Genomic DNA, 144,179 nt, shown 5'->3' with positions numbered 1-144,179 from the left:
CCCAAGGGTTGGAAGGGACCTAAAAAGATCATCTAGTCCAACCCCCCTGCAAGAGCAGGGTAACCTACAGTACATCACACAGGAACTTGTCCAGGCGGGCCTTGAATATCTCCAGTGTAGGAGACTCCACAACCCCCCTGGGCAACCTGTTCCAGTGCTCTGTCACTCTTACAGTAAAGAAGTTCTTCCTGATGTTAACGTGGAACTTCCTATGCTCCAGTTTACACCCATTGCCCCTTGTCCTATCACTGGATATCACTGAAAAAAGCCTTGCTCCATCATCCTGACACCTACCCTTTACATATTTGTAAACATTGATGAGGTCACCCCTCAGTCTCCTCTTCTCCAAGCTAAAGAGACCCAGCTCCCTCAGCCTCTCCTCATAAGGGAGATGTTCCACTCCCTTAATCATCTTTGTGGCTCTGCGCTGGACTCCTTCAAGCAATTCCCTGTCCTTCTTGAATTGAGGGGCCCAGAACTGGACACAATATTCCAGATGCGGCCTCACCAAGGCTGAGTAGAGGGGGAGGAGAACCTCTCTTGACCTACTAACCACTCCCTTTCTAATGCACCCTAAGATGCCATTTGCCTTCTTGGCCACAAGAGCACATTGCTGGCTCATGGTCATCCTCCTATCCACCAGGACCCCCAGGTCCCTTTCCCCTTCACTACTTTCCAGCAGGTCAACCCCCAACCTGTACTGGTACATGGGGTTGTTCTTCCCCAGATGCAAGACTCTACACTTGCCCTTGTTAAATTTCATCAAGTTTCTCCCCGCCCAACTCTCCACCCTGTCCAGGTCTCGCTGAATGGCAGCACAGTCCTCTGGTGTGTCAGCCACTCCTCCCAGTTTTGTGTCATCAGCAAACTTGCTGAGGGTGCACTCAGTTCCCTCATCCAGGTCATTGATGACAATATTAAACAGCACCGGTCCCAGCACCGACCCCTGAGGAACTCCACTAGTCACAGACCTCCAGCTAGATTCTGCGCCATTGACCACAACTCTCTGCCTTCTTCCTTTCAACCAGTTCTCGATCCACCTCACTACTTGATCGTCAAGCCCACACTTCCTTAGCTTATCTATGAGGATGCTGTGGGAGACAGTATCAAATGCCTTACTGAAATCAAGAAAAACTACATCTACCGCTCTACCATCATCCCTCCACCTAGTCACTTCCTCATAGAAGGCTATAAGGTTGGTCATACATGACTTCCCCCTCATAAAACCATGTTGGCTGTTCTTAATGACCCCCTCATCCTTGATATGCCTAGTGATGGAGTCAAGAATAAGTTGTTCCATCACCTTTCCAGGGATGGAGGTAAGGCTGACCGGTCTATAATTATGATGGCAGGTTTCTTTTTGGGATAGGATCTTCCCAAAGGAGACAAAAGAGCAAGAGCTCATTATCATCTCACTTCACAAAGAACAGATTTTCATCAAAAGATAAAACCCTTGTCGGCTTAGCAGAATAATAATGCCCTACAGAGCCTTACATCTGTGGGTTACCAATGGGGATTCAGGAAAGTCTTGGCCATTTTTGTCCCATGTTGTAAATTCATTGTAGTTCTTCTGAAATTAAACAAACTCACAACTGTAGAGCTGCCAGTCAGGTAATCTAATGTTTTACCAGTTTCAGAAATGTTTTATTGGCAGCAGGATACTCAGCAATGGCTGTATCTACACGGTATGCAGCTGAACACACTTCTATCGCAATGGTACAATAGCTGACAACAATTAGGCTACCAAGGCCTTCAAAGTGGTAACTGTCTACCATGCTAACTGACACAGAATTGTTTCCTTGGAAACTAGCAGTCAGTGAATATGTCTCTCTTACTCCTGGCATTCTACCTCATCTGAAAGTTCCTGAGGATGAGAACCATCCTTTTGGTGTGAGTATAGACAGCAGTTTGGGCACAGTGGGCACATGACTACAAATAGCAAATGTAAAGAACAGCAGTGTTGCTGTCAATCAGGTGCACAGTCCATTATTTCTTTGGCAAAGGCAGAAAAATATTTAGATCTATAGACAATCTTAGGTCATATGAGGATATCTGAGCTTTTCTTTTTATAATCTCCTGTACCATATCACCTGCTCAGTACTCTTAGGTTGTTTATTCTAAAATTCCAGTCCAAACAGGTAAGGATCTCTTCAGGGCAGATTGTTCCAGAATTCACTGATCCAGAATCATGCTGTGATTAGGCTTTTCTTTCTTTTATATAGGACTATCTGGGATCTCTAGTAATAACCTAAACATTAGACACAGACCTCCCCTGGATGCTTGGAAGAGAACTGGCTTCTAGTGTTAAGTGAGCAGTTGCATATTATACAGGTTCAAAAGCAAAAAGCTGAAACTATAACGCTGTATTTGAAAGGTGAGTGATAGAATGTCCAAAATGCTCATTTACATGCTGTTTCTGCTGCTGATTAGAGACACGAATTTGTGCAACACTGTATTAAGACAAATACAGAAGCTCAATAGATACCCACCAAGGTGTTCTGCACTTTGGTAAGGTAATCCTTTTGTAATGCTTTCAAGGGGAAAACCAACTCTAACATAGGTTGTGTTGTGTAGGAACGGCCAGGTTTATACAAAGCGTCACATTTCTAATGCATACCACCAGATTATATTTACTAGATAACTTTGTGTCCTAAGTTGAAAATGGCAATGGCAGTGCTTTTTGGGACAGTATGAAGCTAATAACTGTAATTAAGAAGAGCTTAACAAGCATTGGCACATCCCACTTTCCTGTGAAGCTTGTTCCAATAACTGATTACCTTCTCTGTGAAGAAAGTTATCCTGATATCCAGTATTAGTTTGACGTTCTCACAAAAGTAGATTTCTGCTTATTTATTTATTTGCTTACTGACCTATTTTAGAGGTTATGGAGTGCCTTTCTCTTTCTAACTTTTATGGAGTTTGAGAAATTGCACACATTATTTACATGAAGCAGCAGAAAAAGTAGGTAAATAGCAAACCTTTGTCTGTTTTCACTTCTTTGCATGGTTGTGGAGGATTGAATTCACGGATGATGGCTTGATTCTCTTCTGTCCTGAAACCAGCAGAAGTTTCAGCACTAGCTGGGAGCTGCTCGCAGCTGGGATCCCAAGGTGTTTCTAATGCAGAGCATTAAATGGGAGCATAATGATTCACTGTTTGGAAGGTTTGGCAGGTATTTGTTATGCAGGTTCCTGACATTGATATGCCTTAATACATCTGGTTTTAGATAAACACCATAAAAAGTCTATAAAGAAGCAAAAGTAGTATGGTCCTCACAATGAGTATTTGTGATATTTAACTACAGCAGGACCAGAAAGCAATTTCCTAGTCCTTATAGGTCTTTGTTAAAAATATATAAGGAAAACTGTCTCCTCACTTCAGATGCTGTTACTCACCTAAACCTCTTACAGACCATATGTTCATAAGCTGTGTGGCATGGGACACCCATGAGCAGTTTGATCCTGTCATGAATCTGCAAGTGCTTGAAAAATATTAAGTCCATGAGTGGGGCAACTTAGCCTAGGAAGGGAGATAAAAAAACACATTATTTCACCCTGCCTGGCCTCATACCTTTTCTGAAACTGAAGTTCAGTTCCTTACTCTCTGCTGTTACGTCCAACAACAATGTGAGTTAAAACATATGTGTGAATACCTGCCAGTTTCCATTTCTAAAATAAAAAACTCCAGGTCTTTTGAAAGAATGTACAGTGCTTGTGGACATACAACAGATGGAGGCTAAGCAAAGAAGTGAAGGATCAGATCTGTGGAGGTACTTCAATGATATATCTTCATAAATCTAACCCTACATTACTTTCCCAAGGTAACATAGGAAGTTTATAGCAGAGGAAGAACTGAATTTTGATTTCCCAAGTCCTAAATTATCACCCAGTTACTGAATTTTAATGATTTTTTAATGATCCTAAATTCAAACTCCTGACCTGAAAGTGAAAACTTCTTCATCCACTGCCATAGGTTTATCTCGTTATTAGTCTCCTGAGCCATCTAATATCTACAAAGCCATTTAGGAAAAACAAATTATCTCACTTTTGCAAGATAATATTTGGATATTGCTGTACAATAAAAGCCTTCTCATCTGCACCTACAAAATTGCATAGTAAAATCTATGTACTGTAACTCAGTAGGGAGAAGATTCTCTTGACCAATATATTTCCTATTTTATATGGTGCAAGAAAGCTTTCACATCAGAATGTTTCTTGCTCCATGGATTCAACATTTATCTATGAAAACGAGAGAATCTGTAAATGCATTCTGGTTTTGGAGAGTCCAAATAAAGGCAGAAGTTTCCCTGAAATTGAAAAAAGTAAGTTAAAAGGAAGAGCAGAATATGAGAGAATAAACAAAAATCAAGAAAGTATTTTATTTAAGCATTTACAATTTAAAGTAAATTACCCTGACTTATTCAAAGCACAGCCAGATTGTAATATTATAAAACACTTGACTGTAATCAAAAGCCAGCAAGATTAGCAGTTGTTTGTGATAATTTTATTTTACACTATAATAGTCATGACAAGTCTAGAATATTTTTTATTCCTAGCATAAAATGAGATCCTATTACATTCTGCTTCTTACTGCAAATATAGAACAAGAATACATCATAGCTCTTGAAAAGTGCTAATAAAAATGTTCTTTTTACTACACGGGCTGGTAAAAAAATAAATAAATGGGAGTCTAAACCTGTATAATTAACACGTACAAAACCTCTGCTAAAATTGATTGGATTTTGACCTGAATAAAGCTTCATAAAAGCACAAAATACCAGGTTGAAAGGGATCTCAGGGATCATCTAGTCCAACCATTCTAGGAAAAACGTGACCTGGACTAGATGTCCCAGCCTTCTGTCCAGCCGAACCTTAAAAATGTTCAACACCGGGGAGACCACCACTTCCCTGGGGAGATTATTCCAATGGCTGATGGTTCTCATGCTGAAAAAATTCCCTCTTCTGTCCAATCGGAATCTTCCCAGGGTAACTCGTGCCCATTACTCCTTGTCTTTTCCATGTGACTCCTTGTAAAAAGGGAGGCTCCATCTTCTTCGTAGCCACCCTTTAAATACTGGGACACCATGATAAGGTCTTCCCTGAGACTTCCATTCTCCATGCTGAGAAAAACCAGCTGACACAACCCAGCATTCTGTCGGCTTTTTTTTGCCTCAGTAGCACACTGTTTACTCATAGTTAGCTGGTGGCCACTAAGTCCCCTAGTAGCCTTTCCACAGAGCTGCTGCCCAGCTGGGTAGATCCCAGCCTGTGCTGCACTCATGAAGTATGTTTTCCCAGGTGCAAGACCTTACATTTGTCTTTGTCAAACTTCATAAGGTTCTCGTTAGCCCACCCTTCCAGCCTATGGGGGTCTTCCTGCAGGGTCACAGTTTGGACATTTCAAGCAGCTCAGAAGATCTATTGCTACAGAAAATATTTGCCTGTCACCTAGAAGTGTCTAAGAGATTATTCTGATGTGATGACCCAACCTGTGTTTAATGCCTTGTATGCATCTTTTCTGTCAACAGGTAAACTGAGCAAATAACATGGAATTTTCAACTGTCTTCATGAGTGCTTACTTGTTACAGAATTTTTAGGACATACTTAACTTCTCCTGGGTTCAATTTAAAGCCTCAAACAGTTCAAGGCAGCTCAAAAGCAGTCATAACCAATCACCTTGGAAAAATAACAGAAACCAGGTATTTTGCACCATCCATTCACAGATGTAGGCAAAGACCCTTTGCAAAGTAAAGGGAGATTCCTGGTCCAGAAAGAAACTTACAATGAGTTTCACAAAGCAGAGAGCAAACATGTTGTGAGTCAGTCACAGGCTCAAGCACTTCTGTTGTATAGCACAAACACACAATCTGAAGAAAATACTTTCTTTTCAGTAGTGTAAATATTGTAAATACAGAAAAAGTCTGCTGTTCTTGGTGTTATTCATATGTGTCACACGTCTAACTATTACAATCATTTGAGGATGAAAAAAGCTGCAAAATCTTCATGAAGATTTTCTTACAGGAATACATGCATGAAGGTATACTTGCTGCTCTGCCTATGAAAATTTACACGTATAATTTCTCACCCCAAAGAACACACAATGTTATGGAAAATTAGCAATAAATGTGCAGTACATCTGTGGATTAGCTTTTGATGACCATAAATACTTCTTTTTCTCTCCCTCCAGCATTCTCTAGGTCAACATCAACTTTATAGGGTTACGGAGATATGAAAAAACTGGCTATATTCTAGGAAAATACAGGGAATGGGTGCTTTACCAAAATTAATTCTAACAGAACACAGTAGTATTTCCACAGGTTTTCTGTTGTTGCTGTAGATAAAGTAGTGATGGCAAACACGCAGTTATCATTTAGCAGGCAAGATTCGTAAAAGGACACTTTAGTTGTTCTAAAGGTTATAACAGTGGAGCAAAGCTGTAAGGAATAGAGCCCATCCAATGGAAAGTTTTAACAATACCACAAGATATCTGGGAAGGAGAACCAGATAGACAACAAGTAACTTTTTATGCTAAAATAAGTAGTTCTCTTTAGTTACCAAGAATAAAACTACATTATGCAGTAAATATATTGTAGTCCACTGTGTAACCAATATTTTTCAGTGTTAAGGGATAAAGGTTAAATTCCTTATATTTTGAGTTGCAGTTTTTTTGCCAAATGTAAAATATTTAACTGTTAAGGCAGTCATTATTCTCCTGCTGTTCTAGTCTGATTAATTTCTGTAATATTAAACAGTAATGCATTTTATCCCTCCACATCACAAGTCCAGCTGAAGGAGATAAGTGGCTGATAAAATGTCTCTGAGAACAGTTGTAAATTATTCACTTTAAAAGAATAATAAAGCAGCTATGCAGAGCTGAATAAATCCTCCATATATTGCACATAACTTACATTAAAACCTTCAGCAAATTACAGTCAATAATCTTCACTGTCAACCTGCTGTTACCCAAACTTTAGCACAGAATCTTACCTCTGAAATGCAAACGTTTAATTAGTTTTTAATGGGGAGGTTTATTTTTACTAAATCTGGTCATCCATCTCAATTATTTTCTCCATTTTTTGTGGTTAACAAGTAATTGTGATTTCAGGAGCTTTCCTCCTCCTTCTTTCTATTCTGTATTTCCATTTTTGAAAATGCAAACTTCTGTAAAAATGGCCAGCACATGCCACCTAAGCAAGGACTCACTATGGGGGCCCACCTTCTGTCATCTCCTCTTGAGACAGATATCCTAAGTTCAAGGGCTCAAGTATGAGCTCTGTCTGGGGGGCATTGTTTAAATACATGCATAAGTTAAAAAGCAATGTATTTTGCTTTATTTTGATATAAATAACTGACAGCATGGGATGGGAACCATTGGCAAACTACGAAATTAGACAATGGCTGTTAGATCTGAGCCTGTCTGGGAAGCAAGGTGGGGAGGAATGGGGGGTGAATAGAAGAAAAAGAAAAAAAGTGAAAAACCAACTAAACAAAAAAAAAACAACAAACCACACTGACAAATCTGAACTACAGTGGTCTCTGCATTGGTTCTTATGCTGCTGAAAGTATAATTCATATTGAATAATAATACTACAGACACTATTTCATACTATGCATGTTTGCCTTCTTTGTGTATCTAAGAACTGCGATACCTGTGAAAAGTTCACAAAAACGTATTTCTCTATTTTTTTTCTTTTTCCCTAGTCCTTAAACTAGCTGAAAACATTTTCCAATTAAATTTGGTCTAAATTGTAAAAATATTGCACTATTTTTTACTGAATCGTTCTCTAACATGCACTAGCTCATCATCAGGCAGATATACTGTCATGCATTGCCTATATTCAAGAAATCATGTTTATGAAATTCAATTTTTCATGATGCAAAAAATATGTGTGATACATGACACTATCTCCTTAAACCTAGAGTCTCACATCAGAAGGTTGCAAAGTTTTCTCTGATTTCTACATCACCTCCTTGTTACATAACTGTCTGAGTGAATTTGTTTTTAACTCACTGGCAGCAGGAACCTGGGCAGGATAATAGGAGAGCTCTCTGCCATGAGGACCACTGAGATGCTCCTGGGGCCAGCAGCAGTGACAGGTAATTTGGAGGACTATGACTCATCTGAAAGCCTCCGGTTCTTTTCGACATATGCAGTACTTTTTACCTGCTGCTGCCAACTAGAAGGACCTTGTGTCTTTATAACACATGAAGTCTTCTTGTCAATTGCTCAGATACCATAGCAACCAGGATGGATAGGTAAATTCTAGGAGTAGAGTATTTGGAGGGGAAATGTGGGAGGCGAACAGGCTACATCATACCAAGGCTCCTGGCCCTGCTATAGCTATGCTATATTCTTTCTGAGCAATAAATGTGTACTGTATGAACCCTTCTCCTGAAAGAAAAACGAAAGATCTGATAATGAAACTTACATGAATGAGCATACCAGCATTAGTTGCCAAACCAAATTATCAATGGTTGCAAGGTTATGCTGCCTAAATTGGGTTAATTTATGACTTCTAAAATACCAAATTTTCTTCCAAGCATGATATAACAATGCCAAAGGAATTAGATCCCCATTTTCACCGCACTTCTAAATTATCTCAATACAGAGCCGGTAAAAGTCTGTGCTAATAGTGAGTAATTGGACTCTATATCATTCACAGCAACTGCAACCATCTAAGGACTACCAACCACACTCTAGAGCCTGGGTAAGGAAAGCACATGTACCTCATCAAGCAGCAGCCCTGTTCAGACCAGCTGCCGCACAGGCAAATGATCCCCAGAGGAGCAGGCTGTGGTAGAGGAACTGTCAAACACGTGAAAACAGTTGCTAACATTAATGACAGTGGAACATGCCTTGTTCTGCTACCAACTGTGACCATTGTCATGTTCAAAGGAGCCAACTCACCCATGATGGAAGACAAAGCTCTTGACTCTTTATGTTTAAGGGGTCTCATTCTTTAAGAAAACAATATTATAGTGTCACACTCAGTGACAGATTTGGCTTAGTCCCTCAGTACATGATTAACATTTGCTGAAAATATGAAAAAACGGCCATTAATAGGGAAACACACCATAATTAACAATTGCTTGCAAAGGTTGCAATTTAGATACCAAATCAGTGCCAAGGAAAATCTGTAATGGAGCAATGATCTGACATAGTTTAGCAGATCCTGTACCTATTTTGTGCATTAGGAAAGAAGGATTACTGCTCCATTGGTCACAAACAAGCACCAAATAGAAGATCACCTCCCTTTCACATCAGACTTGGTTAAAAAAAACAGAATGCAACCACCAGCAGATATATTGTGATCCTCAACTCAATAGTCAGTTGCCATGGGGATGGATTATATAGAAAATAAATTGCTTGTAAAAATGGGTTGGTGGCCAGTCTCATTACAAAGATGTCCCATATTGGCACTTGTCAATTTCACTGAACAAGCTGCAGAGGTTTGTGTCCTTAATACCAGCATGTGTGTGCTGGGTAGGGGGGCTTTATTATGCTTGATTTCAAGAAGTGAAAAGCCTGCCATCTGTTAAAGTCAGCAAAGTCCAACAGGCAAGATGCTAAGCAGGAGCTGAGAAGGTGACAGTCTCCATCCTGTTCTGCTCAGTGACAGTGCACGGACCACATCAGATCCCCAGGGTTCTTTTGTTTAAGACCTGCAGAATTGAAACATAGACTTTCAGATTTGTTGTTCTTAAACAAAACAATATAAAATGCCACCCTGCTAATGATCATTTCTGGTGTTCTATACTTCATTGACTGCAACTAGTACATTATGGTTAATTAATTATTAACATCAGAAGAAATTTTTTATATATAATCTTGTTTGCAAAAAATTAATGGGTGATGAAGCTGATCTTGCTGCTTTAAACTGTGACTGTCCAAGCAGAAAATTTACAGTTCAGTATAACTATTTGTGAGAAAACTGACTGAAAACATCTCCTTGAAAACAAGTCTAGTAATTTCTGGATTCCTGAACTGGTGACAATTTTAAGGGGTCTTACTGTCACAGGGTTGTTTCCCACCTCCAGCCTTACCATCTTTCTCAAACTGAGCACTCTAAAAACAAAGATATGGAGTAAATTAAATTTTGTCATCATTGTGAAGGAAATTGGGGTTTTAAACACTGATCGGACAAAAGGATGCCTGAGAAGACATTCATTGTTCTTGTGTTCTGTGTAGTGTTGTGCGGATTTCAGAGTAAACTTCTGCTCCTTGCCCTTTCCATCACTTCTCTTTTAATGCAACAATCATAATAAACACAGCAAACACTTTATGTGAGTTCCTGATATATAACATTTAATATCCCACAAACATGTTATCACAAAGCAGTTTATGGAGCAATGCATTTTGTTCTTGAAATGCACTGACTTGTAAGTATACATGCCAGCCCTATTGTGAAAAGAGCAAGGCTATCATGAATTCTTGTCCTACTGGCATTTAAACTGCAGTGATTTACTGAGTGAAATTATATTAGTCAGGGCACTGAGCTCACACTCTTTTCCTTTGTTGAGTTATCTCATGGGACCTTTCAAATCTTTACATGAACATATCAATAAGAAAGGAGTAAGGAGACTAAAAATCTGTCTTTATGCTTCTTCCTTTCAGGTTTCATCTGTTTTCAGAGAAGGGAATAAAACTCTCATACAGTAGATATCTTGCAGAGGGACAGTAAGGTAAGGGAATTCAAATGTCAGAGGAAAAAAACATTCATTCTCTTTAACTGATAAATATCCAAAGATGGTTTTGAGTTAATTTTGTTGCAATGATGCTCAGTACCATGCAGGAATTTGTTCTTCATAAACTCCACTGCAATATGACATAGAAACAATTTTTATTCCAATGCAAATGCTGAATCAGACAAACATGACCCTTTGCAAATCATTGTGGCTCAATTTCTGCTATGCTGTATGATGATGTGATTTTGGAGCTAATCTTTGCATACATGCACAGACACACAAGAAAATAAGGCTCTTGTCTACCTTTCAGGGATAAAGAAAAGTAATAGACACTAATAATATGAATTTAACACTACAGAACATACAGTATAAAAGTAGCTCTGCCCATCTTCCTCAATTTCCTGCAAATACTCTCTGCAGACTAATATTCCTTCTCCAGTGGTAGAAGAAGAAAGCTTATGTGACGTTGACTGCACACAGATATTGAAAGAGAGGAAGAGCATAGCTGGATAGAAATAATGTAAAGAAGTACAGATAAGCAGGCTAGATATCCTAGATTAGAGTTGAGGTTTTAGCGATCTGACTTGAGTTCAACAGTGGCAGATTATGCAAACTGTAGAGGAAAATTAACTTTACTTTGGTGTTTAAACATGAATTTAGCAATAGAGCTGCATACAGATCCTTCAGTTATAAGGAAAAAATTCTTAGTGCCAAATAGAAACAAACTGCAGCAAATTTGTATATTTCCAGTTCACACCCATATTCTGTTACCTGTCGCTGTCTCTGTTCAAGACTGGCCAATGTGCTGAAGACGTAGAATAGAGATTTGCTGAATTTGGCCTTTTATGATAATGACTTCTGCTGATAAGCATCCTGCTTCTCTTCTCTGGTTCTTTCCAAAGGCAATGAACAGGTTCAAAGACTTACATTACTGAACTTTAATTAGGAGACTAGTTTGCATACATTTTAAATGTTAATCACTGTTCAGTGAGCTGGTGAACTTTGATAGGTCACAACCTGCTCACCAGTGGAACAGCTTGTAGCTCCCACTGTACATTGGCATTGATGCCAGAAACCAAACAAGACAGGACACATTTGGACATCATAGAATCCTCTTTAGAAATGCAGGTTCATTACAGAGATAAAAGTATTAAGCAGGGAATTCAAGCTGATTCAAAAATTGCTTCTTTCTGAACTGTGCCTTCATGTCTGTGTTTCTTCAGGCATTATCTACTGGCTATAATTTCAGATACTAGTTTCAAAAGGGAAGTTGCAGCACAACAACTGTACAGAAGTTACATGTATTATGCTATCCTTACAACGAGTAACAATGTCCTAAGCAGATACTGAAACTCAAATTATGCAGTAAAACCTGAAGAAATTCAGTATCTGAATAATCACAATTCATTTGAGCTTCTGTTGCTCTCCCCGGTTTTATATTAAAAAAATAAAATAGCATTTCAAAGGACGTGTTTCTACATTTTGATGCAGCCAGGCTGATGAAGACGGACAAACACTTGAAAAGCACAGTTACACAAGGTGCTTGAAGATAGAAATCATTTCCTTAAAGTGTTTAATCATGCTTTCCGAAACCACTTCCTCTGGTGACCTAATCACATAAATCATATTAAAAGGTTAAAGATGAAGTTCAATTGCACCAAATTATATATGATAGTTTCTCTGAAATGGATTACTTGCTATTAAAAAGTGAACTCATTCCACTAAATAACCATATTATTTGCATGCCCTCTGGATGGAAAGCTAATACTCTGTCACATACTCTTTGGGTGGACTTTTGCCTCCTTAAAACTCTGCTGCATGGGAAAATAACAACTGCTCATGCAGCCACTTTGTTCTAGAAAGTGTTCACTTAATTACTGCCTTACTCCATGGAATGAAAATATTACATGTGACTTATGATTTCTGCAGAAATCCATTGAAACTCTGCCTGTTTTACAGCAGCAGAAACCAAGCATAAAGGTACAAAGGGAAAGCATGGAGCTGGCGTATGTCCCACTCCTAGACCTAGGCCCTGTACTATTTCCTTCCTCCCACCCCAAAACAGATGTTTCTGTTGCAGACTTCTTACTCTTCTGCATCTATTTTGGGTGATATCAACGTGTTTGTTGCATTAAAGTTTGAAGTGCTAAGGTCATCATACTTTCAAGTAATTGGTAAAAGACCACCAGCATAGCGTGGTGGCTGTAGAGGGTGCTAAACAAGCCCCAATCCGAGTGCCCCCTCTGAAAGCCTGACTAGGGAGTAATCAAAGAACAGAAAGACACCATTCACTTAAAAGTTGATAACGCAATAAGAAGCGAGGGGAAACAGTAAGCCAGAGCTGGCAAGGATATTACACTGCCCCTACATTTAAAGGCAGCAACAGTGTAAGCCTGAAGAAGCTTTCATTGCATACATCTTAGAAAATATTGGATACTAGACAAAGGTTTTGGCAGCTGCAGAGTATATGGCAGGCACACAAAAGCTGGCAAAAATTGACCTTCTAGAACATCATCCCCAAGAATGATGTTGATATTGATGAATTTGATTATTAACAACCTTAATATTCTAAAACATACTCTTTGGGTTTAAGGGTCAGCATTCAGTACAAGAAAACAGGACAGGGTTCATATGTCTGATAAATGCTCTAATGTCAGGTTCTCCTTTCATAAGTTAAACAGTATTTTATCAGTTCAGATAAGAACACTTAAAAAAAAAAAATCCTTTAAATCTACGACTTGTGGAAGTCCATGCAACTTTATGTTTACAATGTACACACAATATAAACAAATAAGGCCAGTTTAAGATGGTGAGATACGTAAAGTAATAAAATATAACTTCCCTAAATTTCCACACTGTAAATTGCATTGCAAAAAGATCCTAGGCCAATCTTCCTGAAAAAACAGTGCCAGATAGTTGCAATACATAGGAAAAGAACAACTCACACAACCACAGCTCTTTCAGTCTCAGTTGCAGCTGAAATTTTTGCTATCCGAACAACACAGAGGGGCTCCGGTACCTGTGAAAATCAAGCCAACACACTGGCATGCAACCAGTACTCTGATGGTTGCCTGCTAATTATGAAGTAGTTTCAGTAGAATACAGTAATTCTTAGCAGTTAATTAGGACTTTATAATATAGCTTTGCTAGCACTACTTGAACTTGATTATGAAAGAGGTAAAATGCTTGTCCCCATAGTAGAGAGAGTAAATACATCACTACAGAGGAAATCAGCATAAGAAATAAAATAAAATAAATTTGTCACCCAGGTAATAAAATTAATACCAAATGCAACAAAGGCATTCCACATTAATAATATTTTTAAAAGGCATCACGTCTAGCAAGATATTTTGACTGTGACAGGTGGAAATACACTTAGTCTCAGGAAAAAAAAAAAGCCTGAGCAGAACAAAAGGAACTGTGCACCACCCATTTCAGGGTTTGTGTGAATTTGCCCATCTGTGTGTATACAGGTACACACAGGCCCGCTAGCGCTTATGAAGCCCCTGAGCCTGCACAGAACCCTCTTGAACGTGCAGGAGCACAGTCATCAGAAAATGTGCATCACTTCCATCTCTGCAACTTTCAACTCAGTAGTCTTGCTGATTCCTCAGGGGAAACTGGATCCAGCTATGGGGGTTGAACTGAATTGTTCAAGACAGCTGTGAGTGCACAGCATTCCTTGGAAGCCTAACCACTTTGTGTGGGTCACTTTGTGCGGGCCAGTTTTTCCTCACACAGAGGAAGAAATTTGGCAGTATGACAGGCAGTTGCATATTAGGGGGAGCAGGGAAAAATCTCAGCCCCAAAATAGGCAAAACAGAGATATGAACCGGGTAGGCCTCCAAGGCAGCGGTTTAGTCTTGAACTGGCAGGGTTGAGTGTTGAAAAACAGAACTTTGGTAAAATTCCATGTATTTAAAAGATTTTAAAGTCTTAGGTTTGACTAGTGTAGGGAAAAAAAGAAAAAAAAAAAAGAAAGTTAAAGGTGCCTGGAACAGAATTTTGTTGATGAACTCTGAAACTTTTTAAAGCCAAGTATCTCTCATTCTGTTGTCACAGCTAATGGATTTACCAGTCCTTTTATGCTAGTAAAAGTCGGGATTTAATTCACCTTCAATGCACACTGACCATGCCAGAGAAATGCCAATATAAGCATGCCTCTGAACAAGGTGGGAAATATGTCTTTCCCTTCTCTGTTCAATGTCTTCCAGCATAACTACAACAAGCAGAGTTAATGAATTACTATTTCTTTTATACAGATCTGCTTTCTGAGCTCTTTCTGTTTTGTTCTTGCCATTTTCCATGGCATTCTCATATAGGGCTTCCTAAATACCTTCACATATTTTAACAGTTAAAGCCATCAAACATCCACTGAAAGCAGTGCTGCTGTTGTGCCTGGCTGCGGAGTTACCTTTGCATGTACAGTTGGATGCCTATAGACAGATCTACTTTCTAACATACACTTTAGTACCTCCAGTGATCCACATCATTTTCCAAAACAGTTTCCAATTACAGTAAAACACTTTTGACAGAACTTCTTTATGGGTCTGTTTTGGGTCTCTTTTGGCTGTAAAGGTATAACTTTAAATGTCAAGAGACGTACTCAAGTATAAGAAAGCATATGGGAACTGGCGGAAGCATCACTATAAAGCTTATTTCTGGAGATGAGTTTCCTGAAGCATTATGTAAACTGTACACATAAGGCAGGTTTCCTTGGTTATTACGCTTTATGGCAAGAACTTGACCTACTTGAAAGTGGGCAACACGCCATTCAAACAGATGCCTGCAAATGTGGGTAACCAAGAGATCATAAGCAGGTAGGTGCACCATAAGTAGTTAAAAGTAAAACTTGCATCCATTAATATCTCAGCAGCTGAATATCCTGATCTGTAGGGTCCCTCATTAAAAGAGGTCTTCCCCCGACGTATTTAAGCTGGGATGATTACTCTTAAAGAACAAAGGGCCTTTTCCACACTCATTTGGGTAAAAGTTTATCCTACTTCAGCCATGAAGAGCAAGTTGAATATAGGCTCCTATTCCAACAATTCTGTACATACTGACCAAATTAAACCATTGTACTTTCATTTCAGTTTAGCTGAGCAGGCTCCAGAGCACCCAACTAGGTGTTTTGTTTAGAGTGCACTCTTAGCATATTGTTGGTATTAGAACTAAGCATAGTGCATTAATTAACATGACAGAGAACAGCTCTAGTCCTGCTAGCCAAGAATCTTGGACTCAAACTAGACATCTGCAAGCCTCCAAAACATAGTAAGTATATCACAGCCAGATGCACTGAATCCTGACCCTACTAAAGCAATATGACATTATGATCATTTCAATGAGCACTGAATTTGTCAGCTGAGTTCAGGTATTTCGAGATTATGCTTGAATCTGGAATTTCTCATATTCACAGCCTTTCAGGTGCAGCTGAGCAGAGTAGAGATCACTTTTTGTCCCTGGTTGATGAGGCAAATTTTTTCAGCAGCAGTGATAGTGAAAAGCTTTGGACAGAAGGCCACTCTGATCAGGTTGAAAGCTGGTACTGTGAAACAAGCAGTAATACAGAAAGCTGTAAATATTGCATTTGATCCAGCTACAGCTATCTTCATATAAGGGTTACAACCCTGATTTTGCCTTTCATTTCTAGTAGAAAAATTGAAAACATGAGAACATAGTGAGCAGCCAGGCTTCTCTATTGACACTGTGCATCTAGTACATTTGTATAGCCTTTGCAGACAAACCTGCATTCACATTTCATTTCAGACAAATATGCAGTGATTTTGCCCCAAGTGGTGTGGTGTTCAAGCCAGTGCTTCTTCCTTTTAGTTGGCTTTGAACGTAATCACAGAGAGAGCAAAAGAGTCTGCAGCTTCCAAGAAGTAACACTGCTAACAGCTCACAGAAAGCATGAGAGATTTATAGGCAGACCTTCATTTTCAAAATACACCTTAAACAAGCCAATGGGGCAAACACTGACCTTACCTACCATGGTAATCACTTCCATGATAACCAGTAAGAGTCTCTCCATGGCATTCAGAGCCTCCCTTCACAACTAAAAGCTTTTGAGCTTCCAGAACCTTAAAAGAGACCACCTGAAAATTTGGCTAAACATCCTTTTTTCTGAACAGTCTCAGGTTCTTCTATCCCTAATTCAAAGTGAAGCAAGCAGATAGTGACAAGCACAATATGCACTCCACACACTTCTCTTAAGGCAATTTTAATGTCAAGAAGGGACAAAACAAATGAATGAACCTCAGAAAAGAGGATTCAGAGGAGATTGATGGTATGTAGTTAGCTACCTACACTTTGCTATATTATCGCTTTTTTTCACAATTTCAGTGTAGTTTTTTTGTATGTGTGGTTCAGGCAACAGCTGAAAGATGAGGGACATTAAAATTTCTGGCCTGCTACTGGATCACTTTTCAGTGCAATTCCCTCCACGCTGTTTACATGTGAATAAATTTCTTCGAATATTTGAGTATTTCTCAGCCTCACAAGATCTGCAGAAGTGGCTCAAAGGCTCAAGATTCACATGCACTTAGGCTGAAACACACACACCTGTGCACTCACACGTCCCAGTCATACAAGAGGAGAATGTAATTCCTCCACCTGTACAGCTCTATCTTTATATCATCAGGTCCTACATTCTAATCTTCCAGTGTAAATACAACTTTTACCCATTCCAGTGACATCATATTCACATGGAGCGGGTGAGTCAGCTCTAAACAGGTTGTGTTTCCTTTGAAAAGAAAGGATGGAGATATTTGTCCTTTGCTCAAGTCCTCTGTCAAGTCCTCATTTATCAGTTTTGCCTGAAGAGGTAATTCTCCAAATCTACCAACCTCAACAGCACTGGCAGCAGAATATTTTTTGATTGATGGTTCATTGCTATGTCGCCACTTAGGGGTTGAGGAGGGACTGTACCAGGCTTCTGTATGTCAGGCACAGTGCCCAGAAATGGCCACTGCATGCACAAAGAGCTCCTCTCATAGGGCAGTATGATATTCTGCCCTAGCCTACTGTGGCTCTGTACACATTATGTTAATCCCACAAAAGGACCAGGGTCCTCTGGGTTTGTCAGACCAAACTGGACTCTTGAAGGCATTCACGCATATGCAATAATACTAGTTGATTAGCCATATATGTGCACATTTGGTAGGTCTAGTATTGGAAGTGCATGAAGACTTTTACTTTCAAATTAGGTACCTGGGACTGGTCCTTACACTTCATGTACAAAACTATGATGTACATATAACTTAAAAACACAAAAGCAACAAAAGCAGTGTACAAAATCTGGCACAACAGGGAAAAGGAGTTCTTGGGAGGGCTGTCTGTGGGAAGAAGCATGAGGAAGCATGTAGTATAACAATTCCAAGTTCTGCCAACCCCAGTTTTACAATCCAGCGAGCATTTCTGTAGCACATCCTTTCTGCTGCTGTCTTACCTTACGCTTGGCTTGCAAACCCTTCACCACAGATTTTTTTCTTTTTATTCTGAGACATCATGACACCTACCAAAATAAGCACAGAGCTGGCAAGATACTAGTTGTTGTTACACTGAGTGACAATTTGTTGTTAGGTCTAAGACACGCTGAGGCTCAAAACAAAGCACATCCTTATGTGTTACTTCAGTTCTGCACTGATTTATTGCAACATAAAGTTAGAGTCAGCTTGAAAACACTGGACCGATTTATATCACCTCAGGAAAAGATGTTTAAGACAATGCATCATTCTTTTTCCCAGTGCTGTCTGGCTTGGCAGTTCAGCATGTTGTGTATGATTTTTTTCCCGTTTCTCTGTTGTGGTTACATCTGAAACTCTTTTCCTCTGACTTGTCTGTCAGCTCTACCTCTCATGCTACAATGCAGCTAAAATGATATTCATTACCATACAGGGGAGCAGCAAAAAAGTCTATGTATCTTATAACTCACCACAATAGATCCTAATAAGTCACTAATACATTTAGTAAATAATCGTGTTTAACTCTGATTCACAGTAACAGAGGGTAAGAGCACTTAGTAGTAATTTGAAGCACTTGACAGACAGAAGGACTGGATCCTACAAGCTTCTTCACCCTATTGCATCAGTCAGGGAGGGTTTATGTCAATAAATAGAGTGGGAGCTGAACCAGACTCCAAACAACCCTTTCAAAGGTCATCTAGAACTGGAAATAGTTTTCTTCACATCTTCACATCAAACTGCAACCAACTTCAAAAAACCCAAGTTTGCAATCCAGTGAAAAGAACTCCACACAAGTGAATTTAAATCAAAGGACTGTAACAACCGAAACATACGGTCCAAAACATAACCCAGATAACACAGCTTTTTTCGACACTATCCAGAGGCTTTCAGCAAGATATTTGCCTTTTAGAGATACACAGTTTCTAATATTTGAGTGAGTGCGACAGGTTTTAAATCATTACATGCTGCTTCAGAAACTTTCTACCCAGTCAAGGGTAGCAATTTTATTACAAATGAGTTGTGTGCTTTTCTCATTCCAAAATGTTACATTCTATTACATGTTAAAAAGAAAAAAAGTTAAGAGAATACCCTGTAGGTATATCCTAGCATCCAAAGAAGAATGTCATGCCAGCTCATTCTTCCTGGTGTTATTAGGTTAGGAGATAGCTTCTAGGTGAATGACATCAACCTATAATGATCACATTAAGGCAGAATTCATTAATTAAAGATGAGGTCTGGTTTTATACACTTCTGGTGTTAGCTGAATAACCTGTGGCATTTCCTTAACAAGAAAAAGGTATTTCTTGCCTTTTCTAGTAAAAGAAGAAAAAATGGGCATGCCATATTCTTATATAATCATAAATCAGAATAGCTCCACTACATCCAGTAGAATATAGCTATTTCTAACTGAGAAAAACATGCACCGAAACATAGCATAGCATTGTATGATCACAGTTTCTACCTGATGAATTTTAAAACCCAAGTAGCTTTTTTTTTTTTTTTTCCTGTGGAAACCATAAATAATTTTCAACTTCTGATGTTGGAAAAAACTTCTTACCTACTTTTTTAAAGGCAGAGACCAATTTGAAGATTTGCACAAGAATTTAGACTTTCAGTTCTACAAGAGATAGGAGTTTCAAATTTTGCCCCTAGTTTCCTTCAGTAAATATTAGTACCTTAAGCATGTTTTCAGACTAATTTTAAACTATATCAGCAAACATTTTATCCCACAGAGATCCTGACTTAAAAACGTCTATTGGTTCTATAGATAAACAATACTCATAGACAAATTCAGAGTCAATTTCATGTTTAGTTAGTTTCTCTGAAGGAAAGAAGAGCACTGGGTAGAATTGGCAGGTCAGATTCCACTCTTTTTGATGTTAATTCAAAGTAATGCATTGAAACTAATGGCATTTTATTTTAATTTATAGCAGTATCCATGGAATTAATATGTGGCTTAAAGAGTTTTACTGCTAGTCTTTCATCAAGACTAAGTACAAATACAAAATAAGATCAAAAATCTCATTGACTGTATTTTCTAACCCAATTAAATAAGTGATGTGTCTTAATATGGGAAAGCCCACCTCCATAATACAAATTCTGTACCCTGAACCCTAAGGAAGTTTCACAATTTTGATTTGATCTCTGTGGCTTAACCTTTCCAGCCATTTTAAACACAGCCTTTGTTATAGTCTCATTTTCCCACAGGCAATGTTCACTATTAATCTGTTTACCACCTACTTACTTTACTTTATTTTACAAAGGCACATTGCTCCTAGCTGCCTCCTTCAGTAAAATGCAGCTTAAGTATAAGCAGATAAAATTGATATTGCAATAAAATGTTTAAAAAAAATGGAGCATTAGCTTGCTAGCTTTGGTAAAACATGTTTCAGAACCAAATGTAAAGGACTTTTCTGACTGCCTTCCCAATCCTGCAATGGGATTACCCTGGTGCAGGTTTTTGCTTCTTAATAACTTTGGTCATTCTGTCACTAACACATCATCAGTTGGGGGAAAGGAAAACCAACAAAAAAAAAAAAAAAAGACAAAAAAAATCCAACCGTCAAACATTCACAGACCACTGGGAATAAAAAAAGAAAGAAAAAAAAAATCCAACAAAAAAAAAACCAACAAACCGAAAGCAAGACCTGTTAACTTAATGCTACTTCTTGACATGCAATATCATCTACGCTAAGTGGATTGTCTTATATATATGCACACAGGTAGGAAGGCAGTTAGGTAGGTATACAGATGGATTGATAGATACATACATATGTATATATTCATTCCAACATTTCTATTTTGCAGCAGATCAGATGTAAATTGTCTCTATTCAACAGTTTAATGCAACTTACAGTTTCTCACATAGAAAAACTCATGTAAATGAAAATAAATTGCTCGGTATATCCCGTAGAAAAAGCACCTGAGATTCTATATCTCATCTAATTCACTACTGCAAGCAAAGTGCAACATTAGTGTTCAAATCCAACAGACTCTTTGGTGAGGGGATATGAGGTTTTCACTCTGGTCCCTCACAACTCGTGTCCTCTGATTATTTTCTAAGTAGAACATTATTACTTCAGAAGGTTTCAGAATAATGTGTTTTAAGAAACTGTGTGCTACTTTGCAATATTGAAGACATCATTTTCTATTAGCTTTCAGTCAGGCCCTTCACACCATTCCTTTCTCTGCTGTTTTAGTCTGTTAAAAGGCTGCCACTACTGAACATGAGGGTAGCTATAGATGCTCACTAGATAAGAAAATTAAGTTTTCTTACCTTGAAATTGGGATGGTGCCAAAATAGACCTGACTTTAATATTCTCTCTTTTTTTTTTTTTTTTTTTAATTTTATTTTAAACTAGTGATGCTCTCCCATCTAAAAGGACAAGTTCAATTTCCCTTCACTTCAGCACTGTTAGCATGGCCCTGAGCAGAATTAATAAATCCACCTATAATTTATTAAAGTCTTTCACACTTCTCTACCCAACCAGCTTACATGGTGTGCACTTAAAAAAAACGACTCTGTCACCTGGAATGAGAGGATACAAATAATGGACAAAACAGGATCAGAATGACTGCATTTAATGACTATACTCCCAAGAAGCTTTACGACAGGCATCATCAACACCGTCATGTTTCACCACAGCTGAAATAAAGCGCTTACATGCATGTGGCTGCTGATCTTCACCTTCATTAGTAACAGCTCTAAATCAGAAAACCTTCATGAAACAAAGGGTCCGCACCTTGTTGAATCCAGGACATAGCTCTTGCGAGCAACTCACTGTGAACCTAAATCTCTTACAGGGGTCAGAAAAGGAGTAGAAGCAAAAACGCTACCGTATGCTACCTAAGGCTGTATCGCAGGCCTATTATGGAGATTATTCCTAGGACACACCTTTTTCTGTGGCACTTTAGACCAGCAACGATCTTCATGGAATTAGTCACTTGTTAATATGACAGGCAGAAGTTTGGTCTTCATCTTATAGGCTCTTACACTGCCAGGAAAAAAAAAAAAGTCAGGATGGATTGAATGAAAATTGAAGATAAATATGTAGTAGAATACCTTAATCATAGACTCATATGATACTCATCCAGGATCAGACACTTTTCCCTTGAGGTAGAATTAAAGGTGTGAAAGGAAGCACTAAAGAGGGGAAAATGTTTTTGGAGAAGTAGCCACATAATAAATTAGCAAACTACCTTGTATTCCAGCTAATTCACAGTGATTATAAGGTTAATTCATTGCTTTCTCAGTGGCTGTGTTTCACATTCTGCATAATGGACTTGCTACGTTTGCGCTACATGCTGTAAGACCAAGAAACAAAAGATCTTGCTGCAGAGAAGGTTGTTTGAACAAGAAAAATACCCTGTGGATGAAGCAGGGCGGGGGGGGGGGGGTGCATTGCGCCTGCTGGAAGCGTTTTCATCCAAAATCGGTTTCCAGATACACATTCTGTCTAGCTGACCTGATTTAAGTTCAGTGCTAAGAAAAACTGGAATAAATTCAATCAAAATATAAGAAAATTATAGAGGTGCTTATTGTGTCCCTGCAACCCAAATGTGTTGAAAACAGACTTTGGGGTTGAATTGGCTTTCAAAAGAATAACATGCTCACAAAACAGAACGTAAGTGCTAAATAGTGAATGTTTAAGTTTCCTTCTTAAATAACGGAATTAAATGACAGCTATATAATGCCACTGGTGTTTGCTTACACACCCCAGAGTGGAAGGTAAAATCAGCTTTAACTTCAGACTCCCTGAAATCTACAGTTAAACACAAGCTTCATGCATCTAGTTAAAAATAGAAGCTGTTTTGAACATGTTCATTAAAGCTGTTTATTTGCATATGTGCTTGATCTCTATTTATCATGGAAATTTCAGGAATAAATATATATACATATTTCTAGAACTTTTTTTTCTGTTGTGAAATTGCCCTCAGTTCCAAAAGAAATTTTACTATTAGGATTTTGAGAGGTTTTTTTGACTATTAGGATTTGGAGAGTTTTGCTGTACATGATTTCTTTTAATTAAAAATAATAATCAAAAGTCAATCATTCACTTCTCTTTTATAGGCCAGTAGTGGATGATACTGTCAAGAATCACAGAAGTGTCTGAGACTGGGGACACGTCTGAAGTTCATCTAGTCCAACTCTTCCAGCCCAGAACAGGGTCAGCTACAGCAGGGCATCCAGGATTGTGTAGTCAGGTTTTTAATATCTCCAGGGACAGAGATAATCTGATATAATCTTTCTTGGAAACCTGCTCCAGTTTTTGAACACCCTCATAGTAAAAAAGTTTTGTATTGTATTTAAATGAGCTTTCTATTATTTCAGTCTCTGTGCATTGCCTCTTGTCCTGTCACTGGGCATGACTGAGAAGAGTCTGGCTCCAAACTCTATGCTCCTCCATTTTATACAATATTTATACAATGGAGAAGATACCCCTGAGCTTTCACTTCTGAACAGTACCAGCTCTTTCAGTCTCTTCTTGCTTTACAGATGCTTCTGTTCTTTCATCATCTTTGCAGCCCTTCTCTGGAGTCATTACAATAGATCTGAGGATTGAGAAGTGGAGTCAGCACTCCAAAGCATAGAAGAAGTATCATCTTTGTTAACCTGCTGGCATCAGTCCTCCCAGTGCATCTTACGATACTGTCGGCCACCTTTATCACAAGGGCACATTGCTGGAACATGGTCAACTTGGTGTCCACTGTGACCTGACCAGGAGCCAGGAATATTTGATGCATTGTTCTTAATTTTATTCCTCTACTTCCCTCTGCTGAAATTATTTTCTCCTAACCCCATTGTACTTTGAAAAATATATTGAGAAGAAAAAAAATAGTTTGAAACAGAAGAATTTTAATGAAATAAAGGTTTTTTTTCATCAATCTAGGCTGATGCAATTAACCCCTTCACTGTCTCAACAAACAAGGCTTCAGACTTCATTTTCTTCACCTGTTGCTGCAGTTCTCTGAGATTAACTAAAATACCTTTACCTCTCTAAACATTCTTGCTAAGTGTTGAGAGGAAGAATTTGGAAAAAAGCAGATACACAAAGGCAGTATGAAAACCAAAACAAGTATGTTCACAATTTCTATCTATAATGCCATTTTGTTTTCCCATAAGCACATCCTTTCCTACTGTAACACCACAAGACACGGCTTGAGTTAGAGATCCAAAAATTCTCAGGAACTGAGGCTCAATTCACAACAGAAACTTTAAGAAATAGGTTTATAGTTCTGCAACATGGAGCCTGGATTTGGTTCAGCAGTCTTTGTTTAAGAAAAACTGCAGAGTTGTTTTAGAATTTGATTCCAGTGTCACTAAGGTTTGAAGAAAGACAGCAAAAAGTTGATATATAGTGTTCTGACTTTGACCTGTGACTTCTCTCTTCATCTTGCTACGTCATCCCCAACAGGGTTTGTAGGTTTACACTAAAATTAGCATAAATGTACTCATTTATATCATTCTTTGCTGCATGCTCAGCTGTGCCTATCAGCCTAGTAAGAAATAGTAGGGTTGCAGTATCTTTCATTGCTAATTTTGAATAGGAACAAAGCCAAGCCAAGCCATAACATTGATTCATCTAAAAATATGTTGATAGTCTTTCTCATTATTTAGCCTATTCAGCTATTTGACAATGCTACTTTCCCAAATACAATTCATGAGAGCTATTGTAATGTTTTAAAAACTGTATCTCAGTTCCTTCAAAATGACAGTTTTCCTACTAACTGAAAAATGGGTTTCGTGAGGATTTTTGTAGAGAAATCACCAGTCAGAGGCAGAAGACAATGTACATCTAGGGCACGCTATCAACTACTTTTCAACCTCCGTTAATGAAAATTAGCTATCTGAACTCAGCAGAAGTGCTAACAAGCTTTCAGTACCAGGAGTTCTCAATCTCGGTTCAGAACAGTTGCAAACAGTTTGGTCACACTTTTGTTGCAAAATATCAGTGGTAGCTGTGAAATGGCAAGTAAGCAAGGGAGTTTATTTTTCTCCCCTGCAAGCCTGAGTGATTCCTACTAATGCTAATATAGACATTCCTGTGCCATAATGACTCTGTATTCCCCCCAGACTGCAAACTGACAATCTTACAGAGTATCAGTGTGCATAAAGAAGCATAATGAATATTAACGGTGTTTCCCAATTTCTCTGTGGAAACCTAGAGTGCCGAAGGGTCCTACTCCATTTTAGCTTTTGGGAGGACACTGATAGGGGACTTTTGGTTGCATATGGAGTAATATCTCTTTTGACATTTGGATGCGGAATTCCCCTTTCTGATATTTCATTTGTGGGATGCAGTATCTTCTGGACTGCTTGAGACCTTATCTACATACATTAAAAAATAAAAATAAAAATAAAGAAAAAATCCCTTTCAAGCGATGAAGTCAAATGGCAGCTTTTTAAGTAGCAAATCAGGAAACAGCTCCCTGATAGTGAATATCAGCAAGAGAGGGGCAGGGGGCTGTCTGTAGGTGCATGGGCAAAAGCTGATCTTTTTTGTCACTTTTACTCTCTCTAAAATGAGTGACAATCTTCTAATGGGCTATAATTCTTTGTCTCTGCTCCTTGTCAAGTTTCTGTACCTCACCCTTCTCTGACACTAGAGAAAGTTATTTATCGAAGGAATGCAGATAAATCCCACTTCTAGCACACCAAACCACATTCATTTTGAACATATTCATGTGCATAATACTGCATATCACAAGCCAAAGACAAAGAAGAAAAAAAGCCATCATCTGAAGAAGAGATGGAAGAGGAGGATATGGGTTCAGAATTTCAAGAGGGGGAAAGTTTGCTCCTGCAAGTTGTTCTCAAAGCAAATCAGTATCTGTAACCTGAAATTCTCTGCAGCTTAAGCATTTAGGCTCAGATTTTCGAGAAACATTTGGGTAATCTGGCACTCAAATCCTATAAAGTTGCACATAAGATATCCAATAGGTTCTCAACAACTCTCCACTCTATGAGAGACAAGAGATTCTTTCCACGTCTGTAAAAAGAGGCCTAGGGTTCAGAACTAGTTTTAGCAGAAAATTGAGGAATAAAATCTACATGCATGAATATTACAATCCATGTAGAGTTATGCATCTTCCTAGCATAATGAAGGAAGTTGGAAATCCTAAAAAGCAGGAGAAAGAGAGGGAGTCTGCCCTTTTACCTGTGGTCTTCAATGAGCAGCAATTCCAGCAGACTGAGGCAGCTCAATCTGAGGCTATGACAGTCAGAGTTAATGAATCTACAGCTGGTGGACAGCAGTACATTCAGGGGCAACCGCCAAGCCCAACCAGACAGTGTTGGTGACTTGAATCTGAAAAGTTGTAGCATCTTTCTGTTGATTATTAGTTGTTATGCCTTAGCTTGAGGAAGAAAATGTGTTAGAGGCTCTTATAAAGCTGATCTGAAATTGAGTTTAAATCGCTAGATGGCTCCTACTGAGAAGGGCTGAACCATTCATACTCCAAATGGAGTTCAAAAGGGATTTTTGCCTGGCTGTGCAGTGATTGATAGAGAGCATCCAACAGTGGATGAAGGATAAGGCTGGTATTAGATGCCCCACTGTGGAACTTTCCTCCACAACTGGTCCTGCTGGCCCCCTGAATCATGACCTAGAGCTAGTCCTGAGCTGTGTGTAAAACTAAATGCACACTTCATTTTCTCAACATGTAAAGGACAGGCAAAAGAGAAACTCCCAGGGAAGGGGAGAAATTCCACATGTATGTCTGAGAAACAATAAAAATATTGGTGGAGTCTGACTGAGTTTGAGTCCCTTTACATCCTCTACACACAAATAAAAAATAAATTAAAAAAAAGTGAAAATAAGAAATTCTTGTTTATTAGAGATCAAAATGCTTCTCCCTTCATCCTCCCAGTGCAGTCATAAAACAACTCTAGAGGCAAGGTCCCTGGAATACTCATTGGACCACCTTTCTAGGGCCACATTACACTGGTAATGTGTGCAGACACACATTTCACATAAAGTCTTGTCTGCAGTAAAAAAGTGAAAGATTTATTTCTTATTTCACTGTGGCCAGGGCTTCACCAAAGAACAAGATGTGGACAAGAACAGCAGTAACTTTAGATCCCCCAAAACTGATTTGTCTGCGCTCCAGGCCAGCTGAAATGCAATCAACAGCGCTGACCTACGATTGACAATGTCATCATAAACTAACACTGCAAACCAAAGGAGCCTAATAAAGGTGTGAGGACAAGTGAACAGGAATAGAACAGGAATCAGAAGCATTAAGGAGTGGAAGACAAAAGATCATATTTCATCTTGGTACTACACATCTTATCAATAAGAAGAAAGAACTCACGACAAAGCATCCCTCATTTTCCTTGTACACAATGGATGTCTAATATATTTGGTCACTTATCACCTGCAGTAATGAAGCAGTACAAGAATATACACTCATAACAGTGAATACAACGGCAGGAACACTTTGAGTCTTTTTCTCCATATTAAAGAATTCTGTGTTATTGTTGGTCACTTATCACCTGCAGTAATGAAGCAGTACAAGAATATACACTCATAACAGTGAATACAACGGCAGGAACACTTTGAGTCTTTTTCTCCATATTAAAGAATTCTGTGTTATTTGAAAAAGAAAGAAAAAAAAGTCTCTACTCGCATTTCACAAAGTTTAAACATATGACAGGAAGCAACATTTACATGTTCAATTCTTTCTTCCTTGCTCTCCTCCTGACCAGATGCAACTTTTTGGTCATGCCTTTCATGCATTTTTGTTTTTTATGTATAGATGAAGTGGGTTTGAACAGGACACATCAAGCTCTATGACTGCCTGTTTCTTGAACTCTCTGGATTGTGTGTGTAGTTCTGTTATTCCTTCCTCTCTAGCTGATACTGTATGTGTACACCAGTAGCTGAGGGAAAGGATAGAGCTTCATCCCCATTCACTGTTCACTTTCCACAAGGCAGTGGAGAACAAAATGCAGCCTCTCAAAGAGAGAAGGAGCCATAGGGCAGGATTTCACAGGAAGAACTATGTTGTGTCTAAGCTTTTAAATTCTGCTTTTCCACCTTTAACACCCAGAAAGCAGGAGAGGAAACAAAGGTGGGAAAGCCTCGTTTTCTAGTTCTACAGCTACTGGTGAAGTTCATGTATTCTTACTTATTCTTATTCTTATTCATGTGATCTAGTTCATGGGAGCCAAAATGATGCCCAGAGAGCTCCCCATAAAAGTCAACTCAATATAACCATAAAACTTGTTGCTATTTACTGAGGACTCACAAGTTAAGATGAGCACTTAAACTATGCTGATGTTACAAGTGCCTTGTCTTTACTAGGCACTTGCAGTATCTTCCATAGGCACTTGTAGATCTTCCACAGGTTGCCCTCCAAGGTGCATACCCCTCTTTGGACATGACTTCTTCCAGAGCCGGTGAAGCTTACTCTTAACCATATACTTGGGGCCCAATGGCACCCTTTGCTTTCAGATTTTACATTGATAAATCACGCTGATATCCTCTGATTGGACAGTCTTTCTCATAGTTACATACAAAACATCTGAGATATTATTTATTCCCATGTGTGAGCAAGCAGGGCAAAAATGCAGCTATAAACTGTTCCCTTTCTTCCTTTGATGTTCTAGTCCTGCATCTTTTCAGCTATAGTTAAAACTTCCCTGGTGCTTCAGTAAGCACGGAGTCCTGTGATGTAAAATAAAAATTAAAAAGGAAAAAGAAGACTTGCATCACATCTGGTTCAAGTGCAAGCATGTAGCTCCCAGCACGCTCTGGAGATGCAGTGTTTCCATTTGCAGCATGCATAGTCTGATCACAAGCTCAGTAATTGGGAGCAAATGAACTCCCTGTACCCAAGACATGGCAAGGAAAGGGGTATGCTTTCTGGCAGTAGCATCACCTGAGACACCAAATCAGAAAGAAGAAATTAGAGTAGCTCTTCACAATTAATGCTTGCATTAAACCTGGGCGCACAAGAGAGAGCTTGCAGCTATATTTTGTTACACATAATTGTGAGTCCTGACAGGACCTGAAGTGTTTGTCCAAATGAAAGGAGAATATACCATTAAAAGGTCAGGGAGGAAGCAAGGGAGAGGGATAGAGGGAGGAACAGGCTCCTAACATCATTTTAGGTGATACTCCAGCACCTTTATTAACAGCTAAGACCTGATATTGACAGAGACATAGAAATAACTCGAAGACAGGCAATGTCCCACCTCCACAGAACACCTACTGTACTGTGATGTGGCTTGATTTGTACTGTATGTGTCATGGTAACTGCAGGGTGCCCCAAAAGAACATCAGGGTCCCACACAGCGCAGTGGGATGCACAAAGAAAGTCTTCCACAGCCTTCTCAGATGGGGCTTGAAAGATACAAAAAGAACCTTTCTGATTCCACTAATTCTCCAGCAGCCAGGATGCAGCTAAGCTCTGGCAGCAAGTGCAGAGACACAGGACAGAGACAGATGTATAACTGCACACACACTGCAGAAGGGCTGCTTGGCTTAGTTTACTGCAACCCTTAAGCTGGGCTCCCTCTTCCACTGTGTAATTTATTGTTGCTTTCTCACTCTGGGAGAAAAAGGTAAAAAGCCAGTGTTTTTCCACTTATAGAGACACAGCACAGGAATAGTTAAACTAAGAAAGCCTGAATGTTTAATCTCCCAGAAACATATGAGAAGAGCAATCAAATCTGTGATAAGTAGCTCCAAATGAGGTATGCCTGATTGCTTTAGGCCATGCTGTTTGTCAGTCTTTTAAAATTCAAGTCATTACCAGATGCTGATCTGCTATAATATTGTGATATTTTATCTGATTACACTTATGTGATTGTGCCATATCTGCTATTTGCCTTCCCATTTTTCCATGTATATTAAATGCAGGTGGTTTTATTATTCAGAGAGCTAGAAAGTGTTGACTGCTCTGAATATAAATGGGGATATTATATCATTACCTTGCTCTGAAAGCAGAGTCATTCAGTGTGTAAATCATATGCAAGGTACCTAGTGGAGGCACAATAAACCATAATGTCTTGAGAGAGAAAGCAATGAGGAAAGGATAAGGAGATAAAAATTTAAGGCATTGTTAAAGAAGGATAATCTTCATAATCCTATTTAGTTCTTTCAAACCGCAGTTTTTGTTGATAATATAACCTTTATATTCAAAACTTTTTTTAAGTTTGTTAAGTATCTCTTGGTGAAGTTATTGCCACGTGGAACATTATCAATAATGGGACTGAATAAAAACTAAGATCACCAGCCAAGCAAGCATTTTGACTGCTTTCAAAAGGATGCAGAAGGGAGCCCCATATTTCTGCAAAAGCTCTGTGGACCTTTCCTCTCATCACCACAAGGTTTACTGTGGCTTACAGGGCTGCAGGATTCCCTGGAGAAATGTCCAGGAATCACTTAGAGCGCATCTGAACCGCAGATTAGGGTTAGCAGGGCAAAAGAACTTTGTCTGCAGATATAATAAAGTTAATCTGGAAACCCCCTTTTGCTTGCAAGCAAAATTCCTTGACGATTTTGCTGTGATAAATTAACAGCATGGTAAATCCCACTGTGAGGGTGATTTAAAATGCTACTAAATCACAGAAAGGCTGAGACTGGAGGCACCTCTGGAGATCACGAGGCTGAACTCCCTTGCTGAGACAGAGCGGGTCGTTCAGGGTTTTGGATATCTCCAGAGGTGGAGACTCAACATCTCCAGTAAACCTGTTCCTGTGCTCAAAACCCCACACAGTAAAAAAAGTGTTTACTTATGTTTAAATGGACTTTCCTGTCGTTTGGTTTGTACTTATTGCCTCTTGTCCTGTCACTGGGCACTCTGAGGAAAGTCTGGCTCCAACTTCTTAACGTCCCCCATAAGATATTTATAAACAACAATGTGGTCACCCCTGTCCTTCTCTTCTCCAGGCTGAAGAGTCCCAGCTCTCTCAACCTGTCCTCACAGGAAAGATGCTCCAGTCCTTCCATCATCTTTGTGGCTTTGCTCTGTACTTGGTCTGGTATGTCCATGATTCTCTTTTACAGGGGAGCCAAGGGCTGGGCACAATAACATCTAGAGCTGACCATCTATAGATGACAGTGTTCCTCTCCTTTGGCTGTTTTAGTGCAACCTCTTGTGATCCTGCTCAACCTTCAACTGTCCTGACTTGACAGATGCAGGCAAACACTCAATAAAAAAATTACAGCATAAAATGGCTAATAACTCCCCTTCCCCCCTCCAACAGTTCTGCTTGCAGTCAGAATAGCAAAGGTGTCAGGTCCCCCAGAAAGGCTATAGCACAAAGCAACCCTGCTGCACCTCTGTTTACAGGAAAGATTTCAGAGACCATGACTAGGAGTCCTGAGGGAGATGGTGTTGGTCAAGTGGACAATAAATCTAAGTAAAGGAAGATAATCTTATGTAGACACTAATAGGAGGTAAAGGTAAGCAGGGTGTGTAGAAGGAAACTGGAGGAAACCTCGATAATTAAAACAAAAGAGACACCAACTTCTCTGAAAAAAGAAGAATGAAAACAGAAAAAATACAGAGGGAGAGGAAGGGGCAGTCAACACAGAAGCCATGGGTGAACTGCTGAGAGACACAGAAGTTCCAGAAATAAATGAGCAAATAAAATAGACAAACATGGGAGAAAGAGCCAGAACTATTGAAGGGCAGATTAAGCTTGCAGGGGAAAGGGTAATGGCAACAAAACAAAAGCAAGGATTAGCAAAGGTGACAGAATTATGAGTAAAGGTGTCTTGAAATCTGAACTGAGAAACGAGTACATTATTGTCCTGGGACCACAGCATACAGTGTCAAGCTGTCAGGTATGTCTTTTACACAAATGCGCAGGCAGTCCACCTAACCCAGAGGTATGATAGCCAGAAATGCCCTCCTCTCTAAAATGTATCTTCAGAAAACAGAAACAAAGAAAATTGTGAGGACAAAAAAGACAGACATAGCACTCAAAGTAGTGGACAAAACACCACCTTAAATGCGTTTCTCCTGAATTTTCATTGATTATACCTGCCCAGATGACTTTCAGCACAGTATAACACCCTAATGACATTGATACACAAGTGTGGGCACCAAGAGAATTAACCTCCAAGCTTGATGGAATACAACTGATTTTATCATGAATATCACAAAACATGTTATTCATGAAGCCTCTGCTGCTGCAGCCATGTGACACGGAAATTCTTGGTTTGAGTTCATATTTCAAAAGTTGCTTTTTGTCTTCACATCTGTGGAGAAAAGTCTGAAGACATCAGACCAAGGTTAAAAAAGCAGATAGCAAGTAAAAAGTATGTCATGTTTAAAAACATATTTTAAAACACTTTAAAGAAAGTAATTTTTAAGATTTCGGAAATCTTGATTCATCATGCTTGAGCTCAGTTTCACTCCTTTGTTGAATCCCTGGACAGGAAAGCTAACAAGTGCCATACTGCTTTCCCAGGATGAAAAGCTGTCTTGCCAATTAACATCCCATCTTTATAAATCTGATTAATAAAAAAAAGTTATGCAGAAAGTTCCAAAACTTCAAGAATTAATGGTTAAAAAGCAAGGTCTTGGCTCACGCTATAGAGGCTTCTGTGTGCAAAACACTTGCTGGTAAGTGCTAAACTAGGGGATTTCTAGAACATTTTATTTCCTGGTATTAGCAGTTATAAAGAAAATGGACACTGGTCTTGCTCTGCTTTCAGAAAGCAACGGGTTGCACTGGCACAGAGGTTCATATTCCTGTCTCCTTGGTTCCAGCACCAGACAGAGGATTCAAATAACAAACTGAACTGGTTTTCCCTATTGACTTCTAAGACCAAGGGATAAAGGGAACGTGGGACTAGATGAACTGTATTTGGATGCTTGTGCAGCTTTCTGTATTTTTGTGAAACCTTACCTCAAAACTCACTTATATTTGTTTGGATAAAAGACAAACATTTACGGAAACCAAATGGCAAAGTCGAAAGTCAAAGACAGTGCTGTAAATTTTCAAAGGCACACAGATATTCAAGGAAATGGAACTATGTCACGCTTGGCTTTATTTAAAGCCTCCCTTGTATAGTGTTTTAGAGGAAAAAATGTTACATTTGTGAAAGCTGCAAATTATATTAAATGTAGGGGAGCTGCAAGCTCCAGTTAAAGCAGGATAAAGTCTTTTTGAGAGATTAGAAAGACAGATAAAAACAATAGAATGAAGACATTTTCTCAGGAGACCATTTAGTACAGAGCTCTTCATATGCAGTATTTCCAAGGGCGGTGCACCCAGGATCACAGGCTTTCCTGGTCTGCAAATATGCCACCACAAAGACTTGAGAAGCCACCTCAGTTAATCTAGTCATGGCTGGACTGATATCAGACTCACTGGTGGGAAGAAGACATCTGAGTTCTGTGGGTTTTGCTTTCAACGGGTTTTTTCTTAATGTATAAGGACATGGGAAGAGGAAGCTGAACATTTCTCAAATTACTCTAGTGGGCACAGAACAGTTTGTTGATTCTTATCTGTGTTAATACATAATTATTTGCTTTCCACCTAGTGCTTCTTAAACATGGGCATGAATAAATGCCATGTGATCATGCAGTTCAGCCATGAGTCACTGAACAAGGACAATAAAGCAAAACAGTAAAACAAAGCAAAAGTCACAAAACCACCCTTGCCCCCAGTCTGGGGCAGGGGGCTGCTGGAGGGGGGAGCATCAAGGTCTGCCCTGGGGGTGGCAGGGCAGGAGGTGGCAGCCAGCACTGTCTCACTAGCCTGCCAGGGAGCCCCAAGCATCAGACACCTTCCTGCAAAGGGGGTGACAGAGGCACAGCCAGAACATTGGCGTACTATGAGAAGTCAGGATCAGTCCCAGTGAGGGGACCCAGGTTCAGACACACCTTCAGGACTGGAGCTTGAAATTGATTCATTCGTGAAAATTATATCAGAAGCAAAAATATCTTGCACAGTTTTTGTCTTTCTCCTGCATTTTTTATATGTTAATTTCCGTAATACTTTTGCTAAAAATACAGTCTGTTTTGATTGCAACTGCTTAAGGAGCATCTCTACAAATCAAGCCTGCAAAGTCATTCAGCGCATCATGCAACGGCACGGTAAAGCCACTCAGGCATAATGTTACATGGTCCAGTGTAGTATCCAAGGTACAGAAATGTTTCCCAGCCGCACGCTCTAAACTTCCTAAATCTGTGTTCCGCTGCCCTCCCCAGGAGCAACTGAGAGCTGCCTAGCGCACAGCCTGCACTTGCAGCCGGCTGGCGTTATCCACCCACTCCTGCTGGAGGCTCTGCATCCCTGCAGCCCAGCTGTCCGCACTGCTTCTGACAGCTCTGAATGCAGCTCAACTCCTGTGAGTCCTGGCCACTCGCCTGCACTTCTGCCTGCTTTCTCTTTTTCATTGTTACTTCCATTTCCACTGCTGCCATATTTTGGTTAATGAGAAAGCTCGGTCAGCTCCCTCAAGAGGTACCTCCAGACTGCTATGCAAATATTACCAGGACTTGATGTGGTTAATGCATGGCCAGAAGTATAATTTTCAAAGATCTCAGTGAACTCAGAGTTTTCAGAAAAGTGGCTTTGTGGCTTTTATCACTCTGGTCACCCTAGCAAGGAATTACTTCAGGAACTTTACCCACGATTTAGGAACTTGGTGCATTTCAGAAACAATATGTGCATGTAATGGACTAATAATTATCATAGAACCGTAGAATGGGTTGGGTTGGAAAGGACCCTAAAACTCATCTAGTTCCGATCCCCCTGCCACCGACAGGGACACCTTCCAGTAGACCAGGTTGTTCAAAGCCCCGTCCAACCTGGCCTTGAACATTGAGGCAGCCACAACTTGTCTTGGCAACCTGTGCCACTATCTCACCTCCTAGTACCTAATCTAAATCTATCTTCTCCCAGTTTAAAGCATTTTTCCTTGTCCTATCACTACTTGCTCTTAGAAGAAAAGCATTATTTCACCTTCCTTAAATTCTTCCTTTAAAAGTTGTCGTCAGGTAAGACAGATGCATGTACATGTCCCATGAAGCACACCTGTATCAATAGCGCTTTGCAGATGTTAGGACACAACGTCATGGGCTTTTGTCATTTAAGAGGTTCCTGCCCCAGATGTCAGGTCTCATTTTTTGCCCTGTGCTGCCCCTCAGTTACATCAACACAACTGTTCAGTAGCACTGTACACTGAGCAGCACCTGGGTTAGAAGTAACCCTGTCAAAACAGAAAATCTCGTGTCCTTCAAAACAGTCTTAGCTCACTGACCAGTTTAGCACACCTGCTGCAGGGTGCTGAGCATGTCTTCTTTTGGGGGGGTGGGTGCTTCAGAGCAGCAGAAGGGCCTTGGCCACTGCTGTGTCCATGGGAGAGGCTACCTGGAGCTTTGCTGCAGGATTATGCCAACCTAGGGCTCTACTCCAGGAGGCAAATTAATCTCCTCAGAAAGTCTCCAGCACTGTTTCAAGCTATCACTAGCTCTTAAAAAGTCAGGCAAGCTTAAAATTACTTTATTACTAAAGAAATACAGTATGCTTTCCCCTTGTCCTCCCATGAAAATGCATAAGCAAACTTCATTCCTGCACTTATTTAGAATTTTTCCACTTATAAAGAGAAATTAAAATGTCCAGCAAGTCCCTTACATTACACAAGTAATGCCTTGCTGTTATTCCATCTCACCCCACTACTACAGCTATAGAGATACTCCTATTAAGCAGCTAGGGAAAAAAACACTAACTCCCTGACCAAAAGGCACAGAATCAGAAGAGAAACTTATTTCTTAAAGAGCCTTTAGTTCAGGCACACTTTAGTAAATCCATTCAGCCTTCATATACACTGTCAGTGTTTTTTCATGGAATGAAAGCATTTCTTTAAGGAAAATACTGATAGCCACTGATTTCATCAGTACCTGCCATGACTTATTTCTGATTTTTCTTCCAAGAATTTCTGTGCAGAAACTTTTTTCATCCAGTATCCCATACTATTTTCCAGTTACTCCTTCTCCAAGGGTATTCTTTATTACCTCCATCTGCCAGTAAAAAAAGAAAGAGAGGCTTATTTATGTGCATACATGCATACATGCCACACATACATGCACACACAGGAAATAATAGCACCATACTTTTCCTTCTCTTTCTTTATTCACAAGGAGACAACCTACTATACATGATAAAACCTTAAAAAGCAAGCAGTTTTGCTAGCTTTCTGAGTCAGAAAAACTTGCAGCACCTCAAAAATAGAAGGCCTAAAACTTGACAAAAGAAATCACCCCTCAATTAAATTTTGCAGTCTGACTAGGACACAAATTCAGGCAGTCTAATAAACCGTTTAGAAAGCTGTTTCTCATTCTTTGCAGATGGCCCATATAAATTGCATCCAGATATGACAGCAGTGCATTCATTAGCAGTGTTAGCAAAATAAATATTTTCACTAACAAAAATACATCAGATAGAAAAAGAAATATTGTTTCAGAGCATCAACAGGCATAACACTGATCAGGAAATTCTTATGTTTTTATTTAATAATCTATAAATGCATGCTATTCATACAAGCCAGAGACTGATATCCCGGTCATTTGGAAATACTGGGGCTTACATGGAATGAGTGGACATGCTGCAGCGGGGTGACATAATACAAATACTCTACCGTGGAGCATGCAGTCCTCCGAAACAAAGGATGTGAGCTGCTGTAAACACTCTCCCTCCTTTTCCATTTTTACTAGTAGTAATGTGGACGTTCAATAATTAAAAGATTTTTAATGTTATTCATTACTTAGGCACTTCATGATCAGCTTTTCTCTTAGCGTGGAACTTTGCACCATCTGGGTACTGAAACATGTTTTGAACACTGTTGAGTCAGATATCTACTGCAGAAAAAATTTTTTATACTTGATTTCGAAAAAAGTTCTATTGCCTTCAGAACTAACAAAAAATATAATTTTCCAAAAGTATGTGCATATTGGATTTTGCCAGTTTTGTTTTAAGGATGGTGCTACACCAAAACACCAAGAAATTGGATTACCAACTTCACCGAATTTAATAATCTATGTCACAAACCCAGCCAATTCTCTAGATAAAATAATATATGCTTCCTCTTTGTTTTAGTAATATATATATAAAGCACCTGCTCAATATTTTTTTCCCCACAGACCAAAAAGTATGTTAACAACCTCTAGCTGCTGCCAATAAAACGCTTGCTGGCTGTGAAAAACACAAATCCTTTCTGTTCTCATTAGCCGAGGAAAGATTTGGCTCATTAAAACAAGGCTGTACTTCACAAACAGAAAAGGAAGTGAGAAAGGATATGAAAGGAACAGGGTCAGGAGAACTACCTGGCAGGTAAGGATGCTATTTTTAGTTGTTTTCCACTATATAAGCCTCAGGATTACACCAAGAACTGGCTGTACTTTTAAGGAGAAAAGCGAAATTTCTAGCTCTCTGGGAAAGCAGATAGGGCGGTCAAAGACAGCAAAACACTGCTAGCTGAAACCTTCACAAGGAGACTGAGACACAACCTAAAACCAGCAAGATAGATGCAAATAGGCATGATAAACAGGTGCAGGAAAAGAAACTAATTTGAACACGTGCAGAAACAACCACCCTGGGAACACGCCCAGGTTCTGCCTTCATGAAATTCTTGTTAGTGTTTACTGTAACTGCATATCAGCTCTAGCCTTGGAGATAAGTCTGCAGGACCGAAATGAATGTGCTGAACCAAAAAAGGTTCATAGATTATCAGGGTTTCCCATAAAAGAGTGTCAGTTTTTCACCACAGATACAAAAGAGGTACCTCTGCCACTACCAAACACTAGATTGAGAACAGAGCAAGATATCATGCAAGAACAGTGAAGAGGTTGTTCGATGCCCCTTTTACTGGGAAAATAAAGAGTAAGATGGGAATCTTTAAGCCTAACTCACAGCAGCAGCTAAAAATGTCTGGGGAGCTCACATCCTGGACAGCTGTAATTCAGAATGTGGGGCACTGATGCAGGAGAAGTTGTCTGAGTATTAAAAATAATGAACTATCAAGGAGTAGAGAAAGGAGATGTACTCTCTGTTTGGCATGAGTGCTGATGATAATAGAACAGTCATTCCAGTCCTGATGTCCCTTCTAGAAGACTGGGATTGGTAGAAGGAAAGGTTCACCGAGACTCCCATGCACTTCAGGCAGGAGGAGAGCCCTGGCAGCAATGCCAGTGGGTCCAGGGGCAGCTCTGAGGAGAAAGTTCTGGGTCCTGGTGGGCACCAAGCTGAGCAGGTCCTGAGAACCTGGAGACAAGGAAAAGCTTTCCCCCAACAAGGGCAGCTGGGCAGTGGAGCTTGGCCCAGGGAGGCAGTACCACCTCCCTCCTTGGAGGGTTTCCAGCCCCCATGGGATAAAACCCTGAGCAACCTGGTCTGCCCCCTGCTCTGGGCTGAGCCTCCTCTAGGCAGGGGGTTGGCGTGTAAACTATCCAAAGTCCCTGCTGTCTTGAAGCTCCAATGTTTTCAGTTCATGGAAGACACCACAATGATAAAGAGGATTAATTAGGACCTAATTAAAGATGAATTAAGTAACTGGAAATGGTGCAGTGCAGAGGAAGATTTTAAGGATCTCAATCTTTCTACCTTAATAGAAGCAGGTTAGTGGATGCACTGGTCACTGTCCTTAAGCACCACTTAGGAAGCACAAGCCTGATAACAGAGGGCTCTTCAGGCTGCCAGGAGGAGGTATAACAGGATCCAATGACTGAGACGAAGTCTCAGAAAGAAAAAACATTAATTTTTTTTTAATTTACATAATTAAGCATTTAATTTTTGGAAATCCTCTAGTCTCAACAGAATTTAAGTAGGCTTAATTTATAGTTGCCATTTGGGCCTTTTATTCTAGGAATCGTGAGCACTGAATAACTTTTGGGGTTTGGTGGTTTTGTTTTGGTCTGAGGAGGTTTTTTTTTTTTCAGAAAAGGAGCAACATAGAATAGAGTTTTTTTCTATTTTTTTCAAAAAAACGAAAGATGCATACAAACTGTTGACTGGGAAGATACAAAAGTAAAGTGTAGGAAAACAACCTAAGGAGGGAGAGGGACCTAATTCCAAGGGGGACAAAAGTATGGAGTTACACAGGTGCCAACTGTAAGCTGATATTATATGGAAGACTGAAAAAAGGAACTTGCATAAGTTCAATTCATTCTGCCGAGGGTTAGCAAAAACAGAGATCATCAGCAAATCAGATCTATAACTTTGTGATGCATAAGAAGGAAATTCATGGTAGAAACCATCTTTCTGGGTTGAGAAGGTGTTATGCAACTTGTCACCATTACAGGAGAACAATTGATGGTTGTTGTCCAGGCATAACAGCCGCACACACAACTCTGGATGCACATGCAAAGCAGACCTTTATTGTGTCCTGTACTTAAACCAATGCTGTGCAGGGGCAGATCTGCACTTTACCATTCCATGACAACTGAAGCAAAGGTGATTCAGAAGGTTAGATAAATGAGAGACAGATAGCAGCCTGTACATGGTTAATATTTATTTCTAAGTAGTACAAAGACAACAGGAGAGAGCAATAATTAGCTGAAAATGCTTTATACCTACAATACCTGTACACCTGTAGGTATAAAGCATAGGTTTTGGGAGAAACAGCATAATTAATGAGGAATTTGCCCACTGTAGGAGGGATCAGGTTCAAGATCATCTTAGGAACCTGAATGTGCATAAGTCCACGGGTCCAGGAGCTGGCGAATGAAGTTCCTAAGCTACTGCCCATTATACTTGGAAAATCATGGCTGTCAGGTGAAGTTTCTGAAGACTGGAAAAAGGGAAATATAACCCCTATATTCAAGAAGGGGAAAATGGAAAACCCAGGGAACTGCCTGGCAGAATCATGGAGCAAATTCTCCTGGAAGGTGTGCTAAGGCACATGAAAAACAAGAAGGTGCTTGGTGACAGCCAGCATGGCTTCACTAAGGGGAAATCCTGCCTGACCAATCTGGTTGCCTTCTACGACGGAGCTACGGAACTGATGGACAGGGCTAGAGCAGTTGATGTTATCTACCTGGACTTGTGCAAAGCATTCAACACTGTCCCACATGACATCCTTCTGTCTAAATTGAAGAGACATCAATTTGATGGAGGGACCACTTGGTGGATAAAGAACTGGCTGGATGATGCATGCAAAGAGTTGTGGTCAATGGCTCAATGTCCAGCTGGAGACCAGTAACGAGTGGTGTCCCTCAGGGATTGGTGTTGGGACCGATGCTTCTCAACATCTTTGTCAGCAACATGGACAGTGGGATTGAGTGCACCCTCATCAAGTTTGCCTTGGACTAGAGCTGCTGGAGCAAGTCTGGAGAAGGGCTATGAGGATGGTCAGGGGGCTTGAGCACCTCCTGTATGAAGATAGGCTGAGAAAGTTGGGGCTGTTCAGCCTGGAGAAGAGAAGGCTGCGTGGAGACCTCATAGCAGCCTTCCAGTGTCTGAAGAGGGCCTACAAGGATGTTGGGGAGGGACTCTTCATTAGGGACTGTAGTGACAGGACAAGGGGGAATGAGTTTAAACTTAAACAGAGGAAGTTCAGGTTAGATATAAAGAAGTTCTTTACTGTGGGAGTGGTGAGGCACTGGAACAGGTTGCCCAAATAAGTAAATGCTCCATTCCCGGCACTATTCTCAGTGACAGAGCCTTGGGTGACATGGTCTAGTGTGAGGTGTCCCTGCCCATGGCAGGGGGGTTGGAACCGGATGATCTTAAGGTCCTTGCCAACCCAAAGCATTCTATGATTCTATGAATTTCAATACTGCATGCAGATCTGGTGTTGAGCTAAAAGCAGAAGCTACAGTCAGCACCTGTCCCAGTACCGTAGAGATTAGAAATACGTGGCAGACAGTGAGCTTTTAGTGTGATTGGGAGTCTACCTTCTCATCAAATCGGGTTCACTTTTCTAAAAGACATAGAAAATACCTAGCAAATGTTTATCTTTGTATTATATCCTATGTTGGACGTTGCTTTAGTTACATCAGGGGGTGTTAGTATGGTAAGTGAGGGGAGAAAACAGCTCTGACAAGGAAAACTGTAGAGCTGATCCAAAAATTCCTAGTAAGCATTCTGTGTTCTGGTGTGAAAAAGTTTGAGGATGCCTTCCAGGCACTGTGAATGATTTTCATAACACTTAAGCAATGAAGTGACAAGATTCATTATATCTAAAAAGCCTAGTACAATTCCCTCCTTTTCATTAATGATTTGTTTCCTAAATGCTGCATGGATACATAGTGGGACAGAGGCTGAGCTGTTGCAGATGCAAGGCAGTACCATGTCAATCACATTACCATGCTGTGCAGATGGCCAGGGTAAGCTTCCTAACAATGAGCCATGCAACAAGGAGTATGACCATCTCTTGAACTGCATCTATCTCTGCTATAAGCACATTCCAGCAGCTGCTCCAATTATCTTTGATGGAAGAATGTCTTTTGACTAGCTTGGCTCTTCAGACCCAAAATCCTGAAAGGAATTCAGTTAAAGAAATGAGCAGAGTATCAGCACAATAAATGCAGTGATTTCTTCAGCCTGAATTATATGTGCAAGTTACAGTAGCCCCGTAAATTTCACTCTGGCAGCATAGCTCCAAGCTTATTCTATCATCTTACTATTGCGCTATGGGATGGAAAGGTCAGAAAAGTTGATTTTTAGCTTTCCTGTTTAGTTTCTTGTTTTCCAGGCTTTGTAGCAATGACCTTATGGAAGGTTAATAAAACCACACAATACATTAAGCTACTAACTAGAAAATACTCCAAATGGCACACACTTAAAGATCCAACCAATTTGCTTCATAAGTGGGTATAACAAAGTAGCAGTAAATTATTTCTGCAAGACCATGGTCTGTATTTATTGTGTTCTTGAATGATGAGTACTTAGCAGAAGTCTGCTAAGATCGAGGACTTTACCCATGATTCAATATTAACAGCCCTTTTTCTGCAAAACAAGGACCTTGCCTATCAGCAGTGTTTTCCTCTTCCAAAGTGCAAGATGCTTTCTTGATAATTGGTTCTGCAGGGATTTTTTTAATTTTTTTTTTTTTTTGTAAGTCAATGAGCATCCCAGGTTTTGTTTAATTGCTGCATTTTTTGTTTAATTGCTATATCTTAACTTGTATTAATTCAATGCATTTAAAAGGCTGCTGTGCCTGTAATGGAAAGGAGGTTGTTAGACTACCAAATATTTCTCCTGTAGGCTGACAAAAAAGAAGCTGTCTCTTAACCTGGTGGCAATGAAAGACAGCAAATGAATCACTGCTTGAGGAAACCAATTTATTTAGTCACTCTGTGTCGCTGTTATTTATTACTTATCAGCATATGCTGTTAGTTCAATTAAACACAAAACCCTGAAATTCTCTTTCAGCCCTCCCCCCTCCCCAGTTTTTAAAAACACACAAGAAACAAGAAAAATTACATGAATCTGCAGTGCTAAAGCAGAACCCTTTGGGTTTATTACGCTTCTCTTGTTTTAATTAAGCTTTGTTTATTAAATTTCTGCAGCCCAGGTATGGGGATTATTAATCTTCTTCAGTAGCTAAACATAAAAGTTAGCAGAGAGAGAGAGGACATTATAAAAGTACAGTTTAGAGCTCCCCACAGACATATACATTAAAAAAATGAAATGAAGTAGTGAGACAAAGTGTTGATAACAACATTTTATCAATAAAAATGCAGGGAACTACAAACAGCAAACATTTTCTTCCTTTTGCATACTAAAGAATAAAGAATGAAACCTGATTTTTATGTATGGGCATTTATAGCATTTGTAGCAAATGTTCGTACCGTCTCACAATATAATCATGGATTATGTTGTACAGAAAACACAATGTACTTTTCAGTACAGCCTTTAATTCTGCATCCATGTCCTTTGTTTAAGACATGATGAGGGCAGACAACAGAATTTTTGTTCCTCATGACAGCATTCACTATTCTTTGCTTAAAGGTACAATTAACATGAAAAGCCTTCCTTATAAATACAAAGATAAAACATAAAATAAACAATATAAATATAAAACCTACTGGTCCATAGAAAGTTTGGCATTTGGAGATTTGCTTAATGTGGTAGTCTGAATTGCGATTCTAACCACGTTTACAAGTTGACTGTGTCAAATACTGCCCACTGATTCCTGACCCTGATTCCAGTTCTCAATGTTAAGCATGTATGATACGCCAACAGCTTTAGAAGCTGCCATCTTTCATCAGCCACAGCACTCACTTCAGTTAAGATCACTCCCTTTGGCCTGTTGATATTTAGTGAAAAGTACTGTCAATATTACCTGTTTCTGTAGCAAGCGATAGTATAATCAGAGGCCCAGTGGCTCCCTTTTCTCCTCCTCTTGTTCATGGCTTGGCTTCCCATACAAATTTCAGTGTTAATTTAGTGCTGTGGCAGTGATATAATGTATTTTCAAAACCTTGTCCATTAAAAAACATTTCACCCATTCACATCTTTGACATGTCATACTTTTAATGAGGCAATGAAAATCTTAGTAACCTTCATTTCTCAGATCTCACACAGAACTATTTTTGTTAAAACACCCCAGTGTAGCAAAAGTAAACAATTCCTGAGACTGGAATGACCCTAGCCTGCAAACACAGACATGACCGCAGAGCCTCATCACTCTTCCTACAACTGGAGTTTTAGTAAAAACATCATCTACCAATGCCTGTATCAGTTTGTTTCACCAAATGAGTAATTTACAGGTGATAAATATCACCATGCCAAGACATTTATACAGGAACACTCTCAAGATGATGAAATTATCACAATGGGCTCTTGTGCAAAGCAGGTACAACTATTGTATTTTTGAAAAGAATATGAAAAATAGTCAGTGAAACAACTGCTGAAGCTCTAGTATTATGCGACCTGACACCAATAATTGGCAATAAAAGACATTTGAACTGCCTAAATTCCACCTAAATCCTGATACCTTATTCTGTTAGTGGTTGTAGCTCTTCAGACCCACAAAATAAGAACGAATAGAAAAACAGACTGTCTAAACAGGGCCCTGCTATGGTGGATGCTACCTGTTTTAACTTCCTGGCAGCAACATTAACAGCTCTATGACATTTTAGTACAAAAATAAGTACCATAAGAAACCTATTTCTTTAAAATACCCTTTTTTACACAGTTAAAAAAAGAAGGTAATACTAATTGAGTTGCTTAGATCCACTGAGTATTTAAAAAAGTTAGTAGAAACTGAAGACACAAAGACATTACCTGCCTTTACAATGGCAGGAGTTCCCTACAGTTAATTTTCCAATACTGCCTCCATTTGACTTTCAGCGAACCCAAAACATCAGGTATACTGAAATGTCTACATCAATGTGCTGATGCGGCCTGGAAAGAAAGTTGGAGCAGGTATCAAACAGTTAATCTCAATTTCGCTTTGGATATAGAACAGACAGCTTCCAAAAAAAGACAATTTAAGGACTGCCGGTATTTCTAACAAAGAAATCTTGCAACCATAGTGATACAGGAGTCTTATCTGTAGTGATCCTGTAGTGATACAGGAACTGATGCAGCCAAAGAAATAGCATACTAAAGCAGAAGCACTGGGATATGCAGCATAGAGAAATTCCCTGTTATGGAGGAGAAAATGCTACAGCTGCTACATCTTGACAAAGAGCAAGCTACCTGTCCCAAATTCCAACAAACTGGGTTATACATCCTAGGTCTCAAGTGCCACATTAGGACTGAAGTAAACAGGGTAGTGGCCTCAGCCTTTCCACTCAACACAAGGAGAGCATCGCTTCATCCTTAAAATTCAACATTTCATCTAAGTATATATATAACAAATTTTCCTTGCTCCTACCTTGTATTTGTCTACATTGCAAATCATTCCCCTTTATTCCCCTTTACTATTCTGCTCCCATCTCTGTTTTTATGTAGGAAAAAGTAGTTCTTACAACTTGTTTATACAGTTTGGGTTCTGCTCCGAGAATACAGCACATTGAAACAGACATTGTTGAAGCAACACAGCCCCCTAGTGTGGATGCAATTTGGAAGTTTAATTTCTATGCAATTGTGAGAAGCTAAATTTAACCAGGCTACACATCATACAAATTAGAATGACTGATTGACTGATTAGAAAACCCATACCAGTGATCAGAGTTATGGAGACTGGCAAATTTAATAGCTAAAATTATTTACGTGTGGAGCAGTTCAGCTGCCATTTGTGAGTGGAGATCTGCATCACTCCAGCAAGACAGAAATAAATCATGCACCTTATTTCTGATGCTTCATATCTAAAGGACTGGAAAAACCTGTGGAAAATAATCCATTTGCAGTGCCATTTTCAGCAGCTGGATTTTTGGTACTTATTCTGTTGTGCCAACAGAGCAAATTCAATCAGGATGCTAATCTAGGCTGGGGGGAACAAACCGCCAGGATTCCCTGCTCAGATGGGCTTCTTGTGACTGTCTACATACCCACGTAAACCCTAGCTTCACAGCAGTAGTATGGGAGGGAGCAGAAAAGAAGGAAGCCTGGAAACAAGTAAGCTAATCAAAACATATTCATAGTTGCTCGCCAGTATTGGTATCAAGCTTCAATGTCTTTCCCAGGACTCTATTTCTGCCAGTCTTTACAGGCAAGTTTCAACATGTTTATACCAAATAAGCTTTTCTAGTCATATCTCATGTCATAGAATCATAGAATCATAGAATAGTTAGGGTTGGAAAGGACCTTAAGATCATCCAGTTCCAACCCCCCTGCCATGGGCAGGGACACCCCGCACTGGACCTTGTCACCCAAGACTCCGTCCAACCTGGCCTCTGTTCCTATGGTGATCTTAGGAGACTTTGCATTCTTTCCACTCCCAACAAATATGCCTTTGATACAGCCATGCAGAGCTTGCACACAGTATTCCAGGGAAACAAAACTGGTATTTTTTAAGTAAGTCTGCAAATGGAAGCTGGAATGTAAGATCATAGGTTCAACAATTCATGGTGTAAGATACCCACCTAGATCAACTTTGCAGAACCATTTGATGCAAAAGATGAAAATTCAGTTTTGAGTCTGACAATAAGCAAGACAGATCCCATCAGGAAACATGACATTTTCCCAGGTGCTGAAGAAAGCAATGATGCACTGAATGAACTTTCTTTTTTTCTTTTCAGAGATGACTACTTATGCTGTGCAATGTAATAACCATGCAGTATTTACATTTAGGCTTTTGAGATAATTCCCTGTCTGACTACAGAATCAGTTTGATTAACTAGTACGGGGTTAAGTCTTTTTACAAGCTTTAGATTTTCATCCAGCTTTCATGTATCCTGCTCACGTATTTTAATATTAATGCCAAGAAAAGCCCATGAAACATGAGACTTAGGGAAAAAAAAAAATCCAAGTTTTTGACATTTAAATTTGGCCATAAATAAAGTGAACAAACATTGTCTGCTCTCTGTATATGGCAGATTGATTTAGCAATAAACATGAAGGTTTATATTACTGGGACTAAATTAGACGACTTCATAATCAGCTTTTAATTTGGTGCTTGTGCGCCTAAAGTTACACTGTTGTTCTCTATATTTCTGCATCAATTAACCACCTCATCCCCCTTCCTGGCTAAAGGGCCTATTTCACAATTAATCTTCAATTATCTTCTGTGAAAAGGGCACGCTTACCAGTATCAGCAATCTCACAAAGCTAAATCAGGGCTAGCAATTTTGAGATGGGCATTAAAAATGCCATACATATAACAAGTTGCTATGTATTCATGTGCACAAAACCTTTTATCGGTTGCTACTTTTTAGGAAAACCTTGACATGCTTTATCCACAGACGAAAACAAAGTAACTTCAGTAAGGACAACTGTTTTTGTAGTCTAATACTTTAAAAACAATAGTAGTAACCAAGCAACCATTTACAATCTTTAAAGCCCACACACATAAGGAATGGTTTGGTGAAGAGACATATTGCCTCTTTACAGGGTCCCCGCACTGTGGCTGCTGTTTGTGAAACTGTGCTTCCGCAAATACAGACAAGGCTGCAGGAATGCTACCTAGCTGCCTCAGTGGGTGAGATTCACAACACAGAGCCGTGCTGCTAGTATTTACCGCTGCATTTCAACAGTATCCTGATAGAACTGCAGCATCTCAAATCATCTACACAGATGATTTGATCCCCTGTTCTACACTTGTATCTACTTAGAAGCAGCCTGAAGTCAGTGATCAAAACTATCATTCACTGTGACTAATGATTACAATAATTTTAGACAGCAAATAATGTATTTTATAACACAGCTTAGGAAAATTTACGCAAGGAACTAAGTCTCATAAGCAAAATAATGTAGAGTGTTACAAACAGAACTAATTCTTTACTGAGGAAATGCCTGTGATTTGCCTCTCAAAAGTGGCATCTTGAATTATTATTCTCCATAAAATCACCATGAAAATAATGTTAAAGCATCTGAACAGAAATAATAGACACTTTTGGCTCTCTGGGAAGTCAAACCTTTTTATTTACCCAATACAAGCACAGTCAACTCCCCTCCTCAAAAAAAAAGCACTGTGCTTCATCTATGAGGACAGACAAAATTCATTAGAATATATTTCTGTTGCAGCCCAGAATATAATCAGGGTCTTTTTTCTCATGCTGACCAACACCCAGTGTATATTTCTTCCCAACAAAGTGGTTGATCAAAAACCCATAAAATTGTTTTAAAGTTTCATAAATAATTCACGACTGCATTTTACATACAAATTGAGTCTTCCTCCAAAAGAAAAATTAATTTTATTTTTCCAGGAAAAATCAAAGAGATATTTAGAAGTGAACAAAAAAGTTGTATAACACATTTTAAGTATTACGTGTTAATGTAATTTATATATGTAATCCATATAAATGGATTTTTATAACTGTGCAGTAACACAAATCAGTGCAGGAACCCATATAATTTATCTGAGCTGTTTTTAACCTATGCAGCAATGGTACAATATACTACAAATGAATTAGTGCTTGTGTAATCAATCACAACCATATTTTTTATTTTTGTAAACAGCTTAATTTAATTTTCTTGGAATCCTTCACCTCTTTTAATTTCAAATTTAATTAGGCTGTAATTACAAATCTTGTCAGATGCATAGAAAACCTGTTTCATCTTTGTCACGGTGCTTATTAAAGTTAGCATACACAACTTCTTGATACAGACCTTGAAATAACAACCTTTGACTGTTCAGCATACTACAAAATGAACTTTTAAAGGTGACCTGGAAAGCCAATAGGTAAACGAAGCTTAGTTCAGAAAGGAATGCCACATACCTCCAGCAAGTAGGCAGTGGAAGAGAACTATATTCTAGTTCATCTAGTCTTCCTAGCCATATTCCTTGATGCCAAATGAATGGTTCTACAACATCCTAGAATGGACTTTGTATATTTGACTGTCTAAGTTACCCCGGTTGCAAAGGAAACATATTTTTAATTAAACCTGATTTGCAGCCAGCTTTCCTAAGACACTTTTACCAAAGCACGGCTTCTGCATGAAGTGACTTTTTGCACTTCAGTGGTTGGCAAAAATACATGTGAGCAACACAGGAGTATGCAATCAGCTGGGAATCACCTTGGTGGCTGACAAAACCACAAGTGTTGAGAGTGCCATCAGCAAAGGAAAGATACAGGTCTACAAACACTTACTCCTTCAATCAACTGTTACCGTATTGCACATTTTACTTCAATACTAAGGACTGATTTTTGTTTGTTCCTATTGCTTGGGATTTTGCAAGCCTCATCAATGCTATGGCACACTGCAGAATTGGCAAATGAACACTGATAGGAAAGAAGAGAGGCAGGCAATAGGGGATAAGTTTTCCTACTGTTTGCACAGCAGGACTAGGAAACAAATGCCCTTGAGGTGAGATTTTTTGTTTCCACAGCAGGCAAAGTGAAGTGTTCATTGCTTTAAGGAACTAAGCACAGCAGCAGTAAACCTTATTTTTACAGTCAACCATAGTTCCACTAGCCTCTGACTCTACAAATAACAAGACAGCACATCAGGTTTTGCCAGCTGTCTCTCACTACCTATTTTTGTTTCCCTGTAATCTAATAAATCACAAGTTCACCAAACAGCCAAATGAAATAAACTAGAGACAACATACACACAAAGTTAAGTTACCTTTGGAATTTGATATATATATTCTAACTTACATCCTCCATTTGCTAAAAAATAAAAAATGTTTCTGCCATGGGTAACAGAATACAGTCAGGAGAAATTCACTCAGGTCACTGCCATGATTTTGCAAATGAACACTGTAATTCTCAGCTATGTTAAGTACAGGTTTTAGTTTATAATTGAACTTACACTGCACTATTTTTCTACCATTGTACTCACAACAGTGTTGATTCTAGAGGAACTCAGTAAGACGTTAGGAAATATATAAGCTTGCTACCGAAGACATTGCACTTGATGACCAAAAAAGAAAGGAAAACAGTAGAAAGGGGGTTAAAGGGAAAAAACAGGAAGATAATAAAGGGAAGAAATGAAAAAGCCATAATATTTGCATAGAACATCTGGAATAATATTACAAAATAGCATGTGAAAATTATCTATGGTACTGCTGCTAAGTATCTGTTTTATAGGTAACAACAAACAGAAAATCAGGACTAACAATATGTAATAGTTTTACTTAACAAGGACCAGATTCGCAAACTTCATACCTAAGGGGAAAAAAAAAAAATAATCAATTTGTGTGTATGTGTGTGTGTGTATAAAAAAAAAAAACCCACAAATATTTTAATAGGAAAAGGGGAAATGGGTTCAAACATAAACAAGGTAGATTTAGGTTAGATATAAAGAAGAAATTCTTCACCATGAGTGGTGAGGCACTGGAAGAGGTTGCCCAAAGAAGTGGCAAATGCTCCATTCCTGGCAGTGTTTAAGGCCAGGTTGGATGGGGCTTGGAGCAACCCAGACTAGTGGAAGGCATCCCTGCCCATGGCAGGTTGGTTAGAACCAGATGATCTTTAAGGTCCTTTCTGGGCCAAACCGTTCTTGCATTCTATGATCCTATGTGTTTAATTAGCAGCCAAGTATAAAACCAGCACTAAATCAAAACAAATTCATAGTTATTTTAATTGTTGTAAGAAATCATGGGAGGAAAATTAATCCTATAATACAATTTACAGATAAATGCCCTTGAAATGGATAAAAGCAGAATCATTTAAAAACATTATAAAATAAATGTCCTTTCTAAAAAAAAAAAAAAGAAATATATACTGAAGTTCAGTGGATTTTCCTATTTACAGGTGACATGAAATAACTACATCAGTTACATGTTAAAAACCTCAAGGTCTTCTAAACAGTCTGATTTGCTGTGTTGCCCTAAATATTAAATGAAACAGCAAAAAAGCTTCGAAGTCAAGAAAAAAACCCTCATTTTCTTTATTTCAGTTACGACACAGGACATAAACAGCAGAGTGACAAAATTACATGACAAACAGTATAAAAATCCACTATTTGTCACTTTCAGGCACTTTCATAACTTTAAAAATACCATGGTTCAACTGTTTATTTGAAAAGGAAAAAAAATCCCTTCCTTCAGGAATTCAACTTCCTAATATTTAAGTATGCTTTTAAGTGAATAATCATTCATTTTTCAGAATACCTATGTTATGATGAGGTGGATGCCAAAGAGAAATAAGTACTCTCAAATCCTATCACAGACTGCTGAAGGCAGTCACACAATAAAAGACCCCTTAAAAATGTTATTTTTAACGAAGTACATATAAATCAAGTTTCTCAAATAGTTGAACAAGTTGTTAATAAACAAAACGGCTGGTGATTTCTAACCATGGGGTTAGAAAGAACTTGATTTTCCTAACCTTTCTGAAAGGCAGCAGGCTCCTGGTATGTATATCTCTATACTCTGTGACTCCTTGAGGAGACAACCCAACATAAAAAGACCTGATCTCGGTGAAGCATCAAACTACTCTGTGCACATCATGGAAGCAGCACACTAAAGGCAACAAAGCCAACTATCAGCAGCTGAAGTCACAGGTCATGATACAGAATAGGTTTTGAATAAGGAATGTCATACTCAACCCAAACACAGGTTAGCACTGAGGATAACAGACATCACATCCATCAAAACAAATGCTGAAAATTTAATCTAAACAATCTCAGGGCTGTTTCTTTACATCACCAGCTTTCATAAGAGCCTTAATAGCTCTGGCCCTCATCTCAAGCTCCAGAAGCTCCAGCTGCTGTGCAGATGGCTGAACATCTTCTGATGGAGCAATGGCTAGGGTTGCTGCTTTGGGCTCCTTTGAGCTGGACTCTGCCAACCCCAGTATCTCATTCACGCTTTTCTCAATGTCCTTCTGAAGGTCGTCTAAGTGACTGGTTCCACTTCTGACAGTGTTCTCTTGCGCATCTGGGCCTTCTTCTTCATTGCATGGGCCTTCTATGTCACTATCATATGCATCTGCATTTATGCTGAGAACATCACTATCTTCTCCCTTGCCTGTAACACAAGTGTAACAATCACACAGCTGCTTAACAGAAACATTTTTCTTTCAAGTTACAATATCACTTCTGCTTAAAGGGTTTCTCTGCAGATGAAGAGTTGCAAAAAAGATTCACTAAATGAAGACAACTAATTCCTCCTCTTTTTCTCCTCTAACTTTTAAGGCTTATCTAATTTAGACAATTGTTAATGCATTTTTATGCCCATTTAGAAGAACACGTAATATAGCAAAGCAGCAGTACCAGGAAAATTTATTCCATCCTATGGAGTTACATGATCTATTTTCCCAATTAAAATGCCATAAGGTTTTTTTATCACAAGGAAGACTGGAGTGCAAAATTGATTACTGTTTATCTTTAAAGTAAACTTAGTAAAGTTTTCAAAATGTACTTTTAGAAGTTACACTTTAAAACTATTTCATGTATTTTAAAGAGAGTACACTTTTACACTAGTAAAACAAACCACTTACAATTCAGTATCTCTCAGAAGTCTTTCAGACACTTAACTCAGTAAAAACATGAACACAGTTATGGCATTGACTTTTAATGCTGCGTAAAAGTTGCATTTTATTAAAACTAAACAAAATAAAAAATTAGAAGAGGCAGTGCAACTAAAAAAAGGGAACCTGAGCAACTGTTCTCATAATTTGGCTACAGCGAGATTGCTGCTTTTGACACACCGGCTTCAGAAATTACTATTTCTTCACCAATCATTTCATCTATGGGAACTGACAGGAGGACTTGCTCCTGCTTAAAACAAACAATTTATAGATTAGATGATGGTAAAGTTACTGATTCTAAAGCTTTATAATCAGTCTAGGTATTATCACTATCTAAACGCATAGCTGTGTTTCCTTTAATTAACAACAGGGGTCTAGAGCTAAATATCTGTGGGTTTGAAATACATACAATTTCTTACCATAAAGATTCAAAGAAAGTTTACATTCCTTATGAAGACAGGCTGAGAGTTGGGCTTGTTCAGCCTGAAGAAGAGAAGGCTTAGGAGAGACCTTAGAGCAGCTTCCAGTACCTAAAGGGGCCAACAAGAAATCTGGAGAGGGACTTTTCACAAGGGCACATAGTGACAGAATAAGGGGGATTGGTTTAAGATGACATTAAATTAGATTAGATATTAAGAAAAAAATCTTCACTCTGAGGGTGATGAGGCACTGGCACAGGTTACCCAGAGAAGTTGTGGTTGCCCCATTCCTGACAGTGATCAAGGCCAGGCTGGACAGAGCTTGAAGCAACCAGGTCTATTGGAAGATGTCCCTGCCCATGGCAGGGGAGTTTGAACTAAATGATCTTCAAGGTCTCTTCCAACCCAAACCATTCTGAGAAAGTTGCTTTAATCTATAATGATTCTCTATACATCCAAAATATTCTTTAAGATATATTCAGACAGTATTGCAAACCTGTTTTTTAAATTTTCTTTAATTCTCCTTTGAAAATATGGGACAGCAAGAAGACAAAGGAGCCAAATTCTTCTCAGCACTGCTCACTACCAGGATTAATGGCAGTGGGGAAAAATTAAAACACAGGAAATTTCATCTGAACATACTTAACGTTTACACTTTGAGGGTGGTCAAATACCAGCGCAGGTGTCCCAGAGAGGCTGGGGATTCTCCATCCTTATACATATTCAAAACTCAACTGCACATGGTCCTTATCAACCTGCTCTAGCTGACCTGGCTGAGCAGGAGCATCAGGTTCAATGGTCTTAGAAGAGTCCCTCCTAGTCTAAACAATTTTGTGACTGATTCTTAAAATTAGTGTGTTGACATCCGGCTTTAAAAGATTCCCTTTTATTGAACCGTTGATTTTATTTTTTTTTTAACTGTTACTTTCATCAACCCATACCTTTGAGTTCCCGAACCTCAAATTTGCAAGGCAGAAGTACAGATTTACAAGGACTGCTCATCAACAACAAAACAATCTATACACTCAAAATCCAAGCAAGGACTTCCTTTATAAATTGCTCTTTTTTAAGAGCCTGCAGTCACAATCTTGCTGACATTCAAAGTATATAAAAAAAACATTGACATGCAATCTACCACAGCAGGAACCTATAGTTTTAATACCTATAATTATCTTCCTATCACTGGCTTTTTTGCTTAAGATGCTCACACATGTTTTACAGCTGGAAAACTTCTCAATTTTTTTAATAATTCTCAGTAAGAATGTTCTTTTGACATGAGTTTTAGACACAAGACAATCAATCCTTTAAGAAGGAATAAAGGATATTAGAAACAACATTTTTAGAAGTCTTTGGTTTACACTGTTGTTGCCCTATCTTTTATTATACAGGAAATATCCAAAAATGCAACAAAACAAATGTCAGACTTTAAGAAAACACAAACGTGAAGTGTAAAAAACCTCCCCATCCACAGTGATTTTATTTTTTTCTTGAGTTTTTGTGCAAGCCCTTCACATTAGGTGGAAGCTCTTGTACAAGAATAACAGCAGAATATGGATTAGAAAAATTAAATTCTTTGTTCAAAATCAGTTTAATCAACCAACCTTAAAAAGAGACAACTTTTAAAAGAAAGCTAAATAAGGCTTTAGAAAAATACTACTCTCTTTTCAAATATTTTAAAATGCCTTTTGGTACACACATGCATTTAATTCACTAGCAGTGCACAAAAGACTTAGAAAAGATCTATTTTTCTTGGGACTTACGACATTCTTGCTATCCTGAGGGTGTGGAGGAAAAAATAATCAATACTGACTACTAAGAAAGCTATTAATGCACATATTCTGCTTTAAAAAAAAATAATAATGAGGGGATGAGAGTGAGAGAGAGAGGCAGGCAAGCAAACTAGTTCTTATTTTCTAGTCAAAAAAATCTCGAATTGGTTTTATAAGCAACAGTAACATTTTAAAACTAACTCCAAGGATTTTATTGATTCAGCATTAAAGATATTCACATATTCATTCCTGATCACAGGCTATGATTTTTCATGGCATTTCAGTTCCAATTTAGAAATACTGCCTCCAAAAATATATAATACTGCACTCATACAAGCTCATTGGCCTACAGATCTCAAATTAGTTGTTAGGCTTTATTTCCCTCTTTTGTAGTGTGGTTTTACCCGGTAATAAAGATCATGGTTCATATTTCTCATTATCTTTTTAATTTTGATAACTTTTCATTTTTTCTTCAGCTACAGTTGCAAAATTCTTTTAGCACACTTAATTCCATTTTTTAATTTTATTTTATCCACTTTGCTTACCCTCTCATTCTATTTTTTCTCCATAGCATAACACACTGCAGCTCATTTTTTAATTCACAGGGATGAATTTCGATTCTCAAAAGCTCTTTAAAGCTAACATGTTGAGTGGAGCCACTGATACAGCTCAAAGCCATCATGATACTCTGGTTGATTAAGTCATAAAAAACACCACCATAAAAAGCAATCACCTACAACAGTCATCAAATCCCTTTTATAATAGAAAAGTAAGAGATCTGCAGCAAATCTATCAGTTCTTAGGTCAGTCCATATAGTACAACATGCAACATTGAAAGCATTCCTCACGAAGCTGTAACAACCTGCTCCTAAAAATTTTGATGCCTTTGACTCCTGTTTAATTCCCCTCATTAACTACTTGAGAAAAAAAAAAACAAAAAACACCCAACATTTTTTACAAAGTTATTCCAAGAGACATCTTTTAGACAACATTCTGAACTGCAAAACAGGAGCTGCAGGAAGCAAATAATGTTAGATCTTTGCAAGAGAGAAATACAGCTTAGAAGAATTTGCAAAACTCTGATTGGAAAAGCTATTTCTGATATTACTACATATAGCTGGTCTAAATGAAAATAAGCAGACTGAGACAGAACACCTACAATTCTAGTGCTTTGTGCAAGAAAATAATACTGGCAGTTGTTACACAGTGCTGATTTAATGACTGGAATATAACAAATACTGCTGGAGGTTAGGAAAACCGTTTCCTGATGCAGCAGGTAATCAGATGTGCACCACTAACCTACCTGCTTTTGCGTTTTCTACTCTTTCAGTCACTGTAGTTTCTGAATATCTCACCCACTACATTTTTGCATTTAAAAAGAGAAAACATACAAGACAACGCTCATCCTCAGAGATTCAAAGATTTAAGCGTGCACTTCCCCTGGCACTAACTTCAAGTAAAAATATGTCAGTTATTGGGAGTGGTGGGTGTTAAGCACCATACCATTGGACCTCAGCTCCGCAGTCAAAGCAAGCAAGGTACCACATACTAAGACTGAACAAAATTACAAGCAGTCCTTTGGCAAAAAATTATTATATTATAATGGATTTCTACAAATATCAAAACAGAGTACTGTCAGCTCTTCTGATCATCTGAACAGAAAGCAAAACTGACTCTAAAAGAATACAGCAAATGCTAATAACAGTATTAGCAATTGCCTGTACCAAGAGACTAAAATTACTGAAGTTTCTCTTCAGATGAAAAACTAGATATGAAGAGCTACACGAGCCTCACAAGAGCTTCAGATATGTTTTAGAAGCTAAAGTAGCAAATTCTGAACAGCTGCAATTTGCTTCTAGCCAAAGTTACTATAATGTCTTCTTCAATGTTCCCTTCTCCTTTTCTGAAATTGGGTCCCAAGGGAGATGCTGTAACCCCATGCAGGCTGACTTCTAAGAGGGTGCTTCTCTTGCAGCTACAGTAGATTGCAGCTACTGCTCAAAAGAGAGCTATCAGTTATCTGGAATTAGCCCCTGCCCAACAGCAAGAAAACAGGTTTTCAGCTTTCTCCACTACATACCTTGTTTTGATTCCTGACTTTCCAGCTTGTCTTCTCTGAGACAGGAAGTAGAGTCTATACTGTTGTCCTGTCTGAAAACAAGTAAGAAAATATTTTAATCTATGCCTTTTACAATTTAAGAGAACTTTCTAAGAAATATTTACTATAATTGAAGAAATTATGTGGAAATTATGTGTAACTTAATTGGAGAAATTTAAGCAAGTATTTCCACTATGCTCTGGCCTTTCAGAGTAATAATCTTCAGCAGTAGTCCCTTAGGAGCTTTTCTCTAAAATTGAAAATGACTTGAAAAAAAACTATCATTTCAGTTGCATTTATATAGTGTTTACTGTTTTCTTTTGAAATCAAGAAGCTATTTTCATGAAGTTACCATCAACCCACAACCATCCACCTCTCCTACATCACAACCTCATAGTTTCACAAAGGCTCACTTTTCAGAAAGAAATGCAACTCAACTGAGATTATATTCAGTATCTGCCTTTCTCTTATTTCTTCTATTTCAGGATTTTTACCCTTGACCTGTAAAGTTTCAACTGCTTTATACAAAAATATGAGGAAGAGATACTTTTATGAAGTGTTCATGTCCTTCACACATTTTGCACAGACTAGTTACATAAACTGTGAAAATACTGAGAAACGTGCAGGAAGGAGGAAGGCAGAAGGAACCAGAATCACAGGACGAGTTCCACGGCCACATTTAGTGAGCATCTTGACAACTGCATTGCCAATTTCTTACCCTAAATATTGGTGCGGCACTGGTTTCATGCATTGATTCCATATTAATATGTAACTATGCTGTGGGAGCTAAAGAACATTATAAAAAGGATACCAGTATTCTGGTAACACAGATGTAAATATAATGACTTTAACACTCAGGTTTTTTTCCGTAATGACCTGAAAGCTTTTCCTAAAATTGAATACAGATTTATTTTCCCTATGCTTTCAAAGAATTTTTTTTTTTAAGGTGTCCAATCACTGTGTCAGGAGGGAGAACACCAAAATACTTTTAGCTACCCTGGTCTGAGAGAGTTATTTTAATTGCTATTTCCCTTTCTGTAGTAGCAAACATTACAAATCAATAGACTATTTCTCTGACTTTTTGTACCCATCGCTACATAAATGTGTGTGGCAGCATGGAATAATAAAGGAGAACGTGTAGCACACACCATCCAGAAAGACTTCTAAATGTTCTGCACCTTAAGTAAAGAAAGAGAAATGTACAACTTTTTAATTCCTGTTGGAACTTGCATTCCAAGGCAGGGCTGAAAGAAAAAGAACGGATACAACCAGATGTTCAAATAGCTGTGCTGAGCGGAAAGTTCTGTATATATGGCTAACCCCTTCAGAAAATTATTTAAACTTTGCCTCATAACAAAAGAGTTTTCTAATTTGCTTTCTATTCCAGTCATCGGTCTTGTATTACAAAGGCCAGAGGTGTTGCAGGATGGATTACAGCCCTCACTCATTAGATGTAAAATAAACCCATGAATTCAACAAATAAAATTTGTCTGCTGTATGTGGTATCTCTGTGTGTATCTGTTGAACAAATAAAAAGGTCTGCTGTATGTGCTGGTTTAGACATGTTAATGAGAGTCTCAATCTCCCCGCTGTTATGGGCGAAAAGGAACACCGGACAATCACTGTACTTGAACATGACATCGCCATGTTCAAGTTGTTAAATCCATAAAACAGAGGACAGTTTATGAGAGAAAGTTTTGCTCCAATACACACCCCCATGTGGTCACAGTTAACTGAGAGTACTCCAGTTAGCCTGTGCAGCCTATACCAGGCAAAACACTCTCTCAGTGCTCATAATGACAAGCCACAGCTTACAACCAAAGCTTCGCTGGTCCTCTGCTTTAATACAGTGCCAGACTCTTGGATATTAACATTTCTCTACCCACCTCCACTACTGGGTGGGGTTAGGCCAGCTGCCAGCACAGACCACCAACTAAATCTGTCCATGATGTAATCACAGCACACCTTCCCAGGAATTTCAGGTTTTGGTCTCTTGTCACTTGCCAAGGCTTATCTCACTCAGTTCTCCATTGTCCTGTCCATTAGGTTATGCATTTAACGGTGAGCCACCATAAGCACAAAGACCCAGCAAGGAGCCCAAGAAAATGGCAAGCAGAGGACCTTGGGTAACTTAACCAGCATAGGGGGATCACCCTGCCTGAACAGCTCCTAGGGTTGTGAAAGGACAGCAACCAGCCCATCCTTCTAGCAGCAAAACCTTGTAAGAGCAGTCAGCCAGAGAAATCACTTTATAGACTGAAAGGTATTACTGCCTACAGGAGGAAAGGGGTCTTCATGGGATGCTGTGGAAGAGTATTTCAGGATTGCCCAAAACATAATGGCAGATGTCTTTTGAGGGGAGTGTAGAAACATGTAAGGCAGCATGGGACATTCAGAGGAAGAAAACAGGTGGGAAGAGGGAGAGACCAGGAAATGAAAAAAGAAAAAAAAAAGAAAAAATTATCAAGGGCCAGCAGAGCATGAACAGCTTTGTCCTGCCTTCTTACAGAACTCTATCACCATAGCATTTTTCCAAATGAGAGGATACTAATACCTGCATACATGCATGTAGTGTGCCTGCAGCTGCAAAGGGGATCATAGATCACAGAGACCTGCAGGACTGTGCTGCCACAAACTAGGCAGAATGAAAAATGTGTGCACTTCCTCAAGAAAGTTCAATGTCATGCATCAGCATGTATGCAGATGCTTGTAATTCACTAACAAACCTCAGGCTAGTCTAGCCAGCAAGTATGAGAGGTCTCGGTGTCAGGTACCACATACAGAACTCCTAACGATTTAGTCACTCAACCTTTGACCAAAATAAGCTGGTGATATACCCTGCTCATCACTAAGAGCAAAAGCAGCTCATGCTGCCCCTACCTTATCATTCTTCACATGCACAAGATTCATCATTTTGAACTGAACATCTGAACACCTCTGCACTAGACAGCAGGACAGGAAACTCAGACTTCAAACAAACAGTATCGAGGCAAGAAACTTGCATTTCTGGTATCACCCTGAGCTCCAATGCCAAATTTCACTAAGGAGTTACGATCACTCCTTTGACAGAAGCCTCAGTGCTTCTGAGGTCTAGCATCAGCTGAAATCACCTACACCCACTTTAACAGCTACATAAAAAGAAATTATCAAATAAAGAAAACCCACACACCAGAACTTGTAAAGTTTCCTCCTGTTGCCTTGACAGTATCACTGATTAAAGTAAATTGATGTTCTCTTTAAAAGAAACATATGTCAGCAATTTTTTTAACCAAAAGTACTTCTATAGCACATTTTACTCCTTTCAAATTGATTGGATTCAACTGTATTTCTGAACTGCCACTACTTCATTTAACAGGCAGGCATTCTGCACCATCTTGTGGCCAAGCAGAAGCATTTCAGTTCAGTTTAGTTTCGGTCTTAACTTGTTAACCTTGTTTAGTTTGTTAGTAAAAATACTTTTTGTCCTAATTACCTATATTGTTTATAGGGTTAAGGATGGGTAGTACAGCATCATGTCTTCAAACAATGGCAGCAGAAGGTGTATTAACCTAAAATTAAGACACAGCACACCAGCACACAGATTTAATACCCTCTTCCGTGCCATGCTCATAAGTGATCATAGTGATTTGCATCTCCATATTCTTACCAGTCTTTAAAGCTACTTCCCCCTCAAGATAACTGTTAAGTTCAAAGTCACTCTTTCAAGAGATAAAAAAAAAATAAAATAAAAATGCTGAGTTTAACAGAAAAACATTTGCACAGTATGTTCTCCTCAGCAGAAAGAAGCTAACTAGTACACTTCATTGGGGACAAATGCTACGAATATCTATTTGTCCTATGCTAGCTTTTCACACTGACATGCTCCACACTACAGCAGTATTCACCGGGCCTCACATACATGGATTTTGTATAGAACCTATTACTTCCAGAAATCTGCACAGCTGACAAAGAAATTTAAGTTTGAGGGCAGCTGGGTACAACTCCAGCAGATTATGAAAAGTGAGGTAAAACAGCAGAACAGGTTAGGAAAAGGACTACTGGTCAGAAGAGTGGATAGTTAAGGATTAAAACTGCAACACTGGTTGGTCACTAGGATATCAACCTTCAGTAGTACTAACTGTTGTCAGAGACTGGGAGGAAAAGTTCTGTGACAGAAAAATGTACCTTAATGTACCCATGCAAGAAGACAGCCTGACAACATAAGATACAGTCATGCTGAGACTTTCATTACAGGGCTTTTTACTGTTGTTAACAAACATACATCTAAATCTCTGGAGTGAGACTTGAGATCAGTATCTCTTCTATTTTTGGCATAAAGATTAAGTACCTTCCTAAACTAAAATTTGTCTTTGCAGTTCCAAGTCTAAAAAACATTTCTAGTTGACTCCCAGGTCCTCATAAGCTTCCTGAAAATTTCTGTTCTAAGGGCAGTTTTCCAGGACAAATGAGAACTAAAAAAAAATTAAATAAATCCTTAGGAAGCAGTGGTCCTCAGGAAAGGTATCCTAAATGACGGATGCTAATCAAACAGTTTGATGAGCTATGAAAGGTCCATCAGTCTGATTACAGGTGAAGTCTGAAGATACCAGAACACAAGACAGTGAACAGATGCCAAATGCGGATATATATCTGTTCAGTGACTCATATAGGCTATTGTTCCAGTCATTCCAAATGGTGAAGATAACCAAATTGCCCTAAAGGTGTAAATATCAGATGGCAATTGCATGCTGGAACAGCCTAGTACCCAGCAGTAAAACATGTTAAAACCAGGCATGCCTTTAAAATACTAACCTTTCTAAAACAAAACAAGCAAAACTGGACTCATGACTGCAAAGCACTAAAAAGCCTATGAACTCTTGAAAGAGTGAATATTAAATTACAAATTTTCACACAGTAAAAAAATAAGCACATTAGATTTTCAAAGCAAAAGAACATTTGCTCACATTATACACAAGAATATATGATCACTAACAATATTAGCATGCTTGTTCTCTTACTATATGTTATATTACTACAACAAAAAATTTACTTAGTCCTTCTATTGGAGGGTATTTCAAGAGCCAATTCAGGGAAGAGGAAAAAACAGTCTCAAAAGCATACTAATACCTTTTGAATGAGATGGAAGAATGCCTCTTTCATTTTGTAGGACATGAACTGGCTAACTCTTTTCAATTAATTATCTGTCGCTTAGTTTGGAAGCATGGCATACAACAATTCTCTTGGTTTAACAATATGTCACTGCAGACAGCAACACAGAAACACAAAAAAAATCTGAGAACTGCATAAGCAAAAATCTACACAAAGCTGAAATAACAAAGCGTATCTATTGTAACAGCAATTTACAGTTACTGGCAAACACCTGCCCTGCTTCTTCAGTTCTCTTGTTGGCTTATTCCAGGATTTCTAGTGTTTAACTCAGGAAGCAGCTAGCAACAAAATAACAGATCAAGTGTTTTACATGCTAATGGAAGTATGTGAAACTTTTAGAGCTGAAATTTAAGAATAAACCTCAGGACTTCCAGTTCTGCTGTCAGAATGAAGATATGTGCACTAGAAAAAGGAAGGCTCAATGTTCAATTTAAAATTACAGATGCAATACCATCCAAAGCTTCACATAAAGATCTGCATTTTGCAACCTTCTGAAGAAACTAACTCTCTGCTCCTTTTAGATGGTACAGACAGGAAGCTGGTGTTTAGAGACAGGTAAGTCTCTAAGGCAGCGGGAAAAGGGATGGTCAAACTACGCCCTTCTAAGAAAGCCTGTATTTTTTAATACACTTGTGACACTTCTAATTTCTTCAGATGTATTAATTTAAGATTTCTGGATTTCTACTGATATACGGATTGCTGAAGGTACAAGTTTGTTGATTATTTTTTTCTTTTAAGGAATAATAAAAGAATAAAATAAATAAACTGATGTTTCAAATCAGTTAACAAATTTTTTACTTGAGTATCATTTGCTTTTCATGTTCTCCCCTCCCATGTTCACATGCCCATGAAAACAACTAAGACAAGCTGTATTTAAAAAAAAAAGCTTTTATGCTGTATGATTGATAAAATGCAGAAAAAAGTATTCATTTACAAGAAAACAAGTAATGAAGACAAACTAGGAAGAATGAACAGTAATAATAAAAAAAAAAAAAAAAAGAAATTGCCTTTTTATTCTGAAAAGTCTATTTTCTTCCAGGGCAAACAAATTCACCCATTTAAACTCAGGTTATAATTAAAAATGTGATAATGATTACAAACAAAGTTTAGCTTACCAATGCTATTTTCCCTATTTGTTCACTCTTGCATCTTTAGCTTCCCTGCCTACTGACTGACTTGTTTCTGTTCTGGCTGAAACACAAGTTTTCTGAAGTTTTGCAAACTTGCATTTACATTTATTTACATAGAGGTTACGAAAACAGTTAACCTAAATGCCAAAAGATTAGACCTATTTAGTAAAAAGGGTTTGTGGAATTTTACAGTTGTAAAAGGGTAATACTCTCTACTTACTGAGCACTGTGTTAATGATTAACATAAAACCTTAATTTTCCCCATTTCACCTGCTTCTTCCTATTCCTTTATTTCTCTATCATCCAAACAGCTTTCCCTTTTTTTTTTTTTTTTTTATTGTTAAAGCTAACACAGCTGAATCTATGAGACAAGGCTCTGAGATAGCACCCATCTGTGTAGCAGTACTATTTTTTCACCCACTGCATTGTAAGGGGAAGAAAGTCACAATTCCTACACCAACATATCTTGCCTGACCAGCTTGGGTCTGAAACATTAACCAGCGTGGAGACAGAGATACAAGAATGAGGGGCACCTCAACGATTCTGTTTGTCAAAGGAAGCAATCTGCTCTATAACTTTGATCAATATCTGTTTTTTACATTTTTTAAACATAATTTCCTATTTTTGCTCTCAGTTACTCCTCACATCTTCCATCAGCAACATAAGGTGACTTAGCTTTGTCAGGTTTTGGTAACTGCAGCAATGGTTAAAGAATTTGGTCAGTTTTAATTCTGCTGTACCTCAACACAGCTATGAGAAAAGGTAAACAACACCAACTCACTTTGGGTTACTCACTACTTATACCTGGAATATTATTCATGCAACATAAAACCAGTAGATTCACAAACTGCAGTTTATATCCTATGGATGTGTTTTCCTGGATCTTTCCTACTTGCCACATGCAACTGGGTTATTTAGTATCTTCTCATACCTGCTATTTCAAAAAAAGTAAATCCCACTTGCTTTCCTTATTTTACTTTTTAAAATTCATTAATTGTCAATAACAATTTCCCCTTTTTAGGCTTTTAGTCCCTCAAATCATTACTATAAAGTAATGCATATAAGCAAGACTTCACTCAATCTACTGTCATAAATACATGTCTCAACAGTAGTTTTGAAACACCTTGCAGCCATGGAACTATGCAGTCATGCAACTGCCTTCCTGAAATCCAGCAGCACTAATCCTGCCATACCTCTTTAAGGTGAAGAGCATTCAATGTATTTTCCAATAGTAAAGAGCTTGTGAATTAGGCCTTAAAGAAATCTTATAATTTCTCCAAAACTCAAAATCCTGGGGCATTTTTCATAGTTTCCACAGCCAACAAGTTTGTCTTCTCATTTTATTTAGAAATTTATTGGCAAAATATCAGTCATTTAACAGAGACTCCTTTACACAGAGACCTGGTATTTAACATATTTTGTTTTTTTTTTTTTTTTTTAAATAGCCAGCAGTGGGCAATGTCCAAAATAAGAAAATTAATCTACATAAACGGGTGTACTGACACCATTCACAGATCATGTAAGCAGTTAAGTAGCAAAAAGGAGAATACAGTCATAAATCAGCTCTAAATGGAATGCCAGAAGAAACAGTGCCAGAAAGTATCAAAACCATCACACGAGAAAAACCGAAACATCACTAAACTTAGTATTATTCCATTTGCTAGCATATTTGTATGATGAGATGTGATCAAAGAAAAGCTACTTAATTCAATAACTTTATAACTTGTTCTGAATCAAAGACAGGATCAGAAACCAGGTCCCTTAAATCAAAAATACTGACCAGAATGTGAAATATGGATTATTATCACCACCTTTCCTAGCCATTTGTTTCTAGTTGGTACACCTAAATGAACTAACTAAACCAGCAACTACAAGGAACTTTAATGTGCCTAACATTGTTATATTGTCTTGTATTGTGTCAGAGGTTTATCGAGTTTGTGCACTGAATCAGTGGACCAACTGTAATCACGTCAGCAATGAAAATTGGAAAGCTTTTTATTTTGTCTTTTACAAAAAAGTTAGACTCAAAAAATTGTGTGTTAACTAGTAACTTTCTTTTTCCCTTCACTACTTCTATAGAAACTGTTGAATGAGTTCACCTATTCAATAAAGTGACTTTGCAATATACTACAAAAGATTTGTCTTCAAATAACAGACAAGTATTTTAAGAAAAGGTTAAAAAGTACCAGCCTTTGCGAAACTGACAAATGTCAAACTAAATCCAAGACACTAGAAGCTTCTGTTCTTGAAACTCTAGACATTCTACGACATCCCTGACTGAGAACATGGGAACAGGCGAGTGTTGGTGTTGCTTCAATTGGGTCAGGAATGAAGGAACAGAAGAGTGGAAGAGGAGTGATACACCTCAGCTGAACTGAAAATAAACAATTCACTGACCTAAGTGGGAAGGGGCTACTTAACCTGAAAGAGCATTAACCTAAACCATATTACTTCACTTCTGCTGCAGGCTAGGAGTGTGCACATGTTCAATTACCACAACTCGGCTAGTGGGCAGTAAAACCACTATGAAACCCAGGTACATGCTTCAGACAACATTATAAAGTGATAAAGTCACTTTATAGTTTAGTGCTTGCTAGCAGTCACAGCTCACTGTCATTCAACTGAAGTAATTACATAGTTCAAGGATATAGTGACCAGGTCTTTCAACGTTACATTAGATCATTTCTCATAAAAAATGACTGCATTGTTCAGTAATCTTAAATTCAATGTTTTGTCTTTTACTCACTGACTGACTGATTCACCTCCAGTCTTGCCTCTTCCATCTGCTTCCTCTTCAGGATCAGAATCAGCTCCAATCTTCCCTAGATATACACAATTTCAAACATGAAAATTTAAACAGGTGATATAATTAATACTACATAGTTAGGCTTACTCTTAACGACTGCAATCAGCAGAAGTTTCTTCTCCTCAGTTAAACCAAATGCTCTAAAATTAGACTTAATCAAAACCAAAAGCCTTATTTGTGAGTTTTCTGCTAGCCACATGGCTGGCATTTTTCAGTTCTACGGTATTATGAAAATACCCATCAGAATAGACATTGCTAGTACAATACTATAGACACTAAAAATAAAGCACAGGAGACAAAAATAATAGAAGGTACTCTGCAACATTCAAGATTCAAAGAGTTCCACTTCATTGAGAAGACAGAATATGTTTACAAATAAATTCTAGAGCCCTCAAACAGCAAGTTCAAGAAGATACTGAAAAGCTGGAATGTCATATCCTTAATCTAAGTACATGAACCACTTGTCTCAGCAGAGCAGAGGGATCCACCCATAATCCTTTAACTACACCGAATATCCTAGTACAATCACTAATGTAACTGAACTGGTATTGCAGTTATGCAGATTTCCCTGCAGAGAATCAGGAAGAAATTTAATGTCGGTTTATCTAAATTAATGGATTTCAAACAATACCTGTATACTCCTAGGTTTGTTTGGGTTTTGTTGGTTTTTTTCCCCGAAGAGTCAAAAGCTTTGTTCTTCATTTGGGTACTAAAGAAAACAAGCTTATACTACCGTTTTCGGAATATGTTCTGAATAGTTTTCTAAGTCAATGGACAGTTTTATTCAAGCTTAAAAGGTCAAAATCAGTATATATACATATATACACACCCGCATACATGCTACTAGCAGGTGTATATACATAATACTAACATATGTATGTATACTAACATGTGTAAGTAATAATAAGTAATGTATACTTATTAGTGCATATATGTATTTGTAAAGTAACTAGAAAGAGAATGAAAATCCAGTTTAGAAGGAGACTATTCTCTGGGGTACAGTGGCACTTAGAAGTTTCATTCATACCTTCAAGTATCTTCAACAGCTTTTTTTCAGATAACAGCTCCAGCTGCTCCAAGCAAAGCCTTTTGATTTCATCCATGGAACAGTTCTAAGACAGACAAGACAGACCACAAACTACTAAAAATTCTGCGGAAAGAGTAATCATGAATAAAAGAGTAATCATAGTAAGTACCACTCCAACTGTGTTGAATGAAGACTTAACCCATAATGCAGGTCCCCTCCCTGTTCTGACCGGCATTGACAGACCTGCTGAAGAACACCAGGTAAGTGTTTCAGTTTTGACAACTACCAAAAATAGTGTGTATGCTTTTCTCTGGGATGGTGGTAAGGAGGTGAAGTAATACACAGTATCAGTTACTTGACCTATGGCTTGGAGTTTTTACTGCAGCTGCAACACTGAAATATTGGGCCGTGTGTGTGAAGCACAGAACACCAAACATCTATAGCCCTGTTTGGTCCTAATTCCCCATCACTCAGGAGCAAGTGAATCACATTATTAAGCAACTGCATTTTAAAAACTATTAACAAACACCTGCATTGCAGGTGGCACTTCATCTGCAGCCTCTTCTGTACAGGCTAGTGACCTAACCTATTTTTACCAAGTCCTGCAGTTCACAAGACTCAAAGGGCACATGTACTAAGTAAAACTAGGAACACTACCGCTACAGTCCACAGAAGTTACAACTTCAGAAGCTATTTATTAAGAAGGGTTTTTACTGCCTCATCTCAGATTTTAATCTGATGCTATAAAAAGAAATTCAACTGACATAAACAGAAATCAAGCTTTCATTAAGAAATCAGCATATCTATTAGTGAACAATACTACTGAATCTTATTCCACACAATTATGAAATTCCTTTTGCATTTAACTAACCAGTAGAGACAGACAGTATACAAATATGCAGCCTACAGCTCAGCAATGGCTGAGCACTGGAAGAAGTAAGCTGAAGTAACTATATCAAATCTTAAGAAAGCCTCACTTTCAAAGACACAAACAAATGTCATTTGTTTAAGAAATACACAGGCAGCTTTTAAGCTGGAAATCCACTACATGTGAGAGATAAATATGCTTTGTTACACAAGCATTCAAGCTTGTAAAAAGAAGGTATGTAAAAGGTATGTATAAAAGGTAAGTGCATTTCAGTACCTTTAGAATATCAGGGAGCATCTTCTGTAGTTTTTTCTCTCCTATGACACAGAAACACTGTTGAAGCATTTCTTTTTTGTCTGTGATGTAGAAACTGACAGGTTTGAGTGACACACTGAGATCTAATCCTCCTTCTTCTATATCACTGAGTTGATCAGCTTCTTCCACTTTTTCTCCAGATGGCACGCTGCATTTTGCCTCCTATAATAAAAGAGAACAAGTAGTGTTTCCGCCTCTTTTAGTGAGCTGCAGAAGAAGGAAACCTACAGCCTCATGCATGCTTGTAATAGTTTTCCCTTCATAAGTGTCAGGTGCATCTTAAAGTGGACTTCTGAACTCTCCTACAGCATTTTAACTTGCAAGATAACTGCATTACAGAAGCTACACTTTTAGTTATTGAAACCATTCTTACGCTAGAGGAGCTTTTAAAAGCTTAAGGAAGTGAAATATACTTTTAAACACTCGCTGAAAATATTAGCTGCAAATACCTAGCTGCTGTTTATAGGTGAAAGCATGCTTTAAACCAGCAGAAATCCATCTCCCTGTGCAATAACATCAGTCATCTCGCAGTTTACAGCCAGAAACTCGCTTTGACACCTCACGCTTCACTGAGGAGGGTGCGTCACGCGAGTGCGCGTCCTGGCACACCTACACCTCCTCGGACAGACCCACACCCAGGACCGGTCACGGATCAGCCTCACCCCGGGGGCCGCACCGGCTGGTCTCTACCACCGGTCGCGTTCTGCCCGAGCATGACCAGTGCGGACAGCAGTCAGCCGCAGCCGCTGGCCGAGGAGAGGGCACGGTCGCTGGCTCCCGGCCGCTGTCGTAGCCAGATGGCAGCGACCGCCGGGAGCCATGGAAGTGAGCCGGGCGGACAGCAGCGGGGAGCGGCCCGAGCTCTCTCAGCTCGAGGCGGTGGAGACACAGCAGCGTTAGGCTGCCCGCCCCTCCCTCCGCACTACCTCTGTGGCACCGTGGCTAGACTCAGCCCTCCGCCGCTTCCTGTCGCCACTGTCCACCGCGGCTCCCTCGGGGCAGCAGGACCGCGACCGGCGCCGCTTCTTGTCGCGGGAGGACTTCCTGCCCGGCATCCCCCTGCGGGGCCCGCCGACTCCGCATCTACGCGCCGCCACCGGCCCGCCTTCCGGCGGAGCCTCCACAGGCCGCCGCGCCGCGCGCCACGCCCCTTCCGGCGGCCGCCGGCGTGAGCGGGGTGCGGGCTGCGGAGCCGCCGCCGTGGCGGGGCGGCCGCTGTGTGCGGCACGGGCCTGGCTCTCAGCGGCAGCGGCCCCGCACGCCGCAGGCTTTCCGCTTGCCCGGGTCGGGAGTGGCCTTGGGGTGCTTCTGTAATGTTTCCGGGTAGCGAGGTGCGGGTACAACTGCTCGCAAACGTAGGCAGGCCACCCGTTTACAGAAGTATCTTTGACCCTTCGTAGGTACTGTGTAATCCCCACGGGACCTCCATGGGCTGCAGGGGCTCAGCAGCCTCACCGTGGTCCGCACCACGGGCTGCAGCGGAATCTCTGCTGCGGCACCTGGAACACCTCCTGCCTTCTTTCTGCACTGACCTTGGTGTCTGCAGGGCTGTTGTTTTCACAGGTTCTCACTCCTCTCTTTGGCTACAGTTGCCGCTAAATATATATACATACATATATATATATGTACACACACACACACATATATATATATTTATAAGGTTCCATATACAAGGCCAGGTTGAATGGGGCTTTGAGCAACCTGGTCTGGTGGAAGGTGTCCCTGCCTGTGACACAAGGGTTGGAACTAGATGATCTTTAAGGTTCCTCCCAACCCAAATCATTCTATGATCTTACTGCTGAACATTTCAATGTCTATTCAGTACACATTATTAAAAGGTGAGAAATGTGTGCTGTTTCAAGATTTTGGATTTGTTGATAAAAGGAGAGTGAAAAAAAAGGAACATGATCATAGGATATAGTAACTGATCAACTTAAGACTGCATAACTAAATGTTTTTAAACAAAGAACTTCACAGAATTGGAAGCAGCAGGTTGTAACATCTAAATCATTAAGTTACCTCTTTAGGACTGATCTACAGTACTACTCTTGTGGATTAATTTGGCATATTACATTATAGAGGAGTGACTGCATCCAACAGTTCATGAATGTATAGTTTAATGTTTTTAATGAAATAGATTTGCAGACTGAAGTTAGTCTATTTCTGCCTGCAACCTGAGCATGACTGAGTAGTTTTTAAAAGTCTGCTTAAGATCAGACCTTGGGGAGAGCAAGGTCCATCATAATAAACATAATTATATAATTATGGAAATCTTGCAATTTGTATATCCCCAGTTATGTGTCTGTCATCTCCATTTGTTTTGGCAAGTACAGCAGCTGGAGTTCACCTAAGTCAGTTTTGATTCCTCATTCAGTTCCCTAGTAAGACATTTCATATTGTATGTTGAGTGATGGTCTAAGCAGATCCCAAGTACTTCCCTTTCGTACAACCTACGGCAGGCCTATTAAGAAAAGTTCAATGTAAAGTGCTACTACATTATTTGCTGTTCTTTCTATGAGCTTCCATTCTAGCTTGGAAAAAGATGCCAAAATAATGATTATATCATCTACGGAGCTTTGAATTCATAGCAGAAGACACAATTTCTCACCAAGGAGCTCTTGAAATCTCTCAAACATGCTTTTACTGTTCTCCTGATGAATCACATCAGGAGCACTTAGTACACAGAACAAGCTATTTGAGGTTTAATGTTGTGGCTAGAAAGCCAGCTGAGTTCTGTGCTAGGCACATAATTGTTTTCAGTGTCCTCAAAATATTGTATACCAAGCATACCACGGTCCTCTGGCACACTTCCTAACTGCAGATTTACTATCCTTCCACCGAAACAGAAATTTCATCCTGATGACATCCTTAAGGTCCTCTAGTTGTTAGTGATCTCAGCAGCAAATTGTGTAGTACACATATATGTGTATGTGTTCATGTGCATGCATGCTTACCTGTACCACAATGGAGTTTTAGAACAGTGTCATTTAAAACAAGAGCAGTAACAGTTACTTATTTTCAAGGTAACGCTGACAAAAAGAGGACATTTAGTTATACATCTAAAGACAAAAAAAAAAAAAAAGGTACTCTGCTCTGTAAAATATGTGAGGTTCTCCCATTTTTGCATTCAACCTGTGTTAGCACATACTGAGTTTTACTAGCTTGGGAAAATCTTCACTGAAAGCTGCACAAACACATGAAAGTGTAAGAACACCACCACACACCAAAAGACCCTGTTGTAAGATGTTACAACATACTGTAAGATCTTGGTGTGTACTGCAACTTTTTTTTTTTCTCATTGCCAGCCTAGGCTGCTACTGCACATCTCTATGGAGACAGCCTCCAACAATTCTTGTGGGAATGGAATCCAACGACTCCCATTCTCTGCTTCCTCAGACAGCGCTAAACCATGGAATGGTCAGGTACCACAGTACCCTGTAGTAGCAGCTGTCCTTCTACTCAAATGTTTCTGGCCTGATTTGTGTATCTTACCTAACACAATGCTGCAATCCCCAGATGAAGGATTTGTTCCTGTGCCCCATCATCTCCCTGCAATTTGACATTAATTTTGTAGTACCTCTTAATGTACCATTTCTTAGAGTTGCCAAAATGTATTTATTAACACAAACATTGATTTTTGGTCTGGGAAAATTCATGACAATTTTCACGTAAAGAGGTAATCTGTAACACAGCAGTCCCACAGTAATAAGACCAAAATGTCAGTTGAGTATAGATTTCTCAAAATAGCATGTCTACAAACACAGTTGAAAAGCACATTAAAAAGCCCAAGCTTCAAGAACAATTATATAATAGGCAACCAAAATTCAATAGACAGGCACATCAATTCACAGACATGTTTCCTAAAGATAGCCTCTTAGATATTTTCCCAAGAAAAGGCTGATCTATTGTTTAGCACTGTAAATCATGAGTAATCTTTTGGACTGCCTTATACATGAACCTGTGATGCACTGAGAAAGCCTGTGACTAAAGCTGTAATCAAGACTGTGAAGATATGTATCTGAAAATCTGTAAGAATTGTAACACTACAAGTGTGCAACTAAGCCTCCAAGAAACAAGGTCTGCTGGAAGTAACAGTTCACTGGATGGAACAAAAAAAGTTAGAGCTTTTGGTTACACGATCCTTCACACCTAGCACAAATTAGGCAGACAGGTGTTGTGATGAAGAGCTCGTGTGTCTGAAAAGCTTGCCAATTTTTTTTATGTTTTCCACTCTATTAGTCAAATGAAAAATGAACATCAACCATCTTGATTGCATCGTAATTCTAAACCAGTGTAACATTTGTAGGAAACCATATCCCCTTTTGAGCTGAACATCTTGATCTGCTCAAATAGTTGTAAAATGTTATTTTCCCGTTTCACAGTCACTACAGTTACTGTGTTAAAGCTACTTCGTAAAACTTGACTTTACATTTGTACAGTTTAGAATATTTGAGTTCTAAGGGACCTATAATGATAATGTAGTCAACTGCCTGACCACTTTTATAGCTGACCAAAAGTTAATGCTGTTAAAGCTACAATTGAGGGCATTTTCTAAATGCCCCTTAAACAGGGACAGGCCAGGGGTTATCAACCACCTCTAGGAAGTCTCTTCCAGTTTCTGCTCTTCAGTGTGTTCTCTGCACCTGAATTTCTCTCCCAAAAAATATTTTTTAGTTTAATCACCTATTATGTAACATGCTTTGGGATGAGATACTTGCTATCAAATGGTGGAGTATCCCTGTCATTAGAAGTTAAAAGCTATTGTAGAAGTTCAAGCCATTTTACAAGCTACAAGATACTCAACTTTATCAATGAAGTGCAACATCTACATGACAATTAAGGATTCCACCCCTCAAAATGTCACCTAGTTCTAGGTTAGAGCCATAAAAAAGCTCTGTTTCAAAACGAAGTGGAAAAAAGCAGATGCAAAATGAGATGTCATTTCCTTAGCAGAATATTTGACCAGGGTTAATATTAACCACTGCTAACTGGTAAGTATGTGAGAAGCGCTACCAAACAGTTCACAGAGCCTGTATCCCCTGACCAAAAAAGAAAAAAAAAAAAAAAGTCAAGAAAGAGGCTCTTGCTGAAAAGCAGAAATATTCCTGAGGTGGATGCTGGGAGTTGATGGTCACTGAATCACAGCCACTTCCTACATTGCCATCTAGGTAACCTTTAATAGCAAGATTGTCTGACTTCTTGGTGATCTATTTTGATCTGAGCTACATCAAAAGGACTTCCTGTGAAGATCCTGTGCACTACAGACCTCAGAAAAGCAGTCAAATGACAAACAGTGTAAAAAGTTTTATTTGCTCTGTGTCTTGCAACAAACCAAGTGTAATTCATCCCCAGTGTTTTCTCAATTGTAGTTTGTCACAAAATATGAACAAAAGCATCTTTTTTCTGCATACAGTGTCTCCCAAGTGCGAAGAAAAACAATTATAGCAGATTAAGCACGAACCTACAGCATTCCTTTACTTTAGCCGGTTCTGATACAGAGGCATACTTTTTTACTTGAGAGTCAACTCCAAGAGCCTTAGCTAATTGCACAGCATTTGTATCATCACTGATCAGCGTCCCAAGAGCCACAAGCAGTCTAAAAACAGCTTCAAGATCTTGAACAACTTCCATAACTGTGCTGATTACTGATAAACACTGAGCTTTGCCCTCAATATTATTGTCTTTATGTAAACACACAGCATAGTTCAGTGTCAGTGTGGCAAGTGCAATGTGGATGTTCTTATTGCCTGATTTTGTTTCTATTGCTTGTGTCATTATTTCACCCCTGTGTTCCATCATGAGCTTCTGGCCTGCCTGGCTGACAAAACAATTGCAAAGAGTTCTAAGTGCCAACAGCTGGTTTGCTTGCTTTCCTTTAGGGTTCAGAAATTTAAGGAGGATGGCAAGATGTACGTGATCCTTTTCATTGCAGAAGTTCTCATTCACAGTGGGATGCCTGACAGACAATCTAAGAATGTCTAGGGCTGGAAAGACAATATCTAAGAAACAAAACAAAAAATGTTTTAGTATTAATATTGCATTATGTACAGATGTGCTGCTGATTTTCTTTCAGACTTTCTTAAGTCCCTAGCTTTGGGAACAAACAATAACAGTTTCAAGCAGAAACAAAGCAAGCTGTTTGAAATAATGAGAAGTATTGACAAACCCATTCTAGTAAAACTTCAATCAATCACAAAAAGACCACGCTCCTTAATTTAGGATAAACACAGTACTCTGCAAAAGTTTTAAAATCCTAAAAACTAATTGATAACACTGAAGGCAAACACAAAATGTGGTTAACTAATCCAAAACATCTCTGAAAGCTTCTCAGTGACTTAAGACCCCTACATAGGCAGCATCTCCTTTTGTCCTCATTCTGTATCTTGCAGTTTGGTATAACTACAAAACTGCTTACAGAAAGAAAATTGAGAAAAAAAAAATTAGACCTTCAGCTCTCAGGTATAATTTGCAAAGAAAACCAACAACAGCAAAAAGATGTTCTCAGCTGATCAGCTGGAAATCATTGTAAGTGGAACTCAAGAGTTTGTTCCCCCTACTTACCCAAATTTCAAATACATCAGCTTCTTGGGTCTGCTACTGGTATCCTGTGCTTATAACCAAATCAAAGCTGAACCTGCTTAGCTAGCTACTGGGCAGTTTTCCCTGCAGACATGCAGAATATTGAGATTTAACACTTTATACAATGCAAAGAGTCTGGAAGGTATGAATACGTTCGCCATCAGCAGCTATGCAAAACATAATTTAAGTGATGTTATATAATGTACACGAATTTTTTAACAGCAGAATAATTTTTTCCATTAATAAATCTTGAACTGCAATTTCAAGAAAGCAGTTCAACTGGATGTTTAGATATGTGTACATGCAATGTATCCATTTTTCCAAATGTGCCGTAACAATTGAAATAGCCTTTCCAATACATCAGTGCTGACACCTCTATGTTATCAAATGAAATTCTATCACCTTCACTTCTATTCATTCAGAATGTCATTTCACTAATGCAGTTCTGACCACATAACCTAGCTTCTTTTCTACCATATTAAACAAGAGATACTTTTGAAATTTTTTTTTTAAAGTAACTTATCTCCTTAAATTTCATCTCTCATATGATAATTTAGGACTCCAACCTCACATTCTTGCTCTATTTCAAGCAAGACTTGCACTTGTTTCTCAAGGATGCTCCTGCTAATGAAATACCTTATGTTTGTTTATATCAACTTTTTGCTTTATGTTTACTACTGTGCCAACAGCAAAACTTGACCAGTTACCAATTTTGCAATTGGTGCTACTGCACCTGCTACTTATCAGTGCTATTAACATCTGTTTACCATCTTCTGGTTTCTATCTGGGACAGCCCCATTGCAACAGGAAGCATAGTGGGAGTTCTAGTTCATAGGATTGATGTGTTCATAGTATTGATGATCAACTATTGATGAGATGATGGTACAAAAAATAATTATAAGTATCTACCTTCTGGCCAGTTAACTGCTCTCCATAAAGTCTGAAGTTGCTGTGCTGTAGGTATTTCTGCAGACGTGTTGCATGTTGCAGACAACAACTTTTCTAGGATTATCAAGTCATCTTCTGTAAGCTTATGCTCTTCAGTTGCATTGCTGTTAAGTTCCTTTAATTTGCCTATAAGACCAATAGAATAAGCATGGATCTCTGACATTAGAACTTCACAAATGCAGATCTTGAATTAAATACTACATAAACATTTTACAAACAAGTTGCAACTACTGTAATTTGGTTTCTTGCGGGGGTGTGCGGGTTAGATCTTTAAACATTACTTCTCCCAGTTTTGTAATTTCCTAATTTTAAATTCTAATCATCACAATGATTGCAACAATTAAGCCCTCTCTAATATACTGCAAAGTATTCAGAATTCACATCTTAGCCTATATACAGGCAGAAATGCAGAATAGAATCACAGCACCAGTAGTTTTCATAACTGAAATGTCATTACTTTTTGATATTTTCCATTTTAGACAAAAACTGTATGTTCTTAGTGTAAACAGAGTTTCTGTATTTTTACTTAATTTAGGTGCCATAAGCAAAATATGATTGCACCATGTCCTATATTCAAATTTCAAGGTAATTTAAAATAGTATTGGAAAAAATATTTTGATATACATTTTGCTTGAAAGAGATCGAGCATTAAGCACCTCCCAATCATGATTCTTCCAGAATTCATGAGGGCCATGTCAGTAAACACACAAGCAGGCAGCACCACATTAGTACATCGCAGGTATATTATAAATACAAGCCAGTTTTACAAAACCCTTGAATGTACTAAGGCACTCTAAAGAAACATACTGAAGTAAACTGGTGACGACTAGGGTAGAGATTATGTAGAACATTTACAGAAAATATAGAGGAAGAGATAGAATAGAAATGAACCCTCAGAAGAGACTGAAAACCAAGCCAATAATAGCTTTTATCAAATGTGTATAATTACTAAATATTGTATACTGTTTTCTCTTCCTGTTATGCAGTTTTCCTTTTAAATATAGAAATGAACACTGCAACCTGTGAAAGTACAAAATGCCATATTTCAGCACTTCACAGATTACATTATATAGCTATCTGGTGAACCATGAGCAAAATCAGGAAGGAACTGTACAAGACCTGCATACTCAGCAGTTCAAATATACCAGCTTAATAAAAATAGATGCCAAACAACAGCAGATATAAGCCAAGGTGGGGAAGAAATTATATTCTGAATTAGGTAGAGTTCTTACAAAATTTAATCATACTCCTAATCCTCCAAATACACACACCATTCAAGTGATGAATGCAATTTTAAAAGGTCAAAAGCAAGAAACAGTAGGAAAGCTACTGGAGATCAACTAGCTTTTTGAAAAAAAAAAAAAAAAATCAAAAGTGAAGTTACTTCCAAACAGATGAAAAATAAAACCATCACTGGAATTAAAACACTGACCCAATATCTGTGAAGGGTTGGCCTTGTCAAAGGTGACAGCATCCTTTTTTGGAAAATAAATATTTTCAACTTTAGCTTCAGATGACTGGTAGGCGCCCATTCCTACATAAAGAAAACCCCAAAAGTTCAACAGTGTATCAAAGCGTCTGACACAGAACAATATCCTACCAGTAAGCCCCTCCTGAGTAACGCTACTCAGAAGAAACACCTTTTAAAAAAATTGAATGCTTATGCAAATAGCTGTCATTCCTTACATTATTTTTCAACAGTTTAAATTTAAAGCGATACCATTACAAATTCTCTTCCCTTGTGTAAAAATTTACTATATGAGTGCAAATTAGTAACAGTGGTTTCTCAATTACATGAACTAAGTGCGGAGTCTTTAATAGGAATGGATATTGCACTTAAGACATGAAAATGGCAAGCTTCATTTTAGAGAAAAGATCCCTCCTGCCCCTGAAATCTTACCCTTTGATTAGTTTCATAATGAATAGGTAAATTTTTTATCTGCATATCTTCAAATATATATGACCAAGCTATGTCATATGCAATAGTAGCCTGAAATATCTTTAGAAAAAGAGTAGTAAAAGCAGCTTCAATCTGCTTATTTTTTTAAATTAAGTATAAATTTGCATCAATATAGAATCCATGTCAACAGAAAAAAAAAAAAAACAAAGCAAAAGATCAGGGATGCTTTTCATTAGCAGCCATCATCTCTTACCTGTATATGGATCAACCCCACCCACTGGAGCTACTTCATTTGATGCTGAACCAGGAACATAGCGACCAGCACCTGTACAGAAACATCAGGCTTTTTAAACACTACCACTGGTGAAGAGGTAATGTATATTTGTATTTATTTACTACTTTCCAACCATCACTATTAAAGGTGTTACTTTGCACTAGAGGAATTAAAAACAAGTCCTCAACAATTCCTAAAATTAAGGATTAAATCTATGGCTATGTGTGAGGGTCGTGCTGGAGGTAATGACAAATTCCAAGCTGAATGATCCACAGCTGGGAAACATTCTGGCATGGTTTATGGCACCCACTGGTGCCACAGCCCTCATCACAACATGTCAAGCTTCACATGTCAAGCTTCAAGGGGGAGGGCACTGGCTGCCCAGGCCTGGCTTCCCTCTCCAAGGGGAGGTGTACTCTGTGGCACTGAGGCCTCTGGTGAAGGAACTGCCATCTGCAGAGACCACAGCCTGAGCCACACAGAGCCAGGGAGGAAAGACAGATGGGGACCCCGGTAGAATAGGAACAGAGAAAGACTGCCAATATGGGGCATCTATAGACTACAAGACATTCTTTGAGGAGCAAGAGCTACTTATCAAGGATGGGATAAGTCTGACAATGCAGGGCTGGAATGTCTTTTCTGACAGGTTTGCTGAACTAGTAAGGAGGTCATTAAGTTAGCTATGCCAGGGAAGGTTCGAATTTAAAATATAGGGTGGAAACTACAAAAGAAAAAGAAGGAATAATAAGGAAAAAAAAATGTACTTCTGTGAATATACCCATTCCCATGTTGGCCATGCATATGAGGCTGGCAAAACACAAGGTTTAAGACCTTACTCCTCTGCTGTAGAGAAGAGAGTGACATGAGACAGACCAGACAGCAGAAGGCTGATCTCTGGTGAACAGATCTGGACATATTTTGACAGTGGCAGGGTCCATGTCCACCTTATCAGTCTGCCCCAAACTACTGCCCCAAATGGAGAACTGCGAGAAACAGTCATATGGAGTTGAACACTGAATGCAACTGAACATCATGACAAATGTATCTTAAATGCTCGCAAGACAGATTACAAATTTTACATTACCTGTAAATGGATCTGCCCCAGGTACTGTACTTGATCCAGATGAAGAGCCTGGAACATAACGTCCAGCACCTAGTGAAACAGTAAGAAAAGCGATGACTACTATGCAGTTTGATGTTATTAAAACTGTCAATAGTTTTCAGAGAGAAGCAGCTCAAAAATTCAGCTGAACAAATAAATCTTACTGTTTATTGTGGTACTATAAGAAACCTGATCCTATCCACATAAACAAGCCCTGATTTTAAGGAAATTCTTCCTAATTATTTGAGGGTCGGAAATTTGTTTTCTGGAGCATATATTTTACACTTTTGGACACCGCCAAATCAAAAATATCTAAGTTCAGATGACTGCAGCTCTGTGAGTTACATCTGCACCTAGTTTGCTTTTATTCTTATTTCTAGTTCATTAGAAGAAAAGAGATTTACCTCAGTTACTGTGATGACATTTTATTCCTAACTTCATTGCAAAACTAGTTGAAACAAGTGGTTTATTTTGTAAATACGATAAGCAGGATATAATTAACATGGCTCAGCTCATAAGTAATTAACTTGTTCTTGCCTGGAAAAGGGTAATTTATGTATTTCACTCAGTTTCAGTTCATTCTCGAGCTACATTTTTGTATATTACGAACTGCCTTAACAGCACCTGGCCACTTCTTAGACTACTATAAAAATCGGGGTTTTCTCCCAGTGAAAAAAAAAAAAACCTAGACTGAAAAAAATACAACTGGCTTGATTACTAATTTTTTCAAGATTTGTTCTGACAAATACTTCAGAAATTTGTCAAGTTTTCGTATTTGTCTTGTCAGATCTATCTGGGCCTTGCCCTCCATCATGTGAAGCCAAGGAAGTCCCGTACAAGAAGCACAAGAGCAACAACACTGCAATCTGCCTCGGCAGACAGCAGGGCGGACTGAAAACTGACTGAAGAGCAAGGCCCAGTCGGTGGTAATGAGTGGTACAGTATCTAGCTGGAGGCCAGACACTGGTGATGCACTCTAAGGGTCAGTATCACATCCAGTCCTGTTCAATATTTTCACTAATCACCTGGATGATGGGGCAGCATGCACCCTCAGCAAGTTTGCTGATGACACAAAACCGAAGAAGCAACTGATGTCATCATTCAAATTGAAAATTATTACCTGTAAATGGATCAGAAAAGTCAGAACTTGTACTCAGTGTTTGTCCCTTAGTGTTGTCCATAATAAACTTGGCCACCTGATCCAGAAACATAGGATTTAGATCATTCTTTTGCAGGAAGTTGTATGCAGTCAGCCAAGGATCATCAGTGATGTTATATGGCAGTTTGTAGGAAGGCCCACTTTCATTTACATCAATAGTGAAAACATAGTCATACTCCTTTTAAGCAGAAAAAGAATAAAAATTAAAACAGAAGTTCATCAGCAGTTATTACATAAGGATGTATCAAACACAGAACAATAATCAACCAGGGCTAAGCTTAAAAACTTTGCTACTTGCAGATTGTAGCGATGATACTCTCCTACATGGCTGCAATTAAAAAGTACTGAAACTACAACGTGTTTTTGCAGAATTCTCTGTTTCAAGAAGAGCAGAGTAGAACAATATAGCATGATAATGCATATGCAGATATATATTACAAAATAACAGATACATCAGGTTACTCTCATGAACAGTTCTGCCTGCCTGCAAAGCTATAGGGCAGTCAGATGCCTCATAAAACTTCAGTACTAAAAGCATGCTTCTAATACTTGAAAATAACAAATTCCTAAGATTTCTTTAAAACATATGAGAGAGAAAATTAGTATCTGTAAGGCTTTCCTTCTGTGGTGGCACCAGACAAAACTTTTCTGTGTATATTTCAGTAAAGGAAATATTTTTCAGCTTATCTGTCCTTAGGCTCAAAAGTTACTATAGAAAAGGGGCACAGAAGGCCTGGTGCCTAATACTTTACGTAAGCTTTCCATTATAAATTATACCATTCACTTCCTCTAGAAAGGAAGTTAAAACTAACTTTTCAGGGTGTTAGCAATAAATGTTAGAGAACTTGGTTATTTCTCTACTAACAGTTAACCTTTTTCCAAACAAATTCCTCTCCACTGTTTCAAAAGTAACATATGAAGCAGTATCAAATTACACCTCTGAGTTTTAATAGATCAAAAAAGACAAAAAAGTACCAACAAATACCTATTTTCTAGATTATACTTAATTTAAGCAAATATGGGAATAATTTTTAATGGGAAATTAAGCATTTTACTTAGGAAGAAATAAAAACAATTGAAGTTTGCATATACCTTTCCTTCAAATAAAATTTTTCCAGATGTTTGCTGTGTGGCTCCAGAAGAACCAACAACATCACCAATCTTTATCCATCTTCCTTCACTAACACTCCACTGATAAGCTTCTACCTTCCCATTATCTTCAATAAGCCGTGTCTGCCCATCTCTTGTTCCTGTAGACAGAAGTGTTTAAGACTTTGAACACATTCAAGAATATGATCTACTTTAGGAGATAAAAACATCTTCAAATACCACTCAAATCTAAAGATGAAAAGATAGTTCGCCAAGATTTCAAGACACAACAAAGGAACTAACAAAATACTTGTGGTTTAATCCCAGCTGCTCGCTCACTCTCCTCAAGTGGGATAGAGAGAGAACTGGATGATAAAAGTGAGAAAACTTCAGGGTTGAGATGCAGTTTAATCGGTAAAGCAAAAGCCATATACACAAGCAAAGCAGAACAAGGAATTCATTCACCACTTCCCATGGGCAGGCAGGTGTTCAGCCATCTCCAGGAAAGCAGGGCTCCATCATAAGTAATGGAGACTTGGGAAGACAAAATGCCATCACTCTGAAATCCATCTCCCCTCCTCCCTTCCTCTTTCTTCCCCCAGCTTTAAATGCTGAGCATGGAATCATATGATAGGGAATAACCCTTAGGCCAGTTGGGGTCAGCTGTCCCATCTGTGTCCCCTTCTCAGCTTCTGGTGCACCTCAAGCCTCCTTGATCGTGAGATGAGGAGCGGAAAAGGCCTTGACTCTGTATAAGCACTGATCAGTATCAAGGAAAACATCCCCAAATTATCAGCACTGTTGCCAGCTTCTATGGAGAAAATTAACTCTACCCCAGCCAAAACTGGCACAATACTACATGTTGCAAGAATAGCAAAAACATTGACAACGTCATTTTACAGTTATTAGTGATGGTATCTGCCACCTAACTAAATTGCAAAAGCAATCCAAGTCCAGTATTTCAAAAGTTCACCTATTTCCCAGGGAAATTATAATTAACAAAAGGGTGTCACCCATGGTCTAACAAGACAGAAAGCATATGACTAAGACTTATGCCACTTGCTGACCACAGTCAAGACCTGAGGTCACTGCTTACTCTGCCTTGGGAAAAAGTATTTGTGTATTTAAGAGTAATCTTAGATACCGCTGCTTCCAGTGTATTCTCAATAATTTCCCAACTACCCAGAAAGCATGAACTGAGTCAATCGAGACTGTTTTTCAAGCTGAAAGCTAAAGCAGAAAATTTGCATTTATTTTTCTTTTAGGAAAATATTTCCACATTCAGTAGTCCTGCTGCAGATTACGTAACTGCCTCATATACTACTGGCATGGCTGGCATAATGGATCCAAAACATATTGAAGGCATTGCGGCATCCCAAGTTCCACTTTTTTCTAAATTATCTCATAAAAAGTATTTTTTACCGTTTTAGTCTACAAAAATAACTAAACTACAGTCTTTCTTCCAAAGAATCAATGAAAGAATAGTAGAGCAGAATTAAGCTGTTTTCTCCAGCAATTCTAATGAAAGTAATCAAAGCCTTAATTTTGGAACCTATGGGAAGTTTCAGTATCTCAGAACCAAGATTTGGAGGCATCCCTAACATAAATAATGGACTTACCAGGATCCTTCAGATGTTCTCTTCCAGGAAGGTCATCAGCATTAATATCTCCCAAATCACCAGTTTTAGGGTCAATAGATGCTTGAGAAAGCTCATATTCAAAAGCCTGAATCTCCTCAGCACTTGCTGTACGTTCCGAAGACTCTGTAAACACTCTTATAATTCCATCACTGAATAGAGAGAGAAGATTCAAATAGAAATACTATTTTAAATGTCAAAATTCATACATTGTAATAGTGACTTTTATGTCTTAAGAAACTACTATTTCTAACCCATCCCAACTATTTTTATGAAACAAATTAGCTCTAATGTTAAAAACACCCAGAGAAAGACTTAAGCAGGTAACCTTGTCTGTAGTATAATCTAAAAAAATCAAGGTATGATATACCTATCACAAGGGGTCTTTATAGAGTACTTTTAATTTCATTCTCAGTCTATTCATGATTTACCACATTCCTGAAGAACTTGCTCTACCTCTGAGATTCACATAAAATGATTTTTTGGATGACGTATAGCATGTTTAAATTTGATCCCCATACACACTTAGATGGCTGCATTTTTAAATATAAATGAAACTGATCAAGGAGGTTTTAAACTAGATATGTTGGGGGAGGGGGGCATCATTCCATCCCAGCACTCCCAGTCAGTTGCCAGCACCTATAATAAATGCTCAGAACAATGTAGATATATTCCAGCTGCTCCAGCCAACGAGCCGGCTTCAATTGGAGCTCGTCTCAGATGCCTCTACACAAACACCCGTAGATTGTGGAACAAACAAGAGGAATTAGAGATGTGTACACATCGACGGGAGTATGATATAATAGGCATCACAGAAACATGGTGAGATGGCTCCTACGACTGGAGTGTTGGAATGGAAGGTTACAGGCTCTTTAGAAAGGACAGGCCTGGCAGGCGGGGAGGGGGAGTTGCCCTTTATGTTAGGGATAGGCTGGAGAGTACGGAACTCTGTCTGGGGGCAGGTGAGCAGTTTACAGAGAGTTTGTGGGTCAGAGTTAAAGGGAAAAACAGCCATGTGAGACATTACTGTGGGGATCTGTTACAGGCCACCTGATCAAGGAGAATCTGTGGATGAAGCACTCTACAGACAGATAGGAAAAGCCTCACGCTCGCAGGCCCTTGTTCTCATGGGGGATTTCAACCACCCTGATATCTGTTGGAACGATGGCACTGCACGGCACAAGTAATCCAGGAGGTTCCTCAACTGTGTGGAAGACAACTTCCTTCTGCAAGTAATAGAGGAGCCGACAAGGAGAGGTGCCATGCTTGACCTTGTGCTCACCAACAGGGAAGGGCTGGTTGAGAATGTGGTCCTCCAGGGCAGCCTTGGATGCAGCGATCACGAGATGGTCGAATTTGAGATCCCCAGGAGAGTGAGAAGAAGCAAGCTCACTGCACTGGACTTCAAAAGAGCAGACTTTGGCCTCTTCAGGAGCCTGCTTAGTAAGGTTCCATGGGATATAGCCCTGGAGGGCAGGGGGGCCCAAGACTGTTGGTTGATATTCAAGGATCACCTGCTACAAGCTCAGAAGTGCTGCATCCCAACTAGAAAGAAGTGCAGCAGGAGGGCCAGGAGACCTCCTTGGATGGATAAGGAGCTGCTGAGGAAAATTCAAAGGAAAAAAGAGGCTTATAAAAAATGGAAGCAAGGACAGGCAGCCTGGGTAGAGTACAGGGATGTTGTCCGGGAAGCTAGGGACCAGGTTAGGAAGGCTAAGGCCCAGTTAGAATTAAACCTAGCCAGGGATGTTAAGGATAATAGGAAGGGATTCTACAGGTACGTAGCAAACAAAAAACAGACTAGGGACAAAATAGGCCCTCTGAGGAAGCTTTCGGGAGAACTGGCTACGCAGGATTTGGAGAAGGCTGAGGTTCTGAATGACTTCTTCGCCTCGGTCTTCACTGGCAAAGGCTCTGACTGCACCACCCAGGTCTTAGAAGGTAGATGCAGGGGCTGTGAGAATGAAGACCTTGGGCCCACTGTAGGAGAGGATCTGGTTCGAGACCATCTTCAAAATCTGAACGCACACAAGTCCGTGGGACCTGATGGAATCCATCCGCGGGTCCTGAAGGAGCTGGCGAATGAAGTTGCTAAGCCACTGGCCATCATATTTGAAAAATCATGGCAGTCAGGTGAAGTTCCCGACAACTGGAAAAAGGGAAATATAACCCCCATTTTCAAGAAGGGGAAAATGGAAGACCCGGGGAATTACAGAGCAGTCAGTCTCACCTCTGTGCCTGGTAAAATCTTGGAGCACATTCTCCTGGACAACATGCTAAGGCACATGAAAAACAACAAGGTGCTTGGTGACAGCCAGCATGGCTTCACTAGGGGGAAATCCTGCCTGACCAATTTGGTAGCCTTCTATGATGGGGCTACAGAATTGATGGATAAGGGTAAAGCAGCTGACGTCATCTACCTGGACTTGTGCAAAGCGTTCGACACTGTCCCACATGGCATCCTTCTCTCTAAATTGGAGAGACATCAATTTAATGGATGGACCACTCGGTGGATAAAGAACTGGCTGGATGGCTGCACACACAGAGTTGTGGTCAATGGCTAGATGTCCATCTGGAGACCAGTAACGAGTGGTGCCCCTCAGGGATTGGTGTTGGGACCGGTCTTGTTTAACATCTTCGTCGCTGACAGGGACAGTGGGGTTGAGTGCGCCCTCAGCAAGTTTGCTGATGACACCAAGCTGTGTGGTCCGGTTGATACGCTGGAGGGATGCCATCCAGAGGGACCTTGACACGCTTGTGAGGTAGGCTGATGCCAACCTTATGAAGTTCAACCACGACAAGTGCAAGGTCCTACACCTGGGTTGGAGCAATCCCAGGCACAGCTACAGACTGGGCAAAGAAGAGATTCAGAGCAGCCATGCAGAGAAGGACTTGGGGGTGCTGGTCGATGAGAAAATGAACATGAGCCGACAGTGTGCGCTCGCAGCCCAGAAAGCCAACCGTATCCTGGGCTGCATCAAAAGGAGTGTGACCAGTAGGTCGAAGGAGGTGATCCTGCCCCTCTACTCTGCTCTTGTGAGACCTCACCTGGAGTTTTGTGTGCAGTTCTGGTGTCCTCAACATAAAAAGGACATGGAACTGTTGGAACGAGCCCAGAGGAGGGCCACGAGGATGATCAGGGGACTGGAGCACCTCCCATATGAAGACAGGCTGAGGAAGTTATGGCTTTTCAGCCTGGAGAAGAGAAGGCTGCGTGGAGACCTAATAGCAGCCTTCCAGTACCTGAAGGGGGCCTACAGGGATGCTGGGGAGGGACTCTTCGTCAGGGACTGTAGTGACAGGACAAGGGGTAACGGGTTCAAACTTAAACAGGGGAAGTTTAAATTGGATATAAGGAGGAAATTCTTTCCTGTTAGGGTGGTGAGACACTGGAATCGGTTGCCCAGGGAGGTTGTGAGTGCTCCATCCCTGGCGGTGTTCAAGGTCAGGTTGGATGAAGCCTTGTGTGGGATGGTTTAGTGTGAGGTGTCCCTGTCCATGGCAGGGGGGTTGGAACTAGATGATCTTGAGGTCCTTTCCAACCCTAACTATTCTATGATTCTATGATTCTATGATATCCAAAGTGATGCTTTTGATTTCATCTAGGGCTTGCAGATTTAGATCTAAAAATACAGATGGTAAAACCCAGATACCTTGCACCAACTACAATGTCACCATTGTCTAACACACAGCAGCACCATACAGACTGAGCTGGGAGTCTGATTGTTTGAGCACATTCCCCTTTCTTCCAGATTCTAAGAGATCTATCCTCTCCAGTAGTCACAAAACCTGAAAAGAAATAAATATATATTTTTTAAGTATATATTTAGTGTACTGTGATACTAGATGCTATTCTGCAACTGGGTATCTAAAGATTAGAACAGTGAAGGACCTATCTACTGTTTTCTTCAACTGCAAAAAGAGAGCTAAAAGAAAGCCACCTCATAGTTGTCTTCTCAAAAAATAATAAAGTGCACACCTTGCTGCCTAAGTAGCCAGACACGGAATGAAATTATGCTCAGGACAAACAAGATTACTTCCTCCTTTCAAGAATTTAAACAGAGAATTTTGAAAACTTTTTAACTATCACTGTTTTATCTTGTACTGTATTTGCATAGTTTAGCATTTGTTTTAAATTCAGATTTTTGCAAGGTAGGCCTACTTTTTCAGAAAGCATGCAGTAATAATAAAGCACTCTCAGAAGTCTATAAACTTCTCAGTGAGTAATGATAAGGCATAGGGGATTTACTACATGGACATCCACCAATATGCATGCACTTTCCTTGTTCAAAAGCCAACCAATACACCACACAAATGACTTTGCATTTCTTCTGCAACTGTCAGCTGCAGTTAGTTCTGAACCTCTAAAGCTCTAACTCTAAAAACAAACACAATTAAGCCCCACACATAAAATTCTTAAACTATTTATAATGTACTTCAAAAACAGGTGATAAATTGGATGATAGTTTTGCCTATCACTTGGCTGAAGTCTCACTTAAGCTTTACAATTTGGCCTAACCCAGGACTTTTCATCTTACCTACTACCAGAGCAATTCTGCCAGGGGTGTGATCTGGAGTCAATCATAGTATTTTTTTTTTCAATTATTTATGATTAAATTTTAATTATTTTACAATTAAATTTTAAGTAATTGGAAATAACTGTAAATAAAGAAGTAAACTAAACACTCGCCAAATTCTTTAGTTGTGGCAGCTCCTCAGAACTACAGATTGCCTACTCTTTCATTTCATTTTGGAAGGATTTTGAATTCTAGTCACAAAAATAATCCTACCTTTACAGTGAGGGAAGACAGAGATACTGTATATATAATTTGTATGTCCATAATACACATTCAGACACGCGCCAGAGATCTGCCATCTTCGAACAGTAGCATCATTAGCACAGGAAAGGAATTCCATTTCACTGAGAATAGCTAAGCCTCTTACACAATCTTCATGTCCTTTACAAAATAAAAGGAAAACTTTTAATGCATCTTGTCTTGCCATTAGCAGCAGTATACCATTTCTGTTTAGCTCACATCTAAATCCTGAGAACCAATCTTCATTATGGGAGCAGTTTAAAAAATAAAATAAAATAAACAATTCATTGCTCATTATTCTCTAGGAAAAAAAAAATCTAATTCTTTTAAAAGTTATGTGATTTCTGGCCATACAAATGAAGGGTCTTTAAAAATCCTGCCTGAACATTGTTCAATCTATCTACGGTTTTGTCAGATCTTTTTAATTAGCATTTGACCCTGATGAAATTACCAGCTGCAGCAAAGCTTACCAGTGAATGTTCTTTCACATCTGCCTGCCTTCCACAGTTTAATGGTTTTGTCAGCTGAACCAGTCAACATTAATCCCTGTTCAGGCAGTATTATCACTGCCCATATTGCAGCTGTGTGACCCTGCAAAATAACAACATTGTTAGATTTGTCAGAATCAAATTCAGAGTACCTACTTTATATTCATGTAGAGGAACTTCATACCTGTAATGTCATCATACATTTGTCATTCAACCAGACCTTGGCCGTTGTATCCCAAGATCCACTTAATAATGTGCCAAATTTCCCAGATGAAAGGCTGCAAACTGGAACGAAGATTCAAATTAGCACTGACAAGTACATTGCCACAAATCGTATACCAGCAATTTAGAAAGATTTATTTAAGGACATTTACTTAGTGTTAGTAGCATATTTAGTCTTGAGGAGTTTGGGGAGAAATTAAGTAGAATTGTAGCTACATTGCAACCTAGGAAGCAGGTGCTTAAGAATCTCTTCACTTTAGATTACAAAATTTCACATCTTTTACCCATTCATAGTTTTAAATTTCTCTTATTATTAGATCTCTTCAGACTATGATATTTTGACAAGCAAGTCAGATAACTAGTCAAGACACAGAACTAATGAAAAGGTTTAGCTTTAAGATTACAGAGAAAGCCAAGATTTCATAAACATGATGAATTAATTTATGTCCTTCCTCAAAAAGGAAGATCTCTTACAAAAAAAATTTAGCTCATCTCCTTGGAAGGCAAATACTACTACCAGGAAACTGTGGCAACATTTAAAGACTTTGCAAAAAGTTAATCTGCAAATGCTCCAGTAATACATAAGTGTAAAACTGAAGTGATAATATGGTTTACTAATAAGTTTACAAAAAGAGTTAAGTCATAGAGTACCCTGTACACCTAATTGTTCATTGAAGGAAAGTATGGCCTTATGTTTCTTCCTTCTCTAACTCTACACTGAGAACCGGACAGTATTCTAACCTGCCACTTGTCAAGAGTACCTGGTCATTTTTCCTCCGACTTTGAAACACACAATTTTTATTTTTTGTAGTGGAATCTATAACATGCCTAGAATATTTTTTTTTTTTTTTTTTTTTACAGCTCTGGGGGTAATGTGTCACAATATTTTAACCATTCATCCATCCTATGTTTCTCATAAAGTACACAAGCTATTCCATGGCTCCTTACACAATGACATTATTCTCTCAAAGAAAGCCAGGAGGTTTATAATGCAAAAATACATTTTAAGTGCTCTTTAAAAGTCCGGGGTATTTTTGAACTGGGCTCCACAGCCACTCAGTAACACAAAGGGGGAAAAATAAACCCAAAAAAACCCCCAAAAAAACCCGCAACAAAAGCCCCTCAAAATCTCCAAGACTAAATGTTTATTTTTGACACCTAGTAATTAAATGATTAGGCAGTTCAAAGGTCTGTTAAATATTAGATCAGCTCACAAAATGCAAAACTTGGTATGCTAATATGAAAATTGCTGAATCTTCTTTTATATAGCTCAAAAGAAGGTATACGAAGTTGGTTTAATATGTCACATGTTGTATTGACCTGACTAAAGAGAGATGAAATTTCTGCAGTGAGCTTTTATTCTTTACTGTGTATTTAAAGCATCAATTAATATCAGATCCCTGTCTAGGTTAAAAAATGGGCAGTGAAATCTTTTATTTTAGAAGATATTTAGGAATCTGCCTTTTTCTACTTCTATTCAACTTTGACAAAAATTAAGCTTAATAAATGGAGAGCTAAATTAGGTGCTCTTCATTTAACCATTTTAAATTAAATGTTCTTAACTGCTAAATTGCTGCTTCTTAAACATGCAACTCTAAGCAAAAAGGTTATTCTATTGTAGGCATATCGTTTAAAAAAAATGGGACTTATGTCATGTGGACATATAGTTAAAAAATGGAACTTGTGCCTGAACAAATACAAGGGCCTCCTAAAATTTCAGGATGACCCAAGAACAACAGTACTAACTAATGAAAAGAACTCACAGCAGGTGAGAAAGCTTTGACCTTGTGTAGATAGTTTAAGAAACAGGGCTAATGTATCTCTAATCAGGAAAGACTCCTCCAAGACTGTTTCCTCCCCAAACACAGATATCAACAATGAACAAACATCTCAGCTATGCAAGTGAACTGGCTATCACACACCAGGTGACAGGCTGTGTTTTCGAGACAATTCTGTAAATTGCCATGTGAAAGCTCAAGCATTCATCAGTGAAATTCAGAATTCCTTCTAATGAACTGTCGCTCCATGAACTGCAATTATAAAATACTATTTGCAGAGGCCATAATTAAGTACTTTTCTATGTTAAACATTAAAGAAATCAAAATTGAGTTAACTTCATTTCTTCTGTAACAAATTATGCTTTTATGCAACAAACTCCAAAATAAAATTACTACATACCTGTATTCTTATGACCCTTAAGGATGTAAAGAGGAGCTGGGTTGTCAATTGTGAAAATGCAAATATTATGATCATTCCCACCAGTTGCAATCAGCCCACGAGGATAGAGCTCACTTGGAGGTATGATGCATACGCAGGATACAAAATTTGAGTGGCCACTCATACAGTGGATTTCAGTAAACCCCCTGTTAAGACTAAATATAAGTGATAATCAGTTCAGAGTCGTAACAGAAACAGCACTTATTTGAGGCATTGAATTACAGCAGGTGTTTTATACTCCAGCTCTTGAATTAATAACTATGCTTGCACTACACTGAATAAATACTCTGGATGACTTAGAAAGAATGAAAAGCTTAAGAGAAAAATTATATCCCAGCATTCCAACCATTATGCAATATTTAAAGCTTCCATGGCAGGCTTGGAAGGCCCTGGTTTTGGTTGCCTTTGCTCACTGGCAAACACTATGTTCAATTTGATCAGAAGTAGTTGAAGTTTGCCTTTTGAAATCTTTTGCTGTCTCAAGCCTCAACTATGTATCCCAAAATATCCTAAAATACAAGAGTACCTAAACAAAGGAGGTTTACTGCCTGCCAAATCACTGGCACTTAATTAGGAGCGCTGTAGATGTTTAATAATTAAATAGATTATAACTGATTCAAGCAGCACTCATCTCTAAATCAGGGTCCATCCCCAACAGTTATAGCACTAGCTGGAGAAAAGCTACTTATTCCCACACAATAACTGTGTGGATTGCAGTGGGGTTTGCTTGTTTGGGTTTTTTTTCCTTTCTGTGTTTGTTTCTTCCTTCCCCTCACAAATCCCCCTCCAAAAAGAAAACAAAACCATCAAACAACAAACTCATATCAGACTGTAATGTTTGAAATGCTTGGAATATGCACAGAAATCATGATACTCTTTTAAATTCTAAAACTTCTTCTCTGCTGAAGGTACAGAGAACAAATGAAGGTAACTTATCTTCCTGTAAAACAAAAATAACATACAGCAGTCTGTTTACTGACTGAACCCTGCCTACTGTAATCCCAGAGTCTTCAAAGCAGAGAGATAATAACCACCAATGCTATGACTCTGCATAAGTTACTCATGTCTTCCTCACACAGCCATCAAAAATTATGGGTTGGAATTAAGACATCCTTTCCTGCAGTAAGTTTCCAAGCAATTTAACAAGTTCTTCCCCTTGTGAGGACACCTTAATGAGATCAGTGTTCCTCCCCCTCAACTCCAGAGCTACAAAGCTCAATTTGAACACATATGTGAGGACTCAGGTGGATTTGCCAATTATCTCTGTTTCACTAGAAGTGTTCAGAGATACTTATTTAATCTAAATAACTAGTGAGTTTTAAATAGTTTGAGTCACTTAGAGTTCTGGCATTGTGTGGTTTAGTATGCTGTTTGCTTAGCATGAACAGCTAGATTTCTTAAAGCCTTGGGCCATAAGCTTTGGACTTTCCCCCAGATATGCTTTTGGCAGAAATACAGTTAGTTTTCTTAGTAATCTGGTACAGTGCTGGTTTTTGTGTTTAGTATGGGAAGAATGCACATTGATACCTTAGTTTTTGCTAAGTAATTTTTAATAAAGTTTTTAATAAAGTTTTTAATAAAATTTTAAATAAGTAAGGCCTAGGATTTTTTTAGTGCCCCATGCTCCAGCAGGTGCACAAGAAGCACAAACCAGAAGACAAGAAGGCTGCCACCATCAGCAGAAGCTGCAACTCAATAAAATAAGAACAGTTAACAGTCTGCCTGTATGAAGACAGAGTCCTCTAAAGTGTTAGAAGACCCCAGACAAAAACAAAAACTCACAACTGGACTACAAAGGCATGTGAGGGGTGGGTGCACAGATCATAAGGGTCTAATTGCCCAGGGATTTCTTTGCTCAGGTCCCTCTCCAGAGGCACCAGCACGGAGCTGTACCACTCTATTAAATTATTTCTCACTGGCATAGAAAAGCTGACACTCCGCTGCAGGAAACCTTGCAGTGAGCCTGAAGGATGGGGAGAGTTCGGGTGCGGTGAGCAAGGAGTTGGAAGGGCCACCCGTGACTCAGAGGGACTCTGGTCCCAGCAGTAAAGCCTCGGGTGGTGTGTGTGCAACTCCTTGAATGCTGTGTGAGTGAGTGCTCAGGCAGCAGCTTCTCCACTAACAGGACAGCACTGGAAACAATATCCATGTCTAGCAAATTCAGACTGCAGTTCACAATTTGGAATTATAGACTAGTAAGGAGGTATGTCCTGTGTTCAATGCCCTACACATGCCCATGTCCTATTCACACTGCTCCGCAGTACCTCTTCTGGTCACAGTGATATCCTAAAAAATTCACTGAGTGAATTCAAGAAGATAAACCCTGTAGGAAACAACCCTGTACAACGTGAAAATAACAGAAACTAATGTCGGGTTGTTTGTTTGTGTTTTTTTTTTTTTCCTCCTCTTCCGGTATTACTGTTTGTGTATTTAAATTTTCTGTGTAGGTCATGATTCATATTCTATTCTATGTCCAAAGTATGCTCAGCAAGGGCTAGAAACGAGGCTTTAAAAAATACTCAAAGCATACCGCCTTACTATCAAAAACGCAACATTGCTACTTAGCAGGATTACTTTGGCACTGAATACCAAGAGATGGAAACAACATAAATACCACCCGCAGAAAAGACGCACAGATTCACGGCCATGACTGCCGCCTGCAAAGCACGCTAAATACACCGACACTCAGTTAACTGCCCGAGCAACTCCGACCTTCTTCCAAAGCAGGCGTGCGAGCGGCAACGCCGTGGCCATTCACAAACCCACCGGGACGTCTCCAGCGAACATGCTTCCACCACCGCCGCCACGGGCACACGCCACCGCCACAGCCCCGCCGACCCCTCCGGGCCGCAGGAGCGGGCAAGACCTCGGGGCAGCAAGTGAGCTCCCACAGCCGCACGCCCGCTCTCTTCCTTCCGCACAGCACAGCCCGCAGCGGCCGCCCAACGCCGGCGGCTCTGTCGACAAGGGCCGCGGCCCGGCACTCACCCGTCAAGAGCCCAGAGCCGCGCAGTCCGGTCCCGGGAGACGGACACGAAGCCGCCCGGCGGGAACAGGCTGCGGGTCAGACCCCTCACGTCCTGGCCGTGCCCCAGCAGGGAGCAGCGAAGCCGGTACGCACCACCGTCGCTCGCCATGGTCGGAGGCAGCCGAGTTCTGACACAGCAACCCCCCCCACACTGACGGAAAGCGCCGGGCAGTGCGCCGGAAGAAGCATCAGCAATCAAGGCGGTGGGGGGGAGGAGACTCCATATCCCGGCAGGCAGCGCGCCGAAGTGCAGGGACGCAGCACTGCGCTTTCTTTGCGAGGCGTTCTGGGAGTTATAGTCCTGCTATCAGCAGGCCGCCGGCGGCCAGGGTGAGCTCTCTAAATCTCGCGATAGAGCTGGTGCGGCGGTGTATGGTTGTGGAGTTGCTGCGATACCAGTGGTGTGGTGTGTGGAGAGTTCATGGCGGCCCGGGACTCCGGTGAGAGGAGCGGGGCTGCGCCCGCCTGCGGCTCCGCGGGGTTCTGTAGCTCCAGAAGCCCTTAGCCAGCCTGGGGGAGGGTCTTTGTCGACCCGGGGGAACTGCGGCACTTCTGCCCCTTAGAGGTCACGGCCAACAGTACCACCATCTCACAGGCCCGTCTGAGCCACTGCCTGGCAGCCTCAGCCATTCAAGAGCTGTTTCTATGTACTATGGCCATGGTGTTGCTCCTCAGGGGCTGGTGAAAGCTGCTAGGATTTGTCAGGGGGAGTGTATTCTGGGTTTGTGTTGGTGGCTGATGATGCCTGAAGGACTGTCCTCAGATAACCCAGATGGGTACTGACAATAGCTGTTCACTTCCAGTTTATTTCATGAGAGACTTGAATTCTGTGGGCAGATGCCGAAACAATAAGTGCAACAAGAATTAGGAGGAGTCATGTTTTAACAGTACCACCTGAGGACTGAGTAAGCGCTAGGGACTGAAAAGGCACTGCTGTCTCTCCTTACTCACGGATCTTCTATGGTCCCTTATGAGCACTGTCTGTCTTGTACCAGGCGTTCCCAGTACAGAAGTGCTTCACAGATTTTTAAAGAAAATTAAACTCCTTTTGACAGGGGGAAGAATTAAGCTTTATGGAGTTGATGCATGATATTTTTAAAAAACCTTGTGCAAAATAAAGGAGTATTTCTATCCATTGTTCCAGAGAGAAGTTCAAAAAGAAACAAATATGGCCAGCAGTCACAGACCTCCAATAGCTCGTCCTTCTTCAAGAGCAGGAATAGGGCTGCCCACAAGGCCTACCACTTCATCAAGGACTCCATCAGCAACAAGAATAGGAACAGGGGTATGTTAAAAAAAAAAAAAAAAACACTTGATATATTTAGTTTTTTACCATTTTGGTGGGGTTTTTTGTTTGTTTGCTTTGTTATGTTTTTTGGTTTTTTTTAGTACTGTGACTGGAGTGATAGTTTCTCAGGAAGATTTTAAGGTTCAAGTTTTGTAGAGAGTTTTTGGTTTTGTTTTTGTTCTTATTGTGCCTGAAAGGGGTCAAGAGAGCTCTTGCATCAGAAGTTCAGCTGCGAGACCCTAATAGCATTAATGTCGCAGACAGGGAACAATGAAAAGCTGTTCAAAAGTAATTTCTTACCCTTTTGCAGCAAACATTTGACTGAAGCTTTGTCTGAGGAGATGTAGATACTAAAAGATTCTTACCAGAAGCAGTATAGAGACTAACTGAAGTTTTCAGTTGCTTTGATAGTTGTGTAAGGATAATAAAGTCATAATTCAGTGTTGGGAGGTTTGTAGTTTGGTTATTTGGTCCTTTTTTTATAGATACCTCCTAGTACTGCAAGACCTGTTTCTCGTGGTGGCCCTTCAGCTACTGGAGGAGTCTTATCATCTCAGATTAAAGTTGCAGACCGTCCAGTGACTCAACATGGTTTAAGTGGAATGAAAACTGCAATGAAAGGTATTTTTTTACTGAAAGTAGCTATCAAGGTGTCTGCGGACATTTTAAAGGAATATGTAGGTTTCTAAAGGCAACTTTTCCATTCCTGTACAAAGTGCCGAGTGAATAGCTATGAATAATAAGAGTAGGAGAAAGGAAAGGAAGATTAAAACATCCCTGTTATTTTCTTTGCTCTTGGCAGTCGTAGGTGACAAAGGCTTTTCTGTGCCTGAGCTGTGTTTAAAAATCATTCAGGAGCATAGAAGAAGACAGATTGTGTCTTCTTCCATCACTGCAGGATAATTAAAATACTGTATTATGTAGTAACTATTAGTACAGCTGAAAAAGTAATGTTTATCTTCGCAACAGTGTGAAATTAATTTCTGCTTTGGTTTGTTATAATGAGGTACTAACATTTTAAGAGCAGTGAGAAGATGGCAGTTTTCTGCCTGAAAATTCTGCAAATTATTTTCATAATTTGCACTTTATCAACATTAATTGTTTTCTAACAAAATGTCATCTTACTGTCCTTTGTCAGGTCCTCAGAGACAGATAATGGATAAAACATATTACCTTGGTCTGCTGAGGTATGTCTTAAGAACACATGAAAACTGCAGGAGGTTTAATGCTCTGTTCCCTTTCTGACATGAAATTTGCAGTGCTTAACAAGAGCATGGGATAAGTGGTGTTCACTTACAATAAAATCTGTCCTCTTATAAGAGGTATGGTCATTTTGTAGGAGGGAGGAAATTTTATGCTTATGTTCAAGTCCAAGTGGATGCCTTTGACACTTTGTGATTAGACTTGCTAAATCATATGCACTCCTACAGCGTTAGTAAAAAGAGGGTCAGTGATTTTGAGCTTCCACCTATAATACTTGATAGGTCTGATAGCTGCATTTGGAAGAAGTAGCATCACAAACTGAGCACTTTGTAGTGTACATTTCAGGTGGTTTACTTGGGTAATACATTGACCTAATGCTAACAAAGGCAAGGCCTAGCAGAAACTGTACTGTATACAAGGCTATCTTGTCAGTCGATCATATTGCAGTATTGAATAATCAGTCCTAAAATACATAATTTTACATATGGATGATATCCATATTCTGTGAAATACTATGATACATACCATGATACTATGATCTTTTTACCTGTCCATTTGAGAATAATTTACATCTATTTCACCAGCAGGGACACAGCTAATTAAAGCATTTTATTTCATATCCAGGTTTTCCAACAGCTACTTACTAATTTATCTGCTAGAAACAGTCATCTTTTCTCCTCACACAGCTCTTTGAAATAGTGATTTGAAATGTGTGAGAAAGAGATACAGATTGCACAGCTAGAGTAAAATATAATTTCTGTTCTGTGATTTAGTTGTACATTCCAATATTTTGATTATTTTTTTGCAGAAGCAAAACAAGTGAACTAACAACAGAAATTAACAAGCTGCAGGAAGAAGTAGAAATGTACAAGCAAGAGAAATCTGTCTACTTGTCATATGAAAAAAGGTGAGATGTTGCAGCTAGTGCAGTGCTAACTTTCTCAGTAACAAAACTATTCTTAGGTGTTGTGCTGCCTTCAAGGAACCATTAAGTAATATCTTTTTCTTTTTTTTTTCATTATTTTATTTTTACACATACGAATCTTAAGTTTTATTTTGTTTTATATTTAGGGCAGAGGCTCTAGCTGGAGAAATCAAAGAGTTTCAAGGTCAGCTAGCAGACTACAACATGGTATGCTGCTATCAACTTATGATACTGAATGCTCTCCCATATCTTGTTTTTTTTGTATTGCTTTTGCTTCAGCATCTTTTTAATTAACTTTTCTCTGTAAAAATACATTGCGTAGTAACACCTCAGTATTAATAATAAAATACACTTGTTAATACCACCTCAATAATTTCAGTTATTGGAAAGTAAAATTATGGAAACTAAGGAAATCATAAAAGAAAAACAAAAGCATACTATACATTAGGAGATGCAGTTGCATATGGATTTAAGAAATTACTGCAGCATAATGTTTGTGGGTTATGTACAGCTACATATAATGACAATAACTTCTGAAAACTTGGAGTACTGTGTACAGTTCTGGTGTCCTCAACATAAGGACGTGGAGCTGTTTGGGGAGCATCCGGAGGGCGGCCACAAGGATGATAAGGGGGCTGGAGCACCTCCCATGTGAAGACAGGCCGAGAAAGTTGGGGCTGTTTAGACTTGAGAAGGCTGTATGGAGACCTCATAGCAGCCTTCCAGTATCTGAAGGGGGCCTACAAGGATGACAGAGAGGGACTCTTCATTAGGGACTGCAGCGATAGGACAAAGGGGAATGGGTTTAAACTTAAAGAGGGGAAGTTCAGGTTAGATATAAGGAAGAAGTTCTTTACCGTGAGGGTGGTGAGGCACTGGAGTGGCTTGTCCAGGGAAGTGATAGATGTTCATCCCTGTCAGTGTCCAAGGCCAGAGCCTTGGGGAACATGGTGTACTCTGAGGCATCCCTGCTCATGGATGGGGGGGTTGGAACTAGGTGATCTTAAGGTCCTTTCCAACCCTAACCATTCTATGATTCTATGATTTTAAAACTGCATGTAGTCTATTCAGATTCCCACATCATGTTTTTTTCCTTTTGCAGTAACACAAAATTGTTGTGTTTTCCTATGTGCTTTGTGAGTTACTACTTACTTGTCTGATTTTTTGTGTGTAATTTAAAACAAAAGGAGAGCGTTAATAGGTTGGAATTCTGTCTCATTTCAGGTTGTGGATATACTTAATACTAGTACAGATATGGCAGAAGTGATTCATGATTACAATATGGTAAGAAATACGTTATATGCTATGTTTGAAGGGTGAAATGGTATGTTACCCTCTTGGAACTTTGAACGTACAATGTATCTAAAATGGCATAGCACTAATTTAAAACTTAACCATTTTTCCAAGATAAATTAACCATAATATGGGCAACATGTTTGCAGTGAGACAGTTGTCTGAAGTGTTGCATTAACAGCCCCATGATACTTTTCTCTGGTTAAGATTTGAGAAGGATGTCATCCCAACCCAAATTTTGAGTGTTAACGTATATTCTTTGTTTGACTTGGGAACATAGAACACTACTAGTCTTATGAAAGGCAAATTCGCTAGACTACACTGCTTTGTAAAGCTGCCCGGTCTTCTGGAAAGGTAGTTATTGTTTCTTCAGCCTTTTAAATTACTCCCATGCTATAAATATTGAATATTTATTAAATAATAAATATAATCACAAAATCAATGAGCTTTCATTTGCCTTTCTTTATTTTCTAATACAGATAGAGTGTTCCTCTAAGTCTTAAGACACAAGTGGCATTGAGCATGTTCCATTTCTTAGGATAACTTTGTCCATAAGCAAAAGAAACTAGTTTGATTTTAGAATAGGTTATTTTGGTCAAAACAGCATTTCCCCCTGCGTTTGATTGCACAGTAAAGTCACAATGTCTGTGTCATAAAGAAAATAATGCTTTGCAAGTGTTACATTTTCATCATGTCTGTAGGCTTAAACAGTATTTGACTAAAAGTTGCAGGAATAGATCCCACACTAAGTGAATTGATTTGTAACAAACTTGATTATATTTTTTAAACATAGAGATGCCTTCTTACTTCCTGTGTTTTCCAGTAGAAGACTGTAATTTCAGAAGGCCTTTGCTCAGTATCAACTGTGAAAAACCTCTGGAGCAGGTGACCTCTGCTGCTCCTTCCTCTAATGCATTCTGAGCTGGTGCTTCTCTTTCAAAGGAAACTTTTCACATTTATATATAGAATGTGTATCTTTATTACTGTATATTATATCAGAATTATTTTTTTTTTAAGTTAAAGGTTCAGAATGACCGAGACACTCAGAGTGTGGATAAAATTTTCACAGAAAGACAAACGTGAGTACATGAAGTGTATATTTTCAAAAGCTGTTAAAATCATAACTGAACTTGGCAAAATTGAGGTGGTATCTGCTTCAGAAGTTCCTTAACAATTCCAAGCATGCCACATGTGATACCTGAGCAATTTCAGGATGGTATAGTAGTGCCATACCACAGCTGGGCTCCTAGCTTTAAACTCTTCTGATTAACTGCTCGGAGGAGATACTTACTATGTCATCCAGAAGGACTTAAGCAGCAGTGGAGACTCCTGTCTTTTGGGAACCTGAGTTTTGTGAGTTGCGTTGTGGAGCCCAGAGTGGGAAAACTAAGCAGAAATGGGAACCAGAAATGGTTAGGCAGGGACTTGTGGAGTGGAAGATGACAGCAAGATGCTTGCACTAAGAATTTGTATGCCATGAGAATGGCTTATGTAGTGATAGGCTGAGAAGGTGAGTTTCTGAGGGGTGTGATTTAGGGACCAGAGATGTGCAGGAGAAAGAAGTATGATCTTGCTTGTTGCAAGCAAGAGCAATCTCAATAATGAGATTCTATATATAGATAAGCACTTTTAAAAAACAATTTGCCTGGTAATAATAAGTCGCTTTTCAATAAAATCGCAGTTTTCATCAGCTCACAAATGTGTCTATTTTATCGCTGAATGCATTTTTAAGTGTTAAGGAAATAAGTATAAAAAGAAGAAACTTGGTTCAGTAGCAAGCTAAGGAGTAAAGGCATCAGCTATGCAGTAATGATAACTTGTTGTAGTGTATGTAGGCTCACTTATGGGAATGGAGCAGTTAGTCTTTGTTGCTGTGCTAATTTGGGTAAAAAGGAAAAGGAAAAAGAAACTATTCACAATTAAAGCATTCGTGATTATGCCAACTTTACAAGCTACTTTGTAAAGAGTTCATGTTAAGCAATATACAGTAAGCTCTCCCCCTGCCATAAGTAACCAGTTAGGTTTTTATGAAAGGTGGATTCTGAGTACTTTTTGCATGTTTTGAGCTGCTTATTGTGACACTGAGGCATGCACATCACCACATTTTTTTAACTTCATGATTTATGCAGCAAACCTTGTTACAGATTTGACAAGATGAAAGGAGGTGGACTGCTTAACCTCCTTTTGTATTGTGCATAAGTAGCATAATACGGAAGTACAAGTGTACTACAGTTTTGAGAAATCAGTTCTTCATCCATCAAGACATTATTAACTCTCCTCAGTTACATAAGAATCAATGTATTTATCCTCAATAAATCCATCTTCCCCAGGCACAAATGGGTGAATTTTCTCAGAGGAAATTGGATCTTCATTGTTTGTATCCAATAATGTAGGAAAAGAACTCATGTCATCTGGGAATTTCTGTTCAAACATCTCCGAGTCGTTTTCTTCCAGATGATGGTGACTGTAGCTTATCAAATAGCGATACCATGTTGGGCATTTTGCAGCCATAAAAATCAGGAGTGTAATGCTTAGGACAAACCCTAGGACGCCTGCTAGGAAGGTCCAGCTTTTGCCAGGAAGTGGTAACTCTTTAAAAAACAGACAGGAAAAAAGCAAGAGTCATCGTCATAAGGAATACCAGCAAGAACTCTAGTATGAATTTTTTCATAGTTAAATTGGGAACTCACAAAATAAACAATCATAGGGGAATTACTGTGTATGTCCAAAGCTTTAGTAGAATTTTATTGTTATGTTCTTGGGGAGTTAGCTGCATCACCTGACCAAAACATGCATGTACATCTTACGTTTCTTAGCAATATATATCCACCATGCATATTTATAAAAAACAATAGCTTCAAAGTCAGATAAAATTCTGGGGGCATATAAACTATAATATTTTTCCAAAATTTAAATTCCAAGATTGGGCTTTGGAAAAAAAAACACAACCAAACAAAAAAACAAACAACCCCAAACAGTAATTGACTTCAAATTCTATTTTGTAGGCTTAAATTTCTATATGGTGATGATGCCTGCAGCCTAAAATATTACGTCTTTTGTTTGGCATATCCTTTCAATTGTACTTCTTTTAAAATAAAAATTTCAATAGACTGTAGTTTCCAGGAGTCTTTATTTAGAAGCTGGTTTTGTGTGCTGGCCTCTGTCCTAAAATAGAATCTAGCTGTTATAGTAAAAGAAGTGTATAGCAGTGGCTGTCTACTGTTTGTGTATGTATCTGGAAAATAATATTTCTTCTGCTTTAGTCAGAAGCAAGAAGTAAAACATTACAGTCTGGAAGAGTGGAAATTTGCATGTGTGAAAAAAGAAAGTGACTTTACCAATAGAAAAGCTAAAATATTACAGGGTGATGATAGAATTAACCTCAAAATGGGTAGAAAAGTAAGGAGACTGAAATTTTGAAAGAATATGGAATGGGCACATCTGTCTCATTTACACTGAACACAGTTGAAGCAGGAGTAAAATTATTGCTCACCATTGCTCACTATTTCGCATTTAAGAAGACAGCTACTTCTAGAAAGCAGTGATTTTGGAAGAAGTAACTGAAATTTTTAAAAGATCCTTCCGCAGTTCTGCTAGGTAGGTATGGGCAATTACGTGAATTTCAAGACTTTGAAATGTCATCATCATTTTGTAGTATTATTTGAGAATTCAGATGTGGTTTATCAGTTTTGAACACTTACTCAGTAGAGCTTAGCATGCACTATAGTCTGTATCCCAAAACCTGCAAATAGCCTGTTCCATAATCACAGCTTTTATGGAAGAATTGCAGTGTATGAGGTGTACAAATGGTAAGAAATTGTGAAATAGCAAATCCAACAGCTTGTAAGCAGTAATGTGGAACATCAGTGTATTACCTGCATGCGTCCCATTGTTTTCAGTGATGTTTGAAGTCCGAGCTGTTAGGAAGGCACTACTTTTAAGCTTAATGGCAGAAGTGGAAGTTACAGTGTTTTCTAAAGAAGCTTGTTCAATTTTGCAGTCAGCTGGTTGAATAGCTGCTGTTTTGATGGAGGATTTTTCGTTGGTGTTTGGGAACGTACATATAGTGTTGTTTTCATATTCTGTGGATGCAAGCAGTGGAAAGGCTATGAGATATTGTTAATTAATTGGCACTCTGATCTAAAAAAAAAAATCATAGGTAACCTCATGTATTATTGCAAAAAACAAATAAGTATAGTGGATATTATCCAGATCAGTAAAAACTAAGATAAGGCTGTTTAATATAAATTTTGCTCTAACCAAAACTTACCCATTGTCACATTGGAGGCAGTTAGCCATATCTGTAAATCAAGGAGGTCACAGGAGCAGGTCCAAGGGTTTCCAGCTAAAACTATTTTAATCAATTTAAAGGGTGATTTTATATGAAAATATTTCAGAGAGTTATACTGTAGATTTAAAGCTGTCAGACTTTTTAGAGAAGTAAATATATCTGAATCTAATTGAGTAATCATGTTGTAGGATAGATTCAACACTGACAGTTGGTTTAATCCTGCAAATGCTGTCTTATGAACTGTGCTAATATGGTTGCTGCTGATATCCAGAATTACCAGTTTTGTCAGATTGCAGAAGCTATTGTTATGCAGTACAATAATCATGTTTTCATTCAGGTAAAGTTCAGTGAGTTTAATAAAACTTTGAAGAATCTCTTTGTCGATATCTTTTAAAGTGATTTTATTATTTGTGAGGCTTAATATAGTAACATTTTGGGAAAGGTTAGTGGGTATATTAGAGAGGTTCTTTCCAGATGCCTCACAAGTGACCTGTTGAAAAAAAGACAACAATTAAATACTATAGGGAAGTCCAGTGAAGATGTCTCAGTGATGACTATTGAGGGGACGAAAAATCTTTCTTGTATTTTTTTAATGCCAGCACTTTAAAAGTTCTGCTGCTCTTTATGCAGTTTTATTTGTATTTTTCTTAATATACCCATGGTCTGGTGATAGAGGGGAATGAATGCTCCTAATATATAGAGACCTGAAGTTTCAGATCACTTAGTGCTTGAGCTCTGTTTGGCATGCAAGGTTTTTTATGTGATGATTATTCAAACTATTTGGCAAATATTCAAATAGTTTCGCATAATATTTTGGAGTTAGTAGGGCTCTCTGTTTTAGGATTCTATTTGAAGATTGGCTACGTAGAAAAAGGATTCATTTCCCACATAATCTGGAAAGTAGGTATCAGAGAGGAAGTAGATCCAAGGCTGAAAGTTAATTCAAATATTCCTTTTTGAATGTATTGTTTTATTTAAAAAACAGCTGTATTTACTTTTAAAAGCATGTTTGGAGTAGACCTTCAACAAAACATTTAGTTTGATTTTTGTTGGATTTTTTTTTTTTTTATTATAACACTTAATTTTGGTTTTCTGGGTCTAAGTTTAGCATAGCTGCAGTCTTTTCAGGTTTGAGAGTGTTAACTCTCTATACCTTAAAGGACTACTGTTTACTGAGAAGAGTAGATTTCTTTATACATACATGTATGCATCACTGCAAGCTATAGTTTAGTGTCAAGATACTTGAACTGGGTTTAAAGGAGATTCTTAAGTCTTGGAAACTGATTAGTTGTGTTACTTCTCTTCACACAAGTACCCTACGTTCAGCTTGTTACTGCTGTGACCAGATTCAGTATAGCTAGATAGCTGGTTTGAAAACAAATGTAGTGGAGTGCCTTTTCTGCACTGTATATACCCACTAAGTGTTTTTCTTGTTCTTCATCTTTGTCCCAGAGATTAACAAACAGTAAATATAGTACTGAGCCAGTGGGCAGTGAGTCAGAGCAAGTAGTGCAATACCAATTTTATTACTTGACTGTTAATCATGTTTTCTTCCTTCCCCTCCATTTCTCCAGTAAATACAAAATCCGTTACATTAATCTCTGGAATTAAAAAAACCTTTAAAATGTCTTGCATGCATTTTTGATCCGACTTGGGCAAGTGCTAACTGAGTAAGTTTCTCAAACTTGAGCAATTTTTGTCCTTGCCCAAATAACTGTTGCTTTTTAGGTCTATTCCAAAATAATGTAAAGGTAAAGGAGGCACTCCTGTTGTCAGCAAAGAGATAGGGCTGGTATACAAATCCATCTCAAATATGTTTCAGTGTTATTCACCCACTGAAAATGACTGCAGCTAGTTGTCCATTTCACAGAAAACCATGGAATCTTATTTGTCTCTATGTGCTTCTTTCTTCAGTAATTCTATGTTTACAAGGTGGTTTTTAAAATGCCTTTAGCTTCTAGTGTAACTTTCAAAAATAAGGGTAATTTACATACATATAAAACTTACAGTTTGAGAAGTGAAGTTGCAGTCAGCAGTGACAGGATTCAAAACCAGTGTTCCAGCACAGATCACAAGCCAAGAGAGCATCATGTTTAGAGCCTGGTAAAAAGCAACACTTTTGTATACCAATATGAGAATACCACTGTCTTCTGTAGTGGTTTCTACAGTAGTTCTGTAGTTCAACAAATTAATAGGTATAGTTACTTCAACGACAACTTAATCAATTTTCTTCTGCACAAATACAACGAAATGCAAAATTAAGAGGAAGAACGTAGGTTATTAGAATTAATGCATTCAGCTTTCACTTTATTGAGCTAAACCTAAAATCCAGTGAGCAGATCAGCAAATAGAGAGGGATTTACTAGACAGCAGTTTCTTATATGGGTAAAATGAATAGGCATGGATGTACTTATTAATTCCCTGTTAAAGCAGTTGCAGGTACTGGAAGACAATGATAGGAGCATACTGCAGAAACTATTGAGGCTTGTGTGCTCTCCTGAAATAATTTCTTATGTAGCCACTGACAGAGGTAGAATACTGTACTAGATGGATTGTTGGTTTATTCAATTCTTATGTAAGTTATTTTTTGTGAATTTTTACTTAGAAGATTGATCTTCTAATGTCTTTATAATAGAACATATTATAAGAAGTAAACCAGGTCTTCTGATTATTATAAAGGTACAGTTGTTGCTCTGATCTTTGGAACTAAGTAAACATTGTTCAATCTCGGTCCTGGGGGTTTTGTATGAATTTGAACCTTACTGTTTTGAGAGTCAGGAAACCTTTTCTGACCAGTGGTATTCACTGCAACATTAACATCTCTCAGAGAAAGTGTCACTCATCCATCTCCTTTGAATCAGGTATTATTTGCAAGATCTCATAGAATCATAGAATACAGGGTTGGAAGGGACCTCAGGGATCATCTAGTCCAACCATTCTAGGCAAAGCATGACCTGGACTAGATGTTCTAGCACAATGTCCAGCTGAATATTAAAAGCATCCAGCACCAGGGAGACCACCACTTCCCTGGGGAGATTATTTCAGTGGCTGATTGTTCTCATGGTGAAAAAATTCCCTCGTGTCCAATTGGAATCTCCCCAGGAGTAACTTGTGCCCATTACTGCTTGTCTTTTCCATGTGACTCCTTCTAAAGTGGGAGGCTCCGTCTTCTTTGTAGGCACCCTTTAAATACTGAGACATGATGATAAGGTCTTCTCTGAGCCTTCCTTTCTCCAGGCTGAGCAAAACGAATTCTGTCAGCCTTTCCTCATACTACAGGCTTCCCAGTCCTTTCATCATCTTTGTGGCCCTTCTCTGGACCCTCTCTAGCCTGCCTCTCTCTTTTTTGCAATAGCGAGGACCAAATGCCTGTTGTGTCTTGAGCTGTAGAGAGTACCACTGAAATTAACAGAGAAGAGGGGAGGAAATTATGTAAGGAAGCTCAATTGCATGAACGATGCTAAACCTAGGCAGCCAGTCAGATTTAAAAAAACTCCACAAATATTTAAAAAGAGTGCCAGGAGGTCTTTGCCAGTCAGCATAGAGTACATGAGGGCACAGAACAAATTGGTCAAGTCTAATTGATTGCTTCTGTACGTTAGGGTGTCTATGGACTGACCTCATTCACCTAGCTGAATCAGCCTGGAAACCTACTAACTTCTTGGAAATAAGAAAACAAAAGCCATTTACACTGCTCTTATCCATTGTGTATTTCTACTGCTGTTGGAAATCTACAGTAAATATAAAAAGTATTCATAAACCATTTTGTTAGACATTGTCAGTGGCATGGACACGGGGTACTAGCAGCAGCAGCAGCCACTGTGGTATCATAAAATTATAGAATCAACTGTGCTGGAAAAAATCTGTAAGATCATCAAGTTCAGCCATTATGTTCTGTATTAGGTGGTGTTCTTGTCAGTGATGGTGCTGGTGAGCTGAGTAATTCCTTTTTGTGGCCAGTTTGTATATTACTAGTAGAAAATGTTTTGCAGTTTGAGAATTCCCAGTATAGACTGTTAACAGTCGGATCTTGTGGTATACTTGGACCTTAAAGATCCTGCTTCCAAGATTTTCAGAAACAGAGTGGCCTTAACCAGGCAATATAGAAATAGAGAATAATAATATTATTGTAGTTTGCAGATTTCAAGAAAAGTATTGTCTCTGATACAGTGAGAAAAATATATTAAAATACTGTTTTATATTAAAATATGATTTTAAAATTGGTCTGTAAGTTGGTAACAAGTCGAAAATGAAAGTAATTTTTAAAGTTTTTCAAAACTTCAAGGAAAAAGTTAAAATGTCTGACTTAAGGAGATGCCATTAATTTAAAAAAATCATTTTCTTGTTTAAAACTTTGCATAAAAATCTGCTCTACATATGTCTAAAGCATAGTTCCTATTTTTTACTTTAGTTTCTAATGACAAGTTATGGGGTTTTTTTACAAGTTAGATTTCCTGTATTGTGTGTGTGGGAACCTGTGGAAGAACAGTAGAAGAAAAGGGAAGTATCTGTAATTTTAATTGCAATTTAGCTTTTTACTAAAACCAAACTTAAGGAATTGCTGTTTAAAGTAATTACTTTGGAAAGAAACTGAGCCTAGCAGTACATTGGTAATACCTTGTAATTACAAATGGGTTTTTTTTAAAGTTTTCCTCTGAGAACTTTTTAAGATGTTATTGTTTAATAGTAATGTAATTCCTATTGGTTTTCTTGCATTTGTAAAGAAAAAGATTCTGGAAGGTAGTGGAGTTTATGTAATCAGCTAGTCTGTTTTCCAGAGAAGACACAGTCTATTCCCTGGATTTCTTCTGAAGTACAACTTACTCAGCAACTTGTCATGTCCAAGGTTCATAGTAATTCGTGAACTTTTAATGTATCTCAAGATGTATTTTTTCCACTCTAGCAATAAAGTTATACTAATAAATCTTTGCCTACATTTTGAAAAAGATGTGGCAAGTGTCTTACCTTTCTGTTGCTTGTTAGAGCAGCGTATGTACACAAGAGCAGATTTTTCAGTGCACTGACAAGAAATAATATGACGCAACAGCACTGTTTTTGTTCAACCTTTGTACCTGATGAATAAGCAGGCAGTGTAAAAAAAAAAAAAAATAATAAACCTAGAAGATCCTTAGGAAAAGATTGACTAAGTTGAGCAACATCTTATAATCATCTTGGATTTAATTGGATCTGCAGCCAATAGGGAAGTCTAATAGTAGTATGCTCAAGTGTCAAGTTCCAGGTCATATAGAAAGTACTGAATTGAAATGCCACAGGGAATTTACAAGCAAGTTTGGTTATAATCAATTAAAGATATGCTGGAGACAGCAAAAGACTTGCATTTTTTTTATGTGATCAGTCATCAAATGAAGAAAATGTCAAGATATTTGCATACTGAAGTAAGGATTTAAGTAGTTAAATTGTTTAAGTAGTTAAATTGGTATTAATTCTTGTGGTTTGGAAATACATCAGAAGAGCTGCAGGGTGTGATACACAAAGTCCATTGTTTGCAAAGAATTACAAGCACTTAAGGACACATGTCTGTTTCATTTATTTTCTACTAATTTCTAAGAAATTCCTGGAGGCTAGTCGATTAAGAACATAGCTAAAGGAAATTTAAAAAAAATCCTGAGACTATGAAGTGTGTACCTTCCTTCCCTTCGCAGTTTGTGAAAGATTATTTCAACTGTGTGCTTGTTTCCAAGTGATTTCTACAACTAAGAATGGCAAAATCAGCTGGATGCCTGCCTTTGGGATTTAGAATCATAGAATCGTTAGAGTTGGAAAGGACCTTAAGATCATCTAGTTCCAGCCCTTGCCATGGGCAGGGACACCTCACCCTAAACCATGTCACCCAAGGCTCTGTGCAACCTGGCCTTGAACACCGCCAGAGATGGAGCATTCACAACTTCCTTAGGCAACCTGTTCCAGTGTCTCACTACCTTCACAGTAAAGAGCTCCTTCCATATATATAAACTGAACTTCCCCTGTTTAAGTTTGAACCCATTACCCATTGTCCTATCACTACAGTCCCTGATGAAGTGTCTCTCTCCAGTATCCCTATAGGCCCCCTTCAGATACTGGAAGGCTGCTATGAGGTCTCCACCCACCCTTCTCTTCTCCAGGAAGAGCAACCCGAACTTTCTCAGCCTGTCTTCATACAGGAGGTGCTTCAGTCCCCTGATGATCCTCATGGCCCTCCTCTGGACTTGTTCCAAACAGTTCCATGTCCTTTTTATGTTGAGGACACCAGAACTGCACATAATACTCCAAGTGGACTCTCAGGAAACCAGAGTAAAGGGGCAGAATCACCTTCTTCGACCTGCTGGTCACGCTCCTTTTGATGCAGCCCACTTTTTTTTCCTTCTATTTTTCATTAACTTCCCAAGTTGCAAGATGCAAAAAGTTTTAAATTGTGTAACCAACAGTTATCAGATCAATGATTGCAGCCAAGAATGCCCTTAGTCTTGAAAGATGATGCATAATTTCAGGGTAAGTGAACACTGAAAAATTCATAGAAGCAGAGTAGAGCTGGTGTTGGCATGGACTTCTGAAGTCATCTAGTCCAGCCCTACTGCTCCTAGAGCATGTTGTCAGTGAGGCTGGAGGAATACCAGAGTTTGAAATAGGTTCTTAAAACAAACATCAACTAGTAAAAGTTACAACTCCAATCTATTTTTACAGCACAGAAAAGTTAATTCAGACTGTAGAAGAAGGTATCGAACGTGAAAAGGTTGTAGCGGAAGACATAATAAAAGACATGTCACAGGAAAATCAAGCTAAATATATGGAGATGAAGGCTGCAAATGAAAAACTCTCTCAGGTTGGTTGGTCTTGTACTTACATAAAATGTTTCTCAGCCTGGCTATATTGGTTCTGGGTACAATTAAAGAGCTTGAGAACAGAGTAATGCAAAAAAAAAGTTCACTGGTATCTTAATTGATTGTAGAATTGCCTTAAAAAGAAATATAGCAATTGACTAAAACAAAATAGTTTGTCTTTTTGTATATCTTTTATAGAGATCAAATGATGCTCATTATTTTCCTTTTAAATCTGGGGACTGATATAAGGATTTTTAAAGTCACTGTGCTTAGATGCTTCATCATGTGTAAAAAGCAAGCAAAAGGGAAGAACAACCTCAGCAGTTTTTATAGTTCACTTCTGTAGAAAGTTTTCTTCTGTGCAAAACCAAATCTGGGTTTTTTTGTTATTCTTGTTGTACATCTCAGTATATCAGAAAAATGAATTGTAAAATTTTTCTGACTTCACGAATTGTATTAGCAAAAGCAGTAAGATTTCTAGGTTCTCTGGGATCATCTAGGTTCAGGCACACAGTCTTAGAAAGTTCCTCTGTATAGTGTATACAGTGATAGGCATCTTTAGAGGCCTGTTCTTCCCAGGTGTCTTAGGATGAGCTAAATCATTGATTAGGACCTAGCTGTCTCTTTCTGGACTGTAAAGAAACTGAGGTGGCTAGTTCAGATTTTAAAATCTAGCTTTAAACTTCTGATGCAGAAATGACAAATTCCACCTTCAGTACTAATTTTATGCAAAATAGTGGTAAAAGGGTAAACACATTTTTCATCATAGTCTAACTGCAAATAATGCTAACAGTTTATTGAAAAAGCTGGATGCTGAAAGTAAGTGGATATTGTATCTGAGTCACTTGGAGAAGCTGGACACAGTCTTTTAAATTTTTAAGTGTAGCAATAAGATGTTTTGCAGCATTTTATTAATAATAAATTTCAGAACAAAAAAGTTACCAAGTAGTAATTTTTATGTGAATTCTGTGATTTTTTTTTTTTTTTCCTTTTAGGAATTGGTTGTTCAACAGCAGGAATTGGATGCACTAAATATAAAGGAGGAGGCTCTAAGAGCTGTATGTATGATAACAAGTGGTCTCTGTACCAGTCTTTGCTCAACTCTAGTGTAAACAATAATGCAGAAATTACGGGTGGAAATTTCTATGTTTGGGGTAAAAATGGTTTCTGTGGATGCCAAGCATTAAATTTTTATGGCAATAGCGAGGTGTGTGACTTTCGATTAATTTGGAATTGCTCTGTGAAGATAAACTTGACATTATCATTCACATCCTTCTTAAGGATTTGTGAGATCTGATTTTTCTATATGTTTTCAGCTTTCAGGTTGTGTGAGAATGATTTACGTCTTCCACATTCCATTTTAAAAGCAGCTGGTACTTGAAACACAAAGTGGTACTCGCTAAGATATTTTTTATCCCACATGCATACATAAGCACTTCTAATACACTGCCATATTGCTAGATTGAGTATAATTTTCTTCTACTGGGTCTTCCATGGATAAAAGGATCTGTGAGCTGAAATATACAGTCACGTATATATATTCAGAAAGTATAAATTTCGGAAACTACTAGACATTTTTCCAGTCCTTTTGAAAACTGTATATGGTTTGTAATCCCCTAGAAATGATGAGGTAGTTCATCTACTCAGAAAATTGGCTTGAGGATAGGCTTACATAAAGAAGTAACTGATTGAGTAATTCCATTCCAAAAATACCATATGGAGAATATGGATTATAAAGTTTATTGTTTATACTGTCTCTGTACTGTTTATACCAAATAAGCTTCAGTTTCAATGTATAGGTAAGTGTTGCTTAACTAAAGCATAATTTCTCTTGACATCTGAAAATAGCTAGTAGGTGTTTCCTTTTCCAAACAGGAAATAGAACACTCCCAGGTGAAAAAGGAGGCTGTGCAGATGTATGAAAAGCTCCATGAGCTCGAGGAACGACGAGATCAAATGATTGCTGAGGATAAGAATATGGAATCTCCGCAGGAGGAAAGAGAAAGGTTACTAAAGCAGGCAAGAATATAAAATGATACCATGTAAAAGATTCTCTGAATCACTATTTTAAGGGATGATAATATTTTAAAATACTTTGGTTTGAATCTTGCCTTTGTTTGCTCTTTAAGCAGCAGAAACCATCTAAAATTAAAAACAATTCATGAATTGGCTGGATGCGATGTTTCAGATTCAGACAGAACAAAATTGGCACAGTCACGTTGTTTTGGGAAAACTCATCCTACTGGACAGTTCTGTAACATAATTCCAGACAGTATCCGTGTGGGATACTGAGCCCACACACTAATCCAGGAACAATTTAATTAGTTTACAAGCATCTATGCTGTGTTGTGTAACTTTCCATATATACTGTACAGATTATTGGACTGAATGACACTGGTGTGCCTGATTTTTCATTACGTACTTAGAAAGCAGGAGAAGGTTTGGAAGAAGTAACGCTTAAATCATATCACTTCTATTCAGTGAAGAGTCATTGTTGGAAAATGTGGCAGCAAGTTTGTGATTTCATATATTGAGTCTCTATTCCCTGTGTACTGAATTAAGAAATCTCTTTTTTTTTTGTTTCCTTTTTTCATTTGTAGATTTTGTTTCATATGTTAAAATTGTTATAATTTTTTATAGGTTAAGGATGACAGTCAAGAAATAGCAAGCATGGACAGACAGTGAGTAATCCCATTATACTGTTGCTGCAAATTACGTTTAGAGCCTGAAGACAGATAGCTGAATTCCATTATATGTTTCTATGGACTTTTAGAACATCACCACATTTTCCAGCCTCTGCTAGTGTTAACCTTCCACAGAGAATAGAAAATACTCTTCTGTTTCAGCTAAACAACTTCCGTAGTGATAGGACATCTATTTCTGTATAATAAGATACCTCCTCCTTATGAACGTGCCTTAAGAATATAAATCATAGAATCATAGAATAGTTAGGGTTGGAAAGGGCCTTAAGATCATCTAGTTCCAAACCCCCTGCCATGGGCAGGGACACCTCCCACTGAACCATCCCACCCAAGGCTTCATCCAACCTGGCCTTGAACACCGCCAGAGATGGAGCATTCACAACTTCCTTGGCCAGCCCATTCCAGTGCCTCAACACCTTTAAAGTAAAGAATTTCTTCCTTATATCCAGTCTAAACTTCCCATGTTTAAGTTTTAACCCGTTACCCTGTAGTGCTTTCCTATCACTACAGTCCCTGATGAAGAGTCCCTCCCCAGCATCCTTATAGGCCCCCTTCAGATACTGGAAGGCTGCTATAAGGTCCCCACGCAGCCTTCTCTTCTCCAGGCTGAACAGCCCCAACTTTCTCAGCCTGTCTTCATACGGGAGGTGCTCCAGTCCGCTGATCATCCTCGTGGCCCTTCTCTGGACTTGTTCCAGCAGTTCCATGTCCTTTTTGTGTTGAGGACACCAGAACTGTACACAATACTCCAGGTGAGGTCTCACAAGAGCAGAGTAGAGAGGCAGGATCACCTCCTTTGACCTGTTGGTCACGCTCCTTTTGATGCAGCCCAGGATACGGTTGGCTATCTGGGTTGCAAGCGCACACTGCCGGCTCATGTTCATTTTCTCATCGACCAGCACCCCCAAGTCCTTCTCTGCAGGGCCGCTCTGAATCTCTTCTTTACCCAATCTATAGCTGTGCCTGGGATTGCTCTGACCCAGGTGTAGGACCTTGCACTTGGCATGATTAAACTTCATAAGGTTGGCATCAGCCCACCTCTCAAGCGTGTCAAGGTCCCTCTGGATGGCATCCCTTCCCTCCAGCGTATCAACCGAACCACACAGCTTGGTGTCATCAGGAAACCTACTGAAGGTGCACTCAATCCCACTGTCCATGTCAGTGATGAAGATGTTGAAGAAGACCGGTCCCAACACCGATCCCTGAGGGGTACCACTCGTTACTGGTCTCCAGATGGACATCTAGCCATTGACCACAACTCTTTGCATGCAGCCATCCAGCCAGTTCTTTATCCACCGAATGGTCCGCCTATCAAATTGGTGTCTCTCCAATTTAGAGACAAGGATGTCATGTGGGACAGTGCTTTGCACAAGTCCAGGTAGATGATGTCAGTTGCTCAACCCCTGTCCATCAGTTCCATAGCCCCATCATAGAAGGCCACCAAATTGGTCAGGCAGGATTTCCCCTTAGTGAAGCCATGCTGGCTGTCACCAAGCACCTTCTTGTTTTTCATGTGCCTTAGCATGCCTTCCAGGAGAATCTGCTCCAAGATTTTACCAGGCACGGAGGTGAGACTGACTGGTCTGTAATTCCCCGGGTCTTTCATTTTCCCCTTCTTGAAAATGGGGATTATATTTCCCTTTTTCCAGTCTTCAGGAACTGCACTTGACTGCCATGATTTTTCAAATATGATGGCCAGTGACTTAGCAACTTCATTTGCCAGCTCCTTCAGGACTCGCAGATGGATTTCATCAGGTCCCATGGACTTGTGTACATTCAGGTTCTTAAGACGGCCTCTCAGATCCTCTCCTTCAGTGAGCCTAAGGTCTTCATTCTGACAGTCCCTGCATCTGCCTTCCAAGACTTGAGTGATGTGGTCAGAGGATTTGTCAGTGAAGACCAAGGCAAAGAAGTCATTGAGAATCTCAGCATTCTCCAAATCCTGGGTAGCCAGTTCTCCTGATACCTTGTGGAGAGGGCCCACGTTGTCCCTAGTCTGTCTTTTATTCGCTACATACCTGTAGAATCGCTTCCTGTTATCTTTAACATCCCTAGCCAAATTTAATTCTAACTGGGCCTTAGCTTTCCTAACCTGGTCCCTAGCTTCCCAGACAACATCCTTGTATTCTTCCCAGGTCGCCTGTCCTTGCTTCCACCTTTTATAAGCCTCTTTTATCCTTTGAATTTTTCTCAGCAGCTCCTTATGCATCCAAGGAGGTCTCCTGGCCCTCCTGCTGCACTTCCTTCTAGTTGGGATGCATCACTCCTGAGCCTGTAGCAGGTGCTCCTTGAATACCAACCAGCAGTCTTGGGCCCCCCTGCCCTCTAGGGCTATATCCCATGGAACCTTACTAAGCAGGTTCCTGAAGAGGCCAAAGTCTGCTCTCTTGAAGTCCAGGGCAGTGAGCTTGCTGCATGCTCTTCTCACTGTCCTGGGGATCTCGAACTCGACCATCTCATGATCACTGCAACCAAGGCTGCCCTGGAGTGTCACATTTCCAACCAGCCCTTCCCTGTTGGTGAGCACGAGGTCAAGCATGGCACCTCTCCTTGTATGCTCCTCTATTACTTGCAGAAGGAAGTTGTCTTCCACACAACTGAGGAACCTCCTGGATTGCTTGTGCCAGGCCATACCATCCCTCCAACAGATATCAGGGTGGTTGAAGTCCCCCATGAGAACAAGGGCCTGCAAGCGTGAGGCTGTTCCTATCTCTATAGAGTGCTTCCTCCGCAGGTTCATTTTGATCAGGCGGTCTGTAACAGATCCCCACAGTAATGTGTCCTATCGCTGTTCTCCATTTAACCCTGACCCACAAACTCTCTATTGACTCTTCACGTGTCCCCAGAGTTCCATACTCTCCAGCCTATCCCTAACATAAATAGCAACTCCCCCATCCCCGCCTGCCTGGCCTGTCTTTTCTAAAGGGCCTGTAGCCTTCCATTCCAACACTCCAGTCGTAGGAGCCATCCCACCATGTTTCTGTGATGCCTGTTATAGCCCCGTAGACGTGCACACATCTCTAACTCCTCTTGTTTGTTCCCCATGCTGCGGGCGTTTGTATAGAGGCATCTGAGCCCAGCTCCAAATGAAGCTGGCTCAGTGGCTGGAGCAGCTGGAATATCTCTACATTGCTCCGAGCATGTATTATAGGTGCTGGCAACTGACTGGGAGTGCTGGGGTGGAATGATGCCCCTTTCCTCCAGCACATCTAGTTTAAAGCATCCTTGACCAGCCTAGCAAACCTCCTGCCAAAACCGCTCCTCTTTTGTCAGACAAGCTCCACCAGCCCCAGTAGACCTGGCCTACTAACTTGAGTCCCATGTTCTAGATACCCAAACCCCTGACTATGACACCACCCTTCTAACCGTTTATTAAACCTGTCCAATTCTCCTAGCCTTTTTGGGGTCCTCCCCTTTATCATGGAGAATTGACAAAAAGACTAATCTGAGCTCCAGAGCCCCTATCTACCTCTCCCAGGGCTCTGTAGTCCTTCTTTATGTTCTCTGGGCTACTGCTATCTATATCACTAGCACCCACATGGATCACTAGAAGTGGGTAATAGTCAGTGGGACTTACTAGAGCAAGCAACCTCTCTGCAACATCGCTGATCCATACCCTGGTAGGCAACACACCTCCCTTGAGACTGGGTCAGGCCGACAGATGAGTGCTTCTGTTCTTTCACAGTAGAGTCTCCTATTACTATGACCCACTGCTTTTTCCTGCCAGCACCAGTAGTGATCTTCTTTACCGGTGCATCAGCTTGTTGTTTTTGGTGTGAGTGTGTTTCCTTATTAGCCCCCTGCAGGACAACAAAGGGGTTCTGAGTGGGCACAACAGATTCAGGAGGAAGCCCCTTGCTTTCTATTGTTGTCTTCCTCCTTTTCTTGTTGTTTTTTTTTTTTTTTATTACTGTTTCCCAGCTTCCTGGGTTAACGGCCTCCTTCTTTCCTCCATGAGCTACAGCAGATGCTTGAGGCCCCTGCACAGTTTGGGCCTCAAGCAAGCATTCCTGCTTCCTCTCAGCTTCCCTGACATTTTTCAGCCTATTGACAGCATCCCGCAGCTCAGCCTCTGCTGCAGGAGGACCTCAGCCAGGGAGCACTGAGTGCAGCCCTGCCCATCGTGCACCTTTCCCTCTCAAGACCAGTGCAGGCACTCTCTACACTCTGAGCTCTGCGCTGCAGCCTCCCCTCTCATCAGCTCTGTCTGGGTGCCCACACTGGCCACCGCTGGGGCAGGCACAGCAGAGCTCCCAGGCCGGGCCCTGGTCACAAGGCGAGTGCTCACCATCCTGCCGGCCTGCCTGCACAAACTGCCTCGACCCACCCTGATCACTGGCACTCCATGGGGCAGGTTTTTAACCAGTCAGGGCTGGTGCCATCCCTCCTGGTTCTGCCCCCTGTGAGTCAACTGCTCACGTCAGCTGAGCTGCTGGCTCCTGGACAAGTCTTGTTGAGGACTTGAGGCTCCGTCGGTGGCTCTCGCCACTCTGAGTTGAGGATCCTGAACGCTGAGCTTCCCCCCACTCAGGTGTTGAAGGCGTCCTCTCTGGAGATACTCACCTCAGCAATTGGTAATAAATTGTTAATAGCGTTGTCATAAACTTATTTAATGCTGAAGAAGACATTCATCCATAACAGCTACTCATCTGGGACATCTATGAAGTTGAGCCTACATTATGGTGTAGTAACAATTTGAAGAGTTTATTTATTATGTGTTCTTAAAACCTAAAAGTTAAAAAGTTGCTTACAGAAAATTCCATTCCAAAGAGTAACAGGGAACTGCTCCTTGATTCTTGGGTATTCAACTTTTCTGAAGATTTGCCAGGAACTCTGGAAGATGTTACAATAAATAGTAATGTATTGGCAGGTAGGAGAGAAAACAGTACAATGTTTTTGTGAATTGAGCCTTTTGATTTCTTGCTCTTTACAGAAAGAATTAAATAATTCCTGAAATCTTCTAGAAACAATTTTAAATTCTTTAAAGAACTACTCTCAACTGTAATCATTCATTAATTTTTAATGATTAACATCTTTGAGTGGACAATAATGCAAGTTGCTTAAGAGATTTTTTTAAAAAGAAACTCTGACAGAGAATTATATTCGAGAATTTACATAGATTTTTTAAGGTGATTATGTAATATTGTGGTTTACTTGGCAATGTCTGAATGGATTTTAGTGAACACATGAGTAATTTTCAGGAATACAGTTCCTGGCTGCATTTTATGAATTATGTTGTACCTCTGCAAAGTGGTATAGTGGCCAAGAGAGGGACCAGTTGAGTAAGTTAAAACTACTGAGGACTCATTGTAACAAACAGAGTAGCGGTACTTCCATTAAATAGCTATGGGGACTTAACATGACAGGTGTTTTACATAAATCTTTTATAATAATAGAAATCCTCCTGATATTTTTTTTTGTTTTCATATATTTAGGTTTGCTATTTTTATTCTTGAATTTTTCTCTCCACTTTTGTATAAAAAAATAAGTATTTTACAACACATTTTTAACCATGGATTTCGTTATCCATTTTCAGGCTGGCAGAAGTAAAAGAAAAAACAAACCACTTTAAAAAGGTCATTCAACGACTTGATATGGATCTGGAGAATTATGAAGGTAATATGACTGGAGTTTTAGCAGCCTATGCAGAGCTGTATCTGTGTTATAAAACGTATTGTTATGGACATTAGTTGCTTGCAACTTGTAGGCTTAAGCAAATGTCTATTATTTACCATTAGAAGAAGGTTTTCTGTTTAGGGGTGCACACTTCTTTCAGATATGAGAAATGGGGAGTACCCACCTTTAGTGGGCAGTTCATCAAGTTTATATTAAGTAGTAAAAATACCATATAAAATAATAGTACTGCTGTCTGGTTTTCTCTCCCAGTTTTATTTTTAGGACTACTTGAAGAATAGGAGTTTCTCCTGATGGCAGCATTGCAGAACCAGCTCAGCTTTAGAACAGATTTTATTTATTTGACCTTTTACATGATCTGATATACTGTCAGCAAATGTGGAATTGAGGATGTTTAATAATAATGTGTAAAGTAGAATTAGATACTGTTTTTATCTGTCTTTCAAAGTTCTTGTGTTGATCTTTACAAGAGTTTGGGAGTTGCTTAGAAATAGCATTTCCTTAGAAACTTAGCCTCCAGCAGACACCAGCTATAGTACATTGGGCTAGTTTGGGGTGGGATTTGTCCTAGCATTGCACATATGGTTCTGATGTAACTACAGTTGAGCATAGGCACTCAGTAGTTGTGGAAGATTCTCCTTAAAATGGAAATTGATCCCATGGAAAACCTTCTTATAATTACAAGGAATCTTGATTAGATAGGAGTTGCATAAATATATGCATACATTCTGGAAAACTTTTTAACAATTATTTAAATTCTGTAGGACAGATGAATTAATGCATTTGTGTCCTTTTCACTTTATACCTTTTCTCAGGTAATCAGCATAAAACTTAGCTGTAAATTTTTTGCGGGTGAACAAATATTTCTAAAATTGACCCTATACAAATGTTTATTACATCTGTTTCTCATCTTTTGCATCACAAAATATCTCATGTTTCTCCAGATATTTCATTATTTCTGTGCAAATAATTCATTAAGACTGTCTTACTAGCTATTTCCAGATAATGTCGTTGCCAACTTTACTGTTCTGCTTTAATTCTTCCTTTTTGTTTGGCTTGCAACTCTTTTTTTTGTATCTTTGGAGAAATACAGAAGGTAAGCAGTGAGTTGCTTTTTTGTATTTTATAAAAACTTTTACCGACATAATCATTCATTGCTGGACTGCATGTCTTTATTTTAGGAAAAGACTTCTGTTGAAGAAAAAGTGTTAAAAGCATATGTAGGAGAAAGCACATGCTTTCTGTCAACAATCAGAAACAGACAGGATATTCAGAATATAGTTAACTTGTGGTATAATAGAGGGAATTGTACCTATTGATAAACATAGAGGAGATAAAGAAGTTATGCATAAGGAGTTGCTTTAAGATACACAAATCCAGACTCCCTGTGTCCTTTTCTCTAGGGAGTAGAGAAAGAATCCCAGAGAGCCATTCATACTTCTGCTCTAAATCAGCACTTTGGTGTGTCCTTGAGGTTCCTATTCTCCCTCCCTCCCACCATCCCCAATCAACTTACTTCAGCCAGCTTAAGTACTGGCTTAGTGTTTAAACTGTTTATTACAAAGCATTCCAAAAACTTCAGCTCTTTAAGTTTTTCAGTTGATTTTTCAGTTAAATTTAAGGTAAAATAGCCAGTAAAATAATTACAACTAAGGATTTTTTGAATGTTTCAGGATAAACACTTCAGTGCTAAGAACATTTTTAAGCAGGAAAACCAAAATAAAAAGACCATTAATAGAAATAACTATTTTTAGTTTTCACTTAAGAAAGTCTAAATAAGGAAAAAAATCACTCATTTATATGTTCCATATATTAGCGGTTACCGTTAACAAAAATTATCAGAGGGCTGGAGCACCTCTCCTGTGAGGAAAGGCTGATAGAGTTGAGGTTGTTCAGCCTAAAGAAGACTCCAGGGAGACCATATTAGTGGCCTTTTGGTATTTAAAAGGGGCCTATAAAAAGATGGGGAGAGACTTTTTAGTAGGGTCTCTTGCAACAGGATGAGGGGTAATGGTTTTAAACGGAAAGAGAGGAGATTCAGGCTGGATGTCAGGAAGAAATTCTTTACAATGAGGGTGGTAAAATACTGGCACAGGTCGCTCAGAGAGGTGATGGATGCGCCATCCCTGGGGACATTCAAGGCCGGCTGGATGTGGTTCTGGGCCACCTGATCTAGTTGAAGATGTCCCTGCTTATTGCAGGGGGGTTGGACTAGATGACCTTTGAGGTGCCAAACTATCGTGTGATTCTGTGATCTGGTAACTGATTAGTCAAGATCAACATTAACTCATAATGGAATAGACTTAACACTTCAGAAATTGCATGAGAGGCTAAGACATTGATGTAATAATGTTGTATTTTAACAAAAACTTATCTATACAAAAATTTTTAAAGGTTTTGGGTTTTATTTAATATTCTTTTTCTTTAAATACTTGGCAGATCATGTAGCTCTCTGTTTCATGGTTCACAATAACTATTTTTAAGATTAGAACAGACTGAGTTATTTCGTGTTGGGGACTTGCCTTGCAAAATGAGAGTCCAGCAAGCAACAAAGCCACAGCTGCAAGGAAGTCAAAGCAGAATCACAGTCCCGTAGGGACCCATGGGTGTTCTTATTGTTTGTATATATGAGATAGAAAGGAAAGCATGGGGTGTGCAAGTAAAAAGACCTAGAGAGATTTGCTTGCTCAGTTATATTTGTGTCCACTTCATTGTTTTTCCTTATATTCTTTAAAGTTACAAGATTATGCTGAAAATTTATCAATGACAAAAACTCAAACAATTAAAAATCTAGCTCTTTGAAATTTAAATTATTCTTGGAGGCTGAATTGTCTAATCTTCTTGAAATTTGTAACATATCAGATCTCGCACTTTAATAATGCATTTTAATTAAGAGCTATTTGTTGTCAGTATTTTGGTGTCCATATACACAAAAACATTTGTTATCTTTTCTTGAAATTCACCTGACATCAGAAAAATCTTGTTCCTTTGTTCAAACCAAGTATTTATCCCACTTTTATTTATAAAAAATGCTAACCTCTAAAAGGTTCTAAAAACTGCATCGAGAATGATTTATTAATCTATTTTTTCTTAATAAAAAAATATGTATGACATAGTCAGTTGCAGTGATTACATTAAATGACATCGGGTGAGTCCTGTAGTTTCTAGGCATGTAGAATCTGAATTTTTAAAACTGACATTTTGCCTTCATAAGCAATGCAGGACTGAGACAAATAAAGTTAAATCCATGTTACATCCCTTTCAGGAGAAGAAAATTGGAGATACAAAGAGCTAAAGAAGAGGGAAGAAAGCATGGACAGTAAGTTGTCTAATATACTTTAATTAGGCCTAATTCCAGTAAAATACAGGTTTCCTTGTATTAATTTAGAGCTGGAAAGAACCAGTGCCCTGATCTTTGCATAAAGTGTCTGTGATCTGCCTCAAGACAAGATAATTGCTATCTTAGGACTTACAGGACAGTTACAAATATTTGAAGCATCGTTCAAGGTTTTTCATCAAACATTAAAGGTCTTAGGAATACAGCTTGAATTTTTAATGAATGAATGAATTTATTAATTTAATTAATGAATGAATTTAATTAATTTTTATATTAATTTAAATAAAAGATATATGCAGCCAGCTGTTCAGGTCTGATTAAAAGCAGAAGTTAAAAATCTAAAAGCAGAGACGTGATATAATTATTTAAAATTAAGGCTTCTCATATCTGTTTATTCAAAATAAATGCCACTAAAGCTTTCTTCCACAAGACAAACAAGGTTAATCAGACAGCTGTGATGAAATGGAGAACTGCTTGCAGAAAAACAATGACATGATATGTAAGTATGAACCTTGCTTGATGTTTCTAAATAAATTCAAAGCAGGTTTGAAAAAAACAAAACCAAAAACCAAATAAAACAAACAGTTAAAAAGGTCCAAATGCCAAAAGAGAAAAACACTAGCCAAGTCATATAGGTACGATTCTTAGGTCTTAATTCCACTCAGGTTCAGTTTTACAGAATTATATATTTGTGGATGTAAAGTATTTAGTTTTGTTCTCATTTCACTTTATGAATATATGAGAATGCTTTTCTTTCATGCAGGCACTTTTATTTCACTCTTCTGCCTTACCTACATACATATTTTGGAAGATTCAATATCCTCATTGTCTACAGCTTCCTTTGAAGTAAATAAATAGCTTTATCAAGATATTGCGGTCAATTTATTTAAGACCTCTTTGCTAAGATGCATCGAAGTCCATGGCATCATCTGTTAATGTAAAAAGAAGTGACTCAGTCCCCCACAAGAGACAGACATTAATGAAGCCTTTGCTCACCACTAGAGCACTAAATAGTTAAATGTTATTGAAAGTTTTGAGGTAGGGTGTTTGAATGATTCCCTTTGTAAAAACTGCCTACATAATTATTTAAACAAAAAAAGAGGAGCTCAAATGTTTTAAACACAAAATATTAAACAAAAATTTCAGTACTATTGCTTCCTTACTACCTTTCCCTTAGTTCTGTTGTGCTGAGGTATTTTCTTAGTGTAGAAGATTCCTGTCTGTATTTCACAACAACAGATGGTATGAAATACCCAGTAAGTGCCTTTGAGAAAGGAGCTCTGTTTGGAGCTGACACTGTTGTCCCTCTTATTAAAGCATAGTTGTCCTATCTTTGAGATCAAACAAGACAAATTCATTCTGAAAGAAAAGAACATCACAGAGAGAAAACAGATTCATTTGCAGCCTAGGTAGTGGAGAAAAACAGGCCTGGCAATTGTCTTATTCAGCACTCGGGAAGTGACTAGCCTCTTTCAATTGCAAGCTTTTACGCTTTGGTTTTAACTGTGTTCCTGGTTACTAGTTCACAGCAGTGCTGGGAAAAGGTATGCCTTTTTACATTTTTGACAAGTGCTGTTCTCTACAGCTACAAGTCAGCATCAGCTGGACCAAAACTTTATTTCACCTTTCTGAGTCTTAGTATTGTCCACTGGCTCCAATAATGCAAATTTTCCACTTTGCAAGTTTTACAAGCTGTACTCTGTGAAACATCTCTGTTAACTCTTTCATGGGCAGCATTGCAGATGATGTCAGATATTACAGTAGTTTTCTTATCCAGGAATGTTTTATTAGTGAAGACTTCTAAAATCAGATATTTATTAAAACCCGTGGATGCTCTGGAATCCAGAATTCTCTAGTCAGTCTTCATCCCTTCAGGATTTGTCAATATTTCCATTAAGTAGATCCTCTTAGCATCTTTCTGTGTGCTTGAATTTGCTATTATCTCATCCTTCATGCTCAAACAAGCACTTCCGCTCTTTTTCATCTAGCTAGAAAGTTTGCAAACTCTTATATTTGCTGAGTGCTTCTGTGTATTTAAGCCATGTTTTAGGAGGAGACCCGGGAGAGGAGATACAATCATAACTTATAGCCCTGGATGGCATCTTGATAGACTTATGACTTTCACGTGTTGTGTCCAGCGCCCTTTTTTCAATATGTCTGTCATCAGAAATACATTGTAGTGTGCCCAGGACACACATACATGGGGTATACCACCATGACAAGTGTCTTACCAGAATCAGTTGAATATTACTAGAATGAAAATAAATTAGAGATGTAGCAAAGGGACATCATACATAAAGAAAAAGATACCAGATGAATATTGGTCTCAGGTCCTTAGCAGTGTTTGGCTTTTAGTCCACCCCATTAGAGATAATCAAGTCCCTAGTGAAGTACCTGTTCCCTTTATATAGTAGCCCATTTTGATAGCCCTCAGAAGAATTAAGACTGACAGCTGCTGGGACAAGCATTCAAAAAGCCATCAGAAATTATCATGATGAAACTCCTTATGCATTGGGTGGCAACCATGACCTAAACAGTATCCAAGAAGGTGGTTACATCATATCGTTAATCGATCAAATATGCGTCTCTGCAAAAATTGTCCTCTTTTTCATTCTAACCTGTAAGTTGACATATTTCAAGGACTCTATCACCTGTGTCTTAAATAAATAATGTATCTTAAAGTAGCCTGTCTGAAACTGTACAGCTTACAAAGTTTTGGCTGGAAACTACAAGGGCTTGTGCTATACCCACACAAGCAGCAGCTTTCTTTATCGTGTTTGTTGATCTCTAGATTTTTTTGAGACTTTTGAAGAGGTGAAGAATCAGGAACTGGAGCGAAAAGCCCAAATAGAAGCCAACATTGTTGCACTCCTGGAGCACTCAAGCAGGGTAAGCGTATTTTTCTCCTCCTGTGGTAAGCTAGGAATTCAAAAGGACAGAACAGAAGAATCTTTGCTTAAAGAAGGGTGATGGTTTTTATGTATTATCCATCCAATATCTGCATCACAATCTCTTAAGAGAATTAAGTGCTAAATCATGTACAGCTGTAGTTAAAAAAGCAAAGCAAATCCACAAAAAAACAAAACTAAGACATACTTGATTAATTTAACTTTATTTCTGGGAAGAGAATTTTGTATATTAGATAACACCACCAGAGTAAAAGAAATGTGTGCATAATTGATTTAACTCATCACTGCTATAATGAGCATTATTCCATTAATTATAAACATTTCAGAATACTGCAAATAAAACTACTGCAATATTTTGTTTACCTATAGTCTGCAAATATCAGTTCATGGGTATTCTGTCACTACTGTTAAGTAACTGGCAATATTCCAATACCCTGCTGTGTAATATTTAATGTAAACACTTTAGAAATTTTTCCCATTTGCAGTCTGCTATTTTTTTTTTTTTTTGCACTTTCAAAACGTTTGTTCTTGCAACATTTTTAATTCCCATGGATTTTTTTTTTTAATCTTACAGAAATCTTTCATCTGAGTAATAGTTTGATTATATCACCACTTCATTGTCTTCTAAAACTTTTTCAGTGTGGTATTCCATAGGTATATTTTAGGCAATGACAGTTTAGTAGGGATTAATAATGGCGATATAGTATAACTTTGTTGCATTTTTATGGCATATACTTGCTCAATTTTTGTTTCATCTTCACTGGCCTGTCAGTACATCTTTTATCAAAAGTTGGCAGAATGAAAATTGTTCACATTTAAGTCAGAGTATTTCCAGTATTTTCAGCCTTTGCAGAAGAAAAGCCACATAACAGACAATGTACAGAGACAGGAGAGTTTTTTATTAGTCCAGTTACTATTTGTTGTTTCAAAGATACATCATATTCTCATTATTTTTATTGGTAATGCGCAGAATGTGAATCGTATGAAGCAAATTTCATCTGTTACCAATCAAGAACTGAAGATTATGCAGGAAGACCTCACTTTTAAATCAAACGAAATGCAGAAATCACAGAGCACTGCTAAGAATTTGATTACAGGTGAGATCAACAATGAATTTTCAAATTAATTCCTTAAAAAAATTAAAATTACCTGAGTTTTTATATTAGTAATAAGTACAAGATCAGTGATCTCCAAATATCAAAATACAGTGGCAAGTTAATAAATTCGAACTCTTGTTGATAACAAGTTCTTTATATTCCGTAGAATTATTTAGCTTACTATTCTGATGCTTCTTTGCACAGATATACATTAAATGTGTATTTGAATAAAGGAGTACAAAGTTCTTTGATCTAGAAGTTTGACTTTATTAATATTCACCTTGAATATAAGCAGTTTTCATTGTCTTAAAATAAGTGTTTAATAAATTGAAGTAGAGACTTTCCTTAGTTATCTAACCATGTAGTATTTGTAAATGTAGTTCTCAGAATCACTTAGTTATGGTTTTGTGCTTTTATAAAAGGGAATGTACCATGAAAGAATAATTTGCAACAGTAGTGAATGGCTCTCAAATTATCAGGCTTCGATTTTGCAAAGTAGATACTAAGTTTCACTTCATTTTGGAACTACTGAAGTAGGTAAGTGTAAGAATCTGCAGAATCTTGCATGTAATTTAAAAAATAACTTACAGTATTGTTCTTTCATTTCCATGGCAAGTATCTATTTAGTTCTTTTTTTTCATTATTTACAGTGGAACTGTTCTCATAATTCTAAGCCTTTGCCAATATCATTATTGGTTCAGCAAGCCTTTCCTATTTTGGCTAAAAAGAAGGGGCAGGAATTAAGAACCATAAATCATTTTGATAGAAGGCTATTACATGCTGTACTTGGTAGTAGTTTTCAAAATAGGAGGCTGTGTTGTAACTTCAAAGTAGTTATGTGCAAGTAAGTTGTTATACACACACTGTTACAGAAATAGATTGTTCTGTTGTGTGTTTTAACATGTAGTGTTTGCTTGTCTGCAAATACTCCTTTTGCCATTCTAGCGTAGTTTTAAAGCTGGGCCATACATTGCAAGTTCAAATCTGACTTTTTATTCTTTCGTTTAAGCATCGTTTCTTATTACTTTATAATATAAGGATATTCTGGAAGCACCTAGTGCTAAGGGACATATTGAAAGGAAGTTACAATACATAATTTTCACGAGGTCATTTATATGACTCATAAGTAAACTCCTGAAAGCAAGGAGTCACAGATACTGTATTAAGCAATATAAGATTCTTGAAAAAATACAGTGAATATTCAGTTTGCACAGTTTACATTCTTCCTAACCCTTGAATTATAGCACAGTCATCTTCAGGATTCATTTGTTGTGTTTAAACAAATTATATTGCTGTAAAATTGTCTACCAGCAGAACCCTTAAACAAAAAAAAAAAAAAAAAAGGAGAAAAGGAAACCATGAAGAGTAAACAAAAGTGCTGATGGCATAGTTTCCCAAAAACGTTTCCCTGGGTCACTGTAGTTTGGTCTGTGAGTTTGCTACTGTGTACACACTGCTTGCTAGACACTGCAGCTTCATGGCGTATCAGAAGGAACTGGGCTGCATCCTCTTCCTGTCTCTTCCCCTAGAGAAGTTTTGAGGGTTTTTAGTTTTGATTTTTTTTCATGTAGGCTGTTGCTGGATAAGGACAAAATTCGTTCCTTCCAGTTTCTTCCCTTTTCACCAGAAAACATGAATGGATAGGAATAGTGCATTGCTGTCTCAACATAGTTTTTACCAGTATATAGATAGAACAGTCATAAGGATCCTTTCTGGCATTTTGCCATTTATATTGTTATGACTCTTCACATGTAAAAAAAAATCCCAATTAGTCAGCTATGTATAACTTTAAAATAAAAAGTATATATATTGGAACAGCTATATGAAGAGTGAATTATGCCTGTGATTATGCCTAAATAAATGCATAAGAAAATCAAAAGTTGCTTTCTGCTATTTCTCTCCAGTTTGAATTATTTTTATTTTATAATTCTTTTTTTTTTTTTACTAGTTTTAATGTTAAATTCTTGACTTACTGAGGTCCTTAAGCATTTGTCTGTCTTTAAACTACAGTGTCAGAAACAAAATAAGGAACAAAAGAAGCAGAGCTGTGGTCTGTTCAGTTGTGTTTTAGGATCTGACACTGACAATAGCAGGAACTTCAAAGTGAAGCTATAGGCAGTTACAAAATACTGTAGACACGGAAGGTGTTTTCTTAAGTCCTTTAAGGTGGATTCATACTCTACACAAAAGTCTTGGCTTGTCTTTTTGTTATTTTGAGGTTCCTCAAGAAATCATCGAAGCACTCTGTAATAAGCCAGAAATGTTAATTAAAACAAATATTTCACTCTAAAAAAATAATGTATGGCATAAATACATAAGAGAAGAGATGAGTATCAAAGTCTGGCTATGACAGGGTTTTGATCACATGAGATTTTCCAAAATAGTTTCACTAAGGAAACCATACCCACAGATTTTGGAAAAATGGACTTGCCCTCTATTACATATGCATATCCACTCCCTGCTGCTGTAAAGATCTATACTGCCTTGGTGAAGTTGGAATTAAAAAATCCTACCCTTTTTCCAGGAGATCAGCGCAAACTTAAGTCCATGAGCAAAATATGCAGTCTATGCTGATAGAAGTTCCTTTGTCATGTCCCATCCCTCCCAGTAGCCCACTTTGCCTAAAATTTTAGAATATAGGAAAAACCCCGCATTATTTGTGTCATTCTTCTGAGTTAGACACTGCTCTGAAGCGTAAGGTTGTATAGCTATGTGTTTAAGTGTTTAGGAAAATGAAGAAAAGACAATGACAAGGCTACAGGTCAGAAAACCAGTCTTGCCACATGTAGTTCTTCCACACTCAGGATGGATAACTTATCCAGGTCTAGCCACATGTAGTTCTTCCACACTCAGGGTGGATAACTTATCCCCAAAACTGGATAAAACTTGAACTGGATCAAAGTGTATTTTTTTTATTTTGTGTATCTTTGTTGTGTCCTCTCTTGAGCATCTCATGACTGAACAGTTTCAGTATTTCCATCTCTCTTCATTTAAGCATCCATATTTCTAACTTTAATTATCTATATCTCTTTTGTTTGTTTTTAATGAATTGTCAGAAGTAAATGTTGTATATTGTAGCACATGCTCATTTTATAAGCTATGACAGCACTTATTCTATGTGTATGGAAGTGTTTTCCTCTACAGAGTGAATGCTTAAAGCAAATTTGGCTATTTACTGTCATAGAACTGTTGTATGATAAATGAGCAAAATTAATAAAACCAACATAAATAACAAATAAATAAATAAATAAATTTGTCTGCATTATTGTAGTCAACTTTTCGTAAGGTGTCACCACTGCTCAAGTATCACCACCATTCACAGCCTTGTTGCTGTAAACAACATTGGAAATACCACTCTGTGATGTAGAAAATCACATTTTCAGTACTGTTCACTTGCAGAGTATAATACACTAATTGTAATACAGGAGTCTGACTTACAAGATGATTTTGAAGATCAGTTTTTTTCTTTCACTCACATTAACACTCCCATGCATATCAAAATCAGAAAGATAAGCAGGAGCTGTTTGTGTTTCTTAGATATAGAATAAACCTTTATATAGTAGGCAGTGTATCATGAAATAAAATGCCGTGTTAATTGATTTTGTACTTGCTATCTAGAAAGCCAGAAACTGCAGATGGACCTACAGAAGATGGAACTCTTGGAGGGCAAGATGGTTGATGAACTAGCTTCTCTTAAAGACAAAATAGAACAAACAAAAGTGGATTTGAAGGTCTATAATAATTTGCCAGCTCTGAAAGCATCAGGAGAAGAGAAGAAACAGGTAATGAAAAGAATGAATCCTTTCTTAAGCAGATTTTGTGTGCTTTTGTGCACCTAATGGAGGGAAATCCAGGTCTATGACTGGGGATCCTGACTGATGGCTGAAAATGGGGCTTGCACTCCAGGGCAAATGAATCCAGATGCTTTTCTGCTTATATATGTGACTAGGTATTTGTAGCACGCTATCAACTGGATACCTTTTGATAATTTCTTTCCACAAAATTTCTCATTTAGTGATTCATCTAAACTTTTCTGCTGTAACTTATGTCTACTCATAAGTTTGAATTTAGCAATCATGGAATCAAAACACTAAAGAAAAACTATTCTGCATGTATTTGCTCTAAGACAAACTCCATCTAAAGCACTTCCCACTTTGCAAGTGATAAGTTTCCTACAAATTCTTAACATTAGCATTCCCACTAGTGCTACAAGCCTCCAACTTGGTCGTAAATGTTGAAAAATGGTTTTAGGATAGAGCATGCATGCTAGAGAAAAGCATTATGTGTTCTTTAAGCTTATGATTGTGTTCTGAAAGGAAGAAAAAGTAGCATCTTGAAAGCCAAATTAGAATCATTTGTCTGTAACCTGAAGCAAATTAACTCATCCATTAACTGGTTTATGTTGTTTTCTTTTCTTCCCAACTAGAGACTCCAGGATGACAAAGAAAAATTAACAAAACGTACCCATGCTTTCAAGAAAATAATGGAACACTTGAATACAGAGTATGAGACAGTAAAGAGAGAGCTGCAAGAGAATGAGACACATTCTCAGGTATAGATCAAGCTACATACTATCTCTTCAGTTGTTTCCATTGTAGTTTCAGTTTTCTCATGCACATGAAGCATTGTATTGACAGAATCTATTTATCTCTTTTTAGGGAGTTTTCAAAGTTATGTGCTGTAAATGTGTAGCCCTGTTTTCTGTTTTCAAACAAAAGTTATTATCTTGCCAATAAATTGCTCATAAGCTTTGGATTTCAAAGTCACTAGCAGAGGTCTGTCTGAGCTTAAAAGCTGGGTGAATCTTTAACTGTTTGTATTAATCTTGCTCAGAACTCTTCTCCGTTTGCCTTTGCTTTGCTTGAGGAGTTTTGAGGACCAGCTTAAGAAATTACAAGAAAAAAGAGTCACTGGTAGTCAGATAAGATCCTTTTTGCTTTTAAAGTTATGTCAGTAAGTTTTTTCTTGCAACTTGTACTGTTAATTCCATTTCAGTTTTTCCAGTGCTTCTGCTCCTTGCCGAACACTGAATTTTTAGGGTTTGATCAGACTTTTTAAACCCAAGGAACTTTGGTATATGAGTGTATTTGCTTTTAAGTTTCCAAAGTGAATCAGTAAAGATAATGTTTATAAACTCTTGAGCAGCTTTTTTTCTTCCATTATAAACACCCAAAAATCGCTGTCATTTTGGCAACAAAGCTTTCATGGCATATAGGTTTGAATGCACAGAAGGCAAATGGGCAACATCAAAATAAGCTGAAAAAATGGAAATTGATTCTTTTCTCTGCATTTCACAGATTTTAATTGTTTCAGGATGTTGAAATCTTTGTCTTTAGAACTGTTTTTTTTTCTGATTCAGTTAAAAGCTGAAGGAGATATTTGTACATGTTTGAGTTAACTTTCTTCTGAAGTGAATTTTATGGAGCATAGGTCTAAATGAGGAGGTATATGTATAGATTCATAGCATATGATTATTGTGGGCTAACTCTAAGGTGGTGATATAAATCCCCAAAGCTACATGCCAAAGTCCACAAGACTTCAGTTATTGTTTATGTTTTATGCCAAAATCAGATTTTTATTCCTAGAGGGTATGCAAATCAGACCTGGATACCCAGCCAGTGTTAAGATATGCATAATGATGCAAAAAGTTTATATAAAATAAAATTATAGTGTACAGCGTTTCTTTAGTTCATTAAGCTGTGGCTGTGGGAAAAGGATTTGTGTTTTTGCTTATGGCTTATTTGACTTATGAGTGCAAAAGTCATGAGAGTGAATAAATATAAAATGGCTAACTAGTTGACATGCATCAAGCATTTTGAAGTACAAGTAGCATTTACATCTCTTGAGGGTTTGGTCAATTTTGTAAGCAGTCGACTGTATGAGCTGTGGTTTTTCAAGGAGTTACTACAAAAATGCACTGAATATATCCTTTGAGATACATCAAACGGGCTACTATATTGCATGTAGAAGTATCTACAAAGACAGCAATAAATATTATATTTGATGAGAAATACCGTATCTTGGAAATAAATGCTTGGCATGTTTGCAGTGAACCAATACACTAGATAACTTATTCTTCACTGAAAGATTTTTGTCTAATATAGGAATTATTTAAATATCAACTTCTAGCTTAAAAATAAGCTTTTAAGTAAAATCTTACAACATTTTACTCATTAATTACCTTAGTTTCCACTAAAAGTTTAGTCTCAGAATGATTTTCAGGTTTTGCATTTAAAAATAACATCTGCATATCTTGAAATGCAGAACCTTGAACAGTAGCATCAGAAAAACAAATATAAAACTGTATTGTAAGGAAGCAGCCATCGATATAATGTCCACATTAGTTTCCTGTTGATGCTGAAAGTATTGAAGAAGTGCCAGCACTTAACCCACACTCCTACAATCTTCTTGCTGCAGCTCTGTTCTTATCACAGCTTCTGGCATCAGACAGGAAACTAAACTATGGAAGTAAGGAAGTTTCTTCTGTATAGCTGAAAGTCCAAGACAGTGTCAGGAAATATTGTATCTTTGGTGATTTTAGATCTTACTGATGAAGAGATCATTTAAATGATATGAACTATAATGAGAATTAGTATCTCTCTGCAGTGTTTAGCTTTTTACTTGTGACTTGCTTACACATTTCCCTATACGACAAGTCTTGAATTCTAAGCTGACTTTTTTTTCCACCTACCACTGCAGTTAAATGCAGTGCTTTTATATAAATAGAAGTATGAAGTGCTAAATTATATATAGGTTAATCACTGGCAGTTTTAAAACAGTTTTGCTATTGTTTCTCATTTCTGTGGGTTGTTTTTTTTTTTTTTGTGAAATAGCTTTGATCTTATCAGGTGATAGGGTACAGGGTATTCTTATAACCTGGTTTTTTTGGAGATTCTTTGTATAAAGTATGTGTGTGATAATAGTAGTTTTCATTTTTGGCTCTTTTTCTGTTTTCAGCTTATAAATTTGGAGAGGAAGTGGCAGCACCATGAGCAAAATAACTTTATGATGAAGGAATGTATCCTTTTCTTTAAGAAATACAGTAAAATTCATGCAGTGCATTAATTGAGGAAGAAGTCTGTTTCCTCCAGCAGAGTAAGACGGGAGGGAATGGGCAGCAGAAGACAGGGGAGGAGGGGAAAGGAGATGCCTTGCAAATGTCTGTTTAGCTGATAGATATTATATGTAGCAAAATTTTCATGTGCTATCTGAGACAATTTTATGTGGTTCTAAAGCATGAGATCGGTCTTACAGTCCAGAGTTTTCCTGTTGGATCAGTCTTGCATTAACTTTCATCCAAATATCCATCTATCATCTGTCCAGTCTTACCTGAAATCACACAGCAAGTGTAGCGTTGTTGGAAAATCTGTGTAGTATGGTGACTTTACATGGTAATTTGCAATAACGCCATGATATCAGTGATGAAAAAGTAAGCAAAAAAAATCTGAACATTTACTCTATTTCTTACCAAATAAAAGAGGAATTGCATATTAGAGGGGAAAATTAGACAAAGATTGTAATATATGACAAGAGGTGCTTTTGCTGTAAAATGGGCTGGGATGGGGGAAGTGCATTGTAGCTTTCTCATTACGCATTGCTTATTGAAAAGTTACATTCCGTTAATCATAGAACAGTTTGGATTGGAAGGGACCTTAAAGATCATCTAATTCCAACCCCCTTCCTTCCACTAGACCTGCCTTCTGCTAGGTTGCTCAAAGCCCTGTCCAGCCTGGCCTTGAACACTTCCAGTGATGAGGCATATAAGACCTTCTAAACCATCAGCAAAGGCTTGTTTTTCATAAGGTAGTTTTTGAAATAGTGAAAGCACTGAATTTTTTTTTTAATTAGAATTGATGGTTTGCATCTTGTATTATTCTCCGTAGTTATTGAAGAGATCTGAGTATAGTTACACTTTTATATTTTAGGGACTTCGAATTCACTGCAATGCAGTAACTTCTTTAAAGTGATTCAGGTAACAAAAAAATCTATAATCTCAAAGATGCATATAACCCACAGTTATATGATTATTACAGTATAAATATAGTTGGTAGAAGTAACAGCAAAACTAGACCACACAATCAAGTGTTGTGTGTTGAACAGTGTACATCACTACATGTCTCGGCAAATGGCACAAGAATATATTTCAGGCAACTCTGTATCAGCCTGGCCATCAGGGAAATAACAATAACAGTACAGGATATGCGTATAGCATTATCTTTTTTCATATACTAAATATCCCATTTCTCATATCTGATAAGTGCTCTGATTCTTAGAAAAAAATCAGAAAAAAATCTTGGACAGTGTAAGGTAATTAGACCCCACCTCCTCTATGAAGAAGGCTCTTAGATCCTATTTTTTCTAAGGATCTAAGAATCTTAGATCCTATTTTTTCTAACACGAAAAACTAAAACCAAGAAAAAAAAAATACATTAAAAGCACCTCCTTACTTGCTACAGTGTATTGCCTATCCAAATGTGAACCCCTTTGCAGAGTTTTACATCTGCTTGAGCTAGTCCTGCTTTCTTGGACTGGGACTTTTATAGCCAGAGTTCTAAAGTGCCAAACTGAATGTATGGCTGTAAATAGCTGAGTGACTTCACCCTGTGGAGAAGGACTTGGGGGTGTTGGTCAATGAGAAAATGAACATGAGCCAGCTTCAGTGTCTGCTCACAGCCCAGAAAGCCACCATATCCTGGCCTGCATCAAAAAGAGTGTGACCAGCAGGTCGAAGGAGGTGATCCTGCCCCTTTACTCTGCTCTTGTGAGAGTTCACTTGGAGTTTTGTGTGCAGTTCTGGTGTCCTCAACATAAAAAGACATGGAACTGTTGGAACAAGTCCAGAGAAGGGCCACAAAGTTTATCAGGGGCTTGGAGCACCTCCTGTACGAGACAGGCCGAGAAAGTTGGGGCTGTTTAGCCTGGAGAAGAGAAAGCTGTGTGGAGACATCATAGAAGCCTTCCAGTATCTGAAGGGGTCCTATAAGGATGCTGGGGAGGGACTCTTCCTTAGGGACTGTAGTGATAGAACAAGGGGTAACGGGTTCAAACTTAAACAGGGGAAGTTTAGTTTAGATATAAGGAAGAAGTTCTTTCCTGTGAGGGTGGTGAGGCACTGGAATGGGTTGCCCAAGGAAGTTGTGAATGCTTCATCCCTGGCAGTGTTCAAGGCCAGGCTGGACAGAGCCTTAGGTGAGATGGTTTAGTGTGAGATGTCCCTGCCTATGGCAGGGGGGTTGGAACTAGATGATCTTAAGGCCCTTTCCAACCTTAACTATTCTATGATTCTATGACTTGAAATTATTTTGTTTGCAGTGTTGCAATGGGAAGAGTCTTCCGCAAGGGACCTATTGCCTATATACATGAAAATAAAACTGACTCAGGCATGTACTCTTTTTTTATTCTTTTACAATGCTTGGCATGAGATTGCAGCTAGTGAATTGGTGTAAATCTTTTAGACCCAGTTTGAGGTTTTTCCATTATTTGCACCCCTTGACAGTTTTCACAGAAGGAAACTTAACTGTATTGCAGTTTCCTTATGGTCCCTAATTATCCTAATATTTATACTGGCAGCTTGTTTCCTTAATTCTTTTAATCAGTCATAGCAACAAAAAGTCAGGAGAGTGACTACCAGCCAATAATGAAGAACGTGAGAAAGCTGGTCACAGAATACAACAGAGCTCTCATAGAAGCTTTACAGAACACCAAGAGCTGAATCCAGGCACTTCCTTCCTGCCCCAGTGGACCAACAACGAAAGATGTCCACAGGCAGCATGGAAAACTAGATTGCTGAACTCATTGACTCACCACTATGGCAACAGACTCTTAAAAGTAGTTCTTCCAGGTTTTTAGAAGTCACAGTTTTTAATACTATTCCTCTTTTGCAACAGTTAGTTAAAAATTTTAGAAATGAACTTCTGAATTTTATAAACTTGCAGAAATACAAAAGAAATACTGCACAATGAGTGTAAAATCATCAGAATATTTTACTGCGGCCCATTGCTGGATTGAAATGTGAAACTTTAGCCTGCTTTACACAGTGGATCTCTAATTGTCTTGTAGGCTGTCGCTGCCAAACGTAGCAGGAGTTTTTTCCTTGAATAAGGATTGCCTGGCAGGTTGTCATACACATTATCTTAAATTAAGTGTATAATAAGATTAATGGTAATATCAGCATACCATCCCTATTTAAACAGCAACTTATGACAAGGAAGGAGGACATCTAAGGAGGACAAGCATCCTTTTGAGTCAGAATTGCTTTATACTATAAATGTCTTATAATAAAATAGTCTTACAATAAAAGCAAATGTACTTTATGTGTTAGAAAATTTTCATTTCCCAATATAGAACTGATTACCTTCTTTATATTTTTTTTAATATGAGAACCATTCACTTTTTTCATGCAAAGTAGAAGCATAACTATTACTGATCTTGTGCAGAGCATTTTACTTTTGTAGTATTAAACAATAAAAGAAATAACAGGGAAAATTATTTGTATTTTCTGCAATTTTTTTTCCCTGAGGTTTCAAGCTGCAGTGTCATGTGCAGCCTCTACTTTGAAAAAATACTTAGATCCAACATCATAGAAGAAAACCAGGAATGATGCAGAAATAACAATGTGCTTTTCAGAACTTTCAGAAAGCATTTACATAAAACAAAATTTCCATGTGGGTATTTCCTGCACATTCTACATGTAATTAAAAACTCCCTATTGATAATTTTCTCTACCTTGTATGTTGTAACCTAGTCCTGATCAAAGAGGAAAAAAAAAGTACAATTGACTGTAGATAGGAATCTTAGCCGAACAGTAATCCTGCCTTTTAAAAAAATAATGACAAACAGCAGGGTCTGGATTTGTAATTGTTTCATTCTCTTAAAAGTTTTCCAAAAAAGAAGTAGACTGTAAGCTTCACTGCATAGAACTGGGGTAGACCAAGAATTAGAAAATGTGCTGAGTCCATTAAAATAGAAGTTCTGTATTTATGTCACTAAGTTTCTCAAATCTGTGATTGTCATTGGGAGTATAAAGAGGTATGTAAAGCAAAAATATTGAAGATTCTCGCAGAAAAGCACTGTGTTTCCCAGTTCAGCACAGTAAATGCTGTTGCTCTGTATATTTATGTCTGTATAATATTTACAGATGATGGAACAGGATTTCTATAAACCAAGGACTGTTATCTAGGGGAAATTCCCACTAATGTCTCTTCCTTCCTGTCAAAGTTTCAGCTATTTCAGAGAGAGCCCATTATTTGCTGAGATAAAGTTGAAGTCTAATATTCTCACCAACCCAACCATCAGCCAGAGATCATCTCCTGAATTCCACTTCTTCTATGATAACACATTTTAATGAACAGTGGAAAAAACAGCTGCAGACTGAATAAACAGACTGCTTGAAATTTGCTTTCACTCAGGGTAGGGGATGGTTTTATTCTTTGGTAGTGATTCTGTAAAATAGCATGGCAGAGTTTACAGATTTTTGTGGTGTTCCCAGGAGATGCTTGTCATTAAAGTTTTCTCTCCAGCATGGTGTTCTTTTCCTTGTGCTATTCAGGGATCTCCAGGTTACCTGTTCCTGTCTGAGAATCTTGTCAGTTGTTCTGACTTTTAGCGGTTCATCCTTATGGCCCTGGATTATGGCCATAGTACCTGTAGCTGAAAAGAACTGTATGCATTTTAAATGCTGAGGTACACAGCAGGCATTCTATCTCTCTCAAGGAGATTAACAACTTATTCCCAGAAGTGAGCTGAGTAAATTATATCCATATCTAGCTCTCAACATCTCAGTGAAAATAACTTTACCTCTTTTGTATTTTCTTAAACAGAAGTTTAAGTACTAGACACATGGCACTTTTTCACCAAAGTTCTTGTGTGTATGAAGACAGTTATTCAGTAACACAGGTCTCTCTCTCCAGGCAATCTTTTATCCATTTTATGTGATGACTTCAAACTGAGAGGACATTAAGTGGCAACATCTGCGAGGTGAAGAAATCTAAAACCTTTTCTGCTCACCTGTCTCACCAAGGCTGATTAGACTACATAGTGAGCCCCAAGACAATTTTCAGTCCACCTCACTGTCCACTTAACCTGTGTTTTGTCAGCTTATCTATAAGGATCTGATGGAAAACCATGTCAAACACCTTGCCGATGTTGAGGTAAACATCCACACCTCTCTCCTTGCTCACTGAGTTAGTTACCTCATTGTGGAAGGCTATCAGGCTGATTAAGCATCATTTCGCCTTCAAGAATCCATGCTGCCTACTCACAGTCACCTTCCCATCCTTCATGTGTTTGGAAATGGTTTTCAGCGTAAGTTGCTCCATTACTTTCTCAGGGATTGAGGTGAGGCTGACGAGCCTGTAGTTACCTGTCTCGCTCTTTCTCTTCCTGAAGATAGCCATGACATTTGCTTCCTTTCAGTCTCCAGAACCCCTGTCATCACCATGAAAAAACAATAAGCAAGCATGGCCTCACAATGCCATCAGGCAGCTTCTGCACATGTGCGTGCGTCCCTACAAGCCCTACAGACTTATGCATAGTTTGTTTAAAAGTTGCCTCACTTAGCCATCCTCCGGAAAGATGCTACTGAGGCATTAGAATACCAGGTTTGGCAGTGTCTGTGAATCCAAATCCCGCTTCACTGTCACACTGCACAGAAACGAGCATTTCAATTTCAAAATCTTCAACCAAAGGGTCTGTTGTTTCTATGTTTGTGGTTTGCATGTTGCGCATAGGAATGAGTGTCATTCTTCCCAGCTCATAATGGGATGATACTGCACCAACCTTATTCCCCTATTCAGAGATATCATACATCCAGGCTAGCTGTATTTTTGCTGCAGGCATTAGGTAGTCCTCTTGTTGGTCTTCATCTTCTTTCCATTGCTTTTCACTGTGATTAAAAAAAAAGGTATTTTTCTGTCAAAATGAGTTGATTTTTTCCCCTTCTGTTAATGAGCTTTAGAAGACAACATTCTGCATTCCTTTGTGAAATTCCGTGTGGGCAGAAAACTGAGGTGCTTTTTTAGTTCTTTCTGCCTGACATTATTTAATGTTTCTTTGTGTTGGTGTGGTCTGTTTCACAGCTGGAGGAGTAAGTTTCCAAAGTGAGTGGTTGTAAAGTCTTTCCGGTTTTTTAAGTCCATTTTGCTGCTGCAAGTGTAAGACAAAAATACAAGGCATAAGGCGGATCTTATGATGAGGTACTAGCCATAAAATACCTTAGTTTGAGGAGAAAGATGTTAAAATGCTTATTTTATAACAGTTATTCTGCAAAGTATCTCCTTTGTGTGAACTCCTTGGAAACATCTCTCAGTGATAAAGCATCTGAGTGGCGTGGATGTGGCAATTGTTTAAAGTAAAAAAAAAACCCTCAGATTCTAAGAGATCACAAAATTGGTGTTCACTTGAGCACATGCAGAGTGGGGAATACTTAGCAGAGTGCTGTATGTATTTTAGGTGATAATTCAGCCAGAGCAATACTGTGGAGTGCATGTTAATCTCTTCAGAGGGGAACTGAATTACTCCCAAACAAACCAGTTGTCAGCTTTCTCTTTTTCAGTTAAAAGGAAGGAGGCCTTTAAGCATTTCATAACTGCAGAGATGTTCTGAAGCTTTGATCAATCATTCATTGGCATTGGTAGAAGTTTGAAGCAGAGGAAGAAATGTTCCTTTCCCTGGTTTGCAGTGTTCTCCTGTCAGGAAAGAGGGCTGGCTGGTCAGTATGCCAGATGTGTGAAATGGAGGAAGTCTCCCACATCTAGAAAAAAAAAAGAAAGGGCCAGAAATGTAAAATGATCCGCTCTTGTTTCCTCTTGTAAAGCTAATTCCTTGAAAGCTACAAAGTGGCTGGGCTTGATTCACTGAGCACTGGTGTCTTTGGATCAGGCCCAAGATTTCTGCTGTGCAGCATAGGATGACTAAGGTACAAGACACTGGTCTCCAAAATACATCACAAATTTGCCCATGAATACTATTTCAAGGGGGGGTGAGAGCGACTCACCACCTCTGAAAATGAGAAAATTAAAATGATTATAGCAGAAATTATCAGTAGTATCAGTCACCACAAGAGTTATGCATGAAAGAAAAAATTCCAGATGAAGCCTTCAAATCTTCTGTATCCTTCCCCTTCCTTCTTTTTCTTCCAAATTAAATGAAGTGCTTAGCAGCTTGGACTTCTGTTCACATTTTTTAGGATTATTGAGCTGAAAGTTACCGAAGTTCTTTATCTATATGGAAATCTACATTTTAGCTTCTCACCTTAAGATGAGATGTACATATCTCTTTCGCGCTTCCATATTTAAAGAATTGCAAAAATTGTATTGATCAAACACTAAAAGAAGTATGCCATTTAGAAATCTTTCTCTCGCAGGGAAAGAAAGAAAACTGAAGGTAAAGCTGGAGCGTTCAAGGGAAGGAACAGTTACACTGGAGCTCACCCACAGTACACATGTGGCTCTACTAAATCAGTACAAGATTTTATTCAGTCCCAGTGTGACATCAGTTTAGAAGCAGAGCAATGTAGACAGCAAATTTAACACTAAGTTGTACTTGATGAATGCTGGTTGTAGTTAAATAAAATTAAATGATGCAGTCATTGAATAAAAATGACCATTAGAATCACATTAACAGTGTGAGATTAATTCAGTGGCAGATAGTGGGTCCTGTAAACAGGATTTTGAGAGTGATTTTTGGTAACTTTAATGGATGAAAACACTAACCCTGAATGGATGAAAACACTAACCCTGAGATCTAATGAGCACAACCCATTTCCTGGTCCTTGGAAGCAAAAGTCAGATCTGCAAACCTCACGTGCAATAGGTGGCTTACACTATTAGTCTTTCTCTCTCCAAATTGCTCAGATAAGAAATTTGACTTGTTAATGCTAGGCTACTTTAGGCAGTCATATCTTTACTGCTGTGCATCATTTGGGGTGATTCAATGTCAATGTCTTGACATTTAGATACACAGTTGATACTGTTAAATATGTCTTTGGATATACAGTTGTTACTGTTAAGTACACAAACTCATTTGTCCTTCAAAATGTGTTACTGTAGAAAAATTAAGTAGAAAAGCAGTAACAGAACAGAGGAGAAAGATCATTAAGCTCTGTAGCTTTTGTATGAGCTCTGCTTATCTCCCGCTGGGTGACACCTCTTCAGGCTGGAAAATCTCATTCATCTCCAGGCTACTTTTGACTTTGGTACAGCAAATTAACATCACTTACGTCTGTGCTCCCACAGCCTGATCCTGAGCCTGGTCTTGGCAGAGAAACAAAAGCTTGATTTGGGATCAATTTAGCGCATAGTCAGAATAACTTCTTTTATCAGATCTTTTGAAAACTAGAGTGGATGTGTTCAAAAGTAGGAAAACAATGTGCTCAAAAAGCAATGACAACAAGGATGCAGTTTTGTTGTTTTCGTAACAAAAACTAAGTGGGATATAACTAGACTGCTTACTCTTACTCGTGATTTCATATATGTGTTTGACATCATCAGGGGCCATCACCATTGCTGGCTCATAGCTTCACTTCTCACACTTGCTTTCTCCATGTACTTTTTTTTTTAAAACTCTCTTGTCAACAATTAATTGGGAAAGATATTTTTTTTTTGTTGTGCTGACGAGGCCTTTGTAAAATCTACATAAAGCCTATTTCAGCAAAATGCAAGTGACTCACAAAGTAAAAGCTTCCAGAGTAGAGACCTTAGTCAAACAGCCTGATGCCCTTCACAGTGGCTTTACTGATACAGAGGCCCTAAAGTGCTCCTCTGTTGTTTCATCAGCTGAACTTTCCACTTGAGAGAAACCTGAGATTCCCATGACATCCTGTGTTTAATTCTGCTGTAGTAAATTCCCTTTTATTTCACTGACTAGGAAGACAGGAAAGCAACAACTGTCTTTGGCTAAGGCTGTTCTGTTGACTGCTCAATACGCAGCCATTTTCCAGGCTACGGTCTCCTGAAAATCCAAGAGAAGCTCTTTTAGGATAAGAAAACAAAAACTCTGAGCAAAACAACCTGATGATAGCTATGTTTGCAATCCTGACTTACCTTTTGAATATGCATATGTGGGAGAGGCAGCATAAAAAAACAAAAAGTAACTGCACCTCCACAGCATGCCAAATGGAAGAGAATGAGCTGCAACAAAAACCAGATTCTACTACCTTTTCTACCCCACCTTAAAGTTTCTCACAACCACTTCTCTATACTGTCCTTTCCCTCTTATTACGACTTATCTTTAGCTATGTACCACAGAAACCTTTATCTCCCTCCAGCTTCTACCCTGCCACTGCACCTTGTAGGAATGGTCCTCCTCCTGACCACTTTGACCACCCGCTGCACCTGCGCTCTGCCTGGCCACCTGGATCCTACATCTCGCTTCCAGGTAAAATAGATGGCTTAGGGGCTGTGGCTGGCCTCAGTGGCATAGGCTGTTCTGTAGGGGAGAACAGGATCTGTTTAAGAAAAGAAGCTTAAACTCTCTTATTTATGAGCCTCTGCTTCACATTAGCTGGTTGCGGTGAGTAATAATTCCTAAAGTTCCTTTTCTGCCACACATTAACATCATGTCAAGGCCAAAGTAATGGCTTGTTTCCAAAAGGCATAATACAGCCAGACACTGCAAGAGGATATGTGCTTTCTGCTAACACATCTACCTGATTAAAGAAGTGCAGAGTGCCATTGTTTCTTTTTCCTCCTCACATATTTCCATGCGCTGCAGCATGTATGAATGGATTGAGACAAGCGTTCTGCTTATCTAAAGAGGAAAGGCTGGTGTCAGGAGTTCAGGGCACTTGACATATCATAAAATTAGCCTTCAGCAAACAGAGTTATGAAAAGCCATGTTTAACGCTAGGATTGTGTTTACATGTTGAAAGACAATTTATTTCCTTGCTGTAACTAATTTAAAAGCTCACGCATACCATTGTGATGGGCGTTAAATTAGATGTGAATGCTGACATGCATTAATCAGCAGTTAACCACCCACAAAAACCATGCTCCTGCAGGGAACACTTTAGAAATCACACAGGGGTTGGACAGCCTTTCTGAGCCTTTCAAGTACCTGTGGAAAAGACAAAGGGTGTAGTCTGTGGGGACCAGATATCCTCATGGGGGTGTGCCATAGGCCTGCTCATTGGCCAGCCCAGTAGTCAAGAGTCTCTGCTAGCCCCATGAGCAACAAAAGCTAGAATAACCTCGTATCATATTTTACTCTTCCTCTCTTTCAGCTCAGTTTCTTTCATCAGCAGTCTGATTTTGCAAGAAGGGTATTTCCAATTCTTCTGCTCTTTTATAGTCAACGGAGGCTGAGATTTAGGATCCTCTTTATCGTCGGTCTGTCAACGTAAGCTGAGGAATAGATAGCAAGAGATGGATGCATGCACAGGGTCTTGTTAAGATATATATAGCTGCTGCTTTGTGGAAAGGATAATTTTACTGCACTTCTGTGGTGTTCAGTAATCAGAGGGATGATCAGATCATTAAAGTTTTAGTTCATAGGAGAGAAAATTGGTATGACCTACTTTTAGGAAGACTTATAGTCTAATAGCACAGAATCATAGAATGGTTTGGGTTGGAAGGGACTTTAAAGATTATCTAGTTCCAACCCATCTGCCACGAGCAGGGACACCTTCTACTAGACCAGGTTGATCCAAACCCCATGGAACCTGGCCTTGAACACTGCCAGAAAAGTGGCATCCACAGCTATAATGATAAAAGTGTGGAAGGTAGGGCTGGCAGACACTTAAATATGAGTAAGAATACGCCAGAACAGTGAAATCCTTTCATTTCTACAGTCTAGCAAAAGCTTGTGTGATTAATTTTGACATCAGTGGAAGCAATAATCAAACTGTGGCACTTAAAAACCTTCTATATAGAAACAGAGCTTACCCACTTATAAACAGGTACTTAAATGTTTGCTGAATCATAGATTCTATTATTTGTTTCTTCAAAATTAAATCATATAATGAAACACAAAACAAATACATGAGCCTCCTGAGGCTGGTATCCTACCTAAATTCTGACCTGGGTAAGTATGTTTCCTTTTCTCTAGCTTCAGCAAGTGTTTGAAGCCTTCTTGTGCTTGTGGAGTATTGCATATTCAGGCTGTTTGCTCTCGTTCTGGAGATAGCTGTGTTGTCATGGCAGATGACCAGTAGGCACAAACTGATTCTTCAAAAATAGTGAATAACTGACCTGGCCAATTATGCATACTGCAAAATCAGCATCAGCAGCAGTGCGTATGCATTGCTTTTCATTTGGGTGTATTAAAAATAGAGATATGATACATTTCTCATCAGTGAGCGGTTTTGCCCTGGGGAGTGAGATTTAAGTGAAAAGTTTATAAACCTTTCTAAGCTCACAGTAGAAATCTGGAAAACCACAGCCTTGGCTGAAGCTGCTTAACCCCCTGCCTCCAGCAAATCAAAAGATATTGAAAACAAAATTAAAGATAGGTCATGTTCCAAGTAGGTTAAATGAGCAACAGAACAGAGTTATCCACCAGGTAGGAATTATGATAGTACTTAGTGTAATACAGTAAGTATTCTGCTAATGTGCAACTGGAGTGTGGTGAATCACTGCCTCTCTATGACTAAGAGCAGAAGAAAATGTTCACAAAATCAAAGATGGAGAAAAGGCCAGGCTGAACAGAGCCTTGGGTGACATGGTTTAGTGTGAGGTGTCCGGGTCCATGGCAGGGGGTTGGAACTAGATGATCTTAATGTCCTTCCCAACCATAACCATTCTGCGATTCTATGTGTATTTTGGTCTGGAACCAGACCAAGTAAATATCTTATATTCTGCCTTCTGTAAGCCTCAAAGTGGAATTTTAGTAATGTTTTGAGAACACGTTGTGGTTTTGCACTGAGAGGGTATTTTCAGTGTAAGTTTGGCTTTCAGTTTTGTTTTGCTTTGTTTTGGGTTGTTTTTGTTTTTGGTTATTTTTTTGAGGGGGAGGGTAGCATGTAAGGAGCAACTCTAGGTAATTGAATTGAAACATGTGGAAAAACTCTTCTGTCCGTATGGCAATAGATTTTGAGTGTAAACGACTTCCTTTGTGAAATCTACCCCAAGCAAAGCCTTAAAAGGTCTTGCTAAGGAAATCAAATCAAAGTAGGGTCAACCCACACTCCATTTCCAAAATGATGCTGAACATTCACTTTTCTATACTTCTGTAAAAGTCACTCTGGGTGTTAGCATCTTGGCAGAACTACAGGACTTTCAAATGCTACATTGTCACATTGTCATGGGTTATATTTAGCCAACGGGTAAATAGGATTGCCCTTTATTTGCAATGCTGTTTGAATAGCGGAGTGCTGCCTTTTTTTTTTCTTTGGTGATTTTCTTTGTATTTTTCCCTTATGTTTTGTTTTAGCTTCTGAGTTTTGAGACCCCCGCTAAGTAATGTGGACATTTTGATCCCACTGAAGTCGTAGTAACTCTAACTTTGGTGTGATTTATTATTGCAACAAGTTTTCAGTCTGTTTCCAATTGTCAAACATAGAGCAGAATTGTTTCCAGTGAAGCACATGAACTAATGGAGTAGTTTGATGGGTTTTGACTTGCTT

The 144,179-nt window shown here is 38.7% G+C and overlaps 4 protein-coding genes across 5 annotated transcripts; 1 reads left to right on the top strand and 3 right to left on the bottom strand.

Moving 5' to 3' along the window:
- Positions 1 to 50,477: 50,477 nt before the first annotated feature.
- On the bottom strand, positions 50,478 to 68,835 carry CAAP1 (caspase activity and apoptosis inhibitor 1). The gene is made up of 6 exons (XM_065662531.1): positions 68,591 to 68,835; positions 67,626 to 67,826; positions 66,482 to 66,566; positions 65,395 to 65,470; positions 56,353 to 56,423; positions 50,478 to 51,582 (listed from the first exon to the last, which is right to left on the bottom strand). Exons 1-6 carry the CDS (start codon positions 68,717 to 68,719, stop codon positions 51,239 to 51,241), a joined length of 906 nt encoding a protein of 301 aa, XP_065518603.1. The 5' UTR covers positions 68,720 to 68,835; the 3' UTR covers positions 50,478 to 51,238.
- Positions 68,836 to 72,953: 4,118 nt separating this feature from the next.
- Positions 72,954 to 93,286, bottom strand: PLAA (phospholipase A2 activating protein). Its single transcript, XM_065661203.1, has 14 exons — positions 93,085 to 93,286; positions 90,058 to 90,251; positions 87,842 to 87,942; positions 87,640 to 87,760; positions 87,143 to 87,310; positions 86,006 to 86,141; positions 82,335 to 82,504; positions 80,719 to 80,876; positions 79,588 to 79,804; positions 78,450 to 78,518; positions 77,345 to 77,416; positions 76,624 to 76,725; positions 75,153 to 75,317; positions 72,954 to 73,663 (listed from the first exon to the last, which is right to left on the bottom strand). The coding sequence occupies exons 1-14, from the start codon at positions 93,231 to 93,233 to the stop codon at positions 73,104 to 73,106; spliced, it is 2,382 nt and encodes a 793-aa protein (XP_065517275.1). The 5' UTR covers positions 93,234 to 93,286; the 3' UTR covers positions 72,954 to 73,103.
- Positions 93,287 to 93,343: 57 nt separating this feature from the next.
- On the top strand, positions 93,344 to 134,934 carry IFT74 (intraflagellar transport 74). 2 transcript variants are annotated; one of them, XM_065661205.1, is made up of 20 exons: positions 93,344 to 93,454; positions 94,269 to 94,409; positions 94,898 to 95,033; positions 95,551 to 95,599; positions 96,424 to 96,522; positions 96,687 to 96,747; positions 97,765 to 97,824; positions 98,851 to 98,912; positions 108,806 to 108,944; positions 109,938 to 110,000; positions 110,818 to 110,961; positions 111,583 to 111,623; positions 117,181 to 117,260; positions 120,544 to 120,597; positions 123,407 to 123,504; positions 124,495 to 124,621; positions 128,240 to 128,403; positions 129,048 to 129,173; positions 131,579 to 131,639; positions 134,218 to 134,934. In XM_065661205.1, the coding sequence occupies exons 2-20, from the start codon at positions 94,293 to 94,295 to the stop codon at positions 134,331 to 134,333; spliced, it is 1,797 nt and encodes a 598-aa protein (XP_065517277.1). In that variant the 5' UTR covers positions 93,344 to 93,454; positions 94,269 to 94,292; the 3' UTR covers positions 134,334 to 134,934. The 2 variants fall into 2 exon arrangements, with proteins under 2 accessions (XP_065517277.1, XP_065517276.1); XM_065661204.1 differs by lacking the exon at positions 93,344 to 93,454 and adding an exon at positions 93,485 to 93,564.
- Positions 98,276 to 107,159, bottom strand: LRRC19 (leucine rich repeat containing 19). Its single transcript, XM_065661206.1, has 5 exons — positions 107,090 to 107,159; positions 104,132 to 104,224; positions 102,104 to 102,614; positions 101,709 to 101,915; positions 98,276 to 100,424 (listed from the first exon to the last, which is right to left on the bottom strand). The coding sequence occupies exons 2-5, from the start codon at positions 104,213 to 104,215 to the stop codon at positions 100,102 to 100,104; spliced, it is 1,125 nt and encodes a 374-aa protein (XP_065517278.1). The 5' UTR covers positions 104,216 to 104,224; positions 107,090 to 107,159; the 3' UTR covers positions 98,276 to 100,101.
- Positions 134,935 to 144,179: the final 9,245 nt, after the last annotated feature.

This window comes from Lathamus discolor, chromosome Z (assembly GCF_037157495.1).
Source record: "Lathamus discolor isolate bLatDis1 chromosome Z, bLatDis1.hap1, whole genome shotgun sequence".
Lineage (NCBI taxonomy): Eukaryota > Metazoa > Chordata > Aves > Psittaciformes > Psittacidae > Lathamus > Lathamus discolor.
The sequence above is the reverse complement of the archived record's forward strand: the minus strand, read 5'-3'. Positions and strand labels throughout refer to the sequence as shown.

Bases quoted from the DNA above. Each gene is read 5' to 3' on its own strand.
- CAAP1 (XM_065662531.1), bottom strand. From the start codon at position 68,719: ATGCCGGGCAGGAAGTCCTCCCGCGACAAGAAGCGGCGCCGGTCGCGG. The intron at 67,827-68,590 runs GTAGTGCGGAGG...CTTTTATTATAG, and splicing joins CTAGCCACGGTGCCACAGAG to GAGGCAAAATGCAGCGTGCC. The intron at 66,567-67,625 runs GTACTGAAATGC...TGTCTGTCTTAG, and splicing joins TGCTCCCTGATATTCTAAAG to AACTGTTCCATGGATGAAAT.
- PLAA (XM_065661203.1), bottom strand. From the start codon at position 93,233: ATGGCGAGCGACGGTGGTGCGTACCGGCTTCGCTGCTCCCTGCTGGGG. The intron at 87,761-87,841 runs GTATGAAGTTCC...GTTATTTTGCAG, and splicing joins AATGTATGATGACATTACAG to GGTCACACAGCTGCAATATG. The intron at 86,142-87,142 runs GTAGGATTATTT...ATTTCTTTTCAG, and splicing joins TGTCTTCCCTCACTGTAAAG to GTTTTGTGACTACTGGAGAG.
- IFT74 (XM_065661205.1), top strand. From the start codon at position 94,293: ATGGCCAGCAGTCACAGACCTCCAATAGCTCGTCCTTCTTCAAGAGCA. The intron at 94,410-94,897 runs GTATGTTAAAAA...CTTTTTTTATAG, and splicing joins CAACAAGAATAGGAACAGGG to ATACCTCCTAGTACTGCAAG. The intron at 123,505-124,494 runs GTAAGCGTATTT...GGTAATGCGCAG, and splicing joins TCCTGGAGCACTCAAGCAGG to AATGTGAATCGTATGAAGCA.
- LRRC19 (XM_065661206.1), bottom strand. From the start codon at position 104,215: ATGATGCTCTCTTGGCTTGTGATCTGTGCTGGAACACTGGTTTTGAAT. The intron at 102,615-104,131 runs GTAAGTTTTATA...TTTTTTCAACAG, and splicing joins GCAACTTCACTTCTCAAACT to GTCACTTGTGAGGCATCTGG. The intron at 101,916-102,103 runs GTAAGTTTTGGT...TTGCATCCACAG, and splicing joins TGCCTCCAATGTGACAATGG to AATATGAAAACAACACTATA.